Genomic DNA, 115,515 nt, shown 5'->3' on the forward strand with positions numbered 1-115,515 from the left:
CAGTGCCCTTTCATGCACACTATCCACGCTACAGTATCTCTAAAATCGCTTCAGAGCAAAGTGTATCCCATCATTCACCATATAACGTGCCCGAAATTGTGAGATGTCGAAAAAAAAACCCCGTTACAATGTAAGTTAAATTAATTAGATGGGCTATTACATTTAATTTGGTAATAAAGCATGATGTGTTGCATATTTTATTGGTGCAGAGAGGAGTATGTATTTTGTAAAACATCTGCTTTTTATCACTTATTAGAAGTCATCTGTAACATAGGGACTGCTGAACAGACATTTAAGTATTAAAAATATAAAATTGTAAATAAAGTTATGTGTGTTGCATCAAGCAATTACAGTTCTACTCAGACTCTGGCGTTCTTCACACCCACTTGAACCAAATAAAATAGTAACGTAAGTGATTAAGTGTGGGTATTGGGACAGGGCCGCAGATTCCAATAACTGACTTACTATTAGCAAAACTGTCTGTTTTGTGTATTGTTTTGATTGACTCATTAAAATAACTAGTTCATAAGAGTAATTTGTCTCGTGACATTGTTGAGAACACTGCGCTTTATTAGGCAGAATTATTGTGTCTCTCCATTATTGCATATTTATTGCCAAAAGACAACAGGCACTTACTGGTGACAGGCTTTATAAACAGATGGTTTTCATCTAGACGTGAGATAAATGTGGCTGATTTTAAGTTCTGCTGCAGCTCTCTGGTTCCTCTTTATAATCTCTTTAGGAAGTTATGATGAACCACAGTGTCCCATTTACTGACACAAATCAATGGGGGAATGAATGAATGACGCATAACTTTCCATCTATCTTCATTTGATATCTCATTAGACAATCGAAAATATGACTCAGCAAGTATGAGGAATGTTACTGTCCACTGAAATGTAGCCTAGATGTGATTGATACATTACTACTGATGTTGATGTAACTCATACTGAATCAAGGAAGTATAATTTACCTGGAGAAGGCCATCTATTAGCATTCACATTCATTTCTTAAGTTGCTCGATCCGATCCGCGATGCTGTCATCTTCGCTTCAAAGGCTGTCAGTTCAGGTGTTGTGCAAGATAATGCCAATTTAGGACTAGGTGTCTTCGACTTCGGCTGCGGTTGGATTTAACCCATCGGCGAGATTTTTGCCTCTTGCATTCGGAGGAGGACGAGTTGAAAACCGACACTTTCTGCTTCCCGTACTATAGTGACACTCGCGCGGTGTTTTGCACAAAAAATACACCGACGTTTCACACAAACAACGCCTGTATTAAAGGGATAGTTCACTTTGAAATTAATTTTTGATATGTTTTAGCTTACCTCCAGTGCATCCAAGATGTAGGTGTCTTTGTTTCCACAGTGTCTTCAATTTTGATAATTTTAGGTAAAACCGTTGTTGTCTGTCAGTCATACAATGGAGGTGAAGGGGGTCCTCCTCAAAGAGCAGTCAAAATTAAACATTATTTAATGACTCGTAAATGTAAGTACACATTGATGCCCTAAGACACGAAACGAGTGGTTTTTGTGAGAAAACGAACAGTATTTATATTGTTTTTACCTCTTGTAACCACAGCCATGCCCAAGTTATCTGAGGGCGCGGACGCTTCCGTGAAGTGCCGTCGCCAAGGCGACATCTAGTTTATCTATGCACCAGTCTGCGTACACGTCACACACGGAAGCGTCCGCGCCCTCAGATAACCTGGACATGGCTGTGGTTACAAGAGGTAAAAACAATATAAATACTGTTCGTTTTCTCACAAAAACCACTCGTTTCGTGTCTTAGGGCATCAATGTGTACTTACATTTACGAGTCATTAAATAATGTTTAATTTTGACTGCTCTTTGAGGAGGACCCCCTTCACCTCCATTGTATGACTGACAGACAACAACGGTTTTACCTAAAATTATCAAAATTGAAGATACTGTGGAAACAAAGACACCTACATCTTGGATGCACTGGAGGTAAGCTAAAACATATCAAAAATTAATTTCAAAGTGAACTATCCCTTTAAAAGAAAGATTTACCACAGCATTTTAAGGCCAATCAAGACACATTTGATGGAGGCTTATGTTTTATAGCCTACTGTTAGCAATAAGATTACATGAAAATATTTTCTACTGCTACAAAAGAAAGAAATATTAAATAATAATAAAAAATAAAATGTTAAATATTGAAAGTGTTATTTGATAAAAGTATTTTTGAATGACTATCAACAGAGATAAGTTTTTTTATATAAAAAATATTTTTTTAGATTAACAGTGAAGTTAATAAATCTGATTGGCTTGCTTTAAAACTTCTGAAGCAAAAGTTAATCCATGACCATGTAGCGTACTGAGTTTTTTCTTTTTTAAATGTTTTTTCCACCGGGCACATGAAAAAAAAAGTTTACCACTTAGCGCCAAATAAAGACTTAACGCTTTGTCTCATTTGATGTTCCTTTATCTGACAATTTGTCTGTCAAGAACATTGCTTCCATGTGCTCTCAGAGCTACCTCAGATATCCCTGTTCCTTACGTCAGCTTTGTCTCTTAAAGACAACAGGGTGACTTTTAGCTCTGAAGGAGAAAAGAGAAGAAAAGGAGGAGGCCTGTAGCACCTTCTACCCCGTCGTCATAAATCTGTAATGTTGGACTCTGTGCTAACCATCCCCCACTGTTCCCCTCTCCTCTTCTCCCTTGTCTCCTGTAGGGCTGTAAATCTGCGCAGGACGGTCACTCTGGGGCCGACTGACTTAATAGTTTAATGGCCGTACAGCGTGGCAGGTGTCCAATATGGCTGCCGTTGACTGCATCTCCATTACGTGTCAGCATTGATGGTGGGTTCAGAATGCAAGAGAAGGAGAAATGCAGACAGACAGACAGCATAGCAGATTGTTCCACTATAATAAAGTTAACCAGTCTCCTGATAACAATTGCACGACAGGATTTTGGGATGCACTTTGCTGTGTTAAAATAACACTTTATGGCCTTACTTTATACTCCAGCACTGTGCCAGCGATGGTCCACGTTAATCTACAGTGACAAATGACTTTTCACAGGCAACTAGAAGAATTTTCCAGCATTCCCGGCTGATTTTTGGAATTCAACGAGATATTCAGGATTATAGGCTAATGTAATGCAGACGCCATATACACTGAAAGTGGTCTGTATAGTTTAAAGGGTTAATTCATTCAAACATCAAAATTAATTGCAATTATAATGATTGGAGACTGAAGCATTAAAGATTCAAAAAGGACAGAAAAGCATCTTAAAACAGTGGCTCTCAAATAAGGGGCCTCAGCAAACATCCAAAGTGGCCATGATGACTTAAAGATATTCAGATTGTTATTATTATTAGTAGTATAATTAAAATTAACATTATTATTAATCAATTGAGATAAAATTAACTTAATTAAAATGCTAAAAATACACAAAATCAAGAAATCCTTTTTTATTACCCCCTCCCCTCAATAACTATTGCTACTGTTTGTTTCCCAGATTTTGTTTCTATAAAACAAGCAGCTTTTTCATAATGATCAGAAATGCTGGAAGAAATAGCTTACCATATATGAGGGGCCCTTGAAAATTGTGTTGGACAATGGGTCAAAAACGTTAAAGTCGGCATGAAAAGGAAGTTGCAATTGTCTTTTCTTCCCTATTGTGAAGTATATCTGAGTGAAAAGGCTTCTCGAACAAGAACAAATGTAGGTCAGGACTTGATTTTGGATTGTTGTGGTTTGCTATTGCTGTGATCTCATGTGAGTGACAGGTCGTCCTGCCCTCATGTCAGCGAACACGTCATCAGAGAAGCGAAGTCATTGCAAAAAGAAGGGGAAGTTATTTTGATTTTAAGATTATGAGGGCACATGAATAAAAAAAAAAAGATGTGCACGAATAAATCATTGGTAATAATGCAATATTCCATAAAAAGCAAGAATGGTCCATTTTGATTTCATGGTGACCCAGTGCTTTAAAAGTGTCATAGAAGTCTATATAGCTCTTGCACAATAAACCAAGTCTTTTGAATCTGTATGTTAGCATAAACTTTCAGCTCAACTTCATGTAATAATTCAGACCAGTTTTGCGAGAAGCTCAATGTCTACATATTATAAAGCTCCCAAAGGTTTCGTTCTCCGAAGATACTATTGCAAAAATATTTATGCAACATTCCACATTGTGTCTAGAGTCTCGCAAAACTGAGACCTTTGCTGGAACGACAGAACGTTTGCTCATCCAGAACAAATAAGAAATCTCTCAGGTGAAAATTATAGACCTCAGCACCTCAAATCCCTCAGATGGCTTTTTAATGCGGTGAAATATCAGATCCACCGCAGGTCAGACACACAAACAAGTGATCAGGAGACAAAACATGAAAGGATATACAAGCTCTGTCAAGAAACGGTAGAAGAGTACATATATCAAAGCATGGCTCGTCTCTGGTTTGTATAAGGTGATAAGAGAGCTGTTATGTTATTGCGCGCTCTGTAATAGATTTGGACTGAGAATCTTTATTAGTCTAAATGGATTTATCCTGGATGAGTCCAACCTTATACTTTATTGTGGGACTGACACGTTTTTATATAGCGATGGTGGATGCATTCCGGAGAGGTAACTCACTGATGCAATAAACAATGCTCTCATTGAGTGTTTGGGGGTCCACTGGCTGACATTTCCCCAAACGGTGAGGCCAGAATAGTATAGATTGCTCCCTGGTGGCCGCCACCTCATTAAAAGCCTGCTGTTTAATGGCCTTGCCTATCCAGTTGCCCAGCAGATAACCAGTTTGTTTACCTACAACACAAGTCATAAGTTGACATGCAGACAGAAGTCTGTGCCGAAAAGCTTACAAGCACTCCCGCCGCCCCCATTCACTGTCTCTCGCGCCTTCCCAGAGAGCATTTTGCGGTCTGAAATTTTCCATCATCGACTGGGGGAAGTTTGTATAGCAGTCTTGATGACTATAGAGCAGCATTTTAGGTATTCATCAGGTTTTACAACCTATATTGACTCTCAAACCCTTCTAATAAGATTGTGTGCGGATTTGAGAAGTAGCGCTGTAGTTATATTATACATGTTTTTTTGCAAACCAATATGGAAAATGATGTCATTTTAAATGTGCTGCACAATAAAACAAGTCTCATGTGTATTTTGTACAGATATGTTTGCAATTTTGTAACATAATTGTATGCTATGATTGTCATCTTTGTTTGTTTGTAAGCATAAAAAAAAAAAAAAAAAAAAAAAGTCTCATGTGTACAGGTTACATCGCTTTATTTGATTATCGATATGCTGTAATTCAAAGATTGCTTTGGTTATGAGATTCAAAGTTCATGTTTAACTAAGCCAACTGGGAAAAAAAGTTACCAAAAAATGATCTAATTGAGCTTATATAAACAAAAAGCCGCACTGATATTATGAGCTCAGATATTTACATGATACATAATACAGTATCTATACACATACTGTAAGCAAGGGCAAAGTACATAAGAATGTGCCTTATGATGCCAATTCACATCTACTGTACATCAGAGTGTAAACAAGAAAACTTATGGCGAATGAACTCTAGCAGTCACTATCTGTCATAAGCAAACAAATCTCAGTCTGTCAAAATCTCACCTAAAATGACAACCAATCTACAGTGAATAAAAATAGCATTTTACTGAGGAAAAAGTCGTAAAACAATCAAAGGGCAATGATCCCTATAGGAAACTTTGTACAGTCTTAGTAATGTCAACCATAGTCACCCTTGACCACTAGATTCGTAATATGAGTGAACAATGAGACTCATATAGACAGCCTAGGTAATTTATTTTATATTGGACTATACTGTAAATGTTAAACAAGCCAGAATAATAATACATACTGCCAGGGTTTTCATTGCGCATTATATAGACCTTGTATATACACCAGTAATAGTTCAATGTTCTAATTACTGTATGGCGGTGATTTTGTTTTGCTCCCAGTATTCTCGTAAACAGTTTTCACTTTGGGGCTGGCAGTGCGCTGCAGTTGACACGAGGACGTCATCACACGTAGTGTTCTCTATGGTTGATGTAAACTCGGTCCGCCCCGTTCTGATGACAGATCCACTCCTGATAAGACAGTGAATGGTGAGTGGGGCTGTGGAGGTCTCTCCGAGCCATTCTGACAGGCACCCGTTCGGCCAGTTCGTAGTGCCTCTCCATCCGACGAGCCTATAAAATGACACAACAGATACAGTGCATATTATATCCAAAGTATTAGTAGCAGCTCCACTGGGTGCCGATACTGTTAGACAATGAAATGTAGTGTTTAATGCGATTAGATGGATAGAATGCAGTGGGGTTTTTTAGGGCTGTCAATTGAATTTAGGTTTTTTTGGGGCACTTTTCATCTGGTCAGACTGGAAAACCAGCTGCTGACCAGATAATAAACCAACTTTGTTTGGATGGGAGACCAGTTTAAACCAGCTAAGACCAGCAAACCACCTGAGGCTGGTGTATTTTTCAGCAGTGTTATGTGTTGGATGGGTAAAAACGCCAGGAAAGACAAAGAGAGAAAAAAACCTGGAAAAAGTGAGCTAAAAGAGAGCATATAATCACTCCTTAAATAATAAGAAACATGCCAGTAATCATCCTTCGAATGCAGCTCTATTATAAAGTACCACAGAAGGAAAATAAATCAGATTAAAGAGCCGGGACCCCCACAGTGTGAACAGAGTAGTGTGAGGTTTACCTGAGAGAATGAGGCCACCTGAGGGGCCTGAGAGGCCAGTGGGATGACAGGAGGTCTCTCTGTATATGGAGGAGGAGGCTTGTGAGTTGGAGGGAGGTCAATTCTGTAGAAGGACAAAAACCAACAACAGTTAGAATAAGTATATCACTGACATGTTGCATGATTCGCAATCTTATTTGCAGTGACCCCAAAATATCTGGATACATAAGCCACAATAAAAATACTGTATGAATGATGTTAAGCCCAATTTATACTTCTGCGTCGACCTCCCGCCGTAGCTACGTCGTAGGCTGTGTGTAGCGCGCGTACCCTGACGTGCACCTCTCCAAAAATGTAACAACGTGTCAATTCTACGCGGACGCAAGCGCTGTGATTGGTCTGCTAGAACCCCTCCCTCGGGTTTCACATGTTCCTTATGCATGTGTAATTGCACGTCAACGCGGACAACGACGCAGAAGTATAAATGAAAACCAACGCGTAGACTATAGCGTAGAGGCTCCGGCGTAGGTCCGACGCAGAAGTATAAATCAGCCTTTACTGTTTAGGCGCTGTTTTCAGGCTAAACATTTCACAGAAGTTTGTTCGATGATAAAACTTACAGAGTCACTGTTTGTATTCTTGTCAGTAGATGGAGGAAATGGTGGTCAAGAGCCAAAAGTATGAAATGTGTTTAGTCTGAGGAACAATAACAACCACACCTTCCTTTAGTTCTGGGAACGGAATGGAACTTTTGCTCTGTTTTACATCCATGGCAATACTGCCAATTTCTCAAGCTGAACACAAAATAATCTCATTTTTAAGGCTAAAACAAATCTGAGAGTCTATGAATCCCATGCAAGGTGTCACTTTTGACTCAATCCCCAGCCACTCAAAATGGCCTCCATGTTTTCAAGCCCCTACGGCCACACTGTGGCATACTTTCTCATGCTCTCTGGACCTCTAAACCAAACACCAGCAGGCCACAATAGACCCCGTCTAGAGTAACTTTGTCTGGGTACACATGTGGGTGGAGGTGTATATTAGTGACATACATAAATACAACTGGGGCCCATTTTAAAACTCCAAACAAAACTGAGAGAAATGGAAACAAATGACTTTGTCTTCTTGTTTGACTTGTGAATCATTGCAATGACTCTCTACGAACATACAGAATGCGAACAAACAATCATGTCATTTACATTTCCTTTAAACAATTCATCATGGTTTGATGTCCTAAACTTCTACAAGATACTATATTTAATTTATAGTGCTGTCTCCAATGCATATAACAAAGCTAAAACAAGCTTTTTAAAATAATTTTTGATCTGATATTGATCACAACTACACAAGCACTTAAGAGGAGTGGTCTCACATCCGTTTAACTTAGGCTCTGATGGACTAATGGCTATTTAGCTTCTGCTTTGTATATCCCTATGCATTGGGAGGTCCAGAGGGTCGCCCTGCTCTGACCTTGAATTCCCAGAATGCCTAATATATGGAAAGATACCTGTTCTCGTTCCCTGGATTTAGATACTGCTGTGTGTGCCATAAAGGTCATCTACTGAATGTCATAAAGATAGCCTACAGTCATTAGTGGACAAATAAAGAATCTTAAACCTTCACTGCTAGTTTTAAAAGCTCTGCATTGACAACCAATGAGAACAAGCTCTTAAAATACATTTCGTTCACACCTCTTGGTTAAAAACCCTTTAGGGAAAACATGTCAACTGTGACCTCTCCTCATATATTTTTCCAATGTGCATCCATAAGCTCCTCATTCCTCAAGGGATCAACTTTGTCTTTGTTTTTCCACTTCCTGTGGACATTAATCTCCAACCATTAGTAGTACATTGTTTTGTGTAATTGATTTTCAATGGACTATCAGTCTGTCTAATGTGTCCCCTGCCCTCCCCACATAAAGTCTAAATCAGACGGAGATGGAAAAGTGTACAACAGTGTTTTATGGCTCATTAAGTCTATATGGACTCACATTAGCATTTCCCATGAAAAGTTATGACCGAAATAGAGGATTAAAAGCAGGAGATGTCATCCATGGACTAGAAAGATGATATGGTGAGTGCATTTGTATAGCATGAGCAGGAAGAGACGCAGACAGGCCTGGATACTCTCACTGGTTCCACCTGGATGTCCAAAGAAACCAAACAAGGGCCAAAATTTTGGACTTCGCATCAAAGTGGGAACGAGATTGCATTGTCCTCATGTAGTTTTCTCTCATTTCATCTCATCTCATGTACTCAATGCACAGTTAAAGGTCAGATTAATTTGTTTTCCTCCTCAGAGAGCCTGGAACATTTTCCAATTGTCTTGATTTTAAGCCAAGACCTTGACATATAAACTACTTTAATACTTTAAAGACTGCCACATCATCCAGTGAAGGATCAATTCAAGGCCACTTTAGATGAATGAGAGCTATCAAAACGAAATCAAACACAAAATCCTCACGACTCGGAAATGAAAGTGGAAAGCTAGAAAAATGGAAAGAAATAGAAAAATATATAAAAAATACCTCTTAAAGCATTTGAATGAAGCACATTTTCTAATCTTTGACTACTGGGTGCAATCAGATCTAAATGTCAAGAGTTATATGGACATTTTGGCTTTCATTCATGCATAAGTGCCATGTGTTAGCATCCCAAATGCTGCTTATCTCTCGCAGATTCCCTGCTGTCTCCAGCGCAGTGGCAGCAACATCCATCAGACCAAACCCAGCTGTCCCACCACACTGATCTGCATGCAGCCTGCAGCCAAAGTAAAGCTGAGCCAAGACACACAGAGGCTGAACAGGGATCAGCCGAAACAGATAAGAGTGCCTCTTGCACCTCTTCTGAGAGTGACGCTTCTGACAGCACCGCTGAGAAGTTTCAGAGAGGGCTTACTTCAAGTGGATAAAGATAGCACAGCAGAAAACATGTAATAAATAAATACCAACAGTCAACAATTCAGCAAATTTGAAAACCTAGACAGGATGCATTCATTTATAGCTGTTTTAATTTAAATTGCCAATTAACATCACAGCCTTCAACCTTAAAGGGATAGTTCACTTTGGAATTAATTTTTGGTATGTTTTAGCTTACCTCAAGGGCATCCAAGATGTAGGTGTCTTTGTGTCCACAGTAGTTTCAATTTTGATATTTTTAGGTCAAACCGTTCTTGTCTGTCAGTCATATAATGCAGGTCTATGGTCACTTCCTCAAAGAGCATGCACAGAGAAGTCCAAATTAAACATGATTTAATGACTTGTAAATGTAAGTACGGCAAGCGCCGGAAAGCGCCGGAAGTGATCTCTCGCGCGTGTACGTCACTGAGTGACTGAATGAGTGACGTACACGCGCGAGAGATCACTTCCGCCGCTTTCCGGCGCTTGCCGGAAAAGACCGAAGCGCCGGCGCCCTCAGATCACTTGGACGTGGCTGTGTTTACAAGAGGTAAAAACGATATAAATACTGTTCATTTTCTCACACAAACCGCTCGTTTCGTGTCTTAGGCCATCAATGTGTAATTACATTTACGAGTAATTAAATCATGTTTAATTTGGACTTCTCTGTGTATGCTCTTTGAGGAAGTGACCATAGACCTGCATTATATGACTGACAGACAAGAACGGTTTGACCTAAAAATATCAAAATTGAAACTACTGCGGAAACAAAGACACCTACATCTTGGATGCCCTTGAGGTAAGCTAAAACATACCAAAAATTAATTTCAAAGTGAACTATCCCTTTAATTTAGGCTTGCTAGTTGGGCGTAAACTGTATTATATTTTAGTAATATTAACTATTTTAGTCAGAGAGAAAATTCAAATTTTAAATGTGTACACTACCGTTCAAAAGTTTGAGGTCGGTAAGATTTAGAGGACGTTTTTGAAAGAAGTCTCTTGCTCACTAAGGCTGCATTTATTTGATCAAAAATACAGTTAAAACAGAAATATCATGAAATACTATTACCATTTGAAATAACAGTTTTCTATTTTAATATATTTTAAAATGTAGTTTATTCCTGTGACGGCAAAGCTGTATTGTCAGCATCATTACTCCAATCTTCAGTATCACATGAACCTTCACAAATTATTCTAATAGTATCAGACTAATGTTTTGGGGGAAACCATGACACCTTTTTTAGAGCATTTTTAGAGCATTTATTTGAAATAGAAGTTTTTGAAAACAATGTCAAAGTCATTTTCAATCAATTTAACGCATCCTTGCTGAATAAAAGTATTAATTTCTTTTTGAATAATGGTGTACATCTGCTAAAAGTTAATTTTGTGCACGTTCAAACCTAACAGACAGCTAACTCCAGAATGTATCCAGTGTCTCCTTAGCTGTCATGTTTGGATAACAAGCTCAGGTCATATTACAGCAGAAACTACAATGGAAGATTTGAGAAAAAGAGAAAATTCTGAAGCAAATTTTAAGGTCCACAAATCATATGGAGGCCAGACGTTTGAGCGCTGAGAATTGTCTGCCTGACCCATTTCCCCTGTTCCCCGATATAATTTTCCCTGTGAACAGCTGTATCACGCGAGACTCCGCTGTGACCTCATCCTCATGAGAACTGCATCCATCATTATGGCTCTAGGAAACATATTTTTTTGCTATGTTTGCTTAACTATTTATATTCATTTATTTACACTAGCTTCTTCTTTTATAGAATATGAGAAGAACGTTCCATATTCAGTGTTATTTCTGCTGACACAAACACTAACAACCTGTGGCAAACTAACAATGGTGGGTCCTTGACAGAATAAAAACATCTACAACAAATCTGTGGTCTTATGTGGGCACAGTACATTTGTAAACCTGGGTTACCATTTTAATTTGCATATTTATATGGCGAATAACATGAATTGGATGAACACATCTCAACTAGAAAGTCTTTCTCGTCAAGATTGACAAACTATTTTAAGCCACTTCAACCTTCAAAAGCAACATACTGTAACAGTTTCTTTCCTCCAGTTAACACGCTTGCCATCACTGTTTGATCAATGTGTTTGGCAGCCAGCAGTCATTTTTCTACCCGCTACTGAAACTAAACAGTGTGTGAAAGTTTTAGCAAATGTACAGTGTTTTGCATTCTCTCACTAAAGTATTGCGTTCAATGGCGAAACTTTGCGCTGCATCGCAAGACATTTGAGGTCTCACCCAAAGCTAATACGTTTTCCCCCTCACCCTTATAATATTTCCATCACAAAAGTTTTGCAAACAATTGCAAAGTTTCTTGAGGGGACACAAATAATTAGCAAAAAAATGTTTTAAGAGATATGATTAAGAGATATAATTTCCCCTCCTATTTCATTATTATTGGTTATCTATTGCTAAACAACTCTCTGTAAGATGCTTGCAATGAATCATATCACATTATACTTTTGGCACCATAAAAGCGGTGCTTACCCAGGGGTTAAAAAGCAATGCTAACACTTTAAAAACTACAATTGTGAAATGCCACTTTACCAGAGATTAATTAGTGGCCTCAAACCAAGATCAAAAAGATGATAACCCGGGGTTAAGTGCAGCGTGAAAAGCCATGTGAAGCTCTATGAGGAGAGCTGCCTTTTTGGAGGCTGTGGGAAAAGGGAGACTGGCTGAAATCACACATCTAGAGAAACTCTTAGTGACAGAACAATAAAGCGGCTCTTTTAGCATGAACCAAAAGAAACAAACTGAAAAATCAACATGCTTTGTCAAAAAGGAGCTATCTGAAGCTCTTTTACCCACACAAATTCTGAAATGATGTATCGTGTGGTAGTCTCTGTATACTGCAAAAGCAAATACACAACTGTAGTCTATTGTGGCTATAGTCTCTCTTTGTGATGACATGCAGTTGCCTTTCCAGGAAATAAAATAAAATCATCTTGACTGGGTTTCTGGGCTCAGTAATAATTGACCAGACAAAATATATTACAGTTAAGGCATGAAGCAAAGGTTAAGCCATAAAAAGGTGCTGTAGCGTGAAATGCCTCGTTCTGACAGGCCAACAGGTGAGCCGGACAGTGCTGAAGCGGAGTGTAATGTACTTAATGATAGCCTGACTGGAAAAACAAACTCTTCAATAAACTATTCACTTCAATAAACTCATTTTAAACATATGTGACTGAGTAAATCGGTTTGGCATGTTAGACCAAAACTGTATGAACACATCGATGAAACGCTACTAAGAAATCTGGTACAAGTCTGTAAGTTCACTGAAATGTAGGGTGGTGATAGTTAAAGATTTATTCTGTCAGTCCAAGTTCAAAGGAAGGAAGTTGCTGAGGAAGCATGGTAATGATTAAATAATTCACCAGGTAAGTGCCCATGTACTGCCCCAACTGAAGGTCTACGTGTGGCAAAGCAGGTGACTCAGAGTCAAAATATCTCAGATGTCTGACAATGTCTGTACCCATGCAAACAATGTTATGTTTTAAGAATGCTTTCCTTTTGTTCTCTTCAAGTTATTAAAATGCAACTTCTGAATGTTCTGGGAAAGTTAAAAACATCCAGTTTTTTTAAAAGTGTTTGGGACAACTTTTTTCTTTATTTATGCAAATGTTTTTTTTTTTCATCATCATACAAATGCTAAGACTAAGACTAAGACTAAAGGTGCAACATTTTGGGCAAAAATACAATCTAATAAAATAAAAATAAATAAATAATTAAATTATAGAAGAAAATAAAGTACTAAAATGAATCATGTTCTATTAAATTAAACTTAAATAGTTGATTCTTTAACTCGTGAATTAAAGGGCAGTTTACATGGGACCATTTTAAAAACACCAACTAAAACCAGAAAACTTTTTATGCGTTTTAGCCATCCATTTAACGTCAACGACGTTTTGGGGGCCTGAAAACACAAACTTTTGAAAACGGTTTTTGAAAATGATACTGTTGTAGTCTCCTTGTAAACTACAAAAAACGAGAATTTGTGAAAACTGTGACGTCATGTGCATGCATATTACATGTGCAGTGTTTCTCAGCGACATCGCCAGCTTTTCCATTTTTAGTACATCGTTGCCGTGTAAACATACCCTTAGTTATTTAAAACAGTAATGGTAAAAGTGTTTAAGAAACGTTTTCATGCTAAGGTTTAAATGTGTTTAGCAAGTCTTCGTACTGTTGAGAGTGCTTGCTGCTGCTTACTGTGAGACATTGTGGCTGTAATGTATTTGAGATCTCATCCTGCATGTTGTTAGTTAAAAGTCAGGTTATCTGTATAGGTGAAGATATTGCATGTACTCACACTTTATCTGAGTATGTGGTTGGGGGAGCCTTGCGTGCTGTAAGGAGCACGATGGTGAAGACGGTGATGAGGAAGAGTGCCAGCACAGCTCCCATCACAGCCCCAGCAATAGCCATGGAGGATGTCATCTGCTTCTGGGACATGTCTGGAAGGCGTCCACAACACAGTGAGAAAAAAGAAAAGCTAATTAATAAATAAACACGGCCAACGTTATTGGAGGTACATCAAGTTCCACAAAAATTATCATCAGCGTGTTACAATTCAAGACAAAAACACTGCTGATCTTGGCACAGACCTGCTAAATGCCACAAATTATAACAAAAAGCACAAAACAGCAAAGCACAGCCCGTGAAAGCAACTAACAACTGTATGTAACACACACTTAAGCTCAGCATGTGTTGATGTAGATTGCAAAAGACAACCAACAGAACAGCAAGAGACTACAAGACAGCTCAGTTAAATAAGGATATGAATACAAATTCAACAATGCCAATAGTGAGGGCAGAGTAAGCAAAAATATTGAGTTCATACAGCCATAAGAGTTTAGCAAATAAATAGATACATAAAAGTATCATTAAAACCAGATACATTTACTTGAACAGCAAAATGAAGACAGTATAGCTTCATCTGAAAATGCATAGCCAATTTCCACACTATATATGTTAAATGTCACAGTATTCATAAAAGGGTGGGCAAAAAGTACCCAGGTGACCTACTATTCGCAGTGAGATTCTCAAGTGTGCATCCAATCGACACTTTACTATCCCATCAGGCCATAGGAGAGAATTTGTGAATGACAGTAAAGTGACGCAACTGACACTGGTAGGTCACATGACGAAGTCCAGATTACAATCAATCATACACACATTTATACATACGGTAACACTTTAGTTTATAGGGTCCAGTTCTCACTGTTAACTTTGCTTATTAGCATGCATTGATATAACAAGGATATTGGCTGTTTATTAATACTTATAAAACACATTAAAGCCTTATTCTGCATGCCCATATTCTACATCCCTAATCCTACCCAATACCTAAACTTAACAACTACCTTACTAACTATTTATAGAGAGAATTAGACCCAATCTAAAGTGTGACCGAAAATACTTTTTTAAACAGTTGCAAAGTAAACTTATTTAAAATAAATGCCTATACTCAGAGTATGTATTTCAGATGCAGCCCATGACTTGATTTGAGAAAATAAGTATTAAGCTTTACCCCCCAACTTTCCTATGAAGATTTTGGTTACACTTTATTTTATTTATGCATTTACTGTAAGTAATATTAATTTTACATCTGAAGTACATTTTACTTATTTTAAAGTCTGCATGAAATCAAAAATGTCCCTACTACTATCTTATTGCATGTTCCTGGTTTTATGTGATTCATCATTGAACGTAATACCAATGTAAAAAAAAAATCAGTGAAAATAATGGAAAAAGGTCATTTGATGCTAACCATTTGCTTTTTTTAAAGTAAACTTGCATCTTCTCAGCTCCATTCTTACATGTAAAACCCACTTATCAAGACAGTCAGTTTCTGATGGATAAAATCAATTTTCTTATTTTTACTCTCAAATGTGCTAAAAAAAGGAACAAAATGGGTTAAAAATAGCAATGCACATTCACTTTAGGGGTGTTTAATACAGAAAGTAAGACAGAAAAAGATTCAGAATACGATGCCAATGATTAAATTGGTATTTTACAGTGTATATCATCTGTCCTGGATTTAATTGTTAATCAAGAGTCAGAGTGTATGAAATAGCGGTTTGTTGTTACGGCGAGTCAGGTGGATGGGTGGGTTGTGCAGCGGTTGGCAGGGGCAAGCTGTAGTCAGCCATCTCTAAGGCTCAGTAATTAGGACCTCATGCTGCCCTCCTTTAAAGCCTGCTGTTACTGTCTCTCCCACCCCGCAGTGCTCTTATGCTTTGCTGCACTCCTTCCTCCAGCTTTCCCTTCCACTCTCTTTCTCTGTCATTACTACCTCGCTCGTTCGCTTTTACGGTGAGTTTCACACTCTTGCGCAACTTCATTTAACAAGTTCACCAAAATCAATGAGGTTGCGGAGATCACAAGCTTGTTATCCCCACAACGGGACTCCAGTAAAAGGATTACATCCATTAATTAAGATTAATTAAACTCAAAGTGTGCCCCTTTGGATGATCAACAGACTTCTTGGCAAAGAGTGTGGAACAACGACACCATATTACCCAACTTTGCCACCTGACCTATGAAACGCCACAGTTTGAGGATGTTGGGCATGCTGAAAAAGAATCACAATGTCTTTTTTTCCCCTAACACAAATCAATTGAACGTATTATCGAGCGTTTTCCCCTAAGGTTTTATGGCCGAGAACCCAATAATTACCACAGTGGTGTTACTGTCAGCTCACCTCTGCTCTCACAGAAGAACAGAACAGGATGTTCAGTCACAAGTCATACAATAGTGATTGTTTAAGTGTAGCAAGCGGTAAATATTTGCCCTGCTGAGCACACGTCCGGCTCATGAGGGGGCTGAGAGAAGCTGGCACTGAAGGAATAAAGACAGTGAGAGCAGGAGGTCAAGGGCGTAAGGTGTCATGGGATCGGGGAGGGAATATAAGGAGAGGGGATTGTGGCTATAGGGGACTGTAAGCGCCAATGTGAGCTGGGATAGAGAATATTAGTAAAAAGTTTGGCACTGAATTGGAGGTTTGGCACAGTCGTGATTCAACCAGGCTCGTGACAGATCTTTGCACAGCAAGTCCATACGGCAACATCAGAAGGCAGTGTAATAAAAATATGACTTCCGCAGCTTGTGAAGAGTTAAAAGTGAAGCGTATAATTTCTGTACCACTAGCATCACAAGGGCTGGGTGATATGGCCAAAAATATTATCACAATGTTTTTTCAATATCATTTGATATTTCATACCATTAAAGGGGAAGGAAATGCATTCCACGTTTGTTAGATCTCAAGAACAAAAACATACTCTACCTTTTCATTTAGGGCCTCATAAAATCTTTTTAATTGTTCCCAAGTTCTGTTTTTCTATTTTGTATTTTATAATTTAATACAAATGAATCATCAAAAATTAAGTCTAATGAAATGAATGAAAAATACTTTAACCATTTAATCAATATTTTAAAATGTATTCAAATGAAAATCTAACAATTAATTTACAACAAAACATTACATTTTATTTTATATCAAATAAGGTCCATGCAGCACAACCAAACTTGTATACTGAATATAAAATAAAACATTGATTAAATAAACAGTACATCATCGTTGTATGATATTCCTTAAGATAATAGTAAAAATAATGATAATAATAATAAATAGAGCTGCAAACAGCAATTAATGTGGTCCAAGCGCTTTAAGGCCTTTCATTATGTTTTATTTATGAAGCCTGTAACCACCTAAATGGGTTTTCCACCATAGATGGAAAAGACCATTCACAACCAAAACAGACAATTTACTAAGGAAATATTTTAAAGCTTTTTAACAGTTATTGAGGTAGAGCCAAAAAGTTTCCAAGTAGGTTTTTGAAATAATCTCCAATAATAATGAACAATTCAATTGACAGCGTTGGCCAGAGGCAAAGTTGCTCAGAATGAGGAGTTCTAATATATGGTACAAATATGGCCATATGGTCATGGGCATGTGCGAAAAATCTCGTAATTATAAAATCCTTTACGCACGTGAAAAACGCAAAGGCGTCCCCCGGTGGCAGATTTCTTTTGAATTTCTCATCGGCCTCTAGGGCTGTGAATCAAACAGGCCCAGTGAGTTTCGATCAGACTCTGTTAACCTTGACTGACAGCTGCTCGAACTTCATTGGCCGAAGGTGGCCATGTTTTTCGAGATACTCAAATATCCTCACAGAAAATCACGGCACCTTGGACAAAGACACCACATGCCAGTTTTCAAGTCAATCAGACTGTTGCGTACTATAGGTTTAGCCATTTTTGTTTTGTTTTTTCCCTTCATTTTATAGCACCACCAAGTTGCCAGTCACCATGCCCTTTTTCACGCAACCACAGACTGAGCCCATACATAGGTGTACAGAGTTTGGTGAAATGATCTTTCACCTGACGTTTTCTGTCACGGACGTGAATCGAAATTTCTACTTTTTTGATAATTATTGACAATCAGAGTCCAGAGAATCTTTCTGCACTGGTTTGGTTCCGATCGGGCAAAAAAAACCAAAAAAAAAAAACCTATGACTAGTTTGCAAATGTAGGTTTTTCAAAAAATCCAAAATACACAAAAATTTCGACCATTGATTCCGAGACGTTCGCTCTGTCCGCCTTGAGCCAAGGATTCCAATGATATAAGACACTTGAGATTGAGGTTTAGGAGTAATGAGCCATTGCGTACTTTTGATTGCTGTAGAGCTACTAAAAAATGACACACAACAAACAGAAGTCGTCATAGTTATAAAGAATTAGCCTTCATGTTAAGGTGTGATCACATTTACCATTGCTCTGTTAAATTTCATGGGCGAAATCCAGTCATTTAGCATCCTAACGATAATAACAAGAAATGGCTATGGCCAATCATTTATTTTTGTGTACAATGCAAGATATTGAGGATTAAGGATAAGAGAGGAACTCTGTTGATAAGTGAGAATGTTCCTAACATTAATCACATTTTTATTTTATTTTTTTATTTTACCTTCCAGACTCTTCTATTACTAATTAGCACATATCTTAGCATTCAGTCCAGCATGTCTCTATTTATCTCTCTATACATGTTTTCTGAAGGTTTAACTTCATTTGGGATTATATGTGGTTCAGTGTACGGGAACAATGGTCAGGGATGGTGACAGGGCTCGGAGGGGGCAGGAGAGAGGCGATCATTCTACCGTCTGGCGTGTAATACCACAGATGGGCCCCCCACAGTGAGTCACAAGACCCCCTTTCAGTTCAATTCAGCAAGGGGTTAAAGCTGTCTGTTTGCTGCACAACATTCACCTCACATATTACAAGTAATAAAGCAACATACAATTTGATTTATTCACTCCCAAATCCATATAAAGATAGAAATTGTAGGATTTCCCTCATGAAAAAAGTTCACTTTAGAATACTTTTAAAAAGAGTGATTATTACAGATCTAATATACTTAAAAAAATAATAGCCTACTTAAGTGCAAACTGAACGTGATGTTTTTGAACTTAACTGCATGTTAACTGAAATTAAATGAAAATGTGTAATAGTTTAAATTTATATTCAATACAATTAATCTAAACACGTTAGGAGTGTTTTTTTTTTCTTAATATGCAGTTCCATACTTCTATTGTCTTTGAATTATGGTTAAAGTGTAATGCCGATTGTACTGCTACAAAGGTACAAAAGCTGTAACTGGGGCGGTACCTTTTCCAAAGGTACACTTTTATTCCTTTTTAGTACTAATATGTACACTTGAGGTACAAAAGTGTACCTTTTGAAAAGGTACCACCTCAGTAACAGCTTTTATATCTTTTGTTCTAGAGTGTATGCATTTATGTGAATCGAAAATATAATTTAATGTCAAAATATAAAGTAAAACTATAAAATATAAGTATTTTAGTCAACACATCAAAATAACCATACTTCTTTTAAACCTGACAAAACATGATTAAAACATAATGATTTAAAATGTTAAAGTAAAACTTTTAATTTGACATCATTACAAAGTGCATTTTGATAAAAAAATTAAATACTTAAGTGTGGAAACAATCATGAAAGTATAGTCTCTTTAAGTACACTTAAGTGTCCTTTTATTATTAGTTTTTCATAAGGGTTATTGGATTATACTGTAGCAAATTGTAAATAAATATAGAATTTTATGTTTTTTTTGTAGGGCTGCTCCCTAATAGTCGACTAAACGTTATGTTATTATTTGGTTGGTATCAGAAAAAAACAAACTCCACAGGAAGTTGGGCAGGAAATCCAAACGTTCGCCTATCATCCATCGACCTCAAATATGGCTTAGCATTTGAAACGTACTGTAAGTAGTAGCAACTTTACATGTCCGCCTACTCTAAAATTAACCTAGATAAATGTGAGTCATTAGGTGCATATCCAAGAGTTCGTATGGAGTTTGGAAGCGTTTACAGCACATTCATAATCATTACTTTTGCCAGGGTTTTGCGGCAAGCTTTATGCTGCTTGAGCGCAAGGCTATTATATTTTCGCCCCCCCCCCCCCCCCCCCCCCCCCCCCCCTCCAGTATATATTTAAGTAATTAAATTAATATAAACCTGCGATTAATCGACTAATGGCTTAAATGAATGACTACTTGTCGACTAGTTTGTCTGTGTCAATACAACTGCACAATCCCTTTTGAGCTTTTTTTCTTTATCCATTACCTCATTTCTCTCTTCAATAGTTTTGTCCTGCTAAAGTGCCCTCTCCATAATTCAGGTGCCTTTTTGGTGGCTCACTTTAACCCCGCTGGACTTAAGACCTTTCACAGGTGAGCCCAGACTTGAACCGTATCCTTTGAAGGTGCTTCCATTCCTTCTAAAAGATGTTTACCAAGCAGATTTAAGGTTTCTGGAGACTGACGGAGAAATTCACAGCTCAGAGCAGAGGTGATCCCAGAGGATTAAATGAGTTCACACTCGCTTAGAGCCGGTTCAGGGGTGGCAGGCATCTTTAAACCTGATTAAAGGGATCAGGTGTTTCTCTTAGACTGACTGTTATAGGCCTCAGATTGTCATATCGGACACGGACAGCCCGTAACTCATTCAACACTCTCGGCGGGTATTTGATAACAGGAGCTGGGTTGGGAAGAAGCCCCACAATGCGCATTCTGGTAAATGTTACATGGGGAATGCTGGCCCTCCCTGCTGGCTGACACCTGATAGCCATATTGGAGTGCAGGTAGGGAGTTTGTCTGTGTTAAACCCGAAAAGGTTTCTGTCGCGACCCATGAGTCTTAATTACTGTGAATTACTGTCTATGGGGCAATGGAAAGAAACAGAGAAACGTCCTTGAAAAGGGCAAATGTTTATGATGCAGATGACCAAAAAGGGCTCGTCTCTCGTCTCTAATAGAGGCCACTAGACAAGAGAAAGCCCACCGCGTAAGTATTGTCGAGAGGGTTGTTCTGGAGAATGAAGATAGGTCAAGTGTCAGAGGTCATCTCCTGTTGTGGCTGCCATTGTTTAAACTGCCAGATTTTTATGAAGGTACTTTAGTGTGCACAACTGTAGAGAAGAAAAGCTGATTCTGGGTGGTCTCTCAAATCATTAAGTGTTTGACAAAGACCTCAAACGCAATCTGAAGTGCTCACTGCAGAAATAAGACTTGAAGAGTATCTCATATCTATCAGCATTTCCCCCTTAGCATTTTATTTGCCTTCTGGGTCAACATGACTTCTTGAGAACCAACTGGAGGCAAATTAATATAACTATATTCGGTTACATATTTGTACACCCTAGTATATCTGTGACTGTGAAATAATAAAGTGCAGTAACACTTTCCAGGGTTCAAGTTCTGATAAATGTGAGAGACTCTAAAAATGGAGCACTGAACATTTAATAACAGCCTACCACTGAGGGAATGACTTCATGACCACTGTGATGTATTAGTGGAAAAATATGTCATAAAAGATGGATATCTGAGAGGGAGGAGGAGTCACAAATGACAAATTTTCCAATGGAAATATTCTCTCTGGAAGGAAAAAGGAAGAACATGACTTGGTCACAATGACAGATCGCAGCCTTTTAAACTGACCATCTTTTATAGAAGGAATTTATCTTTATAATTGATATACTTCACACGTGCATTTTCGTTGACATTGCCCAGTTCTCCTTTTTAACCTTAGTCCATCCTTGGCTCCTCCCTTCTTCCAGTCTCAATCTCCCCCCTTTTCTCAAAAGCTCTCCCTATTTTTTTCTGGAGAAGTGCACTCCTTTATCCACTCTATTTTTTCTCTGTGAGGGAGAGCGAGACGGGAGGCACAGGTATCCCTCAAGAGAACAAGCTCTCTGTCATGAGCCCGGGAAGAGTCTGTTGCCATGGGGACGGTGTCAATGGCCTGGAAGGGGGCTGTGGCAAACAAAACCATTCTACCGGTCTAATTTAACCAATCAGAAGCACTCATGGATCAGGGAGGGGGAGGTAATACTGCTTCTTAGTGAATCTATTCAAACAGTGCAGTGAGAGACAGTGACCTCCTCACCCGTGATAAGGTGACTGCATGAATGACGTTGTTATTTCCAGTGGGCTACCTCACTTTCCAAGGAATTATACAGTAAGCTGGACTTAAAATACCTGAGGGAATGAAAGTGTCTCTATTCTGTATTCTCTACATAAAGAGCATGTTTGTGTCATTTCCTATCACTGACGTAAACAATTTATGGCATTGTTCAGAAGAAAGGCTCTATTGCTTCCTTTACTGCTGTGGTTCTGATGGCCTGTGAAAGATGCATGATTCAAAAGTTGATTGGCTGATTAGAATTACTTTTAAACTTGAGGAAAAGCACCAACTTTGAATTAATCAACAAACTAATGATTTAAACACTACTGTTCAAAAGTTTGGGGTCAGTAAAATAGAAATATTGTGAAATTTACAATTTAAAATAACTGTTCTCTATCCTATATTTCAAATGTAATGTATTCCTGTGATGGCAACTCGTTAGTCCAGTTTTCAGTGTCAGATGATCCTTCAGAAATCATTCTCTGCGGATTTGGTGTTCAAGGAACACTTATTATTATCATCATTAATGTTGCAATTACACATTCAGTAAACAGTCAACTCAAATGTACAAAAGGCCCAGTCTACTTATTAATGTAATATATTTAAATGAATTAAACGAACAACACAGTCAAAGTTTTGCACAATGTGAAAGTATCATATCGGTTTCCACCGAAAAAAATGGATATTTAATTGTATATTTTGATTTCCACCATCTTTTAAACTTAGATATTGGCTATTAGCTTTTAGCCATTTCAAGATAAATGTTATAAGGGTTATTTGTACACACCTAAAACCACAGGTAATTACTTTGACACTACACATCCGTTTGCCACAGATTTGGGGTGCAAGGTGGTCTAACACATGAAAATGTATGAGAACCACTACTATAATAATTTTAGCCCTGATCTCATGGTCTTGGATTAGAGGCACATTTCATGAGCTGACTTTGGACATTGATTCATCATGGAACTTCTGACAACTAATTACTAGCTTGTCCCACCACCAGCTGATTGGACAGGATGATAGACTCACCAACGGCTATGAAACAAAAACCACTCAAACACCATTTAGTCCCACAGCTGTGCTTGATCTTCCCTTCGTCAACCAGCTCCCCCATCTCCTCTCACACAGATCGACAGAACAGCAGTGCAAACACAAGAATCAACAAGTCCATAATCCCTCCACTTTAAGGCTATCCTAGGTAAGTCTGAGGGGAAGTTCAGTCCCCATCCACAGGAAGCTTTTAGCCACAGGCTTTCCCACAAAATATGCATGAGGCTCAGAGCACGAAGGGATATTCGGAGATGAAGTAGGTTAACCACAGCAAAGGAAAAGAGGGCGTGAGGAATACATCCCTGGAGTCCTCCAGGAGAGTAGAAGAGACCCCCACAGGGAACACTTCTGCAGCTGAAGCAACCAGTCACACCCAAGACCTCAACACTCACCCCTCCAACCAACACGAAACAGATCTGAGGCCAAGTTATAAAACAAAGAAACATGTCACAGAAAAAAGGTGCTTTATTTCAAAAACAAATGTATCCCAAAATGTTTTTTTTTTTACAAAACAATGCTCAGTATCATCTATACATTGCAAATACATTTCTTCTCTGCTATTTTTCTTTAAATTTTTTTTTTTTTTTTTTTTTTTTTTTTTTTTTTTTACAGTAGATCTTTGTAAAACAAAACAAAAAAGTGAAAAAAGATGTTCTGGAGAAGTGTACGTGTTATCCTCTCATCACAATCTGTGTAACGGTGGGTTTTCTAGTGCGTTCCACCGTTGAATCTCAGGCTTCCTAGAGGAACGATAAAGTCAAACAAACTAACAAACAAAACAAGGTTCTCCAAACTGCCAGCATATATACATAACAACCTTGTTTACATTGAATTCTTCATCTTTGCATTGCCCAAACCTGTACACACATACATATTTTGTTTTACTTAACTCTTTGATGTGCACTGTAACTCAAGTGTCACATGTCATTTAATGCGAGCAAAACAATTAGTTATTGTCTGAAAATCTGCAAAAAGCAAATCATAGAAAATGGCACAGAAAACAAATGACAGTACAAAATAATGTTCTCAGGGCCCATCCTGACCATTATATGCCTCAAAAACTACTCGCATACTTCTGAGAATGATACTCACTCGTTTGTAACTTCTGCATGCACATTATAATGCTTACAGGGCACGTCTTCAGTTTAAGGCACTACAATATCATCTCCAATATCTCAAAACCCAGCCATATGCATCTGCTAGCTTATTAAGATCCAGCCAACACTAAAAATTAATGACCAATAACACGAGTGTTAGGCTATCGTCTTCTGCGTTAAATTATGTGCATAAATGTGTGAGATCTGAGGCCAGAAATCTGAACACTATTGCACAGACAATGAGGAAATTTATCAAAACACTGTCGGTTAACACTAGCTGATTGGATTTACATATTACAGACAGACACACGGACACAGACAACACACTCACAGAAACACAAGAGACAGGCACAGGACTTGATTTGTGACGTAATGCAAGCCGCTGAATGCAGTCGGACGTTGTTAACACTGGGCAGTGATGGTCTGACGAAGATAAGCCAGACAGCTACATTAATACGGGACGAGCTTTCATGTTGAACAATGGCAGTAGTTTTCGATGTTCAAGACATTGTCCAACAATCTCCTTTTGCAGACAGACTCACACAAGGGCAAACACTTCTGATGGCACAAACAAAAGAAATCCAGAGCTAACAGTGACACAGTGGTATGCAAATAGAAGCTGAATTGATACAATAACAGCACCCCATTTCGGCAATCATCCTGTCTGGCTTTCTCCCATTGGACTTTTTCAAATCCAGCACAGTCCTCCCTGTCTAGCACCTCCCTAAAGCACTCCAACTCTGAATGCCAGAAGAGAGGAAATAAATGTTGCCATGGAAACCGCCAGGCTGTTGACAGGAGCTAATTTCTGCCTCCATCAGAGTGACAGCATTAAAAGTTGACGTGATTCATCGAAACTCATCGCTTACATCAGCGCTGATCTGAAACACTTATCGACAGGTTATCTGAATACAAATTGCATTTGTTTGAACGCCTTTCTTTTTTTGGTAGTGACTTTCTTTTAAATAAATCACACAGTACAACTTACTGTGCAAAGGAAAGGAGACTGGCTATTGATTTGGCAAGAAAACCCAAATTAAATCACCCCTGAACTGGTTTATTGGTGAAACATAAAGCAGATGTCTTTTTGCCAGACCTTAACAAATGAAGACAATAATTATAGCCTCTCTTGGTCCCAAAACATCCTTTAAACCAGCTAGCTATGAAGAGCTAACTAATGATTAGGCTAATGTACAAAAACAAATTGGTATGTGTAAACTACTAGAAAAGGTGCATTTCCTACTAATTTTCTTTACATAACTCGGTTCATCCTTGTATCATTTTGCAGTCTGAAGCATTTCAAGTGTCTACGCAGTCTCTTCCTGCTCATCCTTCTCAGACATACCACTCCCTCCGCGAGATCATTGAGCCATCGGTGTGCGACACGTAGTCATTGTCGTAGCAGTCCTCTGGCATGTAGGGGGAGCCGTTGCTCATGACTTGCGGAGCGGCGTACCTGCGGGGCTCTGGCTGCAACGAGCTCCTCTGGATGTGATGGGCTGGACTTAAGGTCTGCGGATGGCCGGGGTGATGGTTGTTGTGGTAGACGTGCTCATGGTTGTGATGGTTATGGTGGTTGAGTTGACCGCCTGCTTCCCTCAAAGCTCTACTGCGACCATTGGGTGATCGCTCTCGGTCAAAATCACCCCACTCTTCTCGATCCTTATCCGGGTAGATGGAGCCGTTATCCTGGTTGGATTTGAGCTTGGTGTCAGGGCTTCCTTTGCTGTAGACTTGCTGCAACTCATGGGGCTGGGGAGCCTTCTGCATGTCCGAGGGGCCGTGATACTGCTTTGTGTAGTAGTCGCCGCGGAAAGTCCGCCGCTGACGCTGGTAATAAACTCCACCCAGAATGAGCAGCAACAGCAGGAAGAGGGCTCCACCCACTGCCCCACCCACAATTGAGCCTAGGTTTCCTTCCGGCAGCGGCGCCAGGGTTGGAGAGGTGATGAGGGCTCGCTGTTTATTGCCAGGTGCGGTGGCAGAGATGTCGGCGGTTAGGAGGCGCACAGGGGTGGTGGGGGGCATGGTGGTGGTTGAGGGAGGATCTAATGGAGGGAAGGAAGGATAGGCAAGAGGGAAGGGGGCAGGAGGAAGGGATGGACAGACAAAGAAAAGTAGATAATGTCAATGCCAACTACATCCGCATATCATTAACAGTCATATGAATCTGCTTCCAAGATTGTAACATCTTCTAGCATAACATCTAGAATGACCAACAGTTGCCATGGACGTGACAGTTTCAGGTTTTGGATCAGATCTTTTATTGAAAGGAAGTGATTGGAAACCTTCCGACAGCTTCAAAACCTAAAACTGTTGTCCAGAGCAAAGACTAGAAAAAAAAAACCATGAAAGTGAAAGAAGAGTTGAGATCTTCATGATAAGGGGTTCATGAGGAGCGACATACTAACATCTCCAGCTAACAACGAAGTACAGTTGTCTGCAACAATGAAACCCAATGAGCAACATTTGTGTTAGCTGAGAGAGGGAGTATGGATGACCACATAGCTAAGTGATTAGGAAAAAAAACAAAAAAGGAAGGAAGGGGTCAGTGAAAGGGTACGAGCTACTGGGGGAGGGGAGGGAACAGACATCGAGAATACCCTGCTAACATGACTTGACTGGTGCAAGGATAGGAGATTGAGCTAACGCCATTATCATGCATTGATCGCTTGATTGTGTTAGGGAGCAGCGTGTTGCGTTTCATCGCATTCTGGAGCATGCATCTGTACTATGCAAGCAGCGTTCTCTGAGGCTGGGAGCTGAAAGTCAAACTATTCCATTATGGAGTGTCCTGTTCCAGGCACAATGAGAACTATTTGGCTGGCTGTGAAGTGTGTGAATGCATTGAGTGCAGACGTGCGAGTCGCAGGAGTCAGGGCTGCAAGCTCTTCAGGGTTATGTGGTTCAAATGCTCCAGCTAAAGTGGGGAATAATTTGCTCATCCTCACTGGAATGAATAATAAACGTAGCATACATAAAGCATTCCTGGACTGCATTGTTCCCGCAAGGTCAAATGTAATTTGGATGCATCTGTGGGTCTGGTGAGAGAATGTATATGTATGTAGGAAAGAGCAGCTATATGGTTCAGAAAAAACTAAAATGTGTCATTTACTCTTTTGGAAACATTTTTGATACAAAAAGTTCTGAAATATTTTTGCACTCCCACGGTATTCCCAGCGCAAACATTTGTTGCATATATTAAACCACAGGGATAGTTCACCCAAAAATATAAGTAGCTACCAAGGCCTCCCCTAACATGGTACGGGGCCCAGTACAAGTTAGAGGATGCGGGGCCTGGTGCAAACCACCCTGGTTGTCATTATTTACTCACCCTCGTACCAAGCCTGTATGTAATTATTTCTTTGAGTGCAATACAAAAAGACAATTTCTGAAGAAAATTCACACAGCTATTTTCCATGACTTTTCAATGAACTAGGTCTGAATGATTAATTAAAGAATCTGAATGGTTTGTTCATTAACCAGGATTTCAACTCATTGACTCAGAGTTCCGTAGTTCTCAAACTGTATGTGGAATATATATATATATATATATATATATATATATAAATATAAATAGATAATGATTTACATTTTGGACAGTTCCTCACATAAAGCTAATGTGCGACTTCAGAATACTACAAGACTACGATTATAGTGCATTTTTGGAGATTAACACCATGAACAACAGTTGTATGAAAAAATAAAATAAATAAATAAATAGGCATGAACATTCTTCAAAATATCTTTGATGATCCACAGAAGAAATAAAGTCATACAAGTTTGCAACAACATGACGATGAGTAAATATTGACAGAATTTAAATTTTTGTGTGAACTATCCCCTTAAGCCGCAAGGACATGGATAATGTCAATTTATTTTAATTTATTCAATTTCGCCCAGCGAGTTAAAGAATAATTTGTTTCAATCAATAAACACTAGAGATTCTCGCCTCAGCACGTCAATGTCCAGAAAGGAAGAGAACAGGACATAAAGAGAGGGCAAGTCACGGAAAGGTCAGAAATCCCTCCCCCTTTCATGCTTCTCTTCTCTGTGCCTCCATAAAATCCAGATTTATCACAAATTATGTACAGTATGTGTTAACCCATGCCTGTCCGTACACCGTACATATTCAAATCTAAATGTGATTGGTCCATCTGGAGGAAGTGTGTGGGTGTGTATCTGGGGGGTGACTGGTGACCACACAGGTAGTGGCAGGGTGTTTAACATGCAGGACAGGTTCTGCCCACCCATACTCATGCACAAAGATCAGTGACTAACAGCAGACACCCACAGTCACTCAGTCAATACGCAAACAGTAGCAGTAGGCATTCTAGTAGAAACATCACGACTCAAACAATTGACGCAAAGGGACTCTTAAAAAAAGATATAGGCAGACAACTTTGACAAAACAGCCACACGCAAACAACAAACAGAAACACATAGCTTCATGCACGCATATGCTGAATCTTTCTCAAGGGGAGAGCATTAAAAAAAAGTTTTTAAAAAAAAGAAGAAAAGAAAATACATAATGGCGGTTGAAAAGAGCTGGTGAATGTTTCATGAATCTAGGACATCTCTCAGTCAAGGTTGCTTCCGCTCTATTCTCCCCTTGTATAACTGCGTGACAGTCTCAGAGATATAAGCGTGCACGAGGGAGGGAGAAAGAGCGGGGGGGGGGGGGGGGGGGGTGGTAATGTGCGTCTCTATAACAGAAGCTAATTAAACAGCAGGATTCAATGTTTATACAAAAATGATAGGAGATAAACACTATGGAGTTTGACAGCGAATACCTGTTTCAGAGGTCAATTTGATAATGACTCATGAAACCCAATAAAAACCAAATCAAACTTTTTTAAAAGAGCCAAAGCTGAATTTAATGGAGGGCCAATGCCCTTCAGGCAAAGGCCTCATGCTAAGGAAAATGATTGGGAGCTTATGTGCCTAAAAAAAAAATGGATCAGGATCCGTGTAACTCTGAGTGATGTGAGATAGGTGGGTTCTAGAGAAGGAAACATTAAGAAACATCTTGCTTGAAATGAGTAAATGAAAGAATTAATGCAAGAAGTAAATTTTTGTTTTGGATTTAAGCCAACATTTCAATAAATTTGACTGGTTAAGTTGTGTTGCTTATTATTGTTTCTCCAGCTTCACATGGGAAAAATAATTATTAAATGGGTATGGCAAGTTTCAAGTCCCTCACTCACCCTGAATGCGTATTCTAATGTCTCGACTGCGCAGTCCGATATCGTTTGCCACCTCACACCTGTAAACGCCAGAGTCGTTCTTCTGCAGGGGCCTCATAAAAACCAAAGAGTTATTCAGCACCTCTGCTCCATCTGGCATCTCTCCATCCAACCTACAACATACAAAACATGTCAAATTGCTTCCAAATAGCAAGATCTTTCATCTGCCCAGACACTGTGGAAAATGTCAGTAGCATTAGTAATTTACAGAGTCAGTCAAAAGTTGGACTTAAAATTGTTGGTTAACTTTAAATGCTTAAAAGAAAAGAAAAGAAAGAGTAAGCTTTTTTTGTGAAATGGATGAGTTGGACCAGATAAGGAAACAGCCAACAAGTACCCAGTATACATGGGAACTCCTTCAAGATGCATAGTTGAGGAAGTCGCCAAATAAAAAATGATATGTTAAACAAGTTTTGACTTGTTAAACATCTTTTTGTTTGCTCATAACTACCATATGTCATTTCATAGTTTTAAAGGGGACCAATTATGCAGAATTCACTTTTATATTGTTTTTGAACATAATTATGTCCGCAGTGTGTACACAACCACCCTTTTGTAGCAAAAACCCATCCACTCCGTTTGTCATTTTCCACATAAATGCTCATTTTAAGACACTTTCAGATTTGAGTAAGAAATGTATTCTTATTTAAGCTACTAAAGATATTTAAATCAAGAGCTATGAGTGATTTTATGTTTTTCTTCTGTTGTTTGATTCATATTTAAAGCATACAGCAGTAGATATTGCATATTATGCTGCGGTTACTTTAATACACAGATCTATATACACGTGATTTCTTTCCCCGCTGTTTACGTTCACGGACATAACTGACTGTTTATGTGAACTTTGTGTGTTTTTGACATAACCTTGTGTGTGTTTGACAGTTTAAGAGCAAATAAGACAGGAAAGAGATCTTAGTTTAATACTCGCGTGCCAGTCAGTTTTCTGTGCATGTACATCGGATGTGTGTGCTCAGAAAACCATATATCAGAAGTTTAAACTGATATGGCTTTTAAAACAAATGGCAATAATACACTTTCAAGATGACAAAAAACTGCAATGTCACATTAGCGTGACCATGATAGATGAAAATCAAAACCAAAAAGATGTTTTGTTAGCTTTTGGCAGAGTATCCGAGGCACGAACTGTAAAGGCACAGTGCTATTTCGGGATAGGGGGTTGGGAGCAGCAGCTCATTTGCATTTAAAGATACATGCATGAAAACAGCATGTTTTTGCTTCCACTCAAAAATTGACATTTACAACATGGGATAAAAAATTATCTGGGGGGTATTTTGAGCTGAAACGTCATAAAACACATTCTGGTGTCATCTAAGCCTTATATTACATCTTGTAAAAAGGGGGCATAATAGGTCCCCTTTAAATGAATTAATTACGGCTATTTTCAACAAAGAATGAGTTAGTTTGTTCAAAATTGTAACATTTGACTGCTTGAGGCAAATTTAAATCACAATTAATAAATGTTTAAGCACACGATTGACTTTCAAATGAGCAAACAATACTGACAAACATTAATATATTAGGGGCAGAGAACTGATTTGCTTTGAATGTGTACAGTGTTTGGGCATTCACACATGAAACTGGTTCATTTGCATTGAAACCTGACAGTTCGAAAGCAACTATTGGTGTTGTGAATCATAGAGATCATATGCTGATTGAGAAGAGTCCAGGAAACCGGCATTAGCACTCTTGAACCCATACCAGACATGGTGCGCTGTGGCTATTGTGAGTGTAGTGGTTACACACCTGATCCATCTGAAGTGCTGGGCAGGCGGGTTGGCCTTGGCTCGACACTTTAGTTGCACATTATCCCTGCCCACATACCAGTCGCCGTCATAGCCCAGCACCAGGATGTCTGGAGCAACTGCACACACACATACACACACACACACACACACACACAATGCACAAAGGGTTCATTCAGAGTAGTGTAAGAAAGGTAAGGTAAGGCTGTCCTTGTTAAAGACCCTATGAAATGACATAACGAGTGCAGTTTTCTGGTCCCGTGTTGACGCATCTCCTATTGGAACAGGAAGATTTGGCAGGACATATCAAAGGTCCCCGTTTTTTAAATACCCAATAGGTTTTAGTTACATCACAGCCATAAATCATGTTTTGCTACCTGCTACAGTAGGTGTTATGTATTAGGGGGCAGGGCATTCTCATGCTAGAGAGCATTTGATTGGATTAAAATGTAACAAATGTATGACGGACGGGAGGACAGACAGATAGACAAACAGAGAGATAGAAATAAAGTAGTAATTTATGACACAACAACATTATTAATGCTAATTGATCAAAGAAACAATTCACCATTAGGACTCTAATGTCTGACCAGAAAAGTACAAGACCACTTACAAAGACTATGGACACTGTATTGATTTGTGCCTTTAGAAAAGCTCTTTACAGTTCTTTAAGTGAGTGTGCTGAATTAAGATGTCATGTAGACCAAATGAGATGAAAAAGACCGATGGAAATGAATGAAAGAAGCTTTCGTGACTATAGCCCTGTCCCATGACTGATGTGACCTCTCCCTTCCCATACTCCCTACATCGGCTGCTTCCTGTACCTGCCCCTCACCACTACATCTATATTTTATTTAAGAGACATCTGTGCTTACGCACTCGCCACCACTGCAGACACACACTTACACGCCTTCCTCACGGCTCAATGGTGCTTAGAAGTCTGTGTGCAGAAATCGTTAAATGGCGCTGACAAATCTTTCGTCTGAAGCATCAATACCCTTATTTACTAGAAGTCCATGAAATCTTAAGGACTGTGTCCTAGTGAAAGAGCTTTTAGCTCCATCACGCACAAGACAGCACCAAGACATCATGTCATGTGGATAGTTACCGCACTGGGGTGATTTGGAAAACAGATGTAGGCTCTAGACATAAATCTGACTGCTTTGACTTGGTACAGAAAAAAAAAAACACAAGTTACTGTGAAATCTTCATGGAGAAGCTACTTTGGGTTTGTTGTTGTTCTACGTCAAGCAAACAAAAACAGGCTTGCGTGCACACAGGAGCAAGTACAAAATTTGGTGAGTAGATAAGTTTAGCAGCCAATTGGGTGATAACTTTATTAAGCCTACATGGTTTCTCAGGTTTTTTTTATTTGATGCAAGTGATGTGAGCAAATGAAAAAAGATATGCTCTAATGCCGAGTGTCGATACAGATTTCAAAGAAACGTCAGAAACAAAGCTGCAAGTAAGGAATACTTATGTCTGGTAAATTAGCTCAATTCAAACCTTTAAAAAAAAAAAAAAAAAAATCTGATACTCACACTGTACATTGACAATATAGGGTATCCTGAAGTCGCTCTGCAGAGCGGGATGTTTCACCACACATGTTAGCGTGTGTCCTTGGGAGTGACGGGAGGGCTGCCAGGTGTAGTGCACCTGGGTTGTAGTGGTGCCGTTGGCATCGTCCTGCATGTGGGCCTCAGACGTGCCGTACAGATTAGTCTCCCAGGAGACCTCGGCAGGGGGTCGAGCCCTCTCAGCGATGCATGTGGCCACCGTGGTTTCATTGCCACCGTCGATCAGAGCGGACGATCCGGCCGAGACATACACCTTCGGCTCCACTAAGACAGACAGAGACATGCGAGTTACATGGACCACACTGCTTGCGTTTAATTCTGCACTTTAATGTGAGGAGACATGCTCACACGATTACTCGAACGACGTATCAAGATAATGAACCGAGCTAAAGGAAATCCATTCAGACGAGAGTACAAAGCTAAATAAAAGCTAATTCTTTCAGCATCAAGAATCACTCTGGTACCACAGCCAATAAATTCATAACCTGATAAGCATGACTGAGAGAATAATTAGATTTTCTTTGAGAAGAAATAAAAGACTTATCAGACTAAAAAAAAAAAAAAAAAATCCTCTATGTTAACTACCGGCTGAGGGCGGCCTCGGTTTCTCATCAGAGAGCACTAAGTGCTTTTCCAGAGAAGATGAAATTATTTGTTTTAATGGCTTATCCAGTTTACATGGCAGAAGGGGCGGGGCTTGGGCGTGTGCGAGCCGTTATGAATCCAGCAGTGTTCAGGGCTGGAAAACTGAGCTTTGCGGAGGCTGACAGCGGCTGACAGAAACTTAATGTGTGGGGCGCTCTCCCCTTCCGTTCCTCCGCTCAGTGTCATCAAAAGGTGGGAGATGAATGGGAACATTTTCCTGGGCTCTGTGACAAGGGAGGCCCACTAAGTAAACAAGGGCTGTGATAATACAAATAATATATTGACATACAAAAGAATATTGCCGACCCTAAACTTTTAAATGGTATTGTAAGTTTCTTATGCTCACCAAAGATGCATTTATTTGATCAAAACTACAGAATACTGTGAAAAAAATACTGTGAAATAATATCAAAATTTAAAATAACCGTTTTCTATTTTAATCTTAAAATGTAATTTATTCCTGTGATGACAAAGCTGATACGATTTTTTATTATTATCATTAAATGTTAGAACCATTGTGTTGCTTAATAGTTTTTTTTTTTGTGGAAACAGTGATAAATGTTTTTCAGGATTCTTTGAATAGAAAGTTCAAAAGAACAGCATTTATTTGAAACAAATGTTTTGGGTAACACTTTACTTCAAGGGGTGTGCATAAGACTGACATGACACCTTCATAATCATGACAGGACACATGTCATGATTATGAAGGAGGTTTTATGCATGTTTATGACAACTGTCATTAAGTGTCATTTGCTCAATTATGACATTTTTTATGCAAATATGACATTGTTTGAGATGTCATTGTCATGACAACTTGACAAACCAATACATCATAACCTGTCATAAATATGTCATAGCAGATTAATTATCAAACTTGAGAAACCACTTAGCTTTATGGGTTAACATTACATTAAACTGTTATGTGGTTGGTTTTGACATTGGCTGTCATGAGGCCATTATAACTGTCATGAATATTTTTCTACTACAGTTGTACAAATTGAATTTGTCATTAAAAATGTTATAATGGCCTCATGACAGCTAATGTTAAAACCAATCACATGACAGTTTAATGTAATGTTAACCCATAAAGCTAAGTGGTTTCTAAAGTTTGATAATTAATCTGCTATGTCATGTTTATGACATATTTATGACAGGTTGTGTTGTCTTAGTAATGTCAAGTTGTCATGGCAAAGACACTGACAGGTTATGATGTATTGGTTTATGTCAAGGTGTCAAAGACATCTCAAACAATGTCATATTTGCATTAAAAATGTCATAATTGAGCGAATGACTCTTAATGACAGTTGTCATAAACATGCATAAGCACTCCTTCATATTCATTACATGTGTCCTGTCATGATTATGAAGGTGTCACGTCAGTCTTATGCACACCCCTTCAAGTAAAGTGTTACCATTTCTCAAAAAACTACTTTCAAACAGTAGTGCATCATGATAATTTCTCTCAAATACAGATATGCATATAATTTCATACAGTGATAATGTAGGTAATGCTATTCAAAATTCAAAATAAAATAAAAGGCATTTGGACACTTTATGGTGATGTCTTATGTAATGAAAAACAGCTCAGTAAAATCTAAGTTATTTTGGACTTATACCATCATTTAGCATCAAAATGTGCATCATATGAGGTAGTTGGCGATACTCTGCCCTATTTTATAATAAATATTAATTTGCAGAAGTCAATGGACAGGGACCGAATGCACCAATACTCATTGACTAGCCTTTGTTTCTCCCTCTCTCTTTCTCTGCCATGAGTTTCTTTCTCTTCCCATCTTGTGAAGTATTAACATTGGCAGCTGACCTTCAGAGACAACAGTAGCAGCTGTGGTCATCGCACCTTCAACGGTCCACTGGTGTGTGGTGAGTGACACGTCACAAGTGCCTGTGTTCATAATATGTGCTCTATGCCCATGTGTGCAGCAAATCACGTGTCACTTTAAATAACAAATTCAACAGGACTTCGCAATGACATCCTTGACCCTAAAGTGCAGTGAATCCCAAAAGCAGCAGACATATTTCCCATACTCATACACTCCTGTCTCCACACACACACACAACTTTCCATCCTCCTCCTTGCTGAAGTCTATTCTTGAAGCATCTGATGATGTTTCACTGTGTAACCTTCATCTTCAGCTAACAGAAGAAAACGGCGACTCTCCTCATGCCTCCATAGTGCAATACATAATTGATATACCTAACAAAGCACTGTGCTTGTAAGCTTCCTTGTTGTCTCCTTTGTACACCCAGATAACAAAAGCACACAGCTTCGTTCCGTTGTATCTGTGTTTAGCAGAGCAGATGGCTCTGGGGGTTTGGTGGAGGAAGAGAGTTTAAACATCACCATGTTCTCTGAAAGAGCTGGACCGTCTCCCAAAACACTGCTTTCATTCCTGCCCTGGAGTTGCTCTTAATGTTTTTCCACCCTTTCGCACACACGCTGCATACTTGCCCACTTACAGAAATCAGCAGCTGTGATGCGCATCCACTCGCACTCCTTTCTTTGTTTGTCGACCGCGCACATGCAAAAGGTTTGTCACGGCACTTTATCATTAATACACAAGCACCACGCTATGTGCATAATCTAACTTAATCAGACTGCAAAAACACACGCATACAGACACACCGTCTCAAGTTACCTAGCACGCTGACAGTGGTGGAGGCCTGTGTGTTGCCCAGCGGAAAGGTGGCAACCTTGCAGGTGTACACGCCGATGTCAGCGAAACCCACATCTTCCAGCATGATGGTGGCGTCATGCATAGAGGGCGAGCGGAAGGACAGGCGTCGCTCATATTCAGGAGGGATGGAGATGCCAAACATGGGGTTGTACACGGCCATAGTCACCCATCCAGTGGGCAGCTTCCTCTCCCAGGAGCTCTGCGTCAGGCTGAGGTTTGTGTCCACCTGCACCCTGCAGCTGAGGGTGACGTTCTTTCCCAACACAGCATTCACCTTAGGGGGGACAACCACCTGACTGCCATACACCACCCCTAGGGGACAGAAAAGAAGACATAGTTAGTCAGGACAATTGAGCAGCTGCAGAAAAGAACTCTTTAGCACTTGTCCACCATTTCAACTGACAAATCCGTTTTTATCCCGTCCAAGCTCCAATCAATCAGATGCCAAGGTCTCTTAGCACAGCTCCTAATTCCAAATGAGAAAAGTTCCCTTTTGCTTAGACGTCTGACAAGGAGACGGAGACACCGGTTAGCTGGTGTAATTTGCTGTGCTGTAGGAGGAGCGAATGAAATAAGTTTTATTGTGCTGGAGGGAGGCTAAAATTATCCCTAACATTTGACTTGCTGCAAAAACCCTGATTTCTAAAAAAAAAAAAAGAAAAAAAAAAGAAAGTCTAAAAAATGGGTCAGGAACTATGGAATCAGAGCACACTAGAGAGAGAGAAAAATTAAAACTAAAGCCAGACTGAAAAATAAAAATAAATGAAACAAAATAAGATTTTAAATTAAGTTTAAGAAATAAAACACAAACCATTTTATTAAACTGGCCAAATGGTGTTTTCTCCTGCAATGCAAATGACTATATACTATAAATTAATATTAATTGTATTTAAATATACTACTAGAACATGTAGAAAAATATCAAATAAAATGATGTTGTCTTTAATTATGTAGTACTACATTGTATATGCAGCTGTGGCAAAACATATGTAGGTGTCCATTATTTCAAAATAACCCACACAGGGATTATTTTTTTTACCCATGAATTTGTTTCATTTCATTTTCAGTTCACAGTTTTTTTGTTTTTGTTTTTTTTAACTAACCTCTAGTTGTTCTCTCTAGTCTGCTGTGGCTCCATTGTTCAACTTAAGTCAGGCTGATTTGATGGTGCGCAGAACAATGGCTGACCGGCAAAAGCACCGGTCTGCGCAGCCATTGGGCCCATAGGGCTTTAAAATAGGAACAACATGGGCATTCACCACAAAAACTCTGAGTGTTCTGCTCCCTACCTCCTTCTCTTCCTTTCCGTTTGCCTACCTTCCATCACTCAGCCCGTCATCATTTTTTCCTTTTTCCATTTGCTGAACAAAAGCTTAATTATGTTTGAAAGAGGGTGTGCGTGTGTGAAATGAGTGCAAAAGGGGAGTGTGCGGATAAGACTGCGAGACGAGACCAAGGGAGAGACGAGAGCTAAAAGATGCCAATGAAACAACAAAGGCCACACGAGGACAACCTGTGTGTCTTATTACACCCAGACAGCTGTGCCCGCAGCCTCTGAAAACACATAGCACACAGACACGCGAACACTGCGCAGTCGCACGCGTTCTCTAACATGTGGCGACTGAGGCAAATCAATGTGTTCTGCTGGGAGATGATGGAATTAAAATCATCTGGGAGGATCTTCTCTGGATTCCCACATCAACAGCACATCAATCATCTGCTGGAGTGTACAGCGGTACCACAGTACCAACAATTTACTACAGTACAATATCATTTTGGAAATTTCGGTACAATGTGCTGCTATCCTGCAAAGTTTGGAAGGTCAGACTGCATTAGATTTAGCCTGGTAATACCAAACTCTGCTACTTCGCTTTGCTTCGTAGACAGAGTCTGGAATGGCATAATTGAAAAGTGTTTTCTTTCTCGCGGGGGGGATGGGGGCCCCTTGTCTGAAGTATAAAATCATTGGGTTACCCGTAAGCCAATCGCATAACGCAATCACCTCTCTCTCCAACTTAAACATCACCTCCATTCAAAATGTTTAACAAACACTCTTCTTGTTCGGGCTTCAGTTTGCAAATGCCGGGAATATTCTCCACAACAGAGCGAATTGCATCCCGTATCTCCATATCCGCGGTCGTTTTCGATTTCCCTAACCTAAAATACAATCTTAAACTCGGCTCTCAGCCCGCCCTCTGTTCGTTGATTGGCCGGCTGTTTTCAGGCCGGAGGAAAACTGAGAGATAGGTCGCTATCTCAGACTGAGTACAGAAGCGAACTGAAATTGAGCGGAAGTACGAAGTCTGATGTAGTCAGGCTACATTAGATTAATTATATTACTTAAAACAATTGTTACCCCAAAAATGAATAGTCTTTCATCATTTACTAACTCTCATGTTGTTGGATTACTTTCTTCAGTGAAACACAGAAAAAATAAACATTTAAAATTTTGATATGAAATTAAAATAAAATGTTTTTTGTTCATACGAGTTAATCGGGTCCAAAACAATTAACGATTAATCTACTGGTTTTGTATTTAATATTATTTTATTCACAGACAAACAGTTAATTTTCAATATTGCCTACAAACAGTATTGATACAATCAATCCAATCCTATCAGGAGTTTTCAATGAATAAAATGTACACAATAAGTTTCATCTTAGGTTCACGTCAAACTGAACAGTCTGTTCTTTAAGGGTTGTTACCTAGTGAACAAAGCTTTAGCACCATAAACACATTATGATCTGTCAGAGATTCCTTTAACAAAGGAACCCCAAGTTTAAGAAGACCCTTAAAGCAGCCATCTTAGAGTATGAGCTTCTCCACACAAACATATTCATGTATGATGGCTGGCCGATTGCTGACCTGAATCTGAGAATTAAAACCAGCCCCTCATGCAACCGCGTCGCTTTGGTCCAGTCAGAGCAACACTTCAAACAAAACTAAATATCTGGATTTAATCTGCAGAAGACCATCCATGTTATACAGTGACCAGCTCAGATGAAGACATGGAATCTGCAATCGAAAGGAAAAGAAAAGTTTAAAAACAGAGGGTACAGATAAATGTTAAGCGCAACAGGCGGTGTGAAAGATCAGTGAAGATCTTGTGAAGAGAATGCTGGAGCATTTTCAGTCAAATAAACAGAAAAACTGTACGCACACACCCACCCGCTCACTCACTCGGCTTCTCAAACGACAAAGCTAATTGCAACAAGCTGCCGGTCGGAAGATGTAATCGTAAATCAAACCCCGCCGTATTGCTTGGCAACAGACTCCAAACATTCCGCCGGAGAGTTTGTCTTGCCAGCAACGACCCTCCCTCTTTTGTCTCGACGGTACATCCTCGCTGTGACTGCAACAGGAGGAATAAGAGAAGTGACAAAATGTGGCAAATAAGAATCATAAAGGAAGTTTGGAAGTAGTTACATCTTCATCAGCGCCAGTAGGTTAGCAAACCCAAAAGATGACCTCACAGGAATGGATGGGGAAGAGAGGAAATTATCTGGAGGATTTCAGGCTGTAAATGTTGACTAACTTTATGCCGTCAGCATTTAAACAAAGGCATTTTAGGCCACTGAGTCACCGGGAATGCCAAAATGCAGACCTATCCATCCTTAAATCACTGGATTCATAACAAACAAGCCACAAGGTTCCTGCGTGGATCCAATACAGTGTCACTTATATGACTGATGGGTACATAAGCATTGAAAAAAAAAAAAAAAGATACACCACCTTAAAGGTGCAGTAAGCGATTTCTGAGAGTCACTGTTGAACACTGTTGATATTTGAAATCAACCCAAACAAACCCACAAAATGCACAGACATGCAATGTAAGAGTGGATGTCTCTATCATAGCCGAAGCTAATCAAAATAAGAGCAAAACACAAACATTCAGTACACTAGTATATATACAAGCGAGAATTTGTTGTTAGTTGCCAGCAGCACACCAATGTTACTCACATATGGAGCAGAAACAACGCAACCTCTGTGTAATTTTCAGGCCATAAGTCTCTCCAGCGCTGGAAAGATTTTCTAGCATTAACGCGGGTCCTAAAGCTCTTGCCTGATCATAACCCTTCTTGTTCCAGTGAACCTTTCTCTTTTGTAATGTCTCTCAGCCGTCTTTTTTCTAAAGTCAACCTTCAAATCTCTGTTTTGCTCACTCTCTTTCCACCCCAATCATGAGTGTATTTGCCTCCCTACTGCTGATTGGCTACAAGTGTGTGGCCAGAAATCGCTTACTGTACCTTTAAGATCAAAGCAATATAGATAGTATCAAACATTCTGCCAAGCTATTAATTAAGTTTTTACTTTTAATTCAGCCTGATCCGCTTTACATAAAGTCTTCATTTGAGCATATTTATGCCTAAAATCTAATCTTAAACATTCTTTTGCAGCCTTGCAAACCATATTTCATTAAGTAAATGTAGTTATTGCAATTACAATTTTGTTTGGTGCCACTAGTGGAGCAAAAGTACACACTTTTGGGTTTAACACTTTGGCCCATCTGTGATGAAAGAAGCAATAAACAGGCTGACATGAGAAAGAATTGTCTGACTAATATTTTACCCCCAAAACAAAAGAAATTAAGCAATTATATTTTATTTTTCATTGTGAAAGATGACCCAAACATTTCTTGATGGTTTTTGTAAGATTCACTCTTCTAAGTTGCTTAGGAGTATTATATATAGACTTTCTACAGTATATAGATGAATAGATATTACACAGGGAAAGCTCACTTAAAAAAAAAAATCTTGTCAATAAGATTTGGGTTATGTCTTCTTTCATCAGCTTCAGGTAAGAAAATAAATAAATACATTTATAAATTGTTTTTACTAAATAAAATATTTTTTTTAACATTATCTTTTAATAATTAATATATAATAATAATAATAATAATAATAACTTTAATTTGGTATAGCGCTTTTAAAAGTTAATTCTCAGAGCGCTTAACATAGACAATAGATAAAATAAGCATGACATACAAACTATTACAGTACATGCATACAAACAATGTTATAAATCTAAAAAAAATTAAAATCAATAAACAAAACATAAATTAAACAAAACCATAAAATATATTACATGGAGAACCACAACAATCATGTTTCACCCAAAAGCTTCTTTAAAATAATAAGTTTTAAGGGATGACTTAAACAATTTCAGAGATGGAGCACTTCGAATTTGTGAGGGCAGTGAATTCCATACCTTTGGGGCAACCGAAGAAAACGCCCTGTCACCCATAGTTTTCAGGCGCGTTACCGGAACAACTAAAAGACCAGCATCGGCTGAGCGAAGATTACGTGTCGGAACGTAGGGTACTAAAAGATCAGAAAGATATTGCGGAGCAAGTCCATTTAACGCCTTGTAGGTCAACATAAGAATTTTAAAATCAACACGAAATTTAACAGGCAGCCAATGCAATGTCTCTAAAACAGGTTTTATATGGTCTCTTTTTCTGGTCCTGGTCAGAATACGTGCAGCAAAAATATAAGATTTTTGTTACATTTAAAATTCCCAAAATAAATTATTCTGTCCCTCTCTTTGTTTTTTCCCACAGGTTTAAGCTAAAAATAAGAATTTCTTATAATGTTTAAGACTAGTTTCGGCATGCCTAGCCACATACTCCACAGAGAAGACAATTTTACCAACATGTGCCATGTGCCAAACAAAATGTTCCCAAATGCTAATGACTATTAACAAAATTGCTTCAGAGTCTGAGAATGAAATTCATTACAGACAAAATGGTGTAATAAATGTGAATTATAAAAACTCATGAATGCTCCACACAGCACAGTAACTGCACCACACACACACACACAAATCCGTACAGCCTGAGAGGTCAGAGCGGCACAGGAAGTTAACTGTCCTGACAGCAAGGACACCGAGCTCCCAGAAGGGTTCGCTCTCTATTCTGCCACAGTCAGCTATTCTCCCACACGCACAATCTACCTGCAAGGTGTGTTGGTGCATGTGAGGGTGTCTGCGGGAGAAGCTGCACGTCTGTGTCCTGTGAGGTGACACGGTTCAATTTTCCCTCTCAAAGACAGTTTGTATTCATCGCACATGGCAGGTCGCAATGGAGCCATCACCTCTGCCATGACTCAGCAGATGCGTTTAACTTTGCCACATCTCCTTCACCGAAATGAATATCCATGCATGAAGTAAAAGAGAAGGCAGAAGGAGAGAGAAATATGTAGAAAGAAATTATTTTGTCATTAAGCAAGCTAAACATCCTCACATTCCCTTTATAAACATTCCCTCGTCAGGTAAGGTTAAAACAAAAAAGCACTTAATCTCCATAAACAATTCCAACCAGGACAAGATCAACTCTCACTAACAATATCAGCTCAGATTTACATTCTGTTGTGAAATAAACGTTATGTAATAATCCACAATCATAGAAATTCCTGATTTGACCTGGGGATTGGCTGATGAAATAACTAAAATGTTATTCACCTTCTTCAGATGAGAAGAAAAAAATAAAATACAGATAAATTAATACACTACTTTATAATGCTTATTTTTCAGACAGACAGACATACCAACAACAGTTGTTACTATATTATTATTATGAAATGTATTGTTATGCTAATTTTTCATATATTACGTTAGTATATTTATCTTTTGTACAGATAAGCTGGGACTGACCTGCGTAAATTGCATTTGAATCTTTTACTGCCTTTTCATTACATGAATGTGACAAAATACTTTGTCACAAAGGAGGAGCCTGTACTAGGGGACAGGTGTTCTGGACAGAGACAGTGAGCTTAACAGGACTGAATCTGCACACGCCAGACATAGACGCATGAAAGAGGGCCGGAGATGCTGAATGAAAATAGACCTGGGTGAATGAAAAGCTCAAGGTCGTGTAAAGAAAACGGCAGGCATGCAGGATGGGGCTAATGGTCATGGCAATTGTGTTGTGTGTGTGAATCTGTACATAAAAAAGACAATGACAGGCACTGACGTTAAGGGTTACACCATTTTTGTATGTAGCAGCAACAACAGCAGAAGTGGCTTCAGGTTTCACATAAATGTGGTCACTGCATCTCCAGCGGCCTGAGCACTCAGCAGGAACACACCAGGGATCTCAAATAAGTCTCCGCTTCCCTGAAAAAGACAAATAGCCGGACCAAGCTCTACATAAAAGTAGAATATAAGGGCATATCCATAAGAATTTTGTTCACTGAAAGTTTTCTAAAAACAATTTTTTGAAGGTGAAGCTCTATTCCAGTAGTCCTACGAATCAACTTCTAACTCAGACATTTGCTACTGAGCTAAGGAGTCATCTAATGCCAAATACATATCATGGTAAACCTTAAACGACAATACTTCAAAACTGCAATAAAATAGCATACAATAATACACTGAACAGTTTTAATATTGAAAAAAAAATATATATTTGTCAAATTTGATTAAATGATTTAAACCACTTAATTAAAATAAATACAGAATTATTGGGAAACATGGTAGGCTATAAGGAAAGCTTTTCAGTAAATAACTTGTCAGTGTCTTTCTCACACAAAGCTATTGTATGGCTTTTGAAGTTACTTGTAATATTGCACACAATTCATTTAGTGTGTTCACACTTAGAATGTTTGGTTCGATTAAAACAAACCTTGGTGCGATTGTTCTGTTACTGCGGTTTATTTGAATAAGTGTGAACGCTGTCATCCAAACCCTGGTGCGCACCAAACAAGCGGACCAAGACCACTTACAAGATGGGTCTCGGTCCGCTTCCAAACAAACTCTGGTGCGATTCGAATGAAATATGAACGGTGGACCACGGACCAAAGACATGTAAACGTACTAAAAACAGGAAGATGCAACACTATAAAGGACAGAATGCTCAAGCATACCTGTTTTGTCTCGTCATATTCGCAATGTTGCCCATCACAGTTCAGTACAGGCATCAGAACTGCGTCCCCTCGCAGCAGATCTTCATTTGTGTGAGTGACGGAGGGATTCCTGCCGCTGTTTTGACTACTTTACACATTTTCACGAGTTCCCAGCAGGTCAAAATATCATCATATGTAGTATCATATCATACAAGCTCACCGTATTGTTTTGGATGTTCGTCAAGTTCCGTCACGAAATATACGTATTAAAAGCCCACCAATCAGGTTGTGAACACATCCCTATGCCTTTAGGTTCGGTATCTTTAAGTTCGGTGTTAAAATGTCAATGGGAATACTAAGTGGACCAGCAGGACTAAATGTTTTTTTTGGTCCGGACAAATCGAACCAAGCAAACTGAACTACAAGTGTGAACACACCCTTAGACTACTTTTATGGTTTCCCTTTAGGAGCTTGACGAACACAATCAGCAATTCACCGGCTGTCAGCAGGATGGTTTCCCAAAGAACAGACAACAATTGATGACAAAAAACAGAGCCACCTCACAGCATCCTGGTGCAGGGGCTTGCCGAGCGAGAGGCCAGCGGGAAGGCATGTTAAGAGACTGAAAACGTGTGTGAAAGCCTGTGTTGTGACAGTCCGGGCGGTGATGTCTTCAGGGCAGTAGAGAAGCCTATGCTCTCACACAGAGATGGTGGTTTTGGGAAGAGTGACTCATGGGGCTCCCAGCTCCACAGCACACTAGCTCCAGTCTAGACCACAGAGAGGCCAGGAGACTGCCAGAATATACCCAATATTAGCACAAACAGCCAGTGTGAGGGGGACGTGGATGCACCCGAGGATTCTGGGACCGAGTGTGACGGAAGTCGAATATAGCATGAGGAACCCCCACAAATTCTTACACATGATGCACACTAAAATACATTTGTCAGGCATTATTTTCCACAAAAAAGGGGCTATGATCTTGTAAAGAATATTGGTTTCAATTATAGTTATAAGGAAGCTTGTCAAATTAGACAAGTCAGAAAAAGTCAGAATAGCAAACATGCTACAAAGCAAAAAAAAAAGATTAAGCTTCACAAACCGGTCATTGTGATTTGACAGCACAAAAATCAACTATTTGCTGTAAAAAAAAAATCCCTGATTGTAACACGTGACTGAAAAGCTGCAACAGCACAATGGCTAGTGCAACAGCCTAGGTCATATTCTAATGCTGAGTCACCGTGTCTCTATTCCTCGGGCTTCTAATCAGTCAACCTCACGGAGCTGCAATTCACAAGCCACTGTTTTCTAATGGTCAAAACAGCGATGGAAAAATAGCTGTTTCTCATCTCCTACGTCAAAACCTTAACACTCTCCTTTTGCTCCAGCAGAACTAACCAATGTTTTCATTTTACTTTGGTTGTCTTTTCCATCCCTCTGAGGCTAATATCATCCCATATGCCTGGTTAAAATGAGACCAGAGTGAAAGGAATATTATATAGGGTGAAAAAAAAGAGAAGCAGCATATAGGAGAAGAAAAAGATAGATAGGTTTCAAATGCTTTTGACTAGTTCAATATATTCTGGCAAATGTATTCAAACGAACTTTATCATCTGTCCCAAAATCAGACATCTTTCTGACTGTAAAAATATCGTGAGAAAAAAAAAAACCTCATTATTTGAACTCGTCATATTTATGTTTTTCCATGGAACATTGGAACAAGGATCTTTAAGCAGGACTTTTCCATAAAACAGCAATTAATTTTTACCATGTCTGTCGTTAAAACAAACAAACATATAAAATGAATTAAAATAAAAAATTAAATTAATAAAAACAAAATAAAATAATGTAAATATAAAATCATACAATACACAATAAGTATTTAAAATAAAATAAATAAAATAGTATTAATAATTAAAAAAATAAACAAAATTAGTCACAATATAAGAAAATGAGTAAAGTGTTATATGGAAAAGCTGCGTAAAGATGATGCACAAAAAACCCTTTTCGCGTTCCAAAAAAAAAACATATGGGTTTGGAACAACATAAACGTGAGTAAATCATGACCTATTCCTTTAACTGTAAAACATTAAGATGTGACACATCAAAGCTGACGCTATCTGAATAAAAACCAGCCCTTCATTTCTCCTGGGCCAAATTACAGAGCACCCCATGTGCGCTCAACCCCAACACTCCCTGAGAGACCCCCTTTTTCCACATGATAACATAAGAGGTCTCTGAACAGTGATTTCCTTCCTTCTCCACTTCAAAACACTGCTAAATCACACCATTAACTATCGCAATTTAATGCTGTTCCCTGGGCTCTCGGCACACCATTCAACAAGCAGCAACAGGAAGATAAATGAAACATGGCTTTAATGTGTGCTACTAATAGAGGGAGAAATGCTTTTCTTATGGGAAAGTCCCAGTTGTTTCCGCTGTCCAGCCAACTTGTTTCCTCATTCCCTGCAACTTCTCACAGAGGCTATGGGCAATGATCACATTTTGTTCCAAAACCTCACCGAGGTGCCTCACTGCATGTACAGGCAGCACCCTAACAGACACGCAACCTCATAAGCGACCGATTTGGAAAGCTCTACACAGGCAGCAACTCTGCGCAGCACATAAATAAAGTTCCACATGGGAGGCGAGGCACAAATCACAATTGATTTCAATAGAGTTTGAAGTTAGCATGTTGCTACACTAATAGTGTGATAAAACACAACAACAGTGCACTAAGGAGTTAAACTCCCATTCTCATTATTGCTTTTTAGCTTGCATATTACTAGCATATTGGTTGTTTATTAGTACTTATAATGCACATATTAATGCCTTATTCTGCATGACCTTAGGCCTCGTTCACACCGCAGGGGCTTAATGCTCAATTCCGATTTTTTGAAAAAAATCGATTTTTTTGCAAGGCCGTTCACTTTTCCAATTAAATGCGACCTTTTGTGATCTCCTGTGTGAATGTGACATGACCCAGAAATGACCCGGATGCGCAGAAGAGTACTCAACGGTCAACGACGTCACTTGTTTGCGGAAGTAGCTAAACATGGATGTCGCAGTGGAGCTCGTTTAGCGATATTGAGGTTATTTTCCCAACAGAGCCAGCACACTTACAAACTTACAATCTTCTAGTTAAGAAAAAAATGAAAAAGGAGGAGAGCAAAGTTTTTGGCCATGGCGTTTTGTGGAGCAGTGATAGCAACTTCGGTACAGAGAAATGTGTGGGTGCGGAGTCGCAGCCAGGAGTGGTGGGATACTGATGTGAGTGGCTTCACAAATCCACTTTCGATTATATTTGTGAGCGTCTTCGATCAACTCTGTCGCGGGAAGAGACACGTCTGCGGCGGCCCATAACAGTGCATATCAATGACGTGCGGGTCGGATACATGCGACCTGGCCGTTCAGATTGAAGTCTCATTTCAAAAGATCGGATACATATCGGACTTGGACCACATACCCAAGTGGCCTGGGTCGCATTTGAAAAGATCGGATCTGTGTCGTTCAGACTCTGTCATGAAAAGATCAGATACAGGTCGCATAGGGGCAAAAAAATCGGAATTGGGTCGTTTCAGCCTGCAGTGTGAACGTAGCCTTATTCTACATCCCTTAATCCTACCCAGGGATGGTAATTAGCACCCGCCACCAGCCAAATGCGGGTGATTTTGTGTTGTGGCGGGTAAACTCGCTTCACCTACCGGCCACCGTGGCGGGTAAATAAAAATAGCATACTGTTTCACCCGGACGGCGGACACTTTTAGAGGAGGCACACCTTCAAACAAAAATGTGGCGTGACATCGCAGGCGTAGAGGTCTGCAGAGAAAACATCATGGTGCGTTCACACCAGACGAGAATAGAGCGTCTGGCACGAGTGATTTCATTGTTAAGTCAATGCAAAGACGAGTTACGCGCGTAAAAAATTCCTACGGCGCGAATGAGGTGTAGAGTGCGCCGTGGTAGATGCGAATACGCCTCATTCGCGCGGCAAGTTCGAGCGTCTGACGCGTTCCGCGCGCATGATTTTATTGAGTGCTTTTGTGCTTTCACGCGTTTGACGCGAATTCGCGTCTGCCGCCCGAGTTGAAAAATCTGAACTTTGCCGTCAATTCTCGCCGCGTTAACCAATCAGGAGCCTAGCTGCTGTCACGTGGTGAAGTATCTGAATGCTTCAATAAATTATTTTGTACTAAATGCCTGATGTGGTTCTAATGCACAACAAAGCAAATATTTTATCACATAAAACTTGATTTCAATATATGAGACATATTCATTTTGTATTGAATGCTATTTATTCCATTTCATATCTAGATTATATTAAATATTATTCTAATGTAAAGGCAACCAACATACTATAGCTCATAAATCCGTGTCTGGAGAGTGTTGTGTGAGAGAGAAAAAAAATCACAGGAGAGGTTAATTACTTTTGGAGGCTGGCTCAAATTATCATCAAAACAAAAATAAATGACAGATTAGGTGGATGAGGCCGAGGGTGAGAGAAAGAGAAAATGTCAGTATTTCATTGAGACTTGAGATTAAATAAACTGCTTAAGTATTCGTGTAGTATTAATTTTCACATGCAGTTACACATTGTCGGTTAAAAACAAGAAAGTGGCTGGTAAAAACATTGAGTGGCTGGTAGATTTTGAAATCCACCAGCCACAGTGGCCGGTGGACAAAAAAGTTAATTTCCATCCCTGATCCTACCCCATGCCTTCCTTACTAACTTTTAATAAGCAGTAAATTAGTTTATTGAGGCAAAAGTCATAGTTAATAGTGAATGTGTTCCCCTAACTACGATTTTAATTAGACTGAACATTTTTTTCTTTTCTTAACCTTACCTTCTAAGCCTTTGAGTCTGAAGTGTGCCTATGATGCCTTAAAAAGCTGCCTAGGTAGACAGCTCAAGGTTTTGTAATCAAACAGTTGTCAAAACAAGGAAATCCCGAAATGCCAAATGAGAGAGCTGTGATTTCAATCCAGACTGGATGTACAATATTATGATCAGACTAGTTAGGTCATTTGTTTCTACAGTTCATCCAGATCTGATATAAAGAGCTGGTTCCAATCTCAAGCTCAATCCCGCACTGTGATACATTAGCGTGGTGAGGACAGATTCAAATACACAAAGCAAAGCGGGTCTCAAGGATCTGTCTGACCACAAGTCTCTGAAGGGACAGATGGACTCTTGCTTCAAAACAGTCTGCTTTCAGGTCGGCCCATCAAGTTTGCGCTGCGACAGGGAGGGACTGAGAAATGAGCGGTTTGGGGGCCGATTCAGTGTTTGAGCGTGGGAGATGCAAGCTCCTCGCTGTGGTAGGTGCAGCAGAGCTCCAATAAGGCCTCCTAAACAAACAGAGGTTTGAACCTATGGGAGATTTTCTGACATCTAGGATATTTGCCCAGCCTATCATCCTAAAAAAATCCATTTTCAGAGTCCACATCCCAGAAAAACAAGAGAGAGGGTGGGTACATGCGCGCACAGACAAATTCAACACAGCTTTGCCAATGCGGAGGATGTTGGAATACAAAAAGTTTACTTGAATGATGAAAAGAGAGAACGAGCCAGTTTGATCTCACTGAGTCTCTCTGTTGAAGACTCCCTGAAAGAAAAGCAATGACTCAGAGGTATAGGGCCTATTTCTATCAACTGAAATGTGGATTCATTTTAGACCACATACCTTATGCAAAACATGCCAATGGGAAACAATGCTGCGCCTGCACGTTGACAACAAAAGCATACAATGGAAATTGCAAAATTATTAAATGAATGCAATTAAAATACTGTAGCAAATGTGCTTCTTCATACGCTGTCATATGAAAGAATCAGATACTTAATTTTCCCAAACCATAGTACACAAAATAGATCAGTGTCCAAAATCAAATTCATTCAAGGGTGGCACCAATAATAATGAACTTCTAGCCTGTACAGAATTATTAGTTTAAATTTCATGTTATAAAAATATATACACTACAACTATACAATCTATACTATGTTGTCTAAAAAAAACACTAGAAATGAAAACAATCGATTTAAAGGGGCTATATGTAAGAATGTATTAATTGCCAATGTGTGAACAGCTTGTAACGAAACTTAAAAAAAATAAATAGAGACCTTCCCCGACTTCCTAGGTTGTCAAAAGCCTGCAGACTGGACTGATTTCTATGTGAAGGACTTGGGATGTTTTTTTTTACAGGAAAATCAAAAGGATGTGATGGTTACACACACACACACTCAAGAGAGCCTCTCTTCTATTCTATGATACATGAAATGAATGCTTATACTATGTTCAGGATAATGCAGAATTCTGTACTGTAAATTTGTGTCATGCAACGAAATGAGATTAATTCAAACTACAGTCTCACATAGTCAGATCTATTTAGTCTATAGTCTCAAATATACATTATAATCAAAATATCATAGTGTCAATTTAATAACATGATACAGACAAATAAATAAAGCGTACAACTTTTCCATATAGATATGAATTGTGCAAACATATCCACATTGCTACGATCAGATCCATTTTAACTGCTGTTTTCTCACCGCTGTAATTTTTGTTGTTTATTTTGTTATTGAGAGGAAAGCAAAGCACCCAACACATTTACATATTCATCTAAACGTCGCTCTCAGCAGCGTGGACGGCGTTCGGTATTTTCATTAAAAGTATAATGCTGCAAACTTGCAAAGGGATTTCAGAACTTCACCATGAGTAGGCTATATCGGGGCCTTGAATCACGTTTAGTCTCTTGTACGTTACGTGTGCAGAAGTGTGATCACGAGCAATAACTTGCTGCCTGCAGTTCACTTACAGCCCACTGGTGTCGCTAATAACAAGAGTTTCTTGAATTCTACATATAACCCCTTTAAATGCTACAAGTGAATTTAGGCATTATATATATATATATATATATATATATATATATATATATATATATATATATATATATATACACTCACCGGCCACTTTATTAGGTACACCTGTCCAACTGCTCGTTAACACTTAATTTCTAAGCAGCCAATCACATGGCGGCAACTCAGTGCATTTAGGCATGTAGACATGGTCAAGACAATCTCCTGCAGTTCAAACCGAGCATCAGTATGGGGAAGAAAGTTGATTTGAGTGACTTTGAACGTGGCATGATTGTTGGTGCCAGAAGGGCTGGTCTGAGTATTTCAGAAACTGATAATCTACTGGGATTTTCACGCACAACCATCTCTAGGGTTTACAGAGAATGGTCCGAAAAAGAAAAAACATCCAGTGAGCGGCAGTTCTGTGGGCGGAAATGCCTTGTTGATGCCAGAGGTCAGAGGAGAATGGCCAGACTGGTTCGAGCTGATAGAAGGGCAACAGTGACTGAAATAACCACTCGTTACAACCGAGGTATGCAGCAAAGCATTTGTGAAGCCACAACACGCACAACCTTGAGGCGGATGGGCTACAACAGCAGAAGACTCCACCGGGTACTACTCATCTCCACTACAAATAGGAAAAAGAGGCTACAATTTGCAAGAGCTCACCAAAATTGAACAGTTGAAGACTGGAAAAATGTTGCCTGGTCTGATGAGTCTCGATTTCTGTTGAGACATTCAGATGTTAGAGTCAGAATTTGGCGTAAACAGAATGAGAACATGGAACCATCATGCCTTGTTACCACTGTGCAGGCTGGTGGTGGTGGTGTAATGGTGTGGGGGATGTTTTCCTGGCACACTTTAGGCCCCTTAGTGCCAATTGGGCATCGTTTAAATGCCACGGCCTACCTGACCATTGTTTCTGACCATGTCCATCCCTTTATGGCCACCATGTACCCATCCTCTGATGGCTACTTCCACCATGTCACAAAGCTCTAATCATTTCAAATTGGTTTCTTGAACATGACAATGAGTTCACTGTACTAAAATGGCCTCCACAGTCACCAGATCTCAACCCAATAGAGCATCTTTGGGATGTGGTGGAACGGGAGATTCGCATCATGGATGTGCAGCCGACAAATCTGCGGCAACTGTGTGATGCCATCATGTCAATATGGACCAAACTCCCTGAGGAATGCTTCCAGCACCTTGTTGAATCTATGCCACGAAGAATTGAGGCAGTTCTGAAGGCAAAAGGGGGTCCAACCCGTTACTAGCATGGGGTACCTAATAAAGTGGCCGGTGAGTGTGTATATATATATATATATATATATATATATATATATATATATATATATATATATATATATATATATATATATATATATATATATATATATATATATATACACACACACACACACACACTCACCAAAAGGATTATTAGGAACACCATACTAATACTGTGTTTGACCCCCTTTCGCCTTCAGAACTGCCTTAATTCTACGTGGCATTGATTCAACAAGGTGCTGAAAGCATTCTTTAGAAATGTTGGCCCATATTGATAGGATAGCATCTTGCAGCTGATGGAGATTTGTGGGATGCACATCCAGGGCACGAAGCTCCCGTTCCACCACATCCCAAAGATGCTCTATTGGGTTGAGATCTGGTGACTGTGGGGGCCATTTTAGTACAGTGAACTCATTGTCATGTTCAAGAAACCAATTTGAAATGATTCGAGCTTTGTGACATGGTGTATTATCCTGCTGGAAGTAGCCATCAGATGATGGGTACATGGTGGCCATAAAGGGATGGACATGGTCAGAAACAATGCTCAGGTAGGCCAAGACATTTAAACGATGCCCAATCGGCACTAAGGGGCCTAAAGTGTGCCAAGAAAACATCCCCCACACCATTACACCACCACCACCACCAGCCTGCACAGTGGTAATAAGGCATGATGGATCCATGTTCTCATTCTGTTTACGCCAAATTCTGACTCTACCATCTGAATGTCTCAACAGAAATCGAGACTCAACAACATTTTTCCAGTCTTCAACTGTCCAATTTTGGTGAGCTCTTGCAAATTGTAGCCTCTTTTTCCTATTTGTAGTGGAGATAAGTGGTACCCGGTGGGGTCTTCTGCTGTTGTAGCCTATCCGCCTCAAGGTTGTGCGTGTTGTGGCTTCACAAATGCTTTGCTGCATACCTCGGTTGTAACGAGTGGTTATTTCAGTCAAAGTTGCTCTTCTATCAGCTTGAATGAGTCGGCCCATTCTCCTCTGACCTTTAGCATCAACAAGGCATTTTCGCCCACAGGACTGTCACATACTGGATGTTTTTCCCTTTTCACACCATTCTTTGTAAACCCTAGAAATGGTTGTGCGTGAAAATCCCAGTAACTGAGCAGATTGTGAAATACTCAGACCGGTCCGTCTGGCACCAACAACCATGCCACGCTCAAAATTGCTTAAATCACCTTTCTTTCCCATTCTGACATTCAGTTTGGAGTTCAGGAGATTGTCTTGACCAGGACCACACCCCTAAATGCATTGAAGCAACTGCCATGCAGTGTTAATTTTGTCAGCAAATTTTGATTTAGTTTTAGTCTTAGTCTTTTGACTAAAATGCCATTTAGTTTTAGTCATATTTTAGTCATCTGAATTGTTTTAGTTTTAGTCTAGTTTTAGTCGACGAAATACAATAACATTTTAGTCGACTAAATCTACAGTAGATTTAGTCGACTAAAATATAATGGGTTTAGTTCAATTGTAAGGCGTTAATTTAGAATTTCTCTAAAATTTCCAAACCCATATACTCCCGGAGAAAACATCTATTAACCTATTAATATGAATGATTTTTAAGTTTGAACATGCAATACAGATACAGATTTAACTGCTTTTACTTAAAAAATATCTTAAAATGAAATAAAACCACTTTTCCTAAAGTACAACACAAGTCTTCTTTACAATGAATGATATATTCATTCCTTATAACTACTTACACATCATTCTTTATTCATTCAAGCAGACATATTTATTTGTATGAATTAAATATAATTAATCCTTATTAAAGCTATTAACAAACAGTGAATGCTTTTCTCTTTTTCTTTTGTTGCTTGATCAAAATTAAGGACACGGACTGCATTAGGTTTATTGCCACTGTCACTTTAAGACGTCGGATCATGTCCAATGACATGCGGATACAATTGCACTGATGCACATCCGACACACTCACAGTTTAAGACATAACCAGCATAGTTTACATGAATACTCTCCAAAAAGGACATTTAGACATACTGTTGTGTATTTCTCCATTCAGACACGAAAGAGAGCTCAATTCAGTAGCCTACTCGCGCGCTGTAGGTGTATTGTGTCTATGGCTGGACGCTTCGGTCGTGTGTGCGCACAGAAAACCGCACCGAATAGAGCTCTTTTTTGCATCGTCACTCTTATTCAGAGATCTATATGTCTGCCCTACTCATTCTCCCAGACGTTCACATTTTTTAACGTTTTATGACCGCGGGGTAGATCACGTTACAGTAGCCTACAAATGTGCGCATCTACCACACACGCAGGACATCAGTTCTGACGGATCGCTTCCCAAATCGTCACTATCTAACATTTTCGTCTAGTTTTTATTCGTTGACGAAAATGTCAATAGATTTTCGTCATAGTCTTTGTCATTCAAAACTAGGTTTTTATTTAGTTATCGTCTCGTTTTCGTCTGTGAAAAAATGTCGTTGACGAATAATTTTCGTCGTTATTTTCGTCAACGAAATTAACACTGCTGCCATGTGATTGGTTGATTAGATAATTGCATTAATGAGAAATTGAACAGGTGTTCATGCATAATTCAACTAATCAGCAATATTTTCCAGTAAGCGATATGCTAATGATATATAGTGCATCTCTAATTATAAATCTTTTTTTTTTTTATCAATTCAGACAGCATGCTCACAATAATAAATAAAACAAGTTATGAGCATGCTGTCTGAATTGAACACACCACACGCCTGTATTGAAGCCCAAAAGACTTTCTTTCAGAAGCACCAATTTAACAGCACTGAGGGACTATCTAATTAAAGAGTGAGAGGAGACGGATGCACTTGGGTGGGATGCAGCAGTCAGATTCTCTGCACATGATTACAGATGAAAAACACATGAAAATAAAATAGATGAGTACTTCAATTCAAGTTTAATACTGTCAGTCTTTCAATCACGAGCCCTTCACAAAATCAAAAGACTTCCGGTGCTACAGACTCAGATGTTAAAATGTCTTCAGGAGACATTCATTGGCAATGCATTCACATCAAGTAATCAGAAGAGGAATGTTAAACTATAAGCTCCAAGAACTTCAAAGTCCCTTATGTGTATGATATGACAACAATGGTATGCAACGATGAGGATGATGACAACAGTATGTGAAGTCACATGAGTTTCAGAGTTTCACATTTGCCTGCAATAATGACAGAAAATGCTGTGCCACATCAGACCGAAGCCATTCAGTGACGTCAGCAGCTAGGAGCTCAGCAGTCTTTATAATTACAGTCGCAGTCGTATTGCGTTTTAGTGCATTTGAAAGAAAGGGAACACAATTACAGAAATCCTCATCTGCCGTGGCTGCCAGAATTGCATTTCAGAGTGCATGCATTCCAAAGTGACAAAATGAGAAAACCATGAAGACCTCCATCATTGGAACAGTAAAAAAAGAGACGCCAGCCAACTAAGATACTGAGGAGTTTGAGTGCTCCAACCAAGCCGAGCGGAAATCTAGATATTTCCATGAATGATTAAAGCACGTGTTCATCCACAGTGGAAGGATTTTAAGTGAATAATTTCCAAAAAAGGTGGCTAGACTGAACGACGTGTCCCAGTTCAACCAGAATAACAATCACACCTGTAGAAAGCTAGTGATAAAACGATATATTTATAGTAAATAATCTGAGTGAACCAAGTAAATTTTATTTTATTTTATTATCTTTTTCATAAACAAAATCTTATTTAATTGTTTCAATTTCATGTAAATCTATGTGATATATACCTGTCATAAATGTAAGGGATCATTTTTTTTTTCAAATTGCAGAGAAATTTTTCATTTTCTTTTCATTTTCCTTTTTGCATAAATCTCTTAAGAAATAGATTACGAGTGTATCAATGCACCTAAGAGTTCTGCCAATTCATATGCATCAATTTGTGAATCATTTGTTTTGGATTGGCCAAATTTAAAATAATTTAAAATTTAAAATAAGAAAATGAGTGAGTGAGTGCAAGTATATAAACAATCAAATGCAGAACTGCATAACTCTGAATTAGCAAAAATGAAATGAAATCAATTCACTTTCCAAGATTATCAGCTCTACATTTAGAAATAGATGTCTTCTTGAGTTTTAGAAGGTTTTTTTGCAATAAAAAACAACAACAATCGGGTGACCACTAGGTAAACCCACTACATTTGATAATTCAAACAATATCCAATGATGTCAAACAAGACACTATAGCCGCGTTTCCACCGCAATTACCAGGAACTATTTGTCCCAGGAACTTTTTTCGCCCCAGAACGGTTGCTCACTGCGTTTACACCGTGGACTAAAGTACCGGGAAGATTAGTCTGGTGACGTTGAACTGCGTGCGACTGCTCCTCCCAGTCTGCGCGTACTTGTTTTGAGTTTTAAGTATTGAGGAGATTCAAGCTGTGCTGTTTTTGTGTGTGATCTATTGGTTTACTAACGAGGTAATTAACAAAACGGCAGAAAAGAGACGAACACTAATACCAAAGCATATTCATTTCAGAAAGCTCGTAATGCTAGATAGACAACGTTTGTTATCAGCTATAGCGGACATGACCGTGAGATGGATTGGACGAACGCGCGCCATCCGGCAGAGAGATCAAGGTAAAAGAACCAATCAGCATGTTCAGCGCACAAGTCCCACCCTGAAAGTTCCTGAACTCTGAAAAAGTACTACCTCGCCAGCAGGGACTTTCTGGGGGGGAAATTTTTACCCGGAACTTCATTTAGACCCTGGTTCCTGCGGTGTAAACACACGAGTACCATCCCAAAGTTCCTAGTTCCTGGGGAAAGTTCCTGCGGTGGAAACGTGGCTTATGATATGAAGTAAGAGGGCTGGTTCAAAAAACAAGTCAGCCAACCGTAGTTCACACTCAAAACTGCTGATAAGTGAGGGTGGATTAGACAATGCTTGCATGGGAACTGACTGAGTGACCACTTCACGGCCCAGCATGCCTGTGAAGGCTTGCTGAAAACCAGGAAGGAAGGACAGGTCTTCACTTATCAGTAAAAGGCACCGCATTTAAGAGTGAATCAGAACAGAAGGTCGTAACAAAGCTCTGGTTTTCAGAGCCAAAAGTAAAAGAAAAAGAAAAAGGATCCACCTAAAATAATCAACACCAAATTCTTATCAACATAGTGGCAACGATGACCTCAGCATCAGGTCAAATCCACTGTGGGACTCGGGTTAGTGAGAAGAATGTTCTTAGATCAGAGTCTAATCCGCTGCATTCCAGGCATTTTAAAACAGACTTAAAGCTTTCAATGCACCTCGACCAAACACTGCACTACCTTGAAAAGCAGCAGAATTATGAATATGTCAGCGAATATATGCTTTCGTGAGACTTGTGAGTCTTACTATGAGTCTTATTATGCATTAAGCTTATTCCAGGGTCACCATCATGATGCCTTTAGGTTATTTTAACGATAACATCAAGGTTGTCCCACAAACAATGCAAGTGTTATACTGAAATCCAGTGGCCATATGATAACACACACCATTACTAAATTAACTCTAAACTGTGAGTAAACTGTAAAACATGCATACATAAACTTAACAGGCCTCTCATTAAAACCTTCCAGGGCTGCGGGCACACACAAAAAGAGGGTTGAAATGACAACACGCCACATACAAACAGTCTTTTGTAAGGAGTGCTGTGGGCCCTCTGAGAGACCCCAGGGATTTCCATGTGTCCCGGGACGATCTGAAAATTATCTGAAACCTCCATACATTGTAGCAAATGTGCATAAACTGGGCCAGAATACATCATTCTGAAAAAAACTATGGAATATGAGATTAAAGATACCGAATCAAACAGCTTTGAGACTCGAGGAGAGGTGGGGAACTGTGGGAGAGAAAGACGCCATGGCAACAAAACACTTAAGCAAAGAAACAACTCAGGATGGATTACATTTTGTATGAAATCTACATGCTTTCCCTTCTCCATGCATGTCATAACATCACGCAACAAAATGACTTGCAGGTGTTTTGCTATGCTTAAATGGTGCCTCCTGGGCAAGTATCACGTACAGAGACAACTGTAAGCAAACCATTAGTTAAAATGTAGCATATGGTTTAATTAATTAACATAATTCATTAATATACAATTCATTAACATACATTAGGTAGTTAATATATCAGGTATGATGAACTAATAATAATAATGAACATTACTATGTTATGACCTCAAAACACTTTTACCATAGTGCATGATTTGTAAACTAATACATTTTGGCCCTGTTTACACCCGATTTTAAGATGCGGTTTTGTCGATCGGATCACATTTAGACGAGGGAGACATACCCATTTACACCTGGTGTTTTAATCCATCTCTTTTGTCCACTTTCAACCACTTATATCCCGACTTCTGCGAGGGGAGGGTCTATAGGCGGGTAAATGTATGGGCTTTTTCAGATTTTTCGATCTAATGGATGAAATAAGCACGTGCAATTTACATTTGAACACACCCTGAGTCAACAGAAAAACACACAAAGAGCAGTAGCTTTCGTTTCTGCTCTGATAGCCACAAGACGACGCCGAACGCTGAGTGTGTGTTAGAAATCAGGAATGGTGAGAGGACACTGTGCTTGGGACGTTTTTCGTCTTCAAACCAAACTTTGGTCTGTCAACAAAGTTTAAATCCCGTCTGGTTAGCGCTTCCCATAATTACGCATTAAGTTTGTAGGCGGAGAGTAGGTGGTCTTTTGTGGCTGTTTCGAACGCATTTGACCATATGAGATTGAGCCTGAATCTACACTACAAATCTACAATCTGGTCAAATGCGTTTTTAACTACCTCTGGAAGTGGTCGAAAGTGGACAAGCTCAAAAAGAGATTGGGATTGAGTCCCGTGAAACACGAGTCACGACACTAGATAAATACAGATCAAAGACTTGTAGAAGCAAATAAAAAAAATGACATGGTTGCCACAGCAAATTTGTTTTTATTTGCTAACACTATGGGTTATTCTATAAAGGGTTGAGTGTAGAAGAGGCTATAAACATAAGACGTGCAATTAATACAAAGTTTCAGTTATCGTTCAGGATATTAAAAGCTAGAATAGGGAGGGATTAATGAATAGTGTGAGCATAGGTTAAAATGGTGAAATATTTATTATTATTATTCAGCAGTCAAGTGCTCACGGATGAGATGAGTTTTCAGTTGTTTCTTGAAAATTGTTAGGGATTTGGCGGTCTGTAAGTGGTTGGGAAGATCATTTTCCACCAGCAAGAAACAGTGAACGAAAACTTTGAGTGATTTTGTGCCTCTCTGCGATGGAACAACGAGACGCCGCTCACTTACAGACCGAAGGCTCCTTGAGGGCACGTAGACTCATGAGAGAGTGGAGGTAGGAGGATGCGGAGCCCGTGGCCGTCCTGTAGGAAAGCACCAATGTCTTGGACTTGAGAGCCGCAACTGGGAGCTAGTGCTGGGCGGTATACCAGCTCATACTGAATACCGGTGTATATTTTTGTTATGATATTCATTTTTAATATGCCGCAATACCGGTGTACGTCACTTTAACAACGTTGGGAACGCGTCATGACACTGTTTGAGAGGGTCTTTTCACTGTTGCACTGGTGATGCACAGCTGTAAAGCACCAATGTTACTGAGCGTGACGGTGAAGATGGATTGGTTAAACTATAATTGATAGATGTCAAATTATATTACAGTGTTTCCCATACATTGGTTCACCATATCAACACAACCTTTTGGAAAAACTATTTGTGGTTGGCTTTGACATCGTTGAGCACTGTACGTTTCAAAGTCAAAGCGCGGCGTGGGTGTTTTCATGTGTAAAACCCCTCCACTCCACTCGCCCCACTCTGTGCAGGCCTCGAACCCGGGTCTCTGACGTGAGAGTCAGGCACGCTAATAAGGTGGCTAAAGACTGCAGCCTCTAGCGTTTGTCGCTAGAGCGCCTATTGAGATCAGAGGAGTGAGGTTTACTAGCACAGCGTCTACTAGCTGGCCTCTGTTACATATGAATGTATCTGAAGTGAACTGACTGTCTTTAGAAAAGTTTTAATGTTATTTCGATTGAATCTTTCCTGATAAAGCAGCGTTTATGAGCTCTGCTTTGTGTACAGCTGTTACCGTGGAAACCGCTGTTTCTGCCGCTCTACAGCGCCTCCTGCTGGACCTCTTTGTAAACACTGCAAACCTGTATTAATACTAGTGTGGAAATAAAATATTCTCATAACTCAAACTCTAAAATATTCACTCATGCCAGTAAAATAGGGCATTCTAAGTCAATCTACTGCAGTATTTCCTCTCTCAATCAGTAGAAAATGTGGTTAACAAACACCCATTCATGCTTGAAAAAAATAATACCCGTCATATACCGTGAAACCAGTATAATTTAAAAAAATACCGTGATTTGGATTTTTGGTCATACCGCCCAGCACTACTGGGAGCCAGTGCAGCGAGATACACAGATAACTGATGTATGCTCTCTTAAGCTCTCATTGAAGACCAGACAAGCAGCTCCATACTTGATCATCTGTAAAGGGTTTGATTGCACATGTTGGAAGTCCAGCCAGAAGAGCATTGCAGTAGTCCAGCCTAGAAAAGACAAGAGCCTGGACGAGAAGCTGTGTTGCAGGCTCAGTTAGGAAGTGCCTGATCTTCCTGAGAGTTGTTGTACAGTGTAAACCTGCATGATGATGGTCTTTGAAAGTCAGCTTTCATCATGTTTAGATCCATAGTTGAGTATTCAAGCTTTGATTTTTCTCCCAAAATCAGTGCAGAAAATGCAAATCCTTAAGGAATCATAACAAACTCAGTCACAACCAGCAGCACGGCAAATATAAAATAATATCTATGACTGCCATCCTCCAGTGACAGCTGCAGAAAGTAATCAAGCCATAGAGTGAAGTTAGAAACTACATAAGGGGTGAAAATGTCAGTGTTAACCACAGGCTCGTAGAAGACACACGGCTCGTCTCCCCACCCACAGAGAGACAGCTGCTTGATGAGGAGGTCACTGCAACTCGGCTGCCCTTCATGCTCCGGCAAAAAGCTGGGCTGATCATCTCAGAGATTAATACTGGGGAGAACTGCACACAGAGATCACTGACTGTCTGTCTGTTTGTTTCTCTCTCATGTTAACAACAGCACCATCACAAGTACACACACACACACACAGATAGCATCCTAAGCTGGCCTCTCCATTATTGCTTGGGCTTAATCCTCTTTTGCAACAGAGGGACAGATGAATGAATTCCAGTTCTCTACAGCACTGACATATCATCGACCCCCTCTTTAAATGTCACAATTTTAAATCGATCTGTGTTGGCTATTAAATCTCTCTGTGGTCCTTAATTTTAGAAAAACCTGCCTATTTTTGATCTTCTGCACAAAGCACATTTTCGTACCTCAGTTTGGGACAAATCACTGGCAGTGCTCTGTTCTCTGACGGTGCAACTCATCAATAGCCCAAAACATCACAAGCCATATAAAGAGTCAGCCAGACTGAAGACCATGTTCATTGTCGGTTTACAATATTACAGTTTATACAGGAAACAAAAATTACGCTTATGCTCTGTCTTATTCTGGAGGGGACAATAAGAGAAAACTTTTTGTAGAGGGACACAATATGCGGTCGAGTACCTGCTATGCACAAGTGAAAACAATAATCGAACTTCACAAACTGATTTTCATCTAACTGTAGTAGACACCAATGGAAAAATAATGAATAAAAAAAATGAAAAAAAAAATGTTAGGGCTGTGAAAAGTTAACATGTTAAGTTGTTCATTGAATGTTTAATTAAATGATTTTATTAGAATATTAGAAATTCATTCAGTTTGCTTTCTAAAGACAGGTTGGAATCAAATTGGCTGTGAATCTACCTATTTATTTATCTAATCTATTTATTTTTGTAAATTAATCTCTTCGTACGGTAAGTTTGGTGTCGGTAAGATTTTTTAAAATGTTTTTGTAAAAAGTCTGCAAAAATTTTTGATCTCCAGTCTTCAGTGTCACATGATCCCAGGGGCGTAGCCTAGGGGTGGGCGATATGAGCAAAAATTCATATCACAATATTTTTCACTGTCCGGACGATATCGATATTATATCGCGATATGAGAAAAAAAATTGGAATCACATTTTAGTACACCTTAGTTTAATTACAGGCGAGATATGTATTTTAACACTAGATAACTAGAAAAAGCTGAGGCATTTCATTGGACATAGACCTGAAATGTTTTTTTCTTTTTTTTTGTGCCATTTTTTTCTCTCAAAAAGTGCAAATGTGCAACATGAGGTAGGCCTGAATGCACGTGTTATGTCTTTCCACTTTTTGCTCGTCTTGTCATAATGAGAACCGGCAGCGAATGAAGACTTTATTGATTTCTGAGTGAGAGCCGTCTTCGGGTGTGCTCTGTCTCCGGGAATATCTGTTGTTATAGTTTTGCTTTTTTAAATTAGTTTTTATTTTAATATCGTTTTCAATTTTGCTTTAAATCTCAGTTTAGTTTTAGCTAGTTTCATTAATGGTTTTGTTAGTTTTTATTTTGCAAACACATTTCTATATAGTTTTTATTTTATTTAGTTTCAGCTTTAGTAATTATAGTTTAGCTTTAGCAGAGCGAGTAGAACACTTCCAGTGTAGACCAAAGCGAGATGTTTAATTTAAGTTTAATGTTTGCACAGATTACAGTTAGCCTAACTCTTGTGCAGACATCTTAATAATAAAAATAAAATAATGGTTTGAGATTGAACAAAGCACCAAATAAATAGAACTTAAAAGTATACAAGAAAAAAACAATGAAAATGTTCATACAAACTAATTCATTAGTGTAAGGAGACAGAATAAAGGCCTACAGTTTGTACAGTATAAAACCCATTGCGTCTATGGAGAGTCCCCACAAAGATAGTGGACCAGTGTGTGTGTATGCGCGCGCTTATGTGTGTGTCGTGTGTATGTGCACGCTTATGTGTCATGTCCTGTTATTCATAGCCTAACGTAACGTTACATTGCGGGGAAATGTCTCCACGTGGAAAATATTATTAGTAGTAAATGTTTTGTAAAAACAAAGATAATAATAGCAGCTTTCAACCTTCATGAAAACATGACATCTCAAACATACAGTAGCCTAGAACTTTAACGTTTTTTTGTGCTTGACGAACTTGTTTTGGTGTTGCACCCGCGTCTCGCAAATGAAACGGCATTCTAAAAATGCTGCGCTCAAGTTAAAAGTCAAACTTGCGTCTCATTACCTTGTTATTTCCCATTCCACCGCAAAAGATGCATCCTTTATGAACAGCCGCTTAGCACTAGCGATGTGTTCTACGTTATGGTCCTTCATTGAACGCGTCACAGGACAGCGGTAAATCGCCTCAGCAACTGCGCCAAATCAGCCATTTCCTTAAACAGCGTATTCGATTCTGTATCGTCATTAGTGTTAACAGTTGTAAAGAGTACCAAACTGAACAAAACAATATAACTGCAAAATTTGAATTTATGAATACGGTATCCTCGGTATCGCAAAATCCATATCATGGCACAACATAATACCGGTATTCACGTTCATACCGGTATAGCGCCCACCCCTAGCGTAGCCATCATTTCAAAAGTGAGGGGGACAGAATTTTTTTTTCATACCTTTGTTGACAGGTTTTTGCTTACTTGCCTTAATATGCTATTTATGTTTAAAACAAAGAAAGAAAGACATGCAGATGTTCTGTACTTTATATTGCACATGGCATTGTATACTGTACTATATTGTTTACATATTTCAAATTGTTTTTTGTGTATGTTATTTTGTATGTTAATGGCACACAGTAATGGAAACTTGCACATTCACACTCTACTTTATTCTAGTCCACATTCCAAGAAGGAAATAAAAAAGTCACTCAAACCACACAATTGCAAAGATGTATTGAACTCAACTGACAAACATGTCACAGTAAGGAGACCTTAAATCAGCCGAACAATAAGGTGCAATAAACAGTAGGCTAAGTGTCATTTCATTTATGCTTTTATTTTTAGGCTGGTTTGTTCAAAAGCAGCAGATTATTTATACAGAGTTAAAGCTAACACATATCTCAGTATTTTAAGCTAATTGAAATAGCTACGTGATGCATGAGTGACTGATTACCATGGAAACGTGAAAGTCACATATGTAGATAAACTATCTTGACTCTTTGAATTTTAAATCTGGATGTACACATTGACAACCTCAACTTGTCGTGAACACATTTGCCCTATGAAAAAGTGCAGGGGACGAATTTACATTTTATAAAAAAGTGGGGGCACGTCCCCCGCGTAATATACGCCCATGCATGATCCTTCAGAGATCATTCTCATATGCTGATTTGCTGCTCAAGAAACAGTTATTATTATCAATGTTTAAAACTGTTGTGCTGCTTAACATTTTTGTGGAAATTATTAAAAGAAATTCAGGACTTTTTGATATATAGAGTACGAACAGCATGTACAGTATTTGAAATCTAAATTGTTTGAAATAAATGTCTTTACTGTTACTTTTGATCAATTTAATGTGCCCTGGCTGAATAAAAGATAAAAAATAAAATAAATCTTGCTGACCCCAAATGTTAAAATAATCTGGTCATTAAGCTCTGGGTGAGTGTAAAGGGCGACATTAAAATCACAACCGGTACAGAAGGTGAGCTTACTCTCCACCGTACGCCTCTGCACCAACAGGCTCTCAAAAGCACAGATGAAAGGGTCTAAATAAAGAGGTCATTCATTATTCAACCCTGCTCCAAAGCAGTGTGACCCGGAGTGCCAAAGTGTGGAAATCTCTACTCCAACTATACCACAGAACATGCATGTTTCTCGTAGGTGATTCATGAATAAACAATGAATAAAGAACCTGGCTAAGACTTCTCAACATGTACAATGCATTGATACCTTAATGGTCTTGTGGACGGACACTTTGTTTTACCTCACATATTCCATGTCACACACAAGCATTACAAGATCAATAATATCATGCTCCAGATGGATCTTTCTTGCAGATGCACTGCCAGCCTTATCAATTCTGTCTTGATGGCCCTGTTTACACCTGGTATTAAAGGGATAGTTCACCCAAAAATGAAAATTAGCCCATGATTTACTCACCCTGAAGTCATCCTCAGTGTATATGACATTCTTCTTTCAGACGAATACAATCGGAGTTTATTAAAAAAATGTCCTGGCACTTCAAAGCTTGATTACGCACGTCAAGTTCAAGGGTTACTCTTTTGGCGCAAGTCGATGCGTACGGCCGTCTGCCGTAGTTTAGTCGATTTTAGTCGATAAAGTTTTAAAGGTGACCTAGAATTCAAAATTGAATTTACCTTGGTATTGTCAAATAACAAGAGTTCAGTGCATGGACATGACATAGAGTGAATCTCAAACTGGACTGTTTTCGCGTTCTCATTTAATTCACGTTTATGAAAAACACCCCTGAAAAACGGTCGGTTCTCCACACAATACCGACTGTGACGCAATAGTCGGGATCATTAATATGTACGCCTCCAAATATTTGCATAATGCCAGCCCTCAATGCCAGGCGGAACAGCGCAGCCGAAGCATGGCAGTTGCTCAGTGTGGATGTACACATGAACACAAAAGTATTTTTTAGTTCCTTCATCTGAGCCTCTGAAGAAACAATGGGTTAATTTTATTTTCTCTGGAAATTTCCAAACATTTCACCGAGTGTTTCCTCAACTTGGGCAAATACAGAGCTGGCCTCGGACCGAGCTACCAAGCAACACTTTCTGATGTGTAGGCTAATTGTTCAAGTTCAGGCAGGTAATCTTTCTCTCAAAATCGTTAAATACTGTTTATGCATCAGTAAGTCAAGCCAGTGACTGAAATATCAGCTTCACATCGTTTCTTTTAGTAGGATGAAAATAATCGTATTTAAATTGTGAATAAATGATATACAGAAAGCGATCAAAGAACAATCTTTCCACACAGCGCGAGTTTATCTGGACACTTGCCAAACTCGTTATGAAATCAATGACGCACGTTACTGCACAACGAAGCTCTTACTGTATTTACATCATCGTGTTTGCATTGGTGAAAGCAGAGAGAGTGCAGAAACTGCTTTGCAATGATAAGATCTTCATTCTCGCGATCAACACACTGTCATCTGCTCAATGCTCATCACGGCAACATTTTATGTGATGGGAATAGATCTAAATACTTTAAAAACATCTCACGATTCGTTAATCTCGATAGCTGTTATAGTAAAAACGTATAATAGCAGTAGTAAAAGTATTCGGGAGAGAGTTTCACATGTAATGCGTTGCTATTTCATATGCAAGCATGTCAGCCAATCACAGCAGTGGCCGCGGTTACACTGAATCCCACAGCAGACACGCCCCTTCAAACAGAGTGTTCAAATCAGAGGCTAAAAGCAGGGTAGGAAAAATGCCATTTATTTCTAAATTATGATTATTTTTTATCTAAAAAAACATACTAACATTATAAGGAAAACCCAGGAAACATTATAAAAAAAAAACATTCTAGGGCACCTTTAAATATGGATATTTTTCTTACCCAAACGCATCGCTTCACTTGAGAAGGCCTTTATTAACCCACGGAGAGCCATTTCGAGCACTTTAATCATGAATAGATGTGCTTTAATGGACTTCTTAAGTCATCCAGCCATTATCAACCTTGGAAGAGCCAGAACATTTTTTAATATAACTCCAATTGTATTCGTCTGAAAGAAGAATGTCATATACACCTAGGATGACTTCAGGGCTAATTTTCATTTTTGGGTGAACTATCTCTTTAAGATGCGTTTTGGTCGATCGGATCAAAAGTAGACGACGCTAAAGACAGGTGTAAATGGGGTCTAAAATATTTTGAGCTTGTCCACTTTCGACCACTTGGGTAGGCGAAAACGTATTTGACCAGATTGTAGACTCATAGTGTGGACGCTCATGTGGTCAAATGCGTTCGAACAGCCACAAAAGACCACCTACTCTCCACCTACTGAGTTAATGCGTAAACATTATGGGAAGTGTGCTAGCCAGATGGGACTTAAACTTTGTTGGCTGGAGACCCAAGTTTGGTTTGAAGACGAAAAACGTACCAAGCACATTGTTCTCTCACCATTCCTAATTTCTAACACACACTCACAGCATTCGGCATCGTCTTGTGGCTATCAGAGCAGAAACGAAAGCTGCTGCTCTCCGTATGTTTTTCCGTCATCTCTGGTTGTGTTCATATGTTGTGTGAGCTTATTTTGTCCATTAGATCAAAAGTTCTAAAAAACAAAACAAAAAACAACAGACCCTCCCCTCGAAGAAATCAGGACAGAAGTGGTAAAAAGTGGACAAAGGAGACGGATTAAAATGCCAGGTGTAAACGGGTATCCGTCTCCCTCGTCTGCTTGATCCGATCGACCAAAACGCATCTTAATACCAGGTGTAAACAGGGCCGATAAGAGTGAGCACTCAGGGGGCTGGGTAGCAGTGATTTAAGCTCTAGAGAAATACACAGAGATTGAGAGTGTTGAAAGGATTGTGTTTAATACCACTAATGCTTCAATTTCCACATCACCTTTTAGTGCTTTTATCGATCAAATTGAAGAGAGTCAAGAGAAGAGTGAAAAAATATATTTATATAATTTACTCATATATTACTGCAAATACTATTATTAACCTCTGATGTTAGTGGTTCCTGGTCCAGGACCAATATGAATTTAGGACCGAGGACAGTGCTGATTTTCTGTGGTGGAAACTGCACCAGCACCCTATTGGTGGAAACCGGATTTGGCTGACACAGTACGATAAAACAGAAAATTATATTTTTCCGTATTCATTAATTCATTATTTCCAGTATAGTTGTTCAGGTCTAGCAAGTGGTGTGATACAATGATAACATTATAATACTCAAAGCAGTGTTCATGCAGAATTTATGGTACTTTTCACAAATGGGATACAAAATAGGATCTTAAGAAAAAACAAACTGGAAATTTACCCTATTTTCTAAATGCATGGTAATTAATCTTATTGTGAATCCATGCATTTTTTTTTTTCAATGTAATTTTTAATCAGAACATGATAACTGCCTTTCTGTGGAATGCCAGACTTATCTATAGTGATGTATGCCAGACTTCTCCAATCATCTCATCAACATAAACCACACCCCTTTTCTACATCTGCATCCATCCAATCAACAATTTCAGTTGTGGCCTAATGGTTAGAGAGTAACCAGAAGGTTGCAGGTTCGAGTCTCAATACCGGCAGGAAATGACTGAGGTGCCCTTGCCTTGAGCAAGGCACCTAACCCCCAATCACTCCCCGCGCACCACAGACAAAACGGCTGCCCATTGCTCCGGGAGTATGTCCACGGTTTGCACTGCAGTGTGTGTTTGTGTTCACTACTCACTATTCCTAATGGGTGTGTACTGACTTGGACGGGTTAAATGCAGAGGACAAATTCCAAGTGTGGGGTTACCATACTTGGACTTCTCATGTAACTTTCACTTTTTTTTATTATAACACTGCAACATGCTTTTAACAGTTGAATATGTTGGGGAAGGTCAAGACCCCTGATATGGGACACAAACATTTTCTTATTACTGACATTTGATGCATTTGAAACTCTTCAAACTTGTTGATCTTATGTTGGATAATACTTTACGAAATTGAATAGTCCTCTACAAAAACATAGAATGTGTAACTCATGTTCAGTAATGGACACCAAAGTGTAGGCTATCATATTCATAGAAAGTCCCATGATATCTATACAAAAAGTCTAGATACTGATATCACCTGGCTGAAATATCAAGACACGTGGAGAAAATCTGTCTTTAACAAAGAAAAAGGCCTGAGAGAAAATTTAAAGTCTAAGTTATTAACCAGCCAATTTGATTCAGGGATAAAAATGGAACACAGCAACAGAGACAGAGAAAGAAAAGCAATTAAGATGACATGAATAAGATGGAGCGAAGAGGAGTTCGAGAGAGAGGTAGAGAAAGAACGGGAGCGAGGGAGGGAGGGATGGAGCGGGGGATATACAGAGTGGAATGCCAGGGCTAATCCCCAGCTCCTGTGTGGTATTTTAACTGTTATTCTTTCCTCCACGTTCCCCTGCCGCCATCACTCACTGCAGTGCAGCTAACAACCACACCATGTCTGGACAAACCTGAGGACAGGAGACGCAGTGGCCGACCCTGCTGGACACAGGGTCTGGCGTCAGCAGGACGTCTGGCCTGACATTTGTCTCCTTACAATAAACAGGATATTTAAAATGTTTATAAATCACAAAACACTAAGGAAAAGTCGTCACGACCTTTGCTCTCAGACCAATAAAAATGCTAAGTCCAAACTAAGTTAGTACATAAAAGTAGACAAGTAAAGCTTTAAAACATCCCACCTCACCTCAGTCCAAATATTTACTTTAAAGTAGGCATGAAACGAAGTTGCAGACATCTTTTCTTCCCTATTGTGAATGTGACGTACATCCAAGATAAACGGATTCTTGAGGAAATAAAAGAATGTAGGGCGGGACTTGATTTTGTCCATCGGGATTTGATTGGATCGTTGTTTGCTATTGCTGAGATGTGATGCGAGTGACAGTTTGTCCCGCCCTCGCGCCAGTAAACACGTCATCAGAGAAGAGATGTTGCAAGATTATGAGGAAACATGAATTAAATGATGTGTGCGGATAAATAATTTATAATAAATACTGAAATATTACATTAAAATTGTTTTGATATCATGGTGACTAACATTTAAATGCATGCCACAGACAAAAAAAGGCAATTCTTCCCAAGTCCCGACGAATACGGCGCGGCGTGGGAATACAAGGCAGGAAAACGATTGAATCAGCTGAGTGAGTGAGTGATCGATCGGTGGCGAGGACGGTGTCTCTTGCAGACAAACCGGTCACTATGGATACCGCCCAACAGTGCACGAGTTGTGGTCTGACCTCTGCCTGCATGTGTCCCCTACAGCTGCAAAATGATACAACACAGCTGAAGCCCGTTGCTAAAAGAAGGCAACTGCGGTCGCGACAGGTGTGCTCGTAGCACCCGGACAGAGACAGAGTAAGTTTAACTGTCACCGAGCATTTTGCCTGTAGGAAAATCCATCTTAACATTGCCAGGTATGACCATCTTAGACCAGCTAGAAACCAGGTAACTTACCGTGCTTAAATGGGATTTTTCAGCAGATAGGCCTTTCCTACAGTCATTAACCAGCAAAGTGCAAAAACAAATAAGCGCCAAACAATGGAAATGTCACTTTGGATTACACAAAATACTTCTGATCAAGTTAACGTACTAGAAAATGGGAATTGCTCGTCTGATTTGGGTAGCAAACGTATGGCTCAGTCCATTATACAGTTTAATTTTCAGTCAACAAACGAAGCAAATTTCAGTGCGCTCTATTTTTCTGCTACGGCCACAATTGCACGCTAAAAAAAAAAAAAAAAAAAAAGAGCGCAACATTTGGCATGGATTACCAGCTGGCAAACAATAACTAGCATTCCACTGCCAGCATAAATGTCAGGGGGTTGCTTCGAGGATCCGACTGTTCTTTAAAGATTTGAGGCTAAAAATAAATGTTTATTTATATATAAAAACATAGCGAATGTTTGTTTCTCAGTTTCTACTCGGATGTTTCCATGGCAGCTGAATCTCAGTCCTCGTGCGAGATTCCTGCGTTCACAGAATCAGCGTAGTTTAAGGGGAAAATAACGGTCTTGGATAATTACGACGGAAAGATTGGGTTCCAGAGGAAATATTTTAAAGGCATCCGAAATGTAATTGGCTACAGGGAAGTTATAGAAACTTTTCGTGGCACAAACGCCGTTGCATAGTGGCGTTTTGAAGGACTGTCCGCGAACCTGGACGGCATCATGTTCACGCGCTCAATACTTTCGACGGACCGCTGGATTCCCCCAAACTTTGCCAAGGGCATGCGCTCTCACGACACAAGCAAATAAGGCATGATCAAACCTACCTGACACAAATGACAGCATGAGCAGGACTCTAAAATTCAGTCCCGGATGAATCGGGTTATTCCTGAGATAATGGGCAGTCATTGTCAGCGCCATATCGCCGCCCGCGCTCTCGTTCTCTCCAAAACTCAGTCTGAAAGCTCCTCAGCAACAACTCCATAGGGAAAAGGCTGAGTCTGGACCGTACCACTCTGCCTCTCCGTTATGGGGGTGTGTGTCTCACCTGAAGCGCAGTCCATGCAAACCGATATTTGTAAAACAAGATGTAGACAAAAGTGGATGGTCAAATATAGCTGAAAGTTTAATGATCGGAGGTTTAGTAGATTGTTCATATTATAAAACACTAACTGTTTTTTTTACCGAGATTTGTTAACACACATTCTTGCAAATTTATTATTATTTTTATATTTGCACGGCATATGCACTTTCACGTTTTCACTGTTATAGCGCGACTTTCTGTCCAATCGGAATGAAAAATGCATGCAAACACGTTGATAGATTTGGGAATGCATGAAATTAAAATCCACCCTATACATTAATCGTATTGTGACTGAGTGAACCTCGTAATTTTTTATCAAAACATCCGTTCGACGACAGACTTCTCTCTGGTGACCTTGTGGATTAATTTACAGGACTGAATTGTTTACCACAAGACTATGATGTGCACTAACAAAGAAAATAGGGTCCATTTATTTTTGATTTCTTGGCGAATTAAATTTTCCTCATATAGGCTAATGCCAAAAGCCTTTGCCTGAATTGTACTAGCCTACTAGGCTACTCAACAGTATGCTATTCCCAATTCAGCATGTGTCAAATCAATAGACATACAATGCGTAACAAATCAAACCAGTCATAGGCCTTACAATATCACGATGGCAGCATTTGAAATCGCATAGGCTACTCGACTAGAAACATTTTTGAATAAGTAATAACTTCACAACCGCTAAAAAAGTATGTTCAATATATGAAATGTGTGTATGACTGATTGTAATCTGGACTAATCCAGTCATTTTATGAAAAAAGTTTGAACAAATTGCAACAGAAGCAAACTCAACTGATTTTGTATCCTCAATATGTCCTGAGTAAGGACAAAAAGCCCCGAAGAATCCCATTAGGGGAACGTTTCGAAAAAGACCCAAATTCATACGTCTATTCTTTTTCTCACGTGAAAAGTGTACAAATTTTAACCTTTAGATATCATCATGAAAATCACTGAGTTGATTACTTACATCAAGACAAACAAAAAATGTATTACAAGTTTTTTTTAATTGTTTGTTAACATGGACAAACGGTGCATAATATAATTACGTTTTAGCTAATTTGAATAATTACCCAAACAGATCTAAACATTGGGTATAGCAGGTGAAAATGTTTTTTTGAATCTTGTTGACATATAACAGTAAAAGACTTAATGTTAAGGTCTGAATGGAACCCATTTAGGCTACCCATGAACATTAATACAGGAAGAAGTACTTTAGAAACCAGCCTTTATTAATTATTATTGCAGAGATGGGATGGGCATTGAGTGCATTGTGTACGTAATTAGATTTTTTGATCCAAACACTTTTTATTTCACCTTTTGTCACATTTTGGATTAAAATGACTGGACTAGACGTAGGCCTATAGATTCGCCATGTTGCTCTTATCACGTGACCTACAGCGTCAGTTGCATCGCTTCACCGCCGTTCACAAATCCTCTCCTGTGTTCTCATCATGGGACAGTAAAGTGTCCATGCATTTCAGAATCTCGCTGGAAGTAGGTCATCCTTTTGCCTAGTACTGTGATTCGGACATACATCTTATGTCACATAGCCTATTTTATTTCGCCTATGTAGGGAAGTATGTGATGTTTTGGATGCAGCCAGAGACATTTTAAAGTGTATTTTTGTTATAGCGCCACCAACTGGCCGTGCTCCATCAAATTTGTAAAGTGTCTTTTCACTTTTCTGTTATACAACTCGAAAGGAATTAGGACTAATTTAATCGTAATCAAAATCTTGTGTATTGTTTGTGAGTTTAAAACAGAACATTAAAAGACAAGTTGGGATCGTCATCAGATATTTTCCCAGTTGTTGGTTCAGTCCCACAACTAGGCACTAATTTTCTGTTAGCTTCAGGCTTAATCCCCGTACCCCCTGCATGCTAATCCACCCAGACACCCCCCCCCCCCACACACACACACACACACAAGAAAACCCCTCACCCCAATGCTACCTCTTAGTCTGAGTCTGATTGAGACATATAGAAATTAACAAGCTAATCCTACCAAACAACAAATGACTGGGCGGCCAATAACTCCACCCCATTTATGCCAGATCAGCAATTTGTCGACTTTCTGTCTTGTCTCAATCCACCCAGGGTAAGCTTTAGCTCAACCATTTATTTGTATGGTAGCTGGAAAACAAAGAAAGAAAAGTTATGCCACTCCTTTCCCCCCTGTTACCTGATTTTTTTTCTCTCTAGGGCATTGTTGATCACAGCATGCAAGAAAATAACTCAAAAAGAGCTTGATCATGGAAAATAATTATAATAAAAGAGTGCCTTTACAGTAGATTTCCCATTTATAAAGTTGTCTAAACGATTTCCCAGGAGTCGCAATGCACCATCAATAAAGTCAGCTCACTCTGTTACTGATATCTCCTCCATGAAAACAGTACATCAAAGACAGAGATCCCCAGACTCTCCCACAACCTCTCTGAACGAAGCAATGAGCCTCGTTCCTTGAGGATCTGGTTTTTGCAGCAGCCTATGAACCAAGAGACTCCTTCCATTCAGCAGTGGTTTTGTCCATCTGCATCCAGAAGGTTTGGATTACAAAGAATCCGGCCCATCATCATCGTTCCTCCGGCTAAACCCTAAAACCCTTTTTGTTGTTTGTTGACACAGTTTTTTCTAAGACAATCCATGAACCAAGCAATAAATCCTCTCTCTTACTTGTTAGACGCAGGCGAGTTTAGTTTTTTTAATGTGAGGGATGCCTATTGGAAAATAATGTTCTGTTAAGACTCTGGAAATTTATGAACATTTTTATTGAATGTTTTCTTCATCTACTGTTAATGTGTGCCTGTGTTTCACCTTGCTTTCACCTGACTGTTTGGACTAGAATTATTCTAAAAGCAAATTTTCCTTCTAACTCATTCTTTCACCATTTGTTAATTTGGAAAAGGAGGAAAAACATTGAAGGAAAACTGGGCACACAGTCTCACCTGGCAGTGAGAGAGTGACTATTTATGAGGTACTCCAAGTGATTAAAAAATTCAAGAAGAACTTACTGGGTGACTGACAACTTTATGATGATGAATAACTTAATTCTGATGTATATCCCACAGTTCTTTCTAATGTCTGACAGGGGATCGATAAAGTTTTTTTTTTCTCTCTCTGTCTGGATGTGTGTCTGTGTATTAAAGTGAAAATGTAGAATGAGCAAGGCAGGTTCTGACTATAGAGATTCTTTTTTTGTTGTTTTTTTGGTCAAGTTAAAGTTTTGGTGTAGATTTATGTGTAGTTTATGGCATTTAGATATAAACATAGCCTTGTTTAGAGCAAAGTATTTACATATATATACACACACTATATGTGTGTGTGTGTGTGTGCGTGTGTGTGTGTGTGTGATTATACAAATAGTCTTATTTAAAAAAAAAAAAGTAAAAAAAAAAAACAAATTAATGTATATTCATAACTTATTAAACTAAATTATTAATAAACAACTTTTTTTTAGAGTTATCTGTATTTTTATGTTTTATGACTTAAAATTATAAGCTGGATAGCAGATCACAAGATTAGGAATCATTTTATCTAATTTTGGGATATTAGTATTTGCAACACGTCTCATGACCTTTGACTTGGCCTTTCTGTGATTAAAATGTAAGCGGGAAAAAAACACCAGTGTCATGGAAAAAATAGCCTAATTAAGAAATAAAAAAGTATCTAATTTACAGACATTTTTGTTAGATAGCAACAAAAGCCTTTAAACTTGTTACTGGGAAAGCTTCCCCCAAAGAGGGTTTGTGTCTCTAATGATGTGATGCCATGGCAACATTCAAATGGTAATGTATCCTGAACTCAAGTGATAACCTAGTCCTCATCTTGCTCCAGAGGTTGTCCTGGAATCAGAACAAATGGACATAATTTAAAACACTTGAGATGTAATTGCTCAAACCTGTCCTTTCAAACTCTGTAAAGTGCTTTGCCATTTATCAAGTATTACGTGCCTGAAAGATGTTCCTAAACACTTTAATGTTTTAGTATATTTTACACCCTGAAAAATATATTTTTCACCCTTGTGCTTTCTAAAACCGGGAAGCGCAGGGTGTTGCCTGCTCCGGAATGTTGCATGAGTCCTCAAGGACCCTTAAAAGAGGAGGCTTGGTGCACTCTCTTTTGTACCAACACATCCTGACTTAACTCCCTCATTGCAGAACACTCTATAGTTTACTCAAGTAAATACACTACAGTATTTCATAAGCTGCAGTTTTAAACATTTCCTAGACAAGTAACGTAGAACAGCTCCGCTCGGAAAATAAATCATGTGCCTAATTTCATCATATAGCATGGCAGTAACCAGCACTTATGCATAGAAGAGTTGCAGGGAATGAAGGGTGTCTAATGCCGGCTGGAGGACCGAGGAGCTGTTTATGCATTTGTTTTCATTCATGCTCTCAGTCTCATTTTTGTGTTCAACCTCATCACTCAATGTGAAGTATTCTTTTTTATTCTCATTCTTTTATTTTGGATTCAATAAACAAGTCTTTTACTTTATAAATACAGAGTGCAAGATCAAAAACGGCATGTTTGCTGTCTGGACCGACTATGCGTTTTCCTTTGATTAGTCCAGCAAACCCCAAATTACTTCAGTCTTCAGTCAACACTGGCATGCTAGTGAAGTCCTGAAGTGGGATCATCCAGTGTCCAAATTCATGTAGTCATGGATGAATTTCCCTTACAATGGTCGCAGAGGGCAGACATTGATAGGATAAAACCAAACCAAGTTATATAAACCGTTGCTGAGTTTACTTTGTCCATTTAGCAAGCTGTTTCCCATGAAGATGTCAGAGTCTTTGGAATGACGACTTGGAAGGAACAGTGTTTTTGACTCTTCTATTGTCTTCATGTCACTTTGACCAATGTTTGGTAAAGAATACACTATAAATACCACATTGTTTTTGATGCTGAAACCAGGCTTTGCCACATTGTCCAGAATAGCTAAACAAACATAATAAATGCTATTTTTCAGTTTAGTTCATTTGTTAAAAAAAATTGCTTTTACAAAAAATACTTCATAATTGAGTAGGTCATATTTGATCTGTATTTGAAAAACTATTTATGACCTTTCACTTTTGGCCTTTCAGCATGTTTGTAATCTATCAATCATATCTAGAATTCTTGTACATTTCCTCCAATTTGGAATATTCTTTAATGATTTTGAAAATTAAGGTCAGAAGAGAGGTCTTCACAAATCACATTAAAAAAGTATAATGTTCATAAATTAATAGCAGAAGGAATTTACTTAAAATAAACATTATTAAGAAAAGTTCTTTCCCAAAGTTCTTAAATATTTTTTACCCAAATGGTCTCTTCTCTAACCAACCAACCAGCCAGTCAGCCAGTCAGTCAGTCATTGAAATTTATCATCAATCAATCAATCAATCAATCAAGACTGGAACATAGTCTGAGGTTAACACCACTACATGCCACAGACAAGTGTTACACCCATTAAGATGAGAAGACCATGCCAACTGTATATTGTCCTATATTGCCTCCTTCTGGCTGTTACTCTTGGGAAGATCCTCCCTTCTCAAAAAGAGAAAAACAGACATACCAAAAAAAAAAAAAAAAAATGGTTATAAAATAAATAAATAATGTTCATCTACATGTTAAAACCAATTCAAAGAAAAAAAAGTAATAAACAATTGTTATATTTGTGTCCACGGTTCCTACATTTAGACATCTAATGCATGACCTATGCGTTAACACTTTCTGTCACTCTATTTGTCCATCATGAAAACATAAGGACAACAATGAATCTTAAGATTCTTTGTCTTTTTATAGACCCAAGCCATTTGAGTAATATTAAATAGCCTTTCCTTAAATATATATTTCTTTGTTGCAGCAAACCATCAATAAATCTGTTTGGATTAAGATCTGAAAGGACGAAGGAATGACTTATGACCTTGGCTCTGAAGAGCTGACTAAAAAAGTGATAAGTGAAAAGAGAAAACTCTGAACGGCAGGCAGACAACATCTCTACTGACATGATGGATGTGCACAACAGGTGGAGATAAATATGAGTGTTTGGATGGTGGACTGTGAAAAACAGACGATAGATTCATTACTGTTTTTGTTGAGAATGGCAAGAGAAAATTAATGGGACAAACAAGACACAGAAGTGAATATATTTTAGTGCTATTACAAATTTTGTTCTAGAAGGGAGGTCTTTACACATTGCATTTTAATAGATGGTTAAAAAAGTTAAAAACCTATAAAAATATCACATAAGAAACAGACAGACAGAAATTCACATTAAAACAGATAATTGCCACTTTATTTTAAGAAATCACAAGGATAGAATATGTCTGTAATTGTAGATCACACATATTGTGCATGCAGTAAAAAGAGAGAGAGTTTAATCAAATTTATGAAACGGCTGTTTTTAAATCTAAAACTAGTTTAAATTTAAATCCATTCAATTAAACTGTAATTGCACTTTTCATTTACTAACAAATGTGAAGCACCTAATCTGGAAAGTGACTCTTTATCTATCAAGTCCCATTTCTTACCCTGATACCTTGTATTTAATACGTATATTAATTTACATAAATTATCTTGGTTGCATCACAGATTTGTAACACACTACACAGCATTTGTCCTGAGCCACATCCATACACAAATAAATAACTTGCAGATGGGAGTATTAATCAAGTACAAATACAATTCTGTGCTTCAATAATGGTAGAGGTCTTTGATTCAGAGTGTCCAAGATACATTAAAGCTGTGCTAAAGGTCTTGATTTGACTAGTCCTCTCGTAGATATGCATCTGGGATGTCCTCATCCTCCATTCCGGGGCTGAGGGTTTGAAGCCTTTCACTGTTCTCAGCTTTAGAGTCTTTGAGTTCTCTCTCAGCCTTCAGCATCAGCTGCCGAAAATGTTCCGCCTGGGACTGTGCGACCTGCAGACTGCTCTGTGCTGTCACAGAAGCTTGGTCAGCCCCTGGAAAGGACAAACAGGGTTAGGCTATTACAACATGTGGCTAAAAGCGCAATCCAACACATGACCACCAAGTGGCAGTAGGTGCCAAATGTCAATGAGTCTCTACACTAAAGCTGGGTTCACACAGTACAATTTTGGTCACGATTTGGCCGTCTGAGACAATTTTGCAAATCCTAAAAGATTCCTCTAAACCAAGGCTAAAATCTGAAGTCTCTGATCATTAGTTTGACATGTTCACCGACAGCCGATTAAGACAGCCGTGTCAGAAGATTTGACTCACAGTCCTGCAGTGAGACTTCTCCTACAACGGTTATCAAATTGTCATTGTTTTTCAAGACAAGCCATGACAAAAATTAACACTAGAGCTTTTTTTGTAGCCACCATTTCTATCCCGCGTGTAATGCAGCTCACTGTCACCGGACGTGTCATTGATTGATTGATGTAAAACTCCGGACGAGTTTTCTTCTGTGCTTCCGTTTTTGAAATCCATATTTTTAAAAAGTCAATGTAAAATGCACAAGTGAAGTTAAAAAGGGTATTAAAACGACGACCAAATACAGAAAACATACACATTTCTATAAAATAATATAATAATAATAAATAATAAAATAAAACAGCATATTAAAATGATTTCAGAAGGATCATGACTGGAGTAATGGCTGCTAAAAAATCAGCTGTCAGCACAGGAATATATGACATTATAAAATATATTAAAATAGTAAATATTTATTTGTTGCATGTAATTGTATTTATATTTAAAGTTATAATTGTAATATTATTACATAATATTACTTTTTTACTGTATTTTTAATCAAATAAGTACAGTTTAACACTAAAAAGTGGTAACCTCCAATTGGTATCTTAAAGAGCTGTTTTTTACGTGATTTAAATGTATTTTGTTGGTATAAATGAATGTGTGTGTGTATATATATATATAATTCATATTATATAATATAATTTAAAAAAATTATATATATTATATATATTATAACAACATATTATATAATATTTTTAATAATTTATTTTTTATTCATATTTTTAAGTTTGTTTAAAGCAGTGTTAACTTAATAGCCTTAAAGGGATAGTTTACCCAAAAATGAAAAATCTGTCATTAATTACTCACCCTCATGTTGTTCCAAACCTGTAAGACATTCGTTCATCTTTGTAACACAAATGAAGATCTTTTTGATTAAATCTGAGAGCTTTTTGTCTGCACGTTTTACAGAAGGATAGTAAAGACATCATTAAAGTAATCCATGTGACTCCTATAGTTTAACCTCAATTTTATAGAGTGACGACGAGTGCTTTGTTTGCGCAAAAAAACATAATTTACCACTTTATTGACTAAATATGGTATGTTCACGCAACAATGTCTGCCCTCGCACATTGTGGTGCTCTCGTGAACGCTTGTTGGAGATTAATATTTTGTAAATAAAGTGGTAAATTATGTTTGTTTTTTTCTCAAGCAAAGCACTCGTGTCGCTTCATAAAACTGAGGTTAAACCACTGGTCACATGGATTAGTTTTACGATCGGTTTATGAACTTTTTGAAGCACCAAAGTGGTAGATGTGTAGACTGTTAATGGAGGGACAGAAAGCTCTCATTCATTTGTGTTCCGAAGATGAAGGAAAGTCTTACGGATTTAGAACGACATGAGGGTGAGCAAATCATGACAGAATTTTCTTTTTTGGGTGAACTAACCCTTTAAACACCTACTCCAGAAAATGAGCACTTACCTGCATTGAAAGCTGCCTCTGCTGCCAGCTCTGAGAGATTGATGGCAGTCATCCAGCAGGATTCAAATCGTTTGTAATCCTTTCTCCTGTCAATTACCTAATTAAATAAGAAAAACTTGCAATCAATTCCATTAAAAGGTATATTTATATACCATAATGTCAGAAAAACACAACTACAATTTAATACTGTAAGGATAAATCTAATTTGAAAGCTTGTGAACATTAACTCTGTTTTTCCAAGTCATTACCTCCTGACGCTGGCCGAGGATGACCTGCCAGATAGCATTCTCCTCTGCAGGAGTAAGTTTGCTGATGGAAGCCACATAGCGCTTGTGTAATGTCACAAGACTGTTTATAGCCTAAACAAGACAAGTAATTTTAATCATGTTTTAAATTTTAATCATGAAAACGAAAGCATCAATCCACTGTTCTAATAGTTGTGATTACCTTAACATAACCTGTGAGGGTGTCGAGCAGCGCTAAAGTAGTTTGTGAGAGGAAAGTATTAGCACTGTCAGTGACCAGAGACGATGCTCTCCGTACCAGATCTTCATGAGACAGACCTTCTGGTTTCTAAACAAGACAAAGAAAACAGAGTGAGAGGTTTTTCAGATACCAATTTAGTAAAAAAATAACACTAAAGAAGTTTTAATGGCAGACTGTAAAGTCATTATATGGTGAAGACTGAGCTTATAAATATTAATTAGATGTGTTGACATTACTAGGTCATCTTCCTAGCCATTCATTCATGCCATCTAATTAATATTCATGAGCCTTCACCTTGGTAGGCCACTATTAATAAATTGATGACCTGTGCAGATGTGCAAGACTAAAGTTGGTTTTTGTAGATGTTTTATGCTGTTTTATTCAGATGCGATATCAACCCAGCTTTACATTTGCTTTAATATTTTCAACATTAAATAAAATTCAGATTGAATTTCCCTATTAAAGGCCCACTAAAGTGCCTTGGAACGCTCATCTTAGTATGATGCATTGACGTAATTTCCACTGAAACAGGAAGCTAAGGATATATTGAATGACTCCTCCCCCTTTTCAAATAGCCAATAGCGTTTAGTTTACCTCACAGACTGCAAGTCGTACTTGACAGCACCATGGAAAGCCCCGGTAACGCTTTAGATTAAAGCCCGGAAAGTACTGCGTAATTAAAGCGATTTTACAACTTAACCTTCGGTAATTATAGTGTACCTATAATGTACTTACAATATAAGTATAAGGGAACAATATTTTAAGTTTGGGGAATAAAGGGGTAACAACCAGGAGAATTAAAAAAAAATGATTTATACTGAAAGTATTATAGAACTAAGGGGTACTTATTCTACTATTATGATATAACAATCTTACATTTGGGTGCAATTTAGCAAGAACATACACTGCGTACCTTTTTGAAATAATGGTGAACCAGTACATACTGTATAGGCTTTTTAAAAATTACAGGGTACATATCTATGCATTTATAAAGTAATCTTTTTAACAAAAGTGCACTGAAAATGAAAACTATTGCAACTTTTGCTTAAATATTGGGGAAAGATACTCTTGTTTCATGTAGTGGTGCTTGTTACCCCCTTGTTCCATGTAGTTACAGGGTAAGTGTGACATTGCGGGCCCTAAATTAAAGTGGTGCTTGTTACCCCCTTGTTCCATGTAGTTACAGGTGTAAGTACAATAAAAATGCATATGCACAATCTTATATCACTGACTCAGAAACCTTTATTTATTATACAAGCACCACTTACCCTGTAACCAGATATATTTCCCAGTATTTAAAATTGCAATAGTCTTACTTTTTCTTGCCTTGAAACATGTAAGCCCAAACTTAAACATCTGCACTTTTGCTATAAAAAAACAACAACAACTATGCAGTATGTATTGGTTCACAATTATTACAAAAGGGTACACAGTGTATGTTCTCGCTAAATTGCTCCCAAATGTAAGATTGTTGTATCATAATAGAAGTAGAATAAGTACCCCTTAGTTCTATAATACTTAGGCCTACAGTATAAATATATTTTTTAATTCTACTGGTTGTTACCCCCTTTATTCCCCAAACTTTACATATTGTTCCCTTATACTTACATCCAAGTACTTTAAAGGTACACTATAATTACAGAAAGTTACACTGTAAATTCCTCATAATTACACAGTACTTCCCGGGCTGTAATATAAAGCGTTACCAAAGCCCCTTTTACACAGCGCGTTGATCCCGGGAAATTGCCACAACGCCTTCTGTGTGAACGCAAAAACGACCCGGGATTGATGCCGGGTTGGGGACCTTGTAACATTGCCGTGTTCAGTCCCGGTGTTGTGCCGAATTTCGACCCCCGCCAAATTATTACTCCCCCTAGCATTGGTAGGTTTAGGATTAGTTGTGGAAGAGGGGGTAGGATTAGGGGCGGGGTTGGGATTAGGCAAGGTACTGACTTCAACAAGCGTGGTTTCTCCAGAGAGAAATCGCAGCTCATAAGCAAACTTAAGACGCTGCTGAGACATTACATGTCACATCGATGTCACGTGTCTTTACGGGATTTTTACGGGTTGTGTGTGAACACACTCTCTGATTCCGGAAAATCACTGGCAGTGTGAATGAACCAAAATCAAACGAACCCGGGTCAAATCCCGGGTCACTTATCCGTGTATTTTCCGGAATCGCTGTGTGAAAGGGGCTGAAGTGAATCCGAGCGCTGATGGATTCAATAGTAGAGGTGTGAATAAATTTTAGACATTTCATTCTTAACCAACGTGTAGTTGGAAAATGGAATAAAACTCGAGCGTTTGAGCAACCAAACACACATCTCCAACCTATTGCTCCGTGACGTGTCAACGCCTTTTTGGCCAGGTGGTATTTATAGCATAAGCAGCGGGACACTTTAGATTCTAGAGAGCATTTGATTGGACAGAAGATGTGATGAGAAGCTGAAGTCTGTGGTGATGTCTTAAAAATCCATGATCCATTTTAGCGGAAGTGAGAGATTTTAAGTTTTGAATGCTTATATCTCCTAAATGCAAATTTTGTCATTGTTTTGGAACACACCAGCTTATTCATAACTTTAAGGCTAACGTATTCATACTAAAAGCTTAAAAACGTACATTTTGATTTTAGGGGGCCTTTAAAAGATGTCAAACCTGAAATGTCAACAGTTTTAAAAGCTGCCATAAAATGAAGTTGCAATAATTTTCTTCCCTATTGTGACATATCTGAGTGAAACGATAGTGAATTATCAGAAATTACGACATCTTTTGAACTCTATACTTGTTTATTAAATATTAGCAGCTAATCGCACAGTGAATGTTCCAGTCACATTGTGATGGTGCAGACCTGGATGAAGGGAACAGCACACAGAGCACCTGTGACACTCAGCGTCTTCCAGTTCTTCCTGATGAGCGTGGGCAGAAGAGCCAGTCTGGGGCTGCTCTGACAGGAGCTTCTGTTCATCAAGGAAGCAGCACAGCTACACAAAACATAATGGCAAAGTTCAGGTCAGAAACAGTCAATTAAAGGACAACACTTAATATAACGTACACGACAGTTTGAACACGTCCGGCTAAAATAAAACGGAAAGTAAGCTATTAAATAATCTTAGAAAGTTAAAATAATAAATATGTTCCAGCAATGTAACACACCAGCCAAAACATCTGATCGAATATACACAACATGTTTATGTAACGGCAACTGCTGTTCCATTATTGATGATTGTACAGAAATCTCAAATACACTAAGACTACGTTTCATGAAATTAAACAATCTTGAAGAATGAGACAGCTAAAAATATACAACCTCAGTCCAACAGCGAACAATTTCCTTCTGTACGCCGCCATACTTGTTGAGATGAAGGATGACGATCTCCCTCTGTCGGTTTTGACAGAGAATTGCACCCTGAGGTCCAAGGCAAGCCTTGTGAATATTTAAGATGACCGTCCGAAACCTTAGCGAATGACGCACTTTATACACGTTTTAAGATGACCGAATCCTTAGCGAATGACGCTCTTTATACACATATTTTCTGTCACCCTCGTTATTAAATGATTTGTCAATTGTTAAACCTAATGGTTTACCATACATAACCATTAATCAAGAACCCAATATCTTATAGTGATCTATATGATTTTAGCCCATTTAGTTTCATTTTCTCTATCTCTTTGGCAGTCATAACCGCCACAACCAGGTCTGCAAGCACACTTCTTTCACCATAGCTAAACAAAATGCCATGACATTTAGGCCTATATAAGCTTGATCCTGTTTTACAGGTAGGGCCTAGTGTTTTCTGGTTTGATCATTGTAACCTTTATCAACCCTCTCATATGACCTGAATAACATTGACATGACAAGATGTCGTTTATCTTTTTTATCTTTTATCCTTAAAATAGTGATTAAGGCTTTAGAGAATTATTTTTATCTAACTAAATAAAGACTAAAGGGAGACAGACTTTCAAGTGATTATATATTCATATTAACCTATATATATATATATATATATATATATATATAATGAAGACTTCAGATGCATAGATGCAAAAGCCTCTAGGTCCGCCTAACGTTTTTCTTTAATATTAACATTTTTATCAGGCTCCTATGTAGCCTATAGGTTTCTACCTAAGTAGCCTACCGACATTTCTGAATGGGCTGCGGCTGGGATTTAGTGAGTTTGAAGTGAAAGTATTTGATGAGTGTATACTATGTGCGGAGAGCATTCACTTAATATTATTATCTCATTTTTGACATAGGTGGCTTTTAGAGGCTTTTGAATCGGAGGTCTTCACATATAAAGTTTTAGTTATAGTTAATGATTCAACGCTGAAGGCAGACACAGATGTTTTTTGTTCATGGAGTTATCAAATTGATTTCCAAAAGTTAGGCCATATGAGCGAGTCTTGTCCAGATGTCATTTCTATTGATCATGAGAGCTGAAGACTCAAGAGTCCTGACTAACCTCTCATTAAGAAAAGTGTTTGTGTTTGTGAAGGATTCAGGCCCTGAAGACTTTTAGTGAACCTTTAGTTGTCTCTGTTATTCTTTATGGAAATACCTATTCCCAAACAATCGTATAAAGAAAAACATATTTGTCAGTCTGAAAAGTCAATGTAAATAATTAATGCGATCACTAACTTTGAAAAGCATGGGGAGTTCCAACGTTGTGTTTGTCGTGATACCCGAGAGCTTTCAAGACGCACTTCCTTTTCTAAAAACTCACAGAAGGGAAATATAATGATGTTGTTTGTTATGGTGCAATCTTTTAAATGTCATCATGATTGATTTTGCAATACTAGATCTTAACTAAAATTTTTGGCAATGTTATTCACATAAAAAAAAAGGAACATTGAAAATCTGTTCAAAACTTTCACAATGCTTGCTAATTATGGTACTCCTCAAAGCTCTGCATTGTTTATTTTAATTTATTTATTATATTCTAATGAATGTATTGTTAATGAAAAAATAGGCCACAAATGATAAAACAAACAAACAGCAACATGGTTGGACACTGCTATTGAGTCTTGTTTAAATCCTTTGCTTTCCCTTTAATGGTCACAGTAAATATTCCTTGGCTTCTTTTGTCCATGTAATTTTGTTAATGTGATGTTTGACAAACAGGGTTTCTTAAGGGTCATTTTAGGGGTGCTAACATGTTGAATATATTAGTCTCATCATGGGTGTCAAACATTAAATAATATCTCCTGCAAAACAATCTGTCAGTGATTTAGAATGGCAAATAACAAAAAGACAAAAAGAGAAGCATTTCATTCCACATGAACACTTTTTGTTCCTCATGTTTTCCCCCCTCACTTTTCAAACAAGTGAATCAGTGAATGAACAGGCTATTACTCAGTTCATTTAGATGTTAATTTTGTCCAAAACGGTACAAAATGACTATAATCTAAATGACAACTGTAATAATCTTCAGCACATAACCAGAAAGAGTGTAAAAACATAGTCCTTTACAAAAAAATAGCAATTACATTGGGAATTACATTTTACTATGGGAAAATAATACAAACAGATTGTCAAAAAGGTTATAACATGCCAAAATGCTTGCATATTTAATCTGATTTTAGTCTGATTCAACGTACATCTTTACAACAAATTACAAAACATTTTTATCTCATATTATTATCTCAATGTCCAGGAACATATCCAATATATTTAAATATGGTACCATATTAAGTGCACATTTTTTAACCATTGCTAAACGCTTTGCTCTATTATAACTGGTTTAACTTTAACTTTACCTCTACCGAATGTGAGGTAGTATTTAAATAAAGATCTAAAGGCCTGGTCTCGCATGCCATATATAAGAGGACTTAGACATTTAGGGAAAATTATAAACACTATAAAGCAAAAATACATCACATTCATTGAAGTCATATAGTCAGTATAAACATAAATAGCTTCTTGGATAACTCCAACTAAGATGGATGATGCCCCAAGACCCAGCTGTATTAGATGCAACAGAACAGTCTTGTTGGCTTTTTTGGCAGACATTTTATCACAGGAGGCTGTTTTAGCCACGGCTGCTATAGAAGCATAAGCAAAGATAATAACAAAAGTCACTAAGACAAAAAATATACATGTGAAAGCTATATCAAGTTTCTTATATATCTGCAGTCTGAAAAGAGTAGTTCTTGAGCAGAACAAATTCATTGCAATGTTTGTAGAATCAATGGAATAGAAAATAATCAACTCAGACAGGGACTTAATGAAACCCAAGATCAAAACAACACTGAAAGCTACGTGAGTTCTTTCAAAATTTGTAATTTCTGCATGTCTGAGAGGGATGCAGATGGCCACATATCTCTCCAGTGACATCAAAGCCAGATTTAAGTTAGAGACATGATAGAGAACTGTTGCAGCCATGAGAAGAACAAGACAGACATTTTTCATAATTAAAATCCTACTAATAGCACACATAAACAACACTACACTCATAATGAGATTCAGTGTATCGATCCAAAGCATGTGACCAAAGAGAATATAGCGGGATGTCTCCTGAAAAACAGTCTTTTTCCTCAAAGTGAAGAGCATGACCCCGTTGACATAGAGGAAAATGACACATGGGGTCACAAGCAAAAAAGCCTTCATTGGTGCATCTTTATCCAACACCAAAAGAGTCTGAGTGAGGTTAGATTTAGATTCATTAAAATTAGACATTTTCAAAAGTGTATAACCACAGATGCTGTTATAGAACACTGAATAGAGTAACACTGCAATACTGCAACGATCCTTGTAACTGCAAATCTACAGTACACGCTTCCCTCACATGGGTTGTTTAAGGCAGAGAGGTCAGAGCATCACATTTTATGTACCATCAAACAGAATCCCAGTGGCTGGTTTGTGTGTGTGCATCACAAAGCATGCCACAATAGCACACAATAATATAGAAGATTATTATAACTGCCTGACTATAAATAGCATAGCACAAGCAGTTGTGTAGTAATGGGCAAAAGGGATTTCTACTGGTTTTTTATATGTAACCCTATGATGGCTGTCATGACGGATCCATTCAAACATACATTAAAATACTGTAGCTTACAGATTAAGTAGAAATACAATGAATATGCAATAGTGCATATATTTATCAAAATCCTCCTTTCTAATTGAATTTTTTCTAGCTAAATAAGTTAGTTCCCCTTCAGTCAGTCACTCTCGACGTACATCAGAGATGATCTAACAGAATGGAGATCTCGCTTGAGAGACCAATCCACTTCGAGTGTAAACTAAACGAGCCAATGCACATTGACATGCGATAATTTGCAACAGCTGCTCTGCCTCGCAGCGGGAGCATTTAATGAGCAGCAGGTGCGTCACATCTTTGTCTTTCGCTTCGGAGCCAGACGGTGAATGCTGTTCACACTGGCAGTTTAGTTCGTAACAGGGTGCGGTTCGCATGCAAAATCGCTAATGTGAACGCTGTTATGCGGACCCGGGTGCGCACTGGGGTACCGAACCCGAGACTACCTGGAGGAGGTGGTCTGAGTTCGGTTGCTCCCAAACCGTGCCGCGGTTCGCGTGAATGTGAAAGCAACACGGACTCGGGTGCGCACTTGTTCAGGAAGTAAACTAACCTGCGCATGTGTTTTAGCTTATTGTGATGTATTCAGTTACCGGTAAATAAAACAATTGTAAGGGATGATAGTGTTGGGGCTATGTCACGATCATCAGTGAAAGTGCCCGTCATTACCACCAGAGGGCACTCAACCCCGGACATTGTCATTCCCTCATAAAAACTACATTTCCCATAACTCACTGCCTGGACTCATCATCCCTGATTGCATCCACCTTTGTCTCATTACCTTGTCAGTCTCAGCTTATTTAAACCATTTACACTAATTCATTCTCTGCGAAGTCTTGTATGTTGTTGCCCTACATTTCTCAGCATTTCTCTGGTTCCATGTATTTCGGTTTTTGGACTCTCTGCCCATGCCTTTGGATTACCTGTTTGCCTTGTTCCCAACCTTGTGTGTTTTGTTTGTTTGGACTGCTTACCTGTGTTTTGACCTGTTGCCTGTACATTTGATTACGTGTCTGGATTGCCCCATCATTAAAAGCTGCATTTGGATCTCAACCCTTGTGTCTCGAAGCAGTTTGTTACACATATGACCTGAATAACATTGAAATGACAATATGTTGTTTCTCCTTTTTCCCTTTTATCCTTAAAATAGTTTCTACATACAGTTCTACCAGAAAGACTCGGGAGAATAAATACTGTAACAATAGATACATTTATTGATAGCCCAGCAAGCAATAAAGTTCTTTGGCGTAGGCCCCGTCCATGGCTCGCAATCCGAGGGTTCGGACTCTGCTTTTCCTGCCTGAAGACGAAGGCAGGGGCGCAGCCGACCCCCTGGGTGGTATAGGAAGGGACCATCCTGGTGGTGGTGGGGAGGATGGAGGTAAATGAAAGCGTCAGCATCTGCGAACTCAAACATGTGTAAGTACCGGCCTTTTATACCACAAGTATTAGACACGATTGGATAGATGAGAAGGTAATAAGTGACGTAGCAATTGAATCTTCCTGGCAGAACTTAACTTTAAAGCTTCCATTTTTATGATTTCGGCTTCAGATAATATTTTTTTTTTATCTGATGAAATAAAACACCAAAAGGAGAAAGTGTTATTTCAATCGATGTATTAAAAAAAATAAAAAATTAGTTTAACTTAATGATAATAACCTTGAAGGGAAGTTGATTGATTGACCCCCCCCCCCCCTTCTTTATGGAAATACCTATTCCCAAACAATCGTATAAAGAAAAACATGTTTGTCAGTCTGAAAAGTCAATGTAAATAATTAATGCGATGACTAACTTTGAAGTGCAGGGGAGTTCCAGTGGGGGTGTTTGTCATGATACTCAAGAGCTTACAAGTCACGAAAGACACAGAAGGTAAATATAATTATATTTTTTTAATATGGTGCAATGACATCCCTTAAATGTCATCATGATTAATTCGCAACACTAGATCTTATCTAAACTTTTTGGCAATGTTATGCACATAAAAAAAAAAAAAAATAGGAAAATTAAAAGTCTGTTCAAAACTTTTTACAATGCTTAAGTGCTAATTATGGTATACTCTTCAAAGCTCTGCATTGTTTTTTTTATTTTTATTTTTTTATTTATTCCTTCCCCTCGGGCTTTTCTGAGGTAAACGTAACATTGACATTGTTTACATGCTGTTTTATCTACGTTTTTTCACGGTTGAAACACTGTTAAGTTGTAGGCTCTTTCAACATACCTTCTGATATTCATTCATGTTTATTTTACGCTGTAACTACACCAATAAAGCAGAAGAGATGTAAGGTCTTTTTATCGTCAAACACACCCTGAACTCTCGGTTGACAAACCTTGCTTACTTGAGTCATGCTGGTTAAAAAAATGCGTGAAGGAGTAAATTCAGCCAATTTACTGGTCCGAAAACCAGTCAGTATCTGGTGTGACCACCATTTGCCTCACGCAGTGCAACACATCTCCTTCGCATAGAGTTGATCAGGTTGTTGATTGTGGCCTGTGGAATGTTGGTCCACTCCTTCAATGGCTGTGCAAAGTTGCTGGATATTGGCAGGAACTGGAACACACTGTCGTATACGCCGATCCAGAGCATCCCAAACATGCTCAATGGGTGACATGTCCGGTGAGTATGCTGGCCATGCAAGAACTGGGATTTTTTCAGCTTGCAGGAATTGTGTACAGATCCTTGCAACATGGGGCCGTGCATTACATGAGGTGATGGTCGTGGATAAATGGCACAACAATGGGCCTCAGGATCTTGTCACGGTATCTCTGTGCATTCAAAATGCCATCAATAAAATGCACCTGTGTTCGTTGTCCATGACATATGCCTGCCCATACCATAACCCCACTGCCACCATGGGCCACTCGATTCACATCGTTGACAGCGCTGCCAAATTCTCTGAAACGCCTTTGGAGACGGCTTATGGTAGAGAAAAGAACATTCAATTCACGGGCAACCGCTCTGGTGGACATTCCTGTAGTCAGCATGCCAATTGCACGCTCCCTCAAAACTTTCGACATCTATGACATTGTGCTGTGTGATAAAACTGCACATTTTAGAGTGGCCTTTTATTGTGGCCAGCCTAAGGCACACCTGTGCAATAATCATGCTGTCTAATCAGCATCTTGATATGCCACACCTGTGAGGTGGATGGATTATCTCGGCAAAGGAGAAGTGCTCACTAACACAGATTTAGACAGATTTGAGAACAATTTTTGAGAGAAAAATACATTTTGTGTACATAGAAAAAGTCTCAGATCTTTGAGTTCAGCTCATGAAAAATGGGGGCAAAAACAAAAGTGTTGCGTTTATAATTTTGTTCAGTGTATATTGTTTGTTTGATGCCTTTTACATAATAAAATGAAGCTGGTTAAATTAAATACCAGTCTGTGCCTGCACAGTGTATGTGTGTGTGTATATATATATATATATATATAACAGTCTAACACACTCTCCAAAAATTGACTAGAGGGAATGATAACATTTAATAAACCTTTTAAATTAGTTTTTTGGGGGAGGTATTAAAGTCAAATATCTTGGTTAAATATTTCTATAACTAAATTGACTGCTGCCTCTGGTAAGAAGCTTTCTATAGTCTCTGCTAGTTTCATACCACTTGCAGCACTCGGTCACAGTTTATTTGCTGACTAAATAAGTGTTCATTATTTCACATAGCAGCAAGTGGGTTAACAGATTAATCAGATTTTTTGAGGGACTGAGATGAAATTCCCTAAATAGGGTCTAGTAATGTTCATGGTTAGTAACGACTCTTTATTTTATTGTATTTATTTTTTATTAAAACATTGATGAAATGAAAACAATAATCGTTTCAATACACTTACCAATATATGTGCTCACACTCTGTAGAGAGAAATAAACAATGATTCCTAGCACTGATAACACACACATGGCAATACACATATTTGACTTTTTTCCAGTATGTTTAAACAGAATTTAACTTTAAGATAAGTTAAATTCTGGATAATATCTATAACCAATTAAGTCTTATGTCTTTACCCAGAAAAACAAGACAGCTCAGTTATTTAAGTGTGCATAAACTCCAATAACCATCTCAAGTCATATTTTTAGTTATACAGAATAATCGTTTTATTATCTCAGAAATTAAAGTAAAAGATTACAGATTTCAAGTCAGCAGCACATGCTATTTTTTGCCCCCTACTAAATCTCTGTTTGGCCTTTTAAGACCAAATGTGATGTAGTACTTAAATATAGAGCTAAAGGCATGATCTCTCAGGCCATATATGAGAGAACTTAGACATCCTGGTAAAATCATCAACTCTAAAAAACAAAAATACATTATGTGTAACAAAGTCATATATCAATATACAAATAAATTGTACACTGATTAAATAATACACCGATTAAAATGGATGCAGCACAGAGACCTAGCTGTATTAGATGCAACAGAACAGTCTTGTTGGCTGATGCCTTATCACAAGAGGTTGTTTTTAGAGACATAAGTAAAGATAATAACAAAACAAGTGAAGGCTAAATCCAGATTCTTATATATCTGCAGTCCGAAAAGAGTAGTTATTGAGCAGAATAAAGGCATTGCTGTGTTTGTAGTATCAATGGTGGAAATAATCAACTCAGACCAGCACTGAATCAAACCCATCATCCAAATAACATTAATGGCCATATAGTTATTCTGTAACTGGTGATTTCTGCATGTCTGAGAGGGATGCAGATGGCCACATACCTGACATCAAAGCCAGATTTAGAAAGGCAACCTGATAGAGAGCATTTTTCATAATAGTAATCCTACTAACAGCAGATACAAACAACAGTGACTTCATAAAGAGATCAAGGCAAAGCAGTATTGTAAGATAAAAAGGTCACAATTACTTTTCATTTTTTAATTCCGTGGCAGAAACATGATGTATGTGAGTGTATAGGCCTACCCTTCAGGGCTACACATTTTTTGTAGTCAAGGAACAATATACAATAGAAATTCAGAAGATGTATTCTGTAATGTCCGCCATGTGATGCATTATAGAAACACAAGACGAAACGAGATGAACATACAAATTCACATCAGACTTTACTCAACAGAAGCTTCTAAGCAAAAAAGACATAACCTAACAAACCCAAAGCATGGATTCGAAAACAGACCTCAATAATAAAACAAAGATGTCTGCTATGCTGATATAAAAGTTCCTGTACATTGGTAAACAACATCAACAAATTACATCTCAGCTGTGCATTATAAGAGAATATCATAAATTCTTACATTCAATAAGGTTAAATATATAGGCCTATGATTTAAATACATTTATCAGTATGCATGTGTGCATATGCAGGGTCTTGATGAAACCACAACACAGTATGTCCACCTCTTAAACTACAAATAATTTTTATTAAAACAAATCATAGGGCCATTTAAAAAGATAAATTGATCAATTTAACTGATAGACAAATAGATTGCACAGATCCATTGTAGAGGACAGAGCAGTCATGTCAAACAGTTTGGAAAAACTCTATTAAGACGCTTGGACAAGAAAAAACAGAGCAAAATATGAATTCAAAAACTGTGCATGTACTGTTACAGACCACTGAGCAAAAAATCAACTCAAGTATTTAAGACAATAAAAGGAAAAGCTGAAGATTCCCCAAACACATCATATGAGTTTTTGTTTATAAAGAAATTATCTGACATAATACTAAATGCTTTAGCTGTTGCACAAGTCTTTTTTTATAGATTTCCAGAAGGATTAGCATAAAGTCTCATATTTTAACTATTGTAAATTCATTGACAGTGTGATAAAAACAGTTGTCATAAGATTAAATGGACAACAAACATTTTGCATGTGGTTACTGCACTGGCAAACATTGTGACAAGTATGGTTTAATGTGATTGGCAAATACATGCTTTTCCATAAGTCAGTTATTATTGTGTGGTTGATCTCAAATATCTCATCATTATGTAAAATCATATTTTAAACTTTTAGAGAAATATATTTTTGTATCTTAATAATGAAAGAATATTATCAACTAAAGGCTTATAACATTTAAATAGTTTTTTTTTTCCCATCAGTTAGTATCTATTTTTCCTCCTCTATTGCTGTATTACATCTATTTTGCTTTTTGAGACCAAATGTGAAGTAGTATTTAAATAAAAAGCTAAAGGCCTGGTCTCTCATGCCATATATAAGAGAACTTAGACATTTGGGGAAAATCATAAACACTACAAAGCAAAAATACATTACATGTAATGATGTCATATAGTCAGTATAAATATAAATGACTTCTTGGATAACTCCAACTAAGATGGATGCAGCACAGAGACCCAGCTGTATTAGATGCAACAGAACAGTCTTGTTGGCTTTTTTGGCTGACATTTTATCACAGGAGGCTGTTTTAGCCACGGCTGCTATAGAAGCATAAGTAAAGATAATAACAAAAGTCACTACGACAAAAAATACACATGTAAAAGCTATTTCAAGTTTCTTATATATCTGCAGTCTGAAAAGAGTAGTTCTTGAGCAGAACAAATTCATCACTGTGTTTGTTGTATCAATGGAATAGAAGATAATAATCTCAGACAAGCACTGAATCAAACCCATCATCCAAATAACACCAATGGCCATGTTAGTTCTTTTGTAACTGGTAATTTCTGCATGTCTGAGAGGGATACAGATGGCCACATACCTCTCCAGTGACATCAAAGCCAAATTTAGTACGGCAACCTGATAGAGGGATTGTGCAGCCGCAAGAAGAATGATACAGACATTTTTCAAAATAAAAATCCTGCTTACAGCACACACAAATAACACTACACTCATAAAGAGATTGAGCGTATCGACCCAAAGCATGTGACCAAACAAAATGTAGCGAGATGTCTCCTGAAAAACAGTCTTTTTCCTCAAGGTGAAGATCATGACTCCATTGACATAAAGGAAAATAACACATGTGGTCACACACAAGAATGTTTTCACCGGTGCATCTCGATCTACCAGGAATGGACTCTGAGTGAGGTTAGATGTAGAACCATTAAAAGCAGACATATTCAGAAAAAATAAAACATGAAGATGTTAACCTCAGATGCTGGTATAGCACACTGACTAATACTGCAATCTACAATGTCCTTGGATTGCGTACAAATCCCCAGGCTTGTGTGCTGTTGATGGCACAGAGTGAGAAGGATCAGAGCGTGGCACTTTAAATATAGTTAAATTCATTATTATGTTATGTACGTGTTGAATCCCAGTGGTTGTTTCGTGTATGTGGGGGGTGGGGGAGGTCTGTGTGTGTTTACTTTGTTTACCTTGTAATCTGGCAAAACCTCCCTAGGAGGTTTGTTGGAAGCTATTATTATAGCTAATAAAGTTTTAAATATGGATATTTTTCTTACACAAACCCATCGCTTCGCTTCAGAATGCCTTTATTAAACCCCTGGAGATGTACAGTATGGATTACTTTTATGATGGATGGGTGCATTTTTTGGGGGCTTCAAAATCTCTATTACAAATCATTATAAAGTTTGGAAGAGGCAGGATATTTTTTAATATATCTCTAATTGTGTTCGTCTGAAAGAAGATATAGTCATACACCTAGGATGTCTTGAGGGTGAGTAAATCATGGGGTAATTTTCATTTGTGGGTCAACTATCCCTTTAAGCTCTGTAAATTACTGCTAATTAAACTTTTAAAGTCTGCATGTAATCAAAATGGACCAGATTTCCATTGTTAGTGCACATTAATAATCTTGTGGTTAACAATTAATCCGTACAAATTAATCCAGAATTTGTTTGTCTTTGTGACACCCTAAAGTACGTCCATTTTGTGATTCTGGCCGAAAACAATTATTTTCTTTTATTTGTTAAAGCTCCAGTCCGTAACTTTTTTGTGTTAAAAACTATCCAAAATAATTGTTTGAGCAAGTACATAACCAGTGTTTAAAAGTAACTGCTTGCCTTAGTCAACGCGTCCACCATTTTGCTGAGGGCAAGTGTGCGCTGTAAAAAAAAGGAAAGTAAAGTAAACGAGTGAGCTGCGGTTTTTCTGGATAATTTTTTTTTTTTTACATTTATCAATCGATTTCAGTGGTTTGTATGTAGTGTACAAAAAGTTCCATCTCTAGTTATTTAAAATCTCGAGAGTTTGATTTTGGTAACACTTTACAATACACTGTAAAAAATGTCTGTGAAATTAACTGTGTAATTCTGTAAAATCATGACATCAAAATTTTGTAAATAGAAAAACAATAACATTTTGTTAAATTTACAGTACTATTTTGAAATGAGTACAAATGCTGTTGTAAAATACTGAACCAAACAAAACTGTTGATTTTACAAGAATGTGTTAAAATAATCATATTAATTTGTAGAATTTACAGATTTATGCAATTTAAACAGAAGAAAAACTGAATACAGAAAGCAACAATGCAGTTAAAATTACAACATGACAGTGTTAAAATATTTTTCGGACATACAGGTTTTCAATAGCCTATAGGCCTATAGTCTACAGAAAGAAAATGTACATTTTATAAATTCATGTTATATTTTACAGATAAAATGTGTTCAAGTAGGCCTACGGCTTAAAATATGAATTTTAAAATTCATATTTAAAAACATGCAATGGTCTTTTAGGTCCAACAGCACTGTAAAAATTACTACCTATATGAACTGGTAGGAATGGCTATTGTATGCCTAATGAACAGTTAAGGGACATTAAGCCAAACCGTTCATTTATTATTTTGAACAATTAATTAATTCAATTGTAAATGATCAAATAAAATAATTTCTTTCTTTTTTTCATTTACAGAATAATGTCATTTAGTATATTTTGTCGATGTAAAATTTACATTCCCATACATGAACATCTGCGTTTGAATGTCGAGCAGTAGAATTCAGATTATCGCGGGATCAGCTGTTTTGATGAACTTCACGAGAGTGCGCACACCAATTCTTTCTGCCAGCGAGTGCGTCGCGTGGAGTTTTGCATGACATAAAATCTGGTAAGTGAACGGTTTGTTTTCTACAAACTTGAAAAAAATTACTTGTAGAATATGTTATGACTGAGGCTATTTTGCCGTGGATTGGGTTTCATGTTTAACGCACAACTCTCAGTTTATTTCATGCTGCGTAACTAGGATAAAAAAGAGCGATTTTGTTAGATTGCTTAAAAACGACTAACGTTTCCTGTCGTTTCTGCAGCAAAGCAGATTCTGATTAACCATGTGATTATTAACACGGGATCAGCCATTTTGACGAACTTGAGAGCGCCCGCCAATTCTGCCAGTGAGCTAACGTTAGTGGATTTTTGCATGACATGTAAAAATTACGAGCTCTTGCACTGGTAAGTGAACAAACAGTTTGTTTTCTTCAAAAACAGTAACGTTAACTTTAACTTAGCCTACAAGTATATGTTTTGACTGGAGTTATTTTTCCATCATAATAATGATGCTGAGTGCTGACGAACTGTTGGCTGTAAGTTAACGTTAGACTAGACTACGTGCTTCATGTTTAGCTCAACTCTTTTAGTTTGTTTCTTTCATGCTGAGTGACTTGAGTTAACTAGGATAAAAAAGAGAGATTTTGTTAGTTTGCTCAAAAAACGACTAACGTTAACTGTCGTTTTTTGCACCAAACAGATTTCTGATTATCACAGGATCAGTGCCCGGTTGCCATTTTGACGAACTTCATAAGTGAGAGCGCCCGCTATTTCTGCCAGCTAACGGAGTTGTGGCATGTAAAACTGCGATCTGAACAAACAGTTCGTTTTATTTAAAAAAAACAGTAACTGTACAAGTATATATTTGGCACAAAAACAGTATAAGTAACTTAAATGTTTTGACTAGAGCTATTTTGCCATCATGATGCTGACGAACTGTTGGTTAACGTTAGGCTGTGGGGTTTATGTTCAGCTCAACTCTTTCAGTTTTTTCTTTCATGCTGAGTAACTAAGATAAAAAGAGAGCGATTTTGTTAGTTTGCTTAAGGACGACTAACATTTACTGTCATTTCTGCAGCAAAGCAGATTTCTGGTGATCACATCAGCCATTTTGACGAACTTCAGTGAGAGCGCCCGCCATTTCTGCCAGTGAGCTGTAAAATTGCGATCTTTTGCACTGGTAAGTGAACAAACAGTTTGTTTTATTACAAAAACATTAACTGTACAAGTTTGTGACTGGGGTTATTTTTGAAAAATAATGATGCTGACGAATTGGAGGTTAATCAGGCTTTCAGTTTCTTTCATGCTGAGTAGACCTAAGTAACATTAGGATTTTTAAAAAATCGATTTTTATTAACGTTAGTTTATTAAAAAATGATTAACTGTCGTTTTTGCAGCAAAACACTAGAGACATTGAGGGGTTATGTGCTGCATTGTAGAGTTCATAGGAACGAGCCCCGTTGTCTCTTCAAATGTGCTGTTGCTGAATGCAAACGGACATTTTGTACTTATGCAGCTTTTAAAGCTCATTTTTACCGGGTTCACAATGAGTCTGAAACCTCTGTTACTGCTGGGGCATTTGTTGCAGATTTTAAATGTGCCATTTCACTGTGTGATCGACAATTTCACACAGTTAAAGAACTAATGTGCCACTTAAAAGAGCATATAGTTGAGGGGCGACCTGTGGCATGTCCAGTAACAGGTTGTAAAAAGACATTCACTGTGAAATCATCATTTACTGCTCATATGTCCAGGAAGCATAGAGCATGTTCTGTTGATAGCATTAGTGACATTTACAGGGACAATATTTCTCAGTCATCTACTGCCATTGCATGTGAAGATGCTTCCCAGGTCTTTAATGATGAAACGGATGACAACATTGAATTACCACAGAATTTCAATGAGTCCTTTCTTAGGAATGTATGTTTACTGTACTTAAAATTGCAAGGGCAGCTCCTCCTTCCAGCATCAACAATACAGACGATTGTTGAAGAGATGCAAAATGTACATGAGTTAGGACAAGATTACACTTTAAGAAAACTGCAGTCACTTTTAAAAAATGACATGCGTCTTACAGATGATGCTGTCAGTAAAGTCTGTGATTGTGTAAAGGATTCAGATTTGTTCTCCCTCTGTCATCAGGGTCCGCTGAGAACAACATATTCAAGAGCTCAGACATTTAAACAAATGTTCCATTACATAGAGCCTAAGAAAGTAACATTAGGAAATGATGAACATATGAGACAAAGGTTTGCATACTACATACCTGTAAAGCAAACATTAAGTAACTTACTGGAATCAGAATTCTGGAAGAATTCAGTGTCACAACGATCTTGTGAACCAGACTCGGATAATTTTAGTGACATAAGTGATGGTAAAAGCTTTAAGTCTAACCAGTTCTTTATTGAAAATCCTGAATGCCTGAAACTAATTCTCTACCAGGATGCTTTTGAAATTGTAAATCCCCTCGGCTCTGCTAAGAAAAAGCACAAAGTTGTTGCAGTTTATCTTTCTGTGGCTAATTTACCTGCACATATTCGGAACAATACTGATCACATGTCCCTTGTCTTATTGTGTGTAGAGAATGAATTAAAACAATTTGGATTTGCTAATGTTTTCTCAGAGATGTTAGTGGATTTAAAAGATTTGGAGGAAAATGGAATAACTGTAGGTGGTGAAACGGTCAAAGGATCTTTGTATTGTATTGCCGGTGATAATTTGGGTTCACACAGCATTGGTGGGTTTAACGAAAATTTCAGTCGTTCACAATATTTTTGCAGGTACTGTGAAGTCACGCGACATGAGTTTCAAAACGATGACCCAAATGTTTGTGGTCCACAGCGCACCCCTGCACGTTACAATTCTGTTGTTCGTGATCTACAAGCTCAAGACAACAAAGGCATAAAGGGAAACTCTGTTTTCAATACTTTGAAATCTTTTCATGTTTGCCAGCCTGGTCTCCCACCTTGTTTAGGCCATGACATATTTGAGGGTGTCTTGTCCTATGATGTTGCATTGTACTTGAAGTATTTCATCAAGAAGAAGCAATGGCTTACATATTCAATTTTGAACCGGCGCATCAAGCAGTTCAAGTACAAAGGAACTGATGCTCTTACAAAGCCATGTGCTGTCAACTCTGAGGTGCCCAAGCTTTCAGGGCAAGCCATTCAGAATTGGAATTTCTTAAGATTGCTTCCTGTATTAATTGGTGACAAAGTGCAAAATCCAGAAGATGATGTGTGGCAGTTAACTCTCCAGCTTAAAGATATTGTTGATATGATTTGTGCACAAACGATTTCATCAGCACAGGTAGCCTATCTTGACATTCTAATCCAAGAATATTTGGAATCAAGAAAGTCTTTATTTCCTGAAAGTCCACTAAAACCAAAACATCATTACTTGCGGCACTATCCAGCACTCATTTTTAAATTTGGCCCCTTGATTAGATTATGGACGATGCGTTTTGAAAGCAAACACTCCTACTTCAAAAGATGCGCCAGGCATTTGAAAAACTTTAAAAACATCTGTCTTACTTTATCTGAAAGACATCAGATGTTTCAGGCATATCTTTCAGCTGGGCCAGGATGCAGTCAGCTTATGCAAGTCAAAGACTGTTGCACTTTTTACCCCAACCTTTACAGTGACACAATTAAACATGCAGTGAGAGAGTTTAGCTTTTCAGAAATCAATACTAGTGTATCCACAGACATCGTGTATAAAGGTACATCGTATAAAAAGGGTAATTTCCTTGTGTCAAAAAATGATGAGGCCATTGAGTTTGGAGAACTTCTCATAATTTTAATTCAAAATGATGACACTGTGTATTTTGTGATGGAAGTACATAAAGCTGACTATCATCCTGAATACCATCTGTACTCGGTGACAAAACAGAACACCAGGTTGCAATGTCTTAACATTAACGATTTGGTAGATTTTTATCCGTTACCATCATACATTTTAAACGGGCATCAAGTCATTCCACTGAAACACAGTGTGTTGTCGAAATAAAGAGGTCATGGCCACAGTGGTGGAGAAACCAGACAAAAAATGCTCATGTATGGTTAGTAAAAAAATATATAGTAAAAACATACAATTTGAAAAATATGAAAGGAATATATATATTTTTTTACTTTTAGATGCCCAAAAAAAGTTAAAATCCTCAGACACGTATTCAAAAGAAGTGGCTTCTCTTATATGCATGTTGTTACTTCACTAAATGTCTCATTTCTACTTGCTTGATTCTAGAAATGTCTGACTCGGAGAGAATGTTTCTACGTACCGCCATCACTGAGGTCTTGCCTGACCTTCCAGAGGTGACAAAGGACATTTTAGAAGAGACCTTGCAATCTCTTGGTGTGGAGACATATGAGGATTTTAAATTTATTGAGGAAGCTGATTTGCTGTCAGCGTTGAGGCCAATTCAAGCCCGAAAAGTCATTGTTGCTTGGAAGCTGAGATGTAAGTGATGCATTACATCACAGAATGCAACCAGTGCCAACAATTAGATGGCCTAAAACATCTAAAAAAGTTGGAAATATAACAAATTTCACATTGTGTTAATAATTGTCTGTGTACAGGCCAGACCCCTGAAAGCAGCAGCTCCTCTGTTGATGCCTCACCAAGACCTCCCACAACCGTAGATTCTCTATCCAGAAGTTCACAGTCAACTTCTTCTGACCACTCCCAAAGCCCTAATCCAGACTGGGTGGACACCTTTCTGGTACCATGGGATAAGTTACCAGAGGAACTGATGCAGTTATTAGAGAGAGGTAAACGTCCAGGTCCACGGATCAGAAGAGAGATGGTCCGGATTGTGGTTCGTGAGATGATGCGAAAAAATCCTTGCCCAAGTAAAAAGAGTTCTACCGAAGTTGCTAAAAAGATGGTGGCGAAATATCCTAAATCTCTGCAAGACGTAATCGAGGGAGATGTGATTGGGCCAGGGTACCACTCTTTGGTTAAGCAACTGCAATATAGAATAGAAAATGCTAAGCGCTCTACGACCCCAAAAATGAGAAAACGAAAGCATCCCACTGATGAGTCTGACACAGACAAAGTCCCTCCAGAACAAAGAGCAACCATGCAGGACACTTATGGGTGTATTAACTGGGATTTAAAATTCCTCCCCATTGGAGAGACCCAAGAGAGCCAGAGAGAAAAGAAACAAACACTGAAGATGATGTCCCAGCAAACTGATACAAATCTAGAAGAGGTCAAATGTCTAATGAAATTGACTTTCTACACACAGCGTAAAGAAGTGAACCAGGGCGGAGATATAAAATGCCTCCTGAAAGAGTGGCCGTTTTTATTCAACGAACTTGGCATGGCAGTCCATTTCAAAGAACTTGCCGGAATTGGGCTGATAGAAACTTTCACCCGGAATGTGGATCTGAAGGGGAAACGACTCTTGAACTACCTCAATACTGTTGGTGTGAACAGAAACAAAAAGTTCCTACAGGCTGTAACAAACTTGAAAGTGATCAGGGGAGAGCTGAGTGGTTGCTCTGAAGACGTCAAAGAGATGTTGCTGCTTTTGCTGTCCTACTTTAACGAAAAGGAAGACACAATGCTCTGTTATGTGGAGGACACTTGCCTGGCAGAGGAAGTACAGATGGACCAAGTTCATTTGACTCCCACCCTTGTTGTGTGTGGTAAGTTCCCTGTTTTTTCAAAATCTCTTGTATTTTTCTTCCTTTCTCTTTTTTGTGTATTTGTAGTCAGATTCTGGGTCATTTGCGCTTCAGCCTAGTTGGTGCTCACGGAACAGGACACAAAAATCTGGGAAGGAAACCCAAGGTCTAACTAGGACCAAGGAGCAGGACCGGAGCACACAACGTTTTAAATGATTTTATTAAATGACTAACGTTTCGACGTCCATGCGTCTTCTTCAGAGTCAAACAGTCAATGGCAAAGATGTACAGAATTTTAAGAGTCAAAGTTCAAGGTATTGGCCAATGGCCTCAGTGGGTGTAGTACATCAATTATCCAATCCTCTACAAGAGTAGAGGATTGTAGTACAATGTAGGACTGTAGAGATTGTATTACATCAATTAGGCAATGTACTACACCCACTGAGGCCATTGGCCAATACTTTGACTCTTTAAATTCTGTACATCTTTGCCATTGACTGTTTGACTCCGAAGAAGACGCATGGACGTCAAAACGTTAGTCATTTAATAAAATCATTTAAAACGTTGTGTGCTCCGGTCCTGCTCCTTGGTCCTAGTTAGACCTTGGGTTTCCTTCCCAGATCTTTATTTTAATATATTTTCTTACTTTCTTTTTAGGTCGATCCTGTTTTTCAGCTAAACGGTTCATGCTGTGTGTGGATCAAAACATTATACTTGACAACATCTCCTCCTTCATTTCCGCCCTGTGCATGATGTTTGGGAGCTATTATTGCTTCAATGTCCATTACCCATCAGAGCTGGCATCAACCCTGGAGTTTCTGCAGAGGTATGTCTTCTTGGATAGGCTTTATGCAACAATTTCACTTTATTGAACTTAAAAAAAATGAAGGTAGCTGTAGGGGTGTGACGGTTATTATATAACCGTGAGACCGACGGTTATAGTTGAACATTGTCATTAGAACTCTATAACCGCCAAAACCGTTCTATTAAAATATTTTTTACAAACATTTTTTATCATAGAGAATGTTTAAATACTAATATCAGCTTACGAGGGAAACGGAGGTGGAGTTAGTGGTGCGTCGGAGGCTGAGTGCTGGAGATGATTCGGGAGAGGTCTGTCCCCCTTTACCGATCAGAGCGCGCGCTCACACGGTTAAGCCTTGTTTATACTCGACGCGTCCCCATGGCAAAAAAATGACGCGCTGGGTGCGCAAGACCAGCAAGACTTCATTTCGCTTGGCTGTGTGCACGGCTTTTTTTGTAACAGCGCGCGCGGCACCGCGTCCGAGGATGACCGACTTCAAGCCGAATCTGCCCGAGCATGTATGTCTCACCGCACCGGCACGCAGTTTGCGCGTCTAAATTGCAAAGTTCATTTGTTAAGGTTTTGTTTACTGTGTGTGATTCATTTAAATGGAAAGCACATTCACTTCTAGTTGTCTTGCTGTTCATTTTAAGAGCGAGTTGTCCTATAACAGACGAACAGTTATTCAACCGAACGTCCTATAACCCCCCACCCCCGGACAACGACGGTTATGTTACGAACCGTCACATTTGACTCACGTCATAACCGTCATCACCAATCCTGAAACCGGCACACCCCTAGGTAGCTGATGAATTCACTTAGGGGTTAGGGAAGGTGTCATTTTACCGTTTTACAATTTTGTTAATAGCCAATAATATTTACTTTTTCATGAACTGCATTTTTTATTTTTTTTCATAATGTTTCCTGAGGCGCAGTTTAGTGTTAGTATGATTTGTTTTTTGTACATCAAAAATAGTCATAATCTAGAAATAAAAGGACATTTTCTACCCTGATTTTAGCCTCTGATTTAAAAACACTGTGTGAAGGGGCGTGTCTGCTATGAGACTGTAAATGGCCACTGCTGTGATTGACCAACATCTTTGTATATAAAATAAGTATTGATGTAGAAATCTCAATCTTTTACTACTTTTATACTGTTACAACTTATCGAGATTAAAGAGTTAGCTCACCCAAAAATGAATATTCTGTCATTAATTACTCACCCTCATGTTGTTCCAAACTTGTAAGACCTTTCTTAATCTTTTAAACTCAAATTAAGATATTTTTGATGAAATTGAGAGCTCTCTGACCCCTCCATAGACAGCAATTTAATTAACACTTTCAAGGCCCAGAAAGGTAGTCAAAAACATAGTTAAAATCGTCCATGTGACTGCAGTAGTTCATCCCTTAATTTTATGAAGCGACGAGAATACTTCTTGTGCGCAAAAACAAACAAAAATAACGACTTTATTCAACAATTTTATTCTAGCCTGTGTCAGACTTTTATGCTGTTGACGTAACAGAAACAGTGCAACGCTTCCAGAATGCTTACCTTTCTGCTTACCGTCGGCCGACGCTATTCAGGTGAGCACCACGATGCATGCACGCGATTTGTTTCTTATTGGAGGACTTAGAAGCGTTGCACTGTTTGTTATGTCAACAGCATAAGAGTCTGACACAGGCTAGAAGAAATTGTTGAATAAAGTCGTTATTTTTGTTTTTGCGCACAAAAAGTATTCTCTCGTCGCTTCATAAAATTAAAGGGACACTGTGTGAGAAATACCCCCATCCAGTGGTGAAATATTATTTTGCATTCAAACGAATTTTGCTCTCCAGCGCCTCGCTTTTTCAAGTGCGTATTGCATCTACGGTTGCCGTTATGTACCAAAAAGCTATGACAGGATGTCTTCTAATAGCACTTCGTCAAGTTTTCCTTCGGGTGAGCAGGTTTGTTATTTCAAACAAACTTCAAATTGACACAACGAACAAACGAATGTTACAGTATGAAGTAATGAGTGTCAAAAACATGAACTATTGTAATTAGTAGTTATGCCTTTATTCGTTATATTTTCTGAAGTAGCCTACGTGCATTGTTAGATATCATCATCAACTTTTAACTATACATGTTCATCTGTCTATAAAATAAAGTACACAACCAAACAATGACAAAAAGCTTGTAATTAAGACTGTAACATTGACTTGCCTGTCGAGAAGAAAGCAGGATTCAGCTTCTCTTTTGAAATCTTTCTCCTGCATTAGCTCTATCCACCTGGAAAAAGCTATCCCGACATTAACTTGTGTTTTTTGTAATCTCCGGTCACGTTTCCTTTTACGATCTATTTTGGACTTTTCTGGCGACGAGGATTTGCAATGCAGCCTTTTAAACTTGCCGGGGCCGTGCCAAGCGCCTCTCACTGCTCTGCTCCTCCGCTTCTGCTGCTTTCAGTTACGTCACGCCGGCTCTGAACGAAAACGCGTTGTGGAAACGCGTTGGCGTACTTTTTGTCCCTCTCTGCTATTATAGTTTTTCAAGATGGCGGAACTACATGGAAGCCTCCGTGGACTTACCCGTCCCATGTATATAAATATAATAAATTCTTCGTTTACGAGGATAAATCAGATAATTGGCAGAGGTATTTGTACACCATTGGGGACATATTTATGAATAAAAATATTGATTTTAGATTATAAATTACCTAAAAAGTTACTTATAGTCCCTTTAAAGGACAACTCCGGCGCAAAATGAACCTAGGGTGTAATATCACATTAGTACCGAGTCGACCGTTCTCTGGGATTTGTTTTCATGATAATCGAATGTAAAGGGTTTTATCTCTAAAAACTGTTTAGTTTACAACGCTAGCATATGGGGCAGCAACTAAGTCAAAATAAATCGCTAGTTAATACCACTAACAAGGTTCAAAATAGCCCCAGACTGATAGTCCCACAGTTCAGCTCACTTAGCACGGCGTTTGTGGTTCGACTGGTCGAGACTGTTGTCCAAGATGGCTTCTGCCTGTATACGTGACATGTACTGTCTTTATAAAGTATCTTCTTATTAAACTGTCTGTACACTTACAAAGTTCTCAATGCCTCGGTTTGCATGTAGGGACCCTCGTTATGCTGCCGTGTTAGTGTGGGGCTATTTTGAGCCTTGTTAGTGGTATTAACTAGCGATTTATTTTTACTTAGTCGCTGCCCCATATACTAGCCTTATAAGCTAAACAGTTTTTGAAGATAAAACTCTTTACATTCGATTATTATGAAAACAAATCCCAGAGAACGGTCGACTAGGTACCAATGTGTTATTAGACCAAAGGTTCATTTTGCGCCGGAGTTCTCCTTTAAGGGATCAACTACTGGAGTCACATGGACGATTTTAACAATGTTTTTGACTACCTTTCTGGGTCTTGAAAGTGGTAATTAAATTGCTGTCTATGGAGAGGCCTGAGAGCTTTCGGATTTCATCAAAAATATCTTAATTTGTGTTCCGAAGACGAACAAAGGTCTTATGAGTTTGGAACGACTTGAGGGTGAGTAATTAATGACATAATTAAATTGTTTGGGTGAACTAACCATTTAACTAATTATGAAGTGTTGATTATAGCATTAAATTTAGATCTATATCCATCGCATGAAAGGTTGCAGGAATGAGCATTGTAGCTGATGACAGACATGTCTGTTGTTGAGTGCAGTAATACTGTCATTGGAACTTGATTTCTGCACTCTCGGGCTAGTTGTTCAAAAGTAAGATGATCGGATTTTGGTTATCGGATTGGATCAAATCTTGAAAATGGGTTGTTCAAAAGGGAAAGAAGGAATCTGAAATCAGATTAGATCACGGAATCCAATCCTAGTTTTAATCTGGATCAAACCTTAAGTTTGTGTTGTTCAAAACTTGTCAGTAGGATTTGGATAACTTTGATCCCAAAAAAAAAACATGATTACCTGATCCCAACAGGGGGTAGGATTTCAAGGTGGAGTCCAGGAAGAAAATGTAGTAAAACTTTAAAATTGGTCAAATAATACATTTGTATCATTTAGTGTATATACTTTTATTTATATTTTGCACTTGACTTGTGTAACCGCCATTGTAACAGTGATAAAGTAGATAAAGTAGACACAGGCTACCAATTAAGCTATTCAGTATAGTAAAGTAAAAAAAAAAAAAAAATGTATCTTGTCCCCATGAAATAATCCCCCAAACAGATTTCAATAACAAACAAAAATAATATATTATATGTGTATAATATAGGCTGGTCTCTCCTCCTCAGATGAAGAAGAACCCTGAACATTCTTTATTTTGTTAACTATTGGACATTTAGCCATTTTTTTAAGACGTTTTCAAAATATCCACAATGTATTTGTTAATGTATATTTGTTTTTTATTTGTTGTGGCTCAGATGAGGGGTCATAAAAGAAATTCTGAATGGAAGTGGATGGTTATGGTATTTTTGTGTTTTGTCTCAAAATAAGAAACACTTACAGTGACCCCATGTTGGCTCTTCTACCTGTTCTTTACATAGCAGGTAGCCCAAATTGTGATATGTTGTCCCATTTAGAGCACTGGTAATCTTAAAAACTGTGTATCTGGATCAGGGTGATCTAGTCCAATGTTGCTTTGAAAAACCGGCATAAAAGTAAGACGGATTACCTGATCCTGAAAAGGAAAAAATGGGATTTACAAATCCGGATCATTTTGATCCAGATTAAATGTTTTGATCAACTGGCCCCTCATGATTGCTTCCATCGTAACTAACAGTACAAAATCTCTTTATAAATGAGTGAACAAAAATGTTGGCCAATCATAGCAGTTAGTGTTTACGGTCTCACAGCTGACTTGCCCCTTCCAACAGAGCATTTAAATCAGAGGGCTAAATCGGGTTGGAAATGGCCTTTTATTTTTTCATTGATTATAATGGGAGTCACTGATAAACTGCAGATGTCTGATTATCAGGTCCAGCTATTATTAAAGGGTTAGTTACCCAAGGGATAGCATTTTTGGGGGACCCTTTAATACTTTAATACCTAAAATATTTTATTTATATCTTGAATAAAGAAAATTAAGTTGTTTTTTCTGTTAATAAAACTATTTTATAATTGATAAGTTGTCTGTTTTTCTTCTTTCCCAAGGTGTTTTTTCTCCATCAACCCAGAGAAGGGCACCAAAGTGGAGAAGACACAAACTTCACGTCTCAATGTGAACCCAAGAGTCCTTACTTTAATTCAGGAACTTTCAGATCATGAGTGGCGTGATGTCTGAAACTCTATTTCAAACTATTTTTTTGGACTTTACTTTGAATAAGTTTGTTTCAGCTTCTATGATCAGTTCTTCAAGATCATTTCAGGCGAGTTTGTATACAACTTAGTTTTATTGCTCTTATATTTTGTGATATTGTCCTCCTGTACATCAGTTTCCAGAGATTAATTATATTCTCTTTCTTGCCCTCTCTTTCTCCATTTTTCATTTTTACTCTTTTCTCGTCTTTGTTTCCTTCCATCTCTTTACCTCCATCTTTCCTCTATCAGTTTCAATGAGATAATTAATCTGTACACTACATATTACAAATTTGTATGTTGTGCTGCTTTAATATTAATAAAGAAGGCAAAAGTTTGTATTGGGTTTTTATTTTTAATTCAGCAGAAAATTGTTTTTATGCAGTTTTGTACTAAAATGCAGTTTAAAACTATAAAGTTGTTTACAGTGCCTAATTTTTACGAAATGATTCTGGCAACCACAGCTAACAAATTATTTTTGTAAAAACAACATGATTCTTTTGTATAAACCAACTTAAAAAGTCTGTAATTCTTACAGTAAATCCCTGTAAATTGTACAGGATTTTTTTTACAGTGACTGTAATTTTTACAAAATTATTCTGGCAACCCAGCTGCCAAAATTTTTTTGTAAAAATGACGGAATTTTTTTTACAGTGTACGGGTGCACTAATATGCATTAATTCATACTTAACTAATGCACAGATAATCATGAGTTAATGTATGACTCATGAAGAACTAAACCATTATTTAATGATTGCTGCATCAGTAACTAATAAAGAGTCTATATGATTAATAGATTAAGTAATAAATGAATTGCTATTAATTAAACGTGTCATCATGTATTGATTCCTTAATATCATATTTTGTTAACTAATAGTGTAAATTAATGTGTTACCATTAGTCAAAGCTATGCACATCAACTTCCAGTTGTCTGCTTTAATTAATCATTAGCTAATGATTTTCAAAGGTATCATTATGTTATGACTTTACTTGTTGAGGCACATGACTATTAACTAATTGTTAAGTAATATGTCATTATGGTTATGGGTTTTGTCATCCCCACTAAAGGTCTGTGGGGCAGTTGCACATGCAGTGAGTGTAATGTCAGAGAGTGTTTGAAGGATGGGTAAGTTGGGCCACACACAAATATCAGCACACCAGAATCTGAAATACTGACGCGGTTACACCGTGTTTAAACTGGACGAGACCATTACAGCTGTCTACACTGGACATGACAGACCATTGCAAGTCCATTTTCCTTCATAACAGAAGCAGCGCAAGAGCTCGGAGTACGTCAGAAATAGAGTGAGGCATCAGTTTACTGTTGGGGTTTTGTTGTGTCGTGTAGCATTGTGTCACATCCAGTGTTGTATCACTGATTATAATGGGTTCTAGTTTCTTTGTCCGGTCTAGACACAGTGTTATGAAATAGCAGAGCCTGGCCGCATATTCTCAGTGTTCTTCCTTTAAATCCTAGAGCTCAAGCTTAACCTGACACACTCCATGAACTGTTAGATGCGGCGGTTCATCTGGCACAGTGGAATCCCGGTTGTAGAAGGCGGGAAATTGAAATCCATAGTGTGGATGTCAAAACCAAAATTACATTTTACTTAACAATTAGTTAATAGTCATGTGTCTCAACAAGTAAAGTCATAACATAATGATACCTTTGCAAGTTTGCAAATCATTAGCTAATGATTAATTAAAGCAGACAACTGGAAGTTGATGTGCATAGCTTTGACTGGTAATAATTAACACATTAATTTACACTATTAGTTAAAAAAATGTGTTATTAAGGAATTAATACACAATGACACATTGAATTAATAGCAATTCATGTATTTAATCTATTAATAATATAGACTCTTTATTGGTTGCTGATGCAGTAATAATTAATTAATGGTTTAGTTCTTCATGAGTCATAAATTAACTCATGACTATCTGACTTGCGGGGGTTAAAATGAAAAAAAAAAATCCTAAGCCTGAACTTTGGGGGGGGGGGGGGGGGGGGGGGAGGATAGATTCATCCTTATCAAAGCTACAAGCGTTCTTTAGTCAAGTTCAGTTAGTAATTTTCTCTGTTGCCTCTGTTCTTTAGGTTAACTTTACTGACAGACAAAATTAGTGGCTCCTGTCACTTTAAGATTTGTCGCTGCTGACAGGATCTCACGCATCACATTCTCTCACTACTATGATTTTATTCAACTCATTTAAGACTGTTCTTGTGAGGATATTCGACAAAACGGACATTCTGGTATAAGTGTGTGTGCTAGGCCTATTGTTCGTTTAAGAGCGAAAGAGAACTCGATACTGGCGCGCGTCTTTCTGTGCGTCGTTTGTGTGTGTGTGTGTGTGTGTGTGTGTGTGTGTGTGTCAGGAGGACATTCACTGACAGCGCGTTCTCTTTTGTCTTGTCGCACAGGAATGGTTTAAAGCCTTTGCGTGAATAATAACCCTAGCTAAAGGATGACACAGAAAGAACGGATGGATGCTGCGTTAATTGCGTTAAATATTTAAAAACGTTAAAGCTAGACAAAAATGAATAGCATGCGTTGACAGCACTTGTCATACATTGCTGACAGAAAATACTGCGGTTTGATGTTGACTGGTTTTCATTGTAAGTTAGGCATACGCAGAATGTTTTTTTAGTCAGCTACACTGTTCTACATTAGCTAACAGTCTGAAGTTACCCATTATCCTGTCCTGAGCTAATTTCCTGAATCAACCAACTCACATCTCCTTTCTTTCTTTTCATCCATGATGACATTAGTCACCTCACCTGTTGTTGTTTCTGGCGTTTCATAACTGACTGTGTCGCAATCTATTTTTTTTTAAATCTATGGTCGCAACCGCTATCCCTGCTCAGTAGAACTTTCAGTGAGCTATTTTACACAGCCTCGGTCCTGCTCCTCCGTGGCAATGACGGCGTGCGGTTAAAAATCACAACAAACTAATTTGAAAGTGGCATAGGAAATTACGCCCGTGGGTAAGACATTATCCCCGGGCTTTGAACTTGCGCTTCATGCTTTCACCGACGACGCTAACGTGACGTATGGATCTCAATAACGTTAGGTGTGTTCGACATCGGCTGCGGCTGGATGTAAATCCGGCCAATCGTGGAACAGCTGTGTCGTCATCAGAGCTCGTGCAGCCCAGAGCAGCCGCTCTTCAGAAGCTGCGCTGGCTGAGTTCTCCGGCTACTCTCGAATCGCTCTCGCGGTACTTTGATGGTATACGTCACAGTCACGTGCCGTCGGCGCTGTATCAAGTCGGACAAAATTTCTAACCGGCATGCACTGCTTCAAGTCTGCCGCCGATCGGTCTGCGCAGAGCTGCATGAAGTCGAACAAGCCTACTGTGTCGCCAGGAGGACCCGCCCTGCTCTGCTTCTGATAGGCTTGTAATGTTAGTTAGAGCTGCGATCCTCTCATATGATTGGTAGGTGAAATCAATTGACTCGAAAATATTAAACCGCAAAAGTTCCCAATTTTTTTTTCCCCTCACGGCCGCACGCCGGAGATCCGGCACGGTGCCGGAATACTTTAAGTCCTGGACTTGTCATGTATCTGGCTTTTTATTCTTGGATAAGAATTGTGAAGACCCCAATACTGAGATATTATTTAATTTTCACATTAAATGAAATAAAGTTCCCTTTCGAGGGAACTCGAACTGCGTCGTAAGATCGACACTTTGGGGATTCAAGTAAGAATGAAACTAATCCAATCCTGATTGGTGTTGCGTCGTGACGTAACATGTGACGGCATAAACGGATGCATAAAAGTGACGCTGACACATACACATATCAGCTTTCGCTCTTCAGCAAGCGCTCTCTGTGAAACTGTCTGTCTTATTAGGTGTTGTTTGTCTGTGCAAAGCTCTATATAATGGCGAGTGAACAATACACTAAGTGTGTGCACCCCTGCCCAAGATTATATGTGCCACGGGTGGGGACACGCATCAGCTGTGTGTGTATTGTTTAGGGGCGCAGCACTCACAGTCAGCTCTCGAGAGGGCTGCCTGTGAACACTGTGAAGCACTTCCTATTAGAGTGCTGCGCTCCCGCTTGGTTATATTATTTCCTGATGATGGCTAGGCTCGCGATCCCTGCGATTCGGGTCCCGCGTCCGTTGAGGCGGCGCGACGGCTTAGATCGTGGAGATCGCAGAAGGATCTCGCGGATGAGAACGAGACTGCTGAGCCACCTTTTCGTTCATCATCAGCAGATTCTATGACACTCGTTCACGACGCAGAAGCCCGCAATGCGGCTTCTTCTGCCCGTGACGAGTGCCCAGTGCTCGAGCTATCTGTTAAAGTTCCTGTAAAGTCAAAATGAAGTATGTGTTTTGAGTTTGTCACACCACAGAAAAATTTGTTATTAGTCACCCAGCCAAATTTGAATGATAAAAAAAGCCAGCAAGTACATAAAATAAGCTATCAAAATCTTGAAAAAATGAGCAGTAATCTCTGCTCTCAAACGCTGGGGGCGTGTCCACTGGATGCGCTGAAACCACGCCCACTCGCGGGAAAGCTGCCGTCGACTCGCCACACTCAACTCTACAGCCGGAATGGATGCTCGCACGGTGGGCACGCACTGCCGATGATGGCACCAGTTGTCGGCGCGACGGGAGGATGAAGGCTGAGGCGGGAGTCGGTTCGGCCCCATTCAACAGTAACAGCGGATTATCAGTGAATCCCAGACAGTTATCTCCAAAGAAAGTTTATAAAACTATCCCGTGTAAAATGATCACTTACAGAGGCGGGTTTTGGCGGTGATCCTCAGCTCTCCATCAAGGTGGCTCTTCACAAAATTAATCCACTTCTTCTTGATGTAATCGCATCCAGGTAGTAGCCTACGCATTTCCGTGACGAAGGCATAGCTAGCAATCTGTAGGCTGTGTTACTAGTAGCCTACTGACAGTAACTCGCGACTGAGCGGCAAACTGATGTGAATGTGCTCTATAATATTGTTAGGAGCGGCCAACCTCAGCGGCAATTTTTTTTTTGAAATTGCCTTTACAGGGGCTTTTAAGGAAGTAGATGTGCGCAGCATCGGGAACGAGCAACATGAGTCACACTCGCCGGCTTATGTTTCTGCTTATGTAGAGCTCGTGGAGGTTGTGATGCGTGCTGTGGCCAGACTAAATAAATATATATATATATAAAATATATCAGCTGGCCACAAAATAAACAGGATGATCCCCGTCAAAATGAACTAGACGAGAGATTCCTGCAGCACCGTTCACAACCTCAGAACCGGGGCTTACTGTTTTTCCCAGATCTTTATAAAATAAATATATTTATGTGTAGATCCTGGGAAAAAACCCCCACTCTTTATGTATCTCACCACATTCATGTTTATTCGAATGTGGTGGGTGCAAGAGAGTCGGGTTATGGCAAGATGCCGCAGATGGAGGAACCTTTAGCGAGCTTTCTTTCTCCTGATCCGGCGTCTTCGCTTTAAGCCCCGGCGCTGCCCAACAAACCGTGCAGGGACACCTCTGCCCTGGTTGGCTGGGCTTGTATGGTGCAGGAAATCGATGTTGCTCTTCCGCCGTTAAAAACGTTTCGAGACACATCGGTTTCCAGCAACCGCAGGCTGCACTGTCCGCCCCACAGGCTTGCGGCCAGGCAGCATTCGCGTGCGCCAATCAAGAATCGTTTTCGGTCCAGCCCTGCCGGAAACCCGCTTCAGGGGGTCGAGAACGAATCCCGATTAATATTTAGATCTAAAATATTTAGAAAAGAAAAGGTCAGGCTGGTGCGTGCCTGCACTCTATGACGATTTTGCAGGCGTACCAGGCCGATCTTCTTAAAGATCTAAGTGAGGCAAATATTTCCTGTTGGCCGCTCCGCTATCTCCTTCTGGCCTGTTTTCCAACGCTGTCACTACAGTCGTTGACAGGTTTCAGGAAGCAAAAAAAAAAAAGAAAAAAGGAGAGCGTTGCTTCTAGAGCCCCTCCTGCGGGAGTTTTGCAACAGAGGAAGCACTCTCAACCGAAGTCCTCCAGCCAGAAGGGTGACCTGAGGGCCGTCCTTCAGGCGAAGAAGGCTTCGGCAAAGAGGTCCTAATGGTAGTGTAGGACCTCTGAGGGCTTCCCCCCCCCCCCCCCGCTGTGGAACAATCGAGGTTGTTCTAGCAGCAGGTGCCCTCGGGGAAGAAGATGTTATCCCGCCGGCTTCGGGCCACATCGATTTCCAGCGAACGCACACCGTGGCGTTCGCCCCAAAAGCTTGCAACAGGGCACCGACTATGGTCACAAAATCTGTATCGACTTTTTTCCTGCCGGCCCTCCGCTTCAGGAAGTCGAGAATAGTGCTCGAAAAACACCCGAGGCCAGTCTCGAGGGGCTGGTTCCCTTAGTAGATTTTTGTAGAAGAATGGCAATGCCTTCCGAATATATCTATATGGGTCCTGTATATTATAAAATATTATAAAATATGGGTACAGATTGCAGTTCGGTCACCGACCTCCCTAGTTTGCTGGGGTGGTACCGACTGCAGTGGTTCCAGAACAGGCTCGGGTTATGGAACAAGAGGTACAGACTCTACTGGAATTAAGGGCCCATAGAATGTGTTCCCCTACCAGACAGGGAGTCCGGGTTTTACAGCCGGTACTTTATAGTTCCAAAGAAGGATGGCGGACTGAGGCCAATTTTAGATCTAGGGCTTTTGAATCGTTCTTTGAGGAGATTCAGGTTCAGAATGCTTACTATTCCCATTATCGTGAACCAAATCAGATCCGAGGGCTGGTTTGTCACGATGGATCTAAAAGACGCTTATTTCATGTCTCCATCCTTCCATGTCACAGGAGGTTCCTGAGGTTGCTTTCGGGGGCGAAGCATACCAAAATCGGGTTCTTCCGTTCGGCCTAGCACTCTCTCCCCGCACGTTCACAAAGTGTATGGATGCGGCTCTGGCTCCACTGAGGCTTCAGGGCATCCGTATACTGAATTACATCGACGGCTGGCTCATATTGGCCCAGTCTCGAGAAATGGCAGTTCGGCATCTAGATGTCGTCCTTGGCCACATTCAGAACCGGGGGTTGAGGCTCAACACTAAGAAAAATGTGTTGGACCCAGCTCAGAAGACTACTCTTCTGGGCGTGGTATAGAATTCAGTACGATGCGGGCACGTATGTCTCCCGCTCGTATCGAATCCATCCTGGCCATGGTGTCCGGGATAAAGCTAGGCCAGGCCATCACTGTAAAGCAATTTCAAAGACTGCTGGGCCTCATAACAGCGGCATCCAACATAATTCTTTTGGGCCTGTTTCACATGAGGCCCCTTCAGCGGTGGCTCAAAGCCAAGGGTTTTTTTCCCCAAGGGGAATCCGTTCCGTATAATAAAGGTT

At 38.8% G+C, this 115,515-nt stretch overlaps 5 protein-coding genes and 1 pseudogene across 6 annotated transcripts; 1 reads left to right on the top strand and 5 right to left on the bottom strand.

Moving 5' to 3' along the window:
- Positions 1 to 5,239: 5,239 nt before the first annotated feature.
- Positions 5,240 to 71,253, bottom strand: nectin3b (nectin cell adhesion molecule 3b). Of its 2 annotated transcripts, XM_056262937.1 has the most exons (8): positions 71,085 to 71,253; positions 36,122 to 36,472; positions 32,784 to 33,083; positions 31,244 to 31,361; positions 29,441 to 29,592; positions 13,912 to 14,056; positions 6,700 to 6,802; positions 5,240 to 6,179 (listed from the first exon to the last, which is right to left on the bottom strand). In XM_056262937.1, exons 1-8 carry the CDS (start codon positions 71,176 to 71,178, stop codon positions 6,012 to 6,014), a joined length of 1,431 nt encoding a protein of 476 aa, XP_056118912.1. In that variant the 5' UTR covers positions 71,179 to 71,253; the 3' UTR covers positions 5,240 to 6,011. The 2 variants fall into 2 exon arrangements, with proteins under 2 accessions (XP_056118912.1, XP_056118911.1); XM_056262936.1 differs by lacking the exons at positions 5,240 to 6,179; positions 6,700 to 6,802; positions 13,912 to 14,056 and adding an exon at positions 25,278 to 26,281 and having other exon boundaries at positions 71,085 to 71,249.
- A 6,342-nt stretch (positions 71,254 to 77,595) lies between these two features.
- Positions 77,596 to 83,949, bottom strand: diablob (diablo, IAP-binding mitochondrial protein b). The gene is made up of 6 exons (XM_056262947.1): positions 83,821 to 83,949; positions 83,362 to 83,494; positions 80,475 to 80,600; positions 80,276 to 80,386; positions 80,028 to 80,124; positions 77,596 to 78,290 (listed from the first exon to the last, which is right to left on the bottom strand). Exons 1-6 carry the CDS (start codon positions 83,859 to 83,861, stop codon positions 78,094 to 78,096), a joined length of 705 nt encoding a protein of 234 aa, XP_056118922.1. The 5' UTR covers positions 83,862 to 83,949; the 3' UTR covers positions 77,596 to 78,093.
- A 2,274-nt stretch (positions 83,950 to 86,223) lies between these two features.
- Positions 86,224 to 87,186, bottom strand: LOC130096557 (odorant receptor 131-2-like). The gene has a single exon (XM_056263104.1). The coding sequence runs from the start codon at positions 87,184 to 87,186 to the stop codon at positions 86,224 to 86,226; it is 963 nt and encodes a 320-aa protein (XP_056119079.1).
- A 4,519-nt stretch (positions 87,187 to 91,705) lies between these two features.
- LOC130096534 (odorant receptor 131-2-like) lies at positions 91,706 to 92,315 on the bottom strand (annotated as a pseudogene).
- Positions 92,316 to 93,605: 1,290 nt separating this feature from the next.
- Positions 93,606 to 94,589, bottom strand: LOC130096535 (odorant receptor 131-2-like). The gene has a single exon (XM_056263078.1). It carries the CDS (start codon positions 94,566 to 94,568, stop codon positions 93,606 to 93,608), a length of 963 nt encoding a protein of 320 aa, XP_056119053.1. The 5' UTR covers positions 94,569 to 94,589.
- Positions 94,590 to 100,669: 6,080 nt separating this feature from the next.
- LOC130096463 (uncharacterized) lies at positions 100,670 to 108,156 on the top strand. The gene is made up of 4 exons (XM_056262948.1): positions 100,670 to 100,913; positions 101,033 to 102,106; positions 102,743 to 102,911; positions 108,021 to 108,156. Exons 1-4 carry the CDS (start codon positions 100,703 to 100,705, stop codon positions 108,148 to 108,150), a joined length of 1,584 nt encoding a protein of 527 aa, XP_056118923.1. The 5' UTR covers positions 100,670 to 100,702; the 3' UTR covers positions 108,151 to 108,156.
- Positions 108,157 to 115,515: the final 7,359 nt, after the last annotated feature.

The sequence above is a fragment of the Rhinichthys klamathensis genome, unplaced genomic scaffold (assembly GCF_029890125.1).
Source record: "Rhinichthys klamathensis goyatoka isolate OS25496 unplaced genomic scaffold, OSU_Roscu_1.1 h1tg000197l_1, whole genome shotgun sequence".
In the NCBI taxonomy this organism is placed as follows: Eukaryota; Metazoa; Chordata; class Actinopteri; order Cypriniformes; family Leuciscidae; genus Rhinichthys; species Rhinichthys klamathensis.

What these genes read in the sequence shown, in the direction of transcription:
- nectin3b (XM_056262936.1), bottom strand. Translation starts at nt 71,178, where the DNA reads ATGGCGCTGACAATGACTGCCCATTATCTCAGGAATAACCCGATTCAT. An exon ending in CATGCTGTCATTTGTGTCAG is followed by an intron (nt 36,473 to 71,084) that starts GTAGGTTTGATC and finishes TCTGTCCCCTAG; the next exon opens with GGGTGGTGTATGGCAGTCAG. An exon ending in CATTAGAATACGCATTCAGG is followed by an intron (nt 26,282 to 29,440) that starts GTGAGTGAGGGA and finishes TCCCTCCATTAG; the next exon opens with ATCCTCCCTCAACCACCACC.
- diablob (XM_056262947.1), bottom strand. Translation starts at nt 83,861, where the DNA reads ATGGCGGCGTACAGAAGGAAATTGTTCGCTGTTGGACTGAG. An exon ending in CCCTCACAGGTTATGTTAAG is followed by an intron (nt 80,387 to 80,474) that starts GTAATCACAACT and finishes TGTCTTGTTTAG; the next exon opens with GCTATAAACAGTCTTGTGAC. An exon ending in AGAGGCAGCTTTCAATGCAG is followed by an intron (nt 78,291 to 80,027) that starts GTAAGTGCTCAT and finishes TGTCCTTTCCAG; the next exon opens with GGGCTGACCAAGCTTCTGTG.
- LOC130096557 (XM_056263104.1), bottom strand. Translation starts at nt 87,186, where the DNA reads ATGTCTAATTTTAATGAATCTAAATCTAACCTCACTCAGACTCTTTTG.
- LOC130096535 (XM_056263078.1), bottom strand. Translation starts at nt 94,568, where the DNA reads ATGTCTGCTTTTAATGGTTCTACATCTAACCTCACTCAGAGTCCATTC.
- LOC130096463 (XM_056262948.1), top strand. Translation starts at nt 100,703, where the DNA reads ATGTCTGACTCGGAGAGAATGTTTCTACGTACCGCCATCACTGAGGTC. An exon ending in TGTTGCTTGGAAGCTGAGAT is followed by an intron (nt 100,914 to 101,032) that starts GTAAGTGATGCA and finishes GTCTGTGTACAG; the next exon opens with GCCAGACCCCTGAAAGCAGC. An exon ending in ACCCTGGAGTTTCTGCAGAG is followed by an intron (nt 102,912 to 108,020) that starts GTATGTCTTCTT and finishes TTCTTTCCCAAG; the next exon opens with GTGTTTTTTCTCCATCAACC.